Raw genomic sequence first — 144,179 nt, forward strand, 5'->3', positions numbered from 1 at the left:
CATCTGCACAGTGCAAAGGGATTATGATCTTGAAGCAGAAGAATTGGAGCCTGCGTTCTCAGTGAGACAACTACCACATGTGGAGAATTGGGAAGCTGTAGGGGAGACAATCACAAGTCTCCTTCAAGGCCGGTTTCTTCATCTACTGTTTATTGAGACTTTGGAAACACTTTCACAGTCAAAAAGCATAAAGGCTGCTGGCTAGATCCAAGGGAGAGAAATTTGGCTGCTTTGCGCCTCCCGTTAGTGCCTGTGAGGGGCAGTAACGGGGCGCTGAGGGATCACCGACCAGGCGCGGCGAATTCCCTGGTGGTTTTGCACTGGCGCTATCACTTGCTGCCTCGGTCTCCAGCGCCCCATAGATCGTGACATCGTCAAGTACCCAGCGCCCCATTCCGAACTGCAACAAGTTAAAGATATAACAGGTTTCAAGCAAGTACAGAGGCAGGGAATGTGGGGAGGGGAGGAAAGAGCAAAAGGGAAGGTCTGTGATAGGGTGGCAGGCAGGAGAGATTAAATGACAGTGGGGAAAATGTTGGAATCAATTATTAAAGATGTAATAGCAGCGCATTTGGAAAGCGGTGACAGGATCGGTCCAAGTCAGCATGGATTTATGAAAGGGATGAAACTAGTAGAGTGGATAAGGGAGAACCAGTGGATGTGGTGTATTTGGACTTTCAGAAGGCTTTTGACAAGGTCCCACACAAGAGATTAGTGTGCAAAATTAAGGCACATAGTATTGGGGGTAATGTATTGAGAACTGGTTGGCAGACAGGAAGCAAAGAGTGGGAATAAACGGGTCCTTTTCAGAATGGCAGGCAATGACTAGTGGGGTACCACAGGGTTCAGTGCTGGGACCCCAGCTATTTACAATATACATTAACGATTTAGATGATGGAATTGAATGTAATATCTCCAAGTTTGCAGGTGACACTAAGCTGGGTGGCAGTGCGAGCTGCGAGGAGGATGCTAGGAGGCTGCAGGGGGACTTGGACAGGTTAGGTGAATGGGCAAATGCATGGCAGATGCAGTATAATGTGGATAAGTGTAAGGTTATCCACTTTGGTTGCAAAAACAGGAAGGCAGATTATTATCTGAATGGTGACAGATTAGTAAAAGGGGAGATACAACGAGACCTGGGTGTCATGGTACATCAGTCATTGAAGGTAGGCATGCAGGTACAGCAGGCAGTAAAGAAGGCAAATGGCATGCTAGCCTTCATAGCGAGGGGATTTGAGTATAGAAGTCGGGAGGTCTTACTGCAGTTGTACAGGGCCTTGGTGAGACCACACCTTGAGTATTGTGTTCAGTTTTGGTCTCCTAATCTGAGGAAGGACATTCTTGCTATAGAAGGAGTGCAGCGAAGGTTCACCAGACTGATTCCTGGGATGGCAGGACTGACATATGAAGAAAGACTGGATTGACTAGGCTTATATTCACTGGAATTTAGAAGAATGAGAGGGGATCTCATCGAAACATATAAAATTCTAACGGGATTGGACAGGTTACATGCAGGAAGAATGTTCCCGATGTTGGGGAAGTCCAGAACCAGGGGTCACAGTCTAAGGATAAGGGGTAAGCCATTTAGGACCGAGATGAGGAGAAACTTCTTCACTCAGAGAATTGTGAAGCTGTGGAATTCTCTACCACAGAAAGTTGTTGAGGCCAGTTTGGTAGATTATATTCAAAAGGGAGTTAGGTGTGGCCCTTACGGCTAAAGGGATCAAGGGGTATGGAGAGAAAGCAGGAAGGGGTACTGAGGTGAATGATCAGCCATGATCATGTTGAATGGTGGTGCAGGCTCAAAGGGCCGAATGGCCTACTCCTGCATCTACTTTCTATGTTTCTATGTTTCTAAAAGGGATGAAGGTGCAAGGTGAAAGGAGATAGCAATGGGACAACTAAAGAAGCAAAAGATGGGTGTAGAGGGGGTGCAAATGAGAATAGCAGAATCATTACCAATAACTGCTATAAAAAACATGGGAGCAGTGGTTATGATCTGAAATTGTTGAACTCAATGTTGAGTCCAGAAGGCTGAAAAATGTCTAATCGAAAGATGAGATGCTGTTCCTTGAGCTTCCGTTGAGCGCAATTGGAACAGTGTAGGAGGCCGATGACAGAGAGTACAAAGTTGGAGTGCGGCGGAGGATTAAAATGGCATGCGACCGGAAGCTCGGGTCACGTTTGCGGACTGAATGTAGATGTTCCGCAAAGCGGTCACCAACCAGCATTTGAGCTCCCCAATATAGAGGAAACCACATCGTGAGCAGCGAATACAGTATACTAAATTGAAAGAAGTACAAGTAAATTGCTGTTTCAACTGAAAGGGGTGTTTGGGGCCGTGGGCAGTGGGAAGGGAGGAGGTAAAAGGGCAGGTGTTGCATCTCCTGCGCTTCCATGGGAAGGTGCTGTGGGATGGGGACGGGGTGTTGAGGGTGACTGAAGAATGGACCAGGGTGTAACGGTGGGAATGGTCTCTTCAGAATGCTGAAAGGGGAGGGGAGGAGAAGATGTGTTTGCAGGTTAGGTGAGTGGGCAAATGCATGGCAGATGCAGTATAATGTGGATAAATGTGAGGTTATCCATTTTGGGGGCAAAAACACGAAGGCAGAATATTATCTGAATGGTGGCAGATTAGGAAAAGGGGAGGTGCAACGAGACCTGGGTGTCATGGTTCATCAGTTGCTGAAAGTAGGCATGCAGGTACAGCAGGCGGTAAAGAAGGCAAATGGTATGTTGGCCTTCATAGCTAGGGGATTTGAATATAGGAGCAGAGAGGTCTTACTGCAGTTGTACAGGGCCTTAGTGAGGCCTCACCTGGAATATTGTGTTTAGTTTTGGTCTCCTAAGCTGAGGAAGGACGTTCTTGCTATTGAAGGAGTGCAGCGCAGGTTCACCAGACTGATTCCAGGGATGGCTGGGCTGTCATATGAGGAGAGACTGGATCAACTGGGCCTTTATTCACTGGAGTTTAGAAGGATGAGAGGGGAGCTCATAGAAACGTACAAGATCCTGACGGGACTGGGCAGGTTAGATGCAGGAAAAATGTTCCCGATGTTGGGAAAGTCCAGAGCCAGGCGACATAGTCTTAGGATAAGGGGTAGGTCATTTAGGACCGAGATGAGGAGAAACTTCTTCACTCAGAGAGTTGTTAACCTGTGGAATTCCCCTCAGTATTCTACTCCCTCAGTATTGCACTACACTCCCTCAGTATTGCACTCCCTCAGTATTGTACTCCCTCAGTATTGTACTCCCTCGGCACTGCACTCCCTCAGTACTGCACTCCCTCAGTATTGCACCCCCTCAGTATTGTACTCCCTCGGTATTGCACCCCCTCGGTATTGCACTCCCTCGGTATTGCACTCCCTCAGTATTGTACTCCCTCAGTATTGTACTCCCTCAGTATTGTACTCCCTCAGTATTGCACCCCCCAGTATTGTACTCCTTCAGTATTGCACCCCCTTGGTATTGCACCCCCTCGGTATTGCACCCCCTCGGTATTGCACTCCCTCAGTATTGCACCTCCTCAGTACTGTACTCCCTCAGTATTGTACTCCCTTGGCACTGCACCCCCTCAGTATTGTACTCCCTCAGTACTGCACTCCCTCAGTAATGCACTCCCTCAGTACTGCACTGGAGGCTGCCAGCTTCTCCTTGACGTCTGGTTGTGCCAGTCTCATGGCCCATGGCATAACTTCCCCCGCGCGGCATTAAGGGGTCACCACGCATGGCGATGATATAATCAACCGTTGTGTGGCTGCCCCGGGGCGGTAATCGCATGGCACAGGGCTGCCATGACAGCGCCTCTGCAAATTCCCGGGCAATTTCCTGGGAAGTGGTAGCCCGCTCCCCCCCCTCCCCCCCAGGTGGAAAGTATCCCCCGGAGGTGCCCCCCCCCGCCCCCAGGAGGTGCTAACGGGGCTATAAAAAGGGGCAATTTCACCTCCATAGAGTCTTTCAGCGCATCTAATTGATTCTTGAACAAACCGAGGGTTCTCGCCTTTATTAACTTACTTTTTTTGTTACATTCGTTCATGGAATTTGGGCGTTGCTGACAAGGCCAGCATTTATTGCCCGTCCCTAATTGCCCTTGAGAAGATGATGGTGAGCCGTCTTCTTGAACCGCTGCAGTCCGTGCGGTGAAGGTACTCCCACAGTGCTGTTAGGGAGGCAGTTCCAGGATTTTGACTCAGTGACGATTAAGGAACGGTTGATATATTTCCAAGTCAGGATGGTGTGTAACTTGGAGGGGAATGTGGAGGTGATGGTGTTCCCATGCGCCTGCTGCCCTTGTCCTTCTAAGTGGTAGAGGTTGCGGATTTGAGAGGTGCTGCCGAAGAAGCCTTGTAGATGGTACACACTGTCGCTACGGTACACCGGTGGTGGAGGGAGTGAATGTTTAAGGTGGTGGATGGGGTGCCAATCAAGTGGGCTGCTTTGTCTTGGATGGTGTCGAGCTTAGTGTATTGTTGGAGTTGTACTCATCCAGGAAAGTGGAGAGTATTCCATCACACTCCTGACTTGTGCCTTGTAGATGGTGGAAAGACTTTGGGGAGTCAGGAGGTGAGACACTTGCTGCAGAATACCCAGCTTCTGACCTGCTCTTGTTGCCACAGTATTTATATGGCTGATCAATAAGTTTCTGGTCAATCGTGACCCCCAGGATGTTAATGGTGGGGGATTATGCAATGGTAATGCCATTGAATGGTGGTTAGACTCTCATTTGTTGGAGGTAGTCATTGCCTGGTACATGTGTGGCGCGAATATTACTGTCACTTATCAGCCCAAGCCTGAATGTCGTCCAGGTCTTGCTGCATGCGGGCATGGACTGCTTCATTATCTGAGGAGTTGCGAATGGCACTGAACACTGTGCAATCATCAGCGAATATCCCCACTTCTGACCTTATGATGGATGGAAGGTCACTGATGAAGCAGCTGAAGATAGTTGAACCTAGGACACGGCCCTGAGGAACTGCTGCAGCGATGTCCTTGGGCTGTGATGATTGACGATATTCTTCCTGACATCTGCCCTAAATTCTCCATTCATTTTTTTTAACTGAAGTCCCAATTTAAAAAAAATATTCCCTCACAGGATGTTGGCGTTACTGGCAAGGGCAGTATTTATTTCCCATCCCGTTGTCCTTGAGAAGGTGTTGGGTGGTCTTTTTGAACTGCTGCAGTCCGGGTGGTGAAGGAACTCCCACAGTGCTGTTAGGGAGGGAGTTCCAGGATTTTGACCCAGCGACGATGAAGGAACAGCGATATATGTCCAAGTTGGGCTTATGCACTACTTGGAAATGAAGATCTACTATTCTGACATACCTTGAAGTAGTGCACCACCTTAGCTTATCGATATCTTTTATATCTTCTGTACATTTTCCCTCTCAATCACTTCCTTTCTAGGCACAAGTGCTCCAGTTTCTTCAGTCTTTCCTTGTTGCTCAATCTTTTGACACTGGAGAGTTCAGCCTCATGGCTCTTTCCTTCACTGCCTCTATGACCCAAACTGAACAGAGTACTCAAGGTGTGGTGTAATGAGATGGGCCGTACATCATGGACCAAATCTTCTTGGAAAAATAATGACATATGAACAATTTCTCCAGAACTTGACGGTCATTTTACCCACTCCGCCTTTTGCTGCACAAAACCAGCATCTCGCTCTTAGCCTCCCTGTTATTTTTCAGAAGTTGTTAGATTTGCCGATTAATTTCCCATTAAACCTGCCACAGGAAGTTAAAGCTGGTAATTAAGAGTTTAAGTATCATTTTAACATTATGATCATTGTTAGTGCAAGGTCAATCAATCTCTCCGGTCCAGAAAGGAAACAAATTAAATTGAGGAGCCTTATTCCTTTAGGTGGTAAATTGTTCTTAGACATTTTAAAATGTCAAATTTTAATTCTTTAAAATGTTTTTTCTTACTTTTCCTTTCTGTCTCTTTTTTCTCTCTTTCTTAATCCAATCTTTCTATACCAGATTTGACTCTAATTCACACTTCTTCTCTATCGTTCCTCTGTTTCTTTCTCAATCCTTAACTTTTATTGGTTAAGGAGTTAGACTGTTGTTCCCACCGTTCACAAAGGTACCAAATGCCCCACTGCCCTCACCGAGCCATTATCCGGTCACACCTCCAGCAAGTTATAAGAACATAAGAAATAGTAGCAGGAGTAGGCCCTGCGGCCACTCGAGTAAATTTTGCACCAGGACATGGTTTGCGTCTGCAGCCACAAAATTCATCAGCTGGGTCCTGAGTGCTGAGCGCTAAGAGAGGCGTTCCACACCTCTCTCAGGGTGCTAGGCCGGCTGAGCAACTGAAAATCCCAAGCTAACGAGCCGGCTTTGGAGCGCCCTAAGAGAGACTTCCCTGGAAAAAAATAAATCGGCAAAAAAAATACCACAAACATTTCCAATATCTTGCCCACCCCACATAAACATAAATTGCAAAAACAAAAGAAAAAAAAAACCAGCCACGCTTACCTCAGGCAGTCATTGCTTCCCTCACCGCTGCCGGAACAGCTCGGACCGCCCGCTTTTCCTGGCGGCCCCACTAGGGGCGTTATAGGTCCCACTCCAAACAAATTTCACAATGGTGTCGCAATCAGGGGCGAAGCTCCTGGGGAGTAATGCTCAGCGCCTCCGCAAAACCCGCACCACATGTCCCGGCGGGGTGCTGGAAGCTGGCCGCTGAGGTGGTAAACATTTCCACAGCCATTACCTTCCCTCCGCAGCGCGAACAGAGGTGGCATCAGGATGAAAATCCAGTCCCAGGTGTGGTCTCACCAAGGCCCTGTACATTTGTAGCATTTGTTGGAGAACTCTCATACTCCAACACCCTTGCAATAAAGGACAACATGCCATTTGCCCTCCTTATTGCTTGCTGAACCTTCATGCTAGCTTTCTGTGTTTCTTGCACAAGGACACCCAGATCTCTCTGAACACCAACATTTAAAAGTTTCTCACCATTTAAAATATATTCTGTTTTTCTATTCTTCCTACCAAAGTAAATAACTTCACATTTCCCTACATTATACACAAGTCACTGGAGATATATCACCAACGATGTCTCCGCAAGATCCTGCAAATCCCCTGGGAGGACAGACGACCAACATCAGTGTCCTCGTCCAGGCTAACAGCCCCAGCATTGAAGCACTGACCACACTCGATCAGCTTTGCTGGGCAGGCCACATAGTTCTCATGCCAGACACAAGACTCCCTAAGCAAATGCTCTATGCAAAGTTCCTTCACGGCAAGCAAGCCAAAGGTGGGCAGCAGAAACGTTACAAGGGCAGCCTCAATGCCTCCCTGATAAAGTGCGACATCACCACTGACCTGGGAGTCCCTGGCCGAAGACTGCCCTAGGTGGAGAAAGTGCCTCTGGGAGGGCATTGAGTTCTTCGAATCTCAACGCCGAGAGCGTGAAGAGGTCAGGCGCAGGCAGTGGAAGGAGCATGCGGCAAATCAGTCCCACTGCCCCCCTCTCCCGACGCATATCTGTCCCACCTGTGACAGGGTCTGTGGCTCTTGTATTGGACTGTTCAGCCACCAAAGAACTCACTTCAGGAGTGGAAACAAATCTTCCTCGATTTCAAGCGACTGCCTATGATGATGATAATGATGACTCCATCGGCCCCTTACGACCCACTCACTTCGTCTATCTGCATCCCTTTGCAGACGCTTTGTGTTCTCCTCATAGCTTACTATCCCACCTAACTTTGTATCGTAAGTAAACTTGGATACATTACACTCGGTCCCTTCATCTAGGTCATTAATATAGATTGTGAATAGCTGAGACCCCAGCATCGATCCTTGCGGCACCCCACCAGTTACAGCCTGCCATCCCATTTATTCCTATCTCGCAAAGAATTTTTGAGCTGAAGGGTGGAGGAAAAAATCTAACTAGCAGCACACAGTGGGGTGACCCAGTCCAGCAAGATTTGGCACGCTATCTTCTGACATATATGGAACTGACCTATCAAAATAACTGTAATGACTCAAGAATCTGGTTACTGTAAAGTCACTCAGATGCAACCTGATCCATCTTTATTCCAGCCCAAGAGTGCCAGCGTGACAAAGACACACAGCTAATATACAGGTGACCAAGCACACATGCTACATGTGTACAGCCCAATGACCTCCGACCGCGGCGCCCTCTGGTGTTTGGTGACCCCCAAGCAGTAATACATAACAACATCCCCCTTTTAAAATCTTAACAACAGTCTTTTTACAAATTAAGACGATCTGGGGCTTTCCTCTCACGAGTTGATCGTCTCAGTTCAACTTTGGCTCTCGGCGAGCGTTCTGAGTCCATTGAGACTGAGGGCTGAGTAGCCGATCTGATGGGAGTGGTCATGATCAAATCAGGGACTGAAGGTTCAGAGTCAGTAATGTCTGATGAGTGAACAATGGTTGGTTGGTCACTGACTGCATCTTCCTCACTCGGTTCCAGTTCATCCGTGTGCCTCAGTTTAACCTGGTCAAGGTGTTTCCTGCATGTTTGCCCATTCTTGAGCATGACAATAAACACTCTGTTATCCTCCTTGGCTGTAACAGTGCCGGCGATCCACTTTGGACCTTGACCATAGTTCAGTACATAAACTGGATCGTTGACGGAGATATCACGTGACACGGCAACACGATCATGACTTTGACGTCTGTTTTCAACACGATCATTCAAATCAGGATGAACAAGAGAAAGCCTGGCCTTGAGATTTCTCTTCATCAGTAGTTCAGCAGGAGGAACCCCTGTAAGCATATGAGGTCTTGACCTGTAACTGAGCAATATACATGACAACTGTCTCTGCACTAAGCTCTGAGTTACACATTTCACACATTGCTTGATTGTTTGAACGGCACACTCTGCTTGACCATTAGAAGCAGGTTTGAATGGAGCTGATCTCACATGTCTGATGCCATTGAGTTTCATGAACTCCTGGAACTCAAGACTTGTGAAGCAAGATCCGTTGTCGCAACAATGTCAGGCAAACCATGAGTAGCAAACATGATATGAAGGCTCTCAATGGTAGCTGTAGACATGTTGGATGACGTAATAACACACTCTATCCGCTTAGAATATGCATCTACTGTGAGAAAAAACATCTTTCCTAAGAACGGGCCCGCAAAATCAATGTGGATCCTCACCATGGTTTGGATGGCCACGACCTAAGACTCAGCGGAGATTCTGCTGGTACTTTACTTAGCTACATGCAAGTATTGCACTGATGCACGCATGATTCCAGATCAGAGTCAATTCCAGGCCACCATACATGAGACCTAACAATGGGCTTCATCATGGCAATACCAGGATTAGTGCTATGAAGTTCACATACAAATTTTTCTCTACCTTTCTTAGGCATGATTACATGATTACCCCACAGTAAACAGTCTGACTGAATGGACAGCTCATCCTTGCAACAGTTGTAAGGTTTGGTCTCCTCACGCATCTCTATAGGTATGGCAGACCAATCACCACTGAGTACACACCGTTTCACAACTGATAAAATAGGGTCATGGCTGGTTCAGATCCTAACTTGTTGAGCAGTGACAGGGGTTCCTTCACTCTCAAAAGCATCCATTACTAACAGTAAATCTGCAGGTTGAGGCATCTCCATCTCAGTTATGGGTAAGGGCAGACGACTCAGTGCATCGGCATAATTCTCAGTTCCTGGTCTATGACGGATGACATAATCATAGATAGATAATATCAGCGCCCACCTTTGAATACGGGACAATGCATTGGTATTAATACCTTTGTTTTCCGCAAACAATGAAATGAGTGGCTTGTGATCCGTTTCTAGTTCAAAACAAAGACCAAACAGGTACTGGTGCATTTTTTGACCCCATACACACAGGCCAAAGCTTCTTTCTCTACCATACTGTAAGCTCTTTCCGCTTTAGACAGACTTCTTGAAGCATATGCAACAGGATGTAGCTTGCTCGATTCATTTGCTTGTTGGTGTACGCAGCCAACCCCATATGATGAAGCATCACAGGCCAATCAAGACACTTACGTGGATCATAATGAACAAGCAACTTGTTCGAATATAGCAGATTCTTGGCTTTCTCAAAGGCTCTATCTTGAGACGCACCCCAGACCCAGTTATCGCCTTTTCTTAGTAACACATACAGTGGCTCTAGTAAAGTGCTCAATCTGGGTAAGAAATTAGCAAAGTGGTTGAGTAGCCCAAGGAACGAACACAGCTCTGTCAGATTCTGAGGCCTGGATGCATTTTTGATGGCCTCGGTTTTCGAATCAGTGGGCCTGATGCCATCAGCAGCAATCTTCCTCCCGAGGTACTCGATTACAGGTGCCATGAATACACACTTCGAGCGTTTCAGCCTGAGTCCCACTTTGTCCAGACACTGTCGGACTTCTTCAAGATTGTTCAGATGTTCAGCAGTGTCGCGACCTGTGACCAGAATGTCATCTTGAAACACAACAGTTCTAGGAACGGACTTCAATAAACTCTCCATATTCCTCTGAAATATGGCTGCAGCTGAACGAATCCCAAAAGGACACCTGTTGTAGACGAACAGTCCTTTATGGATGTTGATGCAGGTGAGTTTCTTCGAAGTGTTGACAAGCTCCTGGGTCATATAGGCCGACGTCAGATCCAGTTCCATGAATGACTTTCCACCAGCCAGCATGGCGAACAGGTCATTATCCCTCGGTAACAGATAACTGTTTCGAAAATCAGTTAATCGTAATCTTGTAGTATCCACAAATCCTGACAGTGCCATCACTCTTCAAAACAATGGGACTGGCCCACTTGTTAAACTCGACCCTTCACGCTGGAGTCTGTCAAGTTCAATTTCAACCTTCTCCCTCATCATGTATGGAACAGACTGAGCTTTGTGATAGACAGGCCTTGCATTGAAGTCCAGGTGAATCTACACCTTGGCTCCCGTAAAATTAACAATGCCCGGTTCAAACAAAGAAGGAAACTTTTTCAATACTTGAGTACACAAAGTATCATCCACCGAGGACAACCTCTTGACATCATTCCAGTTCAGCTTGATTTTCTTGAGCCAAATCCTGCTGAACAGCATTGGACCATTACATGAGACGATCCTTAATGGTAGCTCATGAACCACATCATATGACACCTCGATTGCCGAGAACAGGTATGAGTTTCTTAGTGTAAGTTCGCAACCTGGCATTGACTGGACTCAGCTTCGGTTTCGCAGCCTTAGTGTCCCACAGCTTGTCGAATGTCCTTTGGCTCATTATCGACTGGCTCACACCCGTGTCCAGCTCCATTGATACAGGCACGCCATTCAGCTTCACATTAACGACTATCGGCTGGCTCGTGCTCAGGAACGAATACAGTCCATTCATTTCCTCCTCGGGTTTCGTATCCGGGCCATCACTAAACTGGTCCTCATCAACCACGTGGTGAGCCACATCATGTTTGCTCCGTTGTGGACACATCCTGTGACGATGTCCCACTTTTGAACATCCATTGCATGAGTATTGTCTAAACCAGCACTGATGAGGCCAATGATTGTCCCGAAAATGCCAAAAGGGTGAAATCTGGATCGAACCAGTTGGTGGGCTCTGAGCAGCGGCAGGTTTCGTGTAAGCAGCTCTGCCCAAAGACAACACCATCTTGTTTACAGTACTTGCCGTAGAACTCCAACTCGTTAATGATATCAGCCTCAAATTATCATCCATCGTCATGCACGTCTGGGCTGTTGCGATGGCCTTTTTCAAATCCAGCGTCTCTGCAGCCAACAGCTTCCTGAGGATCGCATCATGGCTGATGCCTATCACAAAGACATCAGGCAGCATGTCTTCCAGCATGTTCCCGAACTTACACAGCTCAGCAAGACATCGCAGGTCGGCGACAAATCCCGACACATCCTGGCCCTCAGTATGAACATGCATGTAGAAACGGTAGCGTGATATGATGATCCCCTCTTTTGGTTTCAGATGGTTACCCACCAACGTACACAATTCCTCGTAACCTTTCTCCGCCGGACAGACAGACGAGAGAAGATTGTTCATGAGGTTGTAAATTTTCGGACTACAAACGGTGAGGAGAATTCATCATCATAGGCAGTCCCTCGGAATTGAGGAAGACTTGCTTTCACTCCAAATGTGAGTTCTTTGATGGCTGAACAGTCTGATATGAGAGCCACAGACCCTATTACAGGTGGGACAGACATTCGTCGAGGGAAGGGGTCGGTGGGGCTGGTTTGCCGCGCGCACCTTCCGCTGCCTGCGTTTGGCCTCTTCATGCTCTTTACGTCGAGACTCGAAGAGCTCGACGCCCTCCCGGATGTACTTTCTCCACCTCGGACGGTCTTGGGCCAGGTCTCCCAGGTGTCAGTGGTGATGTTGCAGCTCTGAGGCTTTGAGGGTGTCCTTATAACGTTTCCGCTGCCCTGCTTTGGCTCATTTACCATGAAGGAGCTCCACATAAAGCATTTGCCTAGGGAGTCTCGTATCTGACATGCGAACTATGTGGCCTGCCCAGCGAATCTGATAGAGTGTGGTCAGTGCTTCAATACTGGGGATGATAGCCTGATCGAGGACACTGATGTTGGTGCGCCTATCCTCCCAGGTGATCTTGCGGAGACATCATTGGTGATATATCTCCAGCGACTTGCGGTGCCTTCTATACATCGTCCATGCCTCGGATCCATACAGGAGGGCGGGTATTACTACAACCCTGTAGACCATGAGGTTGGTGGTAGATTTGAGGGCCTGGTCTTCAAACACTCTTTTCCTCAGGCTGCACTGGTGCACTGGAGGCGATGTTGAATCTCCGCATCAATGTTTGCCTTTGTTGATAAGAGGCTCCTGAGATATGGGAAATGGTCCATGTTGTCCAGGGATCTTGATGATTGGAGGGCAGTGCTGTGTGGCGGTGACAGGCTGGTGGAGGACCTTTGTCTTACAGATGTTAAGCGTAAAGCCCATGCTTTCCTATGCCTCAGTGAATACATTGACTATATGCTGGAAATGATCTTTGCAGCGCGAAAGTTGCAGGAAAAATGCAGGGAACAGCGCCAGCCGTTATACACGGCCTTTTTCGATCTTACAAAGGCCTTTGACACTGTCAACCGTGAGGGTCTATGGAGCATCCTCCTCTGTTTCAGATGCCCCCAAAAGTTTGTCAACATCCTTCGCCTCCTTCGCCTGCAGGCCGTGATCCTTACCAATGGATCTATTACAGACCCAATCCACGTCCGGACCGGGATCATACAGGGCTGCTTTATCACTCCAATCTTCTTCTCAATCTTCCTCGCCACCATGCTCCACCTCACAATCAACAAGCTCCCCGCTGGAGTGGAACTAAACTACAGAACCAGTGGGAAGCTGTTTAACGTACGCCGCCTCCAGGCCAGGTCCAAGATCACCCCAACCTCTGTCATTGAGCTGCAGTATGTGGACGACGCCTGCGTCTGCGCAAATTCAGAGGCTGAGGAGAACTGCCCTGCGCTTAACTGCGAAGGCCTGTGCCTTCATGCCGTTGGCCACAAAACATAGAAACATAGAAAATAGGTGCAGGAGTAGGCCATTCGGCCTTTCGAGCCTGCACCGCCATTCAATAAGATCATGGCTGATCATTCCTTCAGTACCCCTTTCCTGCTTTCTCTCCATACCCCTTGATCCCCTTAACCGTAAGGGCCATATCTATCTTCCTCTTGAATATATCCAGTGAACTGACATCAACAACTCTCTGCGGCAGGGAATTCCACAGGTTAACAACTCTCTGAGTGAAGAAGTTTCTCCTCATCTCAGTCCTAAATGGCCTACCCCTTAGCCTAAGGCAATGTCCCCTGGTTCTGGACTTCCCCAACATTGGGAACATTCTTCCCGCATCTATCCTGTCCAGTCCCGTCAGAATCTTATATGTTTCTATGATATCCCCTCTCATCCTTCTAAACTCCAGTGAATAAAGGCCCAATTGATCCAGTCTCTCCTCATATGACAGCCCAGCCATCCCTGGAATCAGTCTGGTGAACCTTCGCTGCACTCCCTCAATAGCAAGAACGTCCTTTCTCAGGCTAGGAGACCAAAACTAAACACAATATTCCAGGTGAGGCCTCACTAAGGCCCTGTACAACTGCATTAAGACCTCCCTGCTTCTATATTCAAATCCCCTAGATATGAAGGCCAACATCCTATTTGCCTTCTTCACCGCCTGCTGTACCTGCGTGCCCACTTTCAGCGACTGATGAACCATGACACCCAGGTCTCGTTGCACCTTCCCTTTTCCTAGTCTGCCGCCATTCAGATAATATTCTACCTTCGTGTTTTTGCCCCCAAAATGGATAACCTCACATTTATCCACATTATACTGCATCTGCCATGTATTTGCCCACTCACCTAATCTGTCCAAGTCACCCTGCAGCCTCTTTGCGTCCTCCTCACAGCTCACACTGCCACCCAGTTTAGTGTCATCCACAAACTTGGAGATATTACACTCAATTCCTTCATCCAAATCGTTAATGTATATTGTAAAGAGCTGGGGTCCCAGCACTGAGCCCTGCGGCACTCCACTAGTCACTGCCTGCCATTCTGAAAAGGACCCGTTTATCCCGACTCTCTGCTTCCTGTCTGCCAACCAGTTCCCTATCCACATCAGTATATTACCCCCAATATCATGTGCTTTGATTTTGCACACCAATCTCTTGTGCGGGACCTTGTCAAAAGCCTTTTGAAAGTCCAAATACACCACATCCACTGGTTCACACTTGTCCACTCTGCTAGTTACATCCTCAAAAAATTCCAGAAGATTTGTCAAGCATGATTTCCCTTTCATAAATCCATGCTGACTTGGTCCGATCCTGTCACTGCTTTCCAAATGCGTTGCTATTCTGTCCTTAATGATTGATTCCAACATTTTCCCCACTACTGATCCAGGGGGTTGACAAAATCCGCTCAATCCTCGCCCTCCACGAATCTCTCCAGGATTCTAACAGTGCCCATTGTACACGCGAAGGTTCTTAATTTACCTCGTCGCCAATTGTAATGACTCAAGAGTCTGGTTACTGTGAACTCACTCAGGTGCAAACTGATCCATCTTTATTCCAGCCCAAGAGTGCCAGCGTGACAAAGATACACAGCTTATATACAGGTGACCAAGCACACATGCCACATGCGTACAGCCTGCCGACCTCCGACTGTGGCGCCCTCTGGTGTCTGGTGACCCCCAAGCATTAATACATAACAATAACTAGTCGTTCTCTTCGCTTTGAGGTGACCTCAAACTGAAGTAGCACTGCTTTTCACATGCTGATGCAATGCAAGAATCAAGTCATGTTGATGCTGGAACTATAATAAAACTGACCCAGCAAATTCACTTTAGATGTCGATATTTTCCTGTTTATTAGGAAGTGGTTTATTCAACAATTCTTACCATTAAGTCCTAAATTCCCTACACGTTTGCTGATTCACAGCATATTCACAGAAGGAATTGCCTCAGGGAATGTTGATAGAAGTGGTTGGCTTTAATCCTCCAATATTATTTTTCAGCCAATTTTCCACAAAAGCCGTTTCCTGAGATTTTGCACATACCATCCCCCTCACCCCCCTCAACCCCCCCCACCCCCTCCCCCTCCTCCCCTCCCTTTCCCCCTCCTCGCCTCAACTCTCCACCCCTCACCCCCCCACACCCTCCCCCTCCCACCTCCTCCCTCCCCCTCCCTCACCACCACTCTCCCCACCACCCCTTCCCCTTCCACCCCCTCCTCCCTCCCCTCCACCCCCTCCTCCCCTCCCATCTCTCCCCTCCCCTCCCCTCCTCCCCTCCCCTCCACCCTCCCCCTCCTCCCATCCCTCCCTCCCCTCCCCTCCCCTCTCCCTCCCCCTCCCCTCCCCCTAACCCTCCCCTCCTCTGTCCCACCCTCCTTCCCCCCTCCTCTCTGCCTGAGCTCATCTGCTGCTGAAACCCTCATCCATACTTTTGTCACCTTCTGACTTGATTATTCCAATGCTCTCCTGGCCAACTCCCCATCCACCACTCTCCATAAACTTAAGCTCAAGCAAATCTCTGCTGCCTGTATCCTAACTCACACCAAGTCTTGTTCACCCTTCACCCTTGTGTTCGCTGATCGACATTGGCTCCCGGACCACCAATGCCTGAAATTTAAAATGTTCATGCTGGTGTTCAAATTCCACCATGATTTCAAACCCTCCCGAGCACCATAACCTCCCACAGGCATATAACCCTCTGAAAAACTCTGCATTCTTCCATTTCTGACATCTTAAGCATACCCCTCCCTTCACCCCTCCCCACCCCAAGTGGCAGTGCCTTTAGCCGTCTAGACACTATGTTCTAGATTTACTTCTCTAAACCACTCCACTTTAAAACCTACCACTTTGACAAAGCTTTTAGTCACCCCTCCTCCTCTTTGGCTCAGTGTCAATGTCTATCTAATTATACTTCAGTGAAGTGCTTTAGGATGTTTTCCTACTTTAAAGGCGCTATATAAATGCAAGATGCTATAGTTGTTGGAAGGGTGTGGCACCCTGGCCCACTATAACATGCTTCCCATCAGACAATAAAATGCCATGATTTGCAAAGGCCAACGGGCTCTACTGTCTTGGCTGGAGAATATGAGGGGAATCTAAAATAAAGGAGAAAATAACTACTAAATTAAGAAAGTAAGCAAGAACGAGCACTTACTTAGCACCTTTCATGGTCTTGGGACATCCCAAAGCACTTTACAGCCAATTAAGTACTTTTTAAAAGTGCAGCCACTTGGAGGAAATGTGGCAACCAATTTGCACACAGCAAGCTCCCACAAGCAGCAGTTTACCAATGACGAGATATTCTGTTTAAATAATTTTGGTTGAGGGATACATATTATCCAGGACACCAGGGCTATCGGCTTTGCTCTTCTTTGAAATAGTACTGTGGGATCTTTTGCATTCACCTGCGAGGGAAGACAGAATCTTGGTGTAGTGTTTCATCCAAAAGACTGCGGGCCCAAAATTCACCCCCGTCGGAAATGGGGCGCACCTACCATCTTTGCTGCAAGCATTGCAGCGGCCCATCCTGCAAAATTCAGCTCTTTGTCTTTTTTTTCCGAGCAGGGCGGAAGTCAGTCATAGTGGGGGCGGAAGTGGGGTTGGAGCAGAGTGGCCGTCACTCGCGGGACAGACAGGGGCGGGACAGAGTCTCCGCCGCTGTCAGTCATCAGCGCTTGCTGATGACACCATCGCGTCTCTACCCTTCAGTTAAACGGGAGAGCCGCTGCAAGCTCTGCGTTTATTTTAGTTAGGTCCAGTGGGACACCAGGGAGGGTTTCGGCCAGGCCAGTGGCCTAGCAGTCGGCCGACAATAAAAAATACAATGGTGTGGCCGGCACCGCCACGTCCCCTTTAAGGGCGGCCATGCCGCTGACCAACAAGGAGTGCACCGACAGAAAAAGCTGTCGGGGGCACCGAACGGCAGCCGGAAGACTTTTACAGCTGAATTTGGCTTCCGGGGCAGGACATGACTGGGGATGACGCACGTAGGAGGCTTCGGCAGCAGCAGGGCAGAAGTGAGGGGGCCGGGGCAGATCTCCACACCACAGCAAAAAGCCCCGAAGTGAATTTAGTGAGTGTCGGCCGGTCTGCCGCAAGACGGCGGCCATTTGTCACTGCCCTGTGGTCGCCGCTTTCGGGCAGCCAGAGATCTTATCCGGAGACTGAATTTTGGCCCCTGCAGGTCTCCCTCAGTACTGCGCTGGAGTGTCAGCCTGGGTTTTTGTACAGGAAACTAATAGACTGATTGCTTGATACATGTGCAGGCAGTTGAATGAAAGCTAGCTTAACCATCTGAAAACTGGCTAAAATTCCTCCCTCAACTAACACCATAAATACCACATTCACCGGTCATTAATCTAATTTCTCTTTACAGCTGCCACATTTGCCTACCTAACCACCCTCAATGCACACTTCAAAGTAATTCATTGTATGTGAGGCACTCTGGCATGCTTGGAAGAGGTGTGATAAGTGCCAATCAATGCACGTCACCCTTTTCATTTGTTAAAAGGAGACTTAAATGCAATAATTATATATCCCTGTTGATGGACAATCTGTTCCCTGCACAAATGGGGCGAAGGGGACTTCAGGGGAGCTTTGGATGTTCCTTATGTCGACGTGGGAGGTCGGTTTCCTGAAACGCTCCTCTATTTTAGTTGAAGGAAGGTTTGCTGATGAGGAATGGGTCTGATTAGTGGGTAGCGGCGTTAAACTAACAGAGTCCTAAATATCGCTCAGTTGGAGTAGAGCGATTTGGGGGGAGAAAATCTAACAAGCCTGGCTGCAAATTGCTTTTTGGGGTATTTGTAGTTGGAGAAAATTGGGAACTCGACATCTAAAGAAGTGTTAATAAAAAAGACCTTTGTGGGGAGAGGGTCGGACTAGTGCTGGGTCCAGTGTTCCCACTAGTCCTGTTTGAGGTTGCTTTACTAGCTGGCCATGTGTCCAGACAGGCCAGTTTCCATACTTGAAAGGCTCATTTCTTTACTGTGGTGATTTTCTTGGGCTGGATATTTCTGTTGTAAGTACAGTTCAACATCTGAGGGGAAGGGCTTTTTTTTAAACTTTGGTTTACAATCTCATTCATTTGGCAGTTCAGGAATTCTGACACGTGTTCCTTGTGCCAACCCTTTCCAATTTGGACAAAAAATGTACATCGCGGGTCATCACTGATGTTCATTTCTTGCAGATTTAGTGATGTCTAAGTTAATTGAAGAGTTTATGAGGAAGGTTGATGAATGTTTATTGATAACAAAGCAGATAACTGGTACTTCTGAAGGAGGTTGAAGGGCATGTCAGTTTGTCACATAACACTGTGTGGATACTTACCTTGTTAAATGGGTCCTATAACGTTATACCCAGTGTGACATCGATAGGTGCAATGTCATCAGATTACTGTGACCACTTACCATTATTTTAATATCTAATAGATCAATGTCAGTTGTACAGGGCCTTGGTGAGGCCACACCTGGAGTATTGTGTACAGTTTTGGTCTCCTAACTTGAGGAAGGACATTCTTGCTATTGAGGGAGTGCAGCAAAGGTTCACCAGACTGATTCCCGAGTTGGCGGTGCAGGCTCGAAGGGCCGAATGGCCTACTCCTGCACCTATTTTCTATTTTCTATGGTAGGACTGACATATCAAGAAAGACTGGATCAACTGGGCTTGTATTCACTGGAGTTCAGAAGAATGAGAGGGGATCTCATAGAAACGTTTAAAATTCTGACGGGTTTAGACAGGTTTGATGCAGGATGTTCCCAATGTTGGGCAAGTCCAGAACCAGGGGTCACAGTCTAAGGATAAGGGGTAAGCCATTTAGGACCGAGATGAGGAGAAACTTCTTCACCCAGAGAGTGGTGAACCTATGGAATTCTCTACACAGAAAGTTGTTGAGGCCAATTCACTAAATATATTCAAAAAGGAGTTAGATGTAGTCCTTACTACTAGGGGGATCAAGGGGTATGGCGAGAAAGCAAGAATGGGGTACTGAAGTTGCATGTTCAGCCATGAACTCATTGAATGGTGGTGCAGGCTCGAAGGGCCGAATGGCCTACTCCTGCACCTATTTTCTATGTTTATATGTTTCTATCTATGACAGCTATGGCTCAGTTGGTAGCACAGTCACTTCAGGGTCAGAAGGTTGTGAGTTCAAGTCCCATGCTAAACACTTGACGCAAAAATCTAGGCGGGCGCTCCAGTGCAGTACTCAGGGAATGCTGTGCTGACAGAGGGGCCATCTTTAGGATCAGGCCCTGTCTGCCCTCTCAGGTGGACGTAAAAGATTCCGTGGCATTATTTCGAAGAAGAGTAGGGGAGTTATCACTGGTGTCCTGGGCCAATATTTATCCCTCAATCAAATCACTAAAACCCATTATCTGGTCATTATCTGTTTCTGGGAGCTTGTTCTGTACAAATTGACTGCCACGTTTCCTACATTACAACAGTGACTACACTTCAAAAAGTTCTTAATTGGCTATAAAGCGCTTTGGGACGTCCTGAGGTTGCGAAAGGAGCTATATAAATGCAAGTCTTTCATTTTTCTTTTTATTGAACAAAGGCCTAAATGTTTAAGAGATATGTTATAAATTTGATGGGCTGCTGTGGATATTTAACCCCTTGAGTTCAATAGCAGGATATTTTTTACATACATTGCACCAAGGTAGCACAGTCAAACATGCTGAAACATGACAGTATACCTGCTCAAAGCTGTCACTAGGCCGAAGGAGAACGCTCCTTAAACAAGATCTGTGCTTCTGCTAATCAAAAGTTAACACTTTGCATTTCAGTTGATTAGAACGTGGAATTCTTTGTTACAATCTGTTGTTGAAACATAGTCCATAAGCACTTTTATAAAAGGGCAATAAATAGTACCTTGAAAAAGTTGAATATTAGGGAGCTGTCAGGAGAATAGGTGACTATGTGGAGCAAAACAGTGTAGACTTGATCGGCTGGATTTTCGTTTTCTGTGCTATAAACTTTTACGATTCTATGATGATCCTCATAATTATTTGTGTCTAAAAAGTAATGGAAGATAGATTGTCCCGTGAATAGGAAACATGGGTAGACGTAAACGGGGCGAAATTCATCCGGGGCAGCAGTGCAAAGCGGGCGATAGTGAAACCACAGCTCATTTTACATTCAGTTCCATTTTCTTTTCCATTGAAGCCGAGTTTCACCCCCATCGTTTCGAGAGCTGTAGCCTGACTCCTCATCTCCTTCACCAGCTCAGAATCCATTTCACCAATTCTGATGCAGCATATTTTCCTGTGATTCTTGAAAATGTTATTTGAATCTACTGGTGAGTCACCAGTGGTATCTAAAGCCTTGCCACTGGACCAAGACTTGGCTCTGTCAAGTCCGTGTGGTGGCTGGTGTGCAACGGCCACCACACATTAAAAAAATTTCACGCACAGGCATCTTCCATCCTTCAGGATGTAGTTTGGGTCCTTCATTGAAACACCTATGAACTCATCTTTTTTTTGGCGTGGAAGCAAGTCATCCTCGTTTCGAGGGACTCCCTATGACTGACTGACTGACTAGAAGCTACAGTGTTTAATTATTAAGAAGTTAAAACATTTGCTGAAAACATTTGTGCTTGTGCTTGAAGTGAGGCAAATATTATTTAGGCCACTTATTAATTACACCCAAGTATCAACTAATTAGTATCAGATGATTGTTCTCTTTCAAATACTAAAATTTGTTATTACCAACTTTCACAGTGAAACGGGGAAGATTAGACAGTCACTACGTACTATGTGGAGCAAAACAGTGTAGACTTGATAGGCTAGGTCAGGTGTAATATGGTAACAACGAGAGATTTATATAATTGTCCTGCACACACATACACATATATACACATATATACACACACACACACACACACACACACACACACACACATATACACACACGTACACACACACACACACATTGCCAGTTCACAACCCCACCCTTAGTATAGCAATGGTACAGCAATTGTAGTGGATCAGCTTCACGTGGGATCAGCTAAACCAGGGATCAAACATTATTGGTCTGTTTGGCTTGGTACTAAGAGGAAGGAAAGAACTGGCAATGATTTCCTACCTTCACATCCTTGGGTGATTCCAAAATGCTTCATAGCCAGTAATCACTACTTTTGCAGTGTAATCACTGTTGTTTTGTAGGTAAATGCGGCAACATTTTTCAGCATGGCACATTCTGCACATTCTGCAACATTTCTAATGGAAAAACCACATGCCATCATTATGCTATTGATCAACAAAGTGACTCACCCAAGATCCTTTCTGAAACAATTTTCAGCAATCATTTCTTTTCAGTAACTGAAATTTCTAAGGTCCAAAATGAAGCAAATAAAAGGTAAAAGTTACATATTTCACAATGACATGATTGCATTTACCAACTGAATTACCTTTTGCGGTTTTTAATGACTTCCATAAGATTTTTACTTCAAGGCTTCAGTGTGTCTGAACTTCAACTGAATATTTTTACCTCAGAACAGCACAAGAGCACTTGGAACTGCATCTGTAGATCTCAGAATGTGCACTTTGCAGAATTTCCCAGCATGCAATAGGTGCATCAGCCTGAGGTGATGCTGAGGTGTGTCCAGTCATATTCGGAGCACTGGAGAATTTCAGCGCTTTTTCCAAAAGATTTTGAAACAAACTGGTGCTTGAAGTCTCAAAGCTTTATTTCAGGCAAATCTGACATTTATATTTTTTAGCATCTTTGTTAATAAACTACTGACAGACAACATCTGTGGTTAGAGCAGTAGTGGTTGCTTTGCTGACTGTTAGAAAAGAAATCAAACAGATACTTTATCAAAAATGCATTTCTTTTTTCAATTGAAATGATGAAAAGGATCTCAGCTTGTTTACCCAAGTGATTTCAACCAAGCTGAAATATTGGATTCCTCCTGATGTGCTGCTGTACATATCAACATAAGAACATAAGAAATAGGAGCAAGTAAGCCATTTGGCCCCTCGAGCCTGCTCCGTCATTCATTAAGATCATGGCTGATCTAATCTTGGCCTCAACTCCACTTTCCTGCCCACTCCCCATAACCAATCAATCAGGGCAAACCTCTCCCTTTTTAACTTCCGTTGAAAACTCAGTGAAAATTTAACTTCTGAACTATTTTCGGGGCTTAAGATATATGAAAACCAGGAATCATTGAGTGTTTTATAAGATCATTTTTGTTTGCTTGTGAAATTTTATGGTTATTAAAGAGTACATAACTTATCAAACTCATTCGTAGCATACAAAATGCTTTGTCATCATCATCATCATCATAGACAGTCCCTCGGAATCGAGGAAGACTTGCTTCCACTCTAAAAATGAGTCCTTAGGTGGCTGAACAGTCCAATACGAGAACCACAGTCCCTGTCACAGGTGGGATAGATAGTCGTTGAGGGAAAGAGTGGGTGGGGAGTCTGGTTTGCCGCACGCTCTTTCCGCTGCCTGCACTTGATTTCTGCATGCTCTCGGCGATGAGATTCGAGGTGCTCAGGCCCTCCCGGATGCACTTCCTCCACTTAGGGCGGTCTTTGGCCAGGGACTCCCAGGTATCGGTGGGGATGTTGCACTTTATCAGGGAGGCTTTGAGGCAGGAGTGCTTGGGTAGGAACTGGCTGACTTTGGAGAAAGAGGTATCTATGGACAAACAAGAGATGGTGAATGGACCAGACGAGGAGGCTGACAGGTGGGAATGCAACGCAAGGTTACACCTGATAGTTTGAAATGGCCCAAGGGCAGTTTAGATGTCATTCTCTGCCCCCTTTCCCCAAAAGACTGCTAGACCCTAACAGTCTCATTATTATCAAATACCAGGATCTCCCTCCCGATGCTGCCAAGCTCTGGACCTCCAGTACTCCCAAACGTCTCCTAAGTCTCACCAGACCCCAGGTCCTAGCACATCCAAGATGTCAGGACCTCCTCTCAGTGCTCACACACCCCTAGGCATCCTTGCCTGTGGGCCTTGAGCCCAGTACCTCCTCCATTGCCCCCAGACTCTGAAATTTCCTTCCCCAAAGCTCTCATCCCAGGAACCCTATCCCATTGATCCCAGCTCCTCGGACTTGCTCTCGTGTTCCCAGAGACTCCTTTCCACAGCATCTCTGGAACCATGATACCCCCCCACTCCACCCCTCATCTACCCCCCCGCCACCCCCTGCCCACCTCCCCAGGGCTTTTCAGACTTTGGGACCACTCTTTGTTGTACCCTGAGACCTCAATCCCATTACTGGCAGAACCTATGACCCTCTCCCTGGTGCTCCCAGATCCCAGAACAATCGCCAATAATAAATCAACACCCCTATGACTGTGGTAGATATCTGTTGTTATAAAGCCTCTGACACACCATGAGCCATGCCACAGAGGATTTGTTGTTAAAAATAAATAGATTGTACCTATATGTAAATATGTCCGTCCCTTGCATAAAATTCCTGCTGAGAGCTAGAAGTAACGTTTAGGATTTAAAATTTGAAATCTCAATGTGAGTCTGCAGCGAAGCAGAGAATAGGGCCACACAATTACAGGGTAAAGACAGACGCTTGAGTAAAGCCCTGCAGGGGAAGTACAAGCCTGTCAATGCAGAGCTGAAAGTATGTTTCTATAATCTGTAATTTCACACATTGGTCTCCGTGCAGGAATAATTGTCGACAAGATTACCAGGACTGTTATATAGGGTGTTTTTATTCCTATTAGGGTAGATACCGAGGAACTATTTCCTCTGGCGGATTAATCCAGAACAAGGGAGAAAACATTTAAAATTAGAGCTCGGTCATTTAGGACTGAGATCAGGAAGTTGATTTTCACAGATGTAGCATCTGTTCCCCCCCCCCCCAGCAAATAGTAAAAATTCAATATAAAAATTCAGAATTGCATCACAGCTTGCAAAAAGAGCTGGGCAGAAAAGGATGAACTTTTACATTGCACCCAAACCATCCGACATCATGCGAGACATTCACACCTTCAATGGTTCCCAGTCGGGAATGATACAGGAACATTCACATATTCTTTTACCTGAAGGGGTTACATTGTTTCTGGACTGTGGCTCCAGAAAGGCTGGTATCAGGTTAGGCCTAGACAATGGACTGGACCCAGAGCCATTTGCTATGAATGCTACTAGAAAACCAACCATTGTCACCTTGGGAAGGTAACCAGGAACAATGACTCGAGATGAGGAACAATTAGTCATCAAGAGTTCACATTTGATGCGGCCATCATATTCATTTGATACGGCTATCATGTTAAATCGGTTCCAAGATTGCAAGTTGGTTTTTGGTATGAAGAAGGCCTATTTTTCGAAGGCAGCAGAGCACAGCAGTCATCATCATCATAGGTGGTCCCTCGAACAAGGATGACTTGCTTCCACATGAGTTCACAGATACCGATGTTCCAGTCCTGAACTCCAATTGAGGGGGCGGAAGATGCCTGTGTGTGGATTTATTTTAACGTGTGGTGACCATTGCACATCAGCCACCACACGGGCTTGACAGAGCTAGGTCTTGGTCCAGTGGAAAGGGTTAACCAGGATGACTGGGGACTTGCTCTGCTACACAGACCTAGTGTGCACACATATCGCAGTGTGGGTTGGCCCGTGCTTCCCCTGGCCCTCGGCACTTCTGGGCCCCGTACCTTCATTCGCCGCACCTCCGCCACGATCTCTCGCTGTTCCTCCGCCACGATCTCTCGCCGTTCCTCCGCCACGATCTCTCGCCGCACCTCCGCCACGATCCCTCACCGCTCCTCCACCACAAAAACACTCGCCGAACCTCTGTCACAATCGCCCACCAAATCTCAGCCACGATTCCTCATCACTCCTCTACTCCAATCACTCATTGCAAGTCCGTTACGATCTTCCCGCTCCTCTGTGTTTTACCAGGGCCCTGCCGATGCTCCTGCCCACGCAGTACAGAAACAGAAGCCAGCCAGTCTTCGGGACACAAGCTGCAATCAAGGAAAGGGTCGACAGTCAACCTCAGAAGACAGCCGAGGAATTGGTGATTGTATGTTTCAGCCAAATCTCTAAGGGGTTTTGTCCGTGTGTTGTTGGTTTTAATAAACTAATAGTTTTGGGTTGGACCTAAACCTTTGTGTCGTGTATATTTTGTTCCTGTAAATCCCAGAATCAAAGAACTGTAGTAAGGACAAGGAAAGCAAAAACCTTACACAAAGGGTAGTGGAAATTTGGAACTCTCCTCCCTAAAAGGCTGTGGATTCTGGGTCAGTGGAAATTGTTTAGACTGAGAACGATAGATTTTTTTTAGGTAAGGTTATTGAAAGCTATGGAGCAAAGGTGGGCAAATTATGTTGAGTTACACATCAACCATGATCTAATTGAATGGCGGAACAGGCTTGATGGGGCTTAATGGCCTACTCCTGTTCCTATCTTCCTGTGTTCTTCCAATGTTCCTTCTGCTCTGTTCCAATCTGGGGAAATGATTTATACTAAACATGAAAATCTACTAAAGTGCCCTACATTTAGATAACACATGACATTTTGGAGGTCGTTTTCTGAGCTGGAGTTTAGTGTGCCCCGAACATAAACTCAGAAAATAAGAGCCACCCTGAATGTGGTGCAAAGTGTTCCTCTGCACGTTGAGCCGTGCGAGTCATCCTTATTCTTTCAGTATTTGTTTGTTACCTGACTGTACATCATGTTCTAACATCTATCTTTGCTCCTATAGTTACAGGGCTATTTAAAGCCTTGATTAAGTGGAATGTGTCATGATAAATTTTTGCATTGGCTCATTTTGTACAGTTTTCCTTTTTCTTTCTGTGCAGTCAATGTCTATATTTAGTATTCAGTGAGTGCATTGTGTATATTTAGAAGAGTATAGTTCTGATGCTGTATTCAAGGGTCTCTTTAAGCGGTTGCATGGTTAATTTTTGTGAAGAGCACTCATGTTATTTTTATCATGTCACTTTTTCCATGAATGGATTGTAGAAAGAACATGCATTTATAGAGAGCCTTATCATGTCCTCCTGCAGTGGTGTTCTCACACAGGTCGGGGCGGCCCACGATGTTCCAAGGCCCGGTGCTCCAGCTCTATTTATAGCCCCGACCTGCGGTGGTGTTCTCGCACAGGTCGGGGCGGCCCATGATATTCCAGGGCCCGGTGCTCCAGCTCTATTTATAGCTCCGACCTGTGGTGGTGTTCTCACACAGGTCGGGGCGGCCCACAATATTATAAATAGAGCTGGAGAATGCCACGGCGGCTTCCAATGCGAGCCAAGTGCTTCGAGGTGGGCGACTGGGTGACGTCATCAGGAGCCAGGTTGCCGTTTGGAGCGTGGGCAGCGGCATTGGCGGGGCCCTGGTAAAGCAGAGGAGCATGGAAGGTCGTGGCGGACGAGTGATCGGGGCGGAGGAGCGATGAGGGATCGTGGCTGAAATTTGGTGGGTGATCGTGACAGGTTCGGCGAATGTTTGGTGCGGAGGTGCAGCAAGAGATCGTGGCGGAGGTGCGGCGAATGAGGGCACGGGGCCCAGAAGAGCCGAGGGCCCAGGGACAGCACGGGCCAGCCCACACTGCGATATGTGTGTGCACTAGGTCCGTGCAGCAGAGCAGGTCTCCAGTCGTCCTGGTTCAACCCTTGCCACTGGATAAAGGCTTAGCTCTGTCGAGCCCATGTGGTGGCTGATGTGCAACGGTCACCACACGTTAAAAAAATGTACACGCACAGGCATCTTCCACCCCCTCAATTGGAGTTCAGGACTGGAACATTGAGTCTTTCATTGAAACATCTGTGAACTCTTGTGGAAGCAAGGCACCCTCGTTCGAGGGACCGCCTATGATATCATGTCCTCATGATGTCCCAATGAATCAATGTTTTAGGGAATCAAACACAACAGCCAATTTTTGCACACAGCAAGATCCCACAAACAACAAATGAGACGCATGGCCAGTTAATCTGGTTTTGGCGGTGTTGGTTGAGAGAGAAATGTTGGCCAAGTTGCGAGAAGAACTCCTTGCTCTTCTTCGTATAGTGCCAATTTATGTCCACCTGAACGTATGGAGCATTGTTTTAACTGAAAGATGGCATCTCTGACAGTGCAGCACTCGCTCAGCAGTGTATTGAAATGCCGGCCTCGGTTAGATGCTCACATTCTTGAGGGAGATTTGAACCCATAACCCTTTGAGCTAAAGGCAAGTGTGTTACCAACTATGCCAAGCTGAGACATGGTGATGATGAGAGTTCCAGCTTGGGTAACAAGATACAGATACTGTTAGTCATCACTCATGCTTTGTACAACTAGACTAAAACATTCGGCCATTCAGCCCATTGTGCATGTGCCGGCTCTTTGAGAGAGCTGACAATTAGTCCCACTCCCCTAAGGCCGAAATTCCTCGGCTCTTGCAACGCACATATTCAGTTCAACTGTTAATGACGCAGTAACAGGTCGGGGAGGAAAATCTGCAGGGGGCAGGCATGGGATTGGAGCCCACCCCACACCCCAGCAATGCCTCAGGGCCTCTTTGGTAAGGGGCAACAAAGAAATAAGTTCAACCAACATTCTTCGGAGATCCAATTACGCAATACAACGGCTTCTTCCACCGACAGGCCATCCTAGAAAGTCCCGTGTATCCTGGCCCTAGCCTAATCTGCGACCCTTCTGGCTCATTTACACCAAACATCAATGGGACCGTACCACGAGAGGGCAACGGCTGTTCAGCGGCATTATGTTCACAAGATTGTTGTTTAAAACTCACTATAAAGTGTCAATAAAACAGGCGCACAGAATTCAATATAGCAGGTCACAAACACTTGTGTTAGTTTTAGATAAACCCCAATAAAAGCACGTGGATTTAAAGTGTGCGCATTAGCCTACATTTGCTGAGCACACGCCAGTGGGGCCATACCTCACTCACCCGTGAAGCACAGCATAAAACCTCGGGCAGCCTGCCCGCAAGTATCTGATGTGGGGCGGCAGACCTGTGCAGCAGCGTGTACGCAGAAAATTTACCCCATTCGGGGTCATCTCTCAAGGCTGGCACCAGAGCCTGCCTAGACAGGAGCATTGGACGCATTAACATGACAGATCTGATTCCCCAATTTGAACTTGCATCCAGCAAGGTTCCCTGCTCGTAGTGGAGCCTCACGAAATTACCCTTGTTGCCCCTGAGCTTCAGAGGATCGGCAGAAATGGCCAAAGTTATGGTGGAAGAAGGGAAGAATGCCTGTTGAGATTTCAGAGCCATGGAGTTTAATTGTACTGAAAAGGGCAGTGTATTAATTAGAAATCTGATGATCATTATGGAAAGAAATTACATTTCTAGAAGCAGCTTCAACACTTAGGGGGAGAAGTTCGGTCACTTCTCAGTAGGGGTGGTAAATTTTGCGCCGGCAAATGGTTTGCACCTGCCGCAGCAAAATTCATCAGCTGGGCCTGGAGTTTATAGCGGGGCGCTAAGGGAGGCGCTAGGCCGGCTGAGCAAGGGAAAATCCTGAGCTAAACAGCCGGCCTCGGAGCGTCATAACAGAAGCCTGGAAGGGAAAAAAAACCCTGGAAAAATAAACACCAAAAACATTCCCAATACATAGCTCACGCCACCACAACATAACTCGCTAAAAAAACAATCGCACTTACCTGAGGTCGGCATTACTTACCTCACTGCGGCCATGACAGCTCAGAATGTCTGCTTTCACAGGCATTCCCACCAGGGGGCACTACAGAGCACTACGGGTCGAGCAGCGGCCAAAAATCGAGTCGATGTCACAACCAGGGGAGTTGCACACCGGCTCGCCTCTCCTGGGCGGTACTGCTCCGTGCCCCCGTCGATACCGGCACCCAATGTCCCGGCGGGGCGCTGGAAACTAGCCGCCCGGGCGCAAGTGCTTTCCGCTGCCATTGCCTCCGTTCCGGGCGCTAAGAGGGGCGACAAAATACCGAAAATCCAGCTCTTAGTGCCCACATTAACTCCCAAGTTTGCTGAAGTGATTTAACAGTACGTTCACGTAGTAGATGCCAGTCTGAGACCGGTAGCTATAGAATCAGTTCTAGCCTTATTTATACAACCTGGTTCCAAATCGAATTCTGACGGCGAGGAGAGCGCTCAGGACATGCATGAGCAGAGTTCTTTAAACTTTAATGTAGGGGGCAATTTTAACCTAACCCGCCTGTCGGGCCATTGACGAGATCGGATGTAATGCTAGTTTTATAACCCGCCCCATTTTACTCTCCACTGAAGTTAATAGAGAATGATATTGGGCGAGGTGTAGAACTAGCATTCTACCTGATCCTGAGGGTTTCCCGCCCAGCGAGTTAGCTTAAAATTAATGTCTTAAGAATGCGTTTAGCTTCTGAAAACATTAAGGGGGAGACTTTCACCTTCATTTTCAGCTATTTTGTCGGCGGTACAGCTGTTTTTGTGAGAGAAACCGCCCGGTGAAAGTTTCCCCCTAATGGAACTGCCCAAATCTCAAAATGCTCGCTGGGAGCAAACCACCGACGTGCACCGCCGAGAAAATCGCCAGGGCGCAAGTTTGGCCTCAACGGAAGCCCGTCCAGGTCGCCGAAGGAACCACCCTGTGAAAGTTGCTTAAACAGGGCGGTAAGTGAGTACTCTGCAAAGAAAGGTAAGTTAAAGGTGTTAAGTCTTGAATAAAGAGTCAAACTAGATACTGCAAGCTCAAAGTAAGTGTGAGCGTAGTCCTTTATTACAGATCTCAGAGTGCCTCTCCAGCCTGTGAGGCCTCCTTATATACAGGTGCTCCCAAGGGATAGTGGGCTCCCTTGTGACTCCAGGGGATAAGCCCTCTGGTGGTTAGACATGGTAATTACAGGTTTTCATACATAACAACATTCCCCCACCCAAAGTCAATCGTGTAACTATTTATAATGTGAGTCAATTTGGGGCCTTCTTTTCCCTGGTTGATCGTCTCAGTACAAATGCTGGTGTTGGTGAGTTGCTGGTTGGGCTTTCGCTGGGCTGCTGCGCAGCTGGCCTTGCTGGGCTACTGGGGGTGGTGAGTCCTGCTGGGCTGCTGCGGGTGATGGGTTCTGCTTCGTGGTCAACCGCTGGGTCGGTTGCCACTTGTGTGTGTGTTGGAGGGTCGAAAAAGGTAGAGTCTATTGTGGGTTGTTCTGGGTAGTCCGCAAATCTGAGTTTGGTTTAATCCAAGTGTTTACTGCAGGTGAGTCCATTTGCGAGTTTGACCACAAACACCCTACTCCCCTCTTTGGCCAAAACAGTGCTAGCAATCCACTTGGGACCTTATCCATAGTTCAACACAAATACTGGATCATTTACTTCAATTTCGCCTGACACATTTGCGCGATCATGATATGTATTCTGTTGAAGCTGCCTGCTCTCTACCTGTTCGTGTAGATCAGGGTGGACGAACAAGAGCCTTGTCTTAAGTGCCCTTTTCATGAGCAGTTCAGCGGTAGAGACCCCGGTGAGCGAATGGGGTCTTGTGCGGTAACTAAGCAGGACTCGGGATAAGCAAGTCTACAGTGAGCCTTCGGTTACCCTTTTCAAGCTCTGCTTGATTGTTTGAACTGCTCGTTCTGCCTGACCGTTGGACGGTGGCTTAAACGGGGCAGACGTGACATGTTTGACCCCATTGCGGGTCATGAATTCCTTGAATTCGGCACTGGTAAAGCATGGCCCGTTGTAACTTACAAGGACATCAGGCAGGCCGTGCGTGGCAAACATAGCCCATAGGCTTTCAATGGTGGCAGCAGAGGTGCTTGCCGACATTATCACGCATTCAATCCACTTGGAGTATGCATCTACAACCACTAAAAACATTTTTCCCAAGAATGGGCCTGCTTAGTCGGCATGAATCCTAGACCATGGTTTGGAGGGCCAAGACCATAAACTTAGTGGCGTCTCCCTGGGTGCATTGCTTAACTGGGAACATGTATTACATTTATGTACACAGGACTCTAAGTCTGCATCGATACCGGGCCACCACACGTGGGATCTGGCTATCGCTTTCATCATTACAATATCTGGGTGGGTACTGTGGAGATCACTAATGAAAGTGTCCCTGCCCTTTCTTAGCACAACTACCCGATTAGCCCAGAGGAGGCAGTCTGCCTGTACAGACATTTAATCTTTGCGTCGCTGGTATGGCTTTATTTCTTCCTGCATCTCTAACGGGACACTAGACCAACTCCCGTGGAGCACAGTTTTTTAATAAGGACAGTAAGGGGTCCTGGCTCATCCAGGTTCTAATCTGTCAGGCGGTAACAGGTGATTGCTCACTCTTGAATGCTTCCATTACCATAACTAAATCTGCAGGTGGTGCCATCTCTACCCCAGTGGTGGCCAATGGTAGCGTACTGAGAGCATCAGCAGAGTTTTCTTTGTCTGGCCTGTGATGGATGGCGTAGTTATATGCGGACAACGTGAGCGCCCATCTCTGGATGCGGGCCGATGCATTTGTATTTATCCTCTTATTTTCAGAAAAGTGGGACATGAGCGGCTTATGATCGGTTTCCAATTCAAATTTGAGCACGAACAGGTATTGATGCATTTTCTTTACTCCGTAAACACATGCTAACGCTTCTTTTTCGATCATACTGTAGGCCCTCTCGGCCTTAGACAGACTTCTGGATGCATAAGCAACTGGTTGCAATTTCCCAAATTCATTAGCTTGTTGCAATATACATCTGACACCGTATGACGACGCATCACATGTTAGTACCAAACGTTTACATGGATCATACAACACAACATAAGGACATAAGAACATAAGAATTAGGAATAGGAGTAGGCCATCTAGCCCCTCGAGCCTGCTCCACCATTCAACAAGATCATGGCTGATCTGGCCGTGCACTCAGCTCCACTTACCCACCCGCTCCCCGTAACCCTTAATTCCCTTATTGGTTAAAAATCTATCTAGCTGTGATTTGAATACATTCAATGAGCTAGCCTCAACTGCCTCCTTGGGCAGAGAATTCCACAGATTCACAACCCTCTGGGAAAAGAAATTCCTTCTCAACTCGGTTTTAAATTGGCTCCCCCGTATTTTGAGGCTGTGCCCCTTAGTTCTAGTTTCCCCGACCAGTGGAAACAATCTCTCTGCCTCTATCTTGTCTATCCCTTTCATTATTTTAAATGTTTCTATAAGATCACCCCTCATCCTTCTGAACTCCAACGAGTAAAGACCCAGTCTACTCAATCTATCATCATAAGGTAACCCCCTCATCTTCGGAAGCAATTTGTTTGAACATAACAGCTTCCTAGCTTTCTCAAAGGCATTTTCTTGGCTTTTACCCCATACCCATTCATCTCCTTTACGCAGTAAAGTGTACAGGGGTTCTAACAATGTGCTAAGACCCGGTAAGAAGTTACCAAAATAGTTCAGGAGTCCTAGAACCGACCGCAGCTCTGTCACGTTCTGTGGTCTCGGTGCGTTTTTGATTGCCTCCGTCTTCGAATCGGTGAGTCTGATGCCGTCCGCTGCGATTCTTCTCCCCAGGAACTCCACTTCAGGCGCCAGGAAAATGCACTTCGAGCATTTTAGCCTGAGCCCCACACGATTAAGCCGACTAAAAACCTCCTCCAGGTTCTGCAGCTGCTCGACGGTGTCCCAACCTGTAACCAAGATGTCGTCCTGGAGGACCACAGTGCGCAGGACCAACTTCAGCAAGCTTTCCATGTTCCTCTGGAATATCGCCACGGCCGATCGAATCCCAAACAGGCATCTGTTGTAAATGAAAAGATCTTTGTGCGTGTTGATGCTTGTGAGGCTTTTCAAAGATTCCTCCAGCTCCTGCGTCATGTAGGCCGAGGTCAAGTCCAGCTTCGTGAATAATTTCCCTCCCGCCAGCGTCGCAAATAGATCGTCTGCCTTTGGTAGTGGGTATTGATCCTGCAGTGGGAAACGATTGATAGTTACTATGTGATCACCACAGATTCTGACGGTGCCGTGTCCCTTGAGGACTGGAACAATCGGACTGACCCACTCATTGAATTCGATCGGCGAAATGATGCTCTCTCGTTGCAGCCTGTCCAGCTCAATCTCCACCCTCTCATCATGTAAGGTACCACTCTCGCCTTGTGATGGATGGGTCGCGCGCCCGGAATCAAATGGATCTGCACTTTTGCTCCTTGGAACTTCCCGATGCCTGGCTCGAACAGCGAGGCGAACTTGCTTAGGACCTGGGCACATGAGTTGTCGTCGACGGACGAAAGCGCTCGGACGTCGTCGCAGTTCCAGTGTATCTTTCCCAGCCAGCTCCTGCCGAACAGCATGCGTCCATCACCCGGTACCACCCAGAGTGGTAAATCGTGCATCACTTCTCGTAGGAGACCTTTACGGTAGCACTGCCAATTATGGGAATCAGTTCCTTTGTGTATGTTCTAAGTTTAGTACGAATGGGAGTCAGGACTGGCCTTGAAGCCTTGTTGCACCACAACTTATCGAAAGTCTTTTTACTCATTATGGACTGGCTTGTGCCCGTGTCCACCTCCATGGACACCGGAAGTCCATTTAATTCAACCTTCAGCATTATCGGGGGACATTTTGTGGTAAATGTGTGCACCCCATATACCTCTGCCTCGTTGGTCTGAGAATCTGGTTCATCATGATCCACCGTGGATCTGTCCTCCTCTGCAACATGGTGGTTTGCAAGATTAGCAGGGTTTGCAGCTCGCCTGCACATACATTGGAGGTGTCCCATTATTCCACAGCCCTTGCAAACATACCACCCCTGCAGCGCCATCAAGGTGTTAATTGCCTTGTATTCACCACCTTTGATGGAGGACTCTGAGTCATCTGCGGACATGCAGCTACAGGCGTGTAAGTGCTGCCATATACATTTCGATTCGAAAACAACGTTACTTTGTTCATAGTATTTGCAGCAGCACTAGTGTGCTGGGAAATTTGTTTGATATTGTCACTGGTGGAGATCAACGCCTGGGCTATCGCTTTGGCTTTACTCAAGGTTGGGGTCTCTACAGTCAAAAGTTTGCGAAGTATTACTTCATGGCCAGTGCTAAGTACAGAGAAGTCCCTGAGCATATGCTCCAAGTGTCCTTCAAATTTGCAATGTCCTGCAAGACGCTTTAGCTCGTCAACGTAGCTCGTCATTTCCTCTTGTACGTGTAGAACCGATACCTCGCCATCAGAACGCTTTCCTTCGGGTTTAGATGCTCCCGAACCAGTGTGCACAACACATCATATGACTTGTCTGTGGGTTTTGCTGGAGCGAGCAGGTTTTTCATGAGACCAAGCGTTGGTGCCCCGCAAATGGTGAGGAGGATCGCCCTTCGTTTGGCAACGTTCCCTTCTCCTTCCAGCTCGTTGCCCATGAAGTATTGGTCAAGTCGCTCCACGAAGGTTTCCCAATCATCTCCCGCTGAAAATTTCTCCAGGATGCCCACAGTTCTCTGCATTGTTGCGTTGGGGTTCATCATCTCTACCTCGTCGCCAGTTGTTAAGTCTTGAATAAAGAGTGAAACTAGATACTGCAAGCTCAAAGTAAATGTGACCGTAGTCCTTTATTACAGATCTCAGAGTGCCTCTCCAGCCTGTGAGGCCTCCTTATATACAGGTGCTCCCAAGTGATTATGGGATCCCTTGGGACTCCAGGGGATAAGCCCTCTGGTGGTTAGACATGGTAATTACAGGTTTACATACATAACAAAAGGTTCTTTTTTTTAAAATTGTAAAATGGCGATTAACTCTAAAAATATCTTGGGAAAGTTTTTTAACTTTTAATTTATTTTTTTAGTGACATTTTTTTTAAAGTTTTCCCCCCTCCCTAAGCCTCGGAGTAAATTTTAAAAAAAATGTAAGAACAGCTCGTTTCACTTAGTTTCGCCTTTAACCACCGAGAAACCGCCGAGAATATTGGTGCAAGATCCATTTTCTCGCCGGGCGATTATTTTTACCTTAAATATGGAAATTCTCGCCAGCGTTCGTTGCAAAATATTAACGTTTTTTCTGGGCGGCAATCGAGCGTTGAGGGGCTTTAGGGAACATCTAGCCCTTAGAATCATTCTGTGTACATTTATAAAGTGCCCAGGAGGTCCAATTGAGCGCGGATCACTTTTTACACCAGGTTTGACACTGCACCGGAGTGAGAGTGCTGACCCAGAGGACTTCACATCTCTCCCCTCACGTGGTGGGAACCTAACTCCAAGATCCCCCATCACATATGTTGCTGCACCTTTAGGCGATGAGGAGGCTGTGACCTCGGCACTGGCAGTACAAGCTCTCCCATCTTTCTATACTCTAATGGCCTTCACACAGCAACACCCAGATGTAATGCCTATTAATGTACAAAAACGTCAATTAATATCCGCATATTATAGTGTAGTATATATGCTGGGAGAGACAATACCATGAATAAAGAGAAAAAAAAATATATATAGAAGAGATTTTTTTCTGTTTGCACTAAATTGGCTAATGAGCAACTCACTTATGACACTGAAGGATTCTCCGCTTGCTGCCAGTTTTGTTTTCGCCCCGGAGGGGCGGCAATGGCAGCGGTGAGCTCTTCCAGACGGGCGGCCAGTATCCAGCGCCCCGCCGGGGTTTTCGGGGCCGGTCACGGCGGGGTGCGGAGCATTACCGCCCGGAAGAAGCGAGCCGGTGTGCAACGCCCCTGGTTGCGGCACCGGCTCAATGTTTGGCTCCAACCTGATCTCTAGCACCCCATAGAGCGCCCCGCTGGGTCCGTCTATGAAAGCGGACGGTCTGACCTGTAGCGGCCCCAGTGAGATAAGTAATGTCCACCGCGGGTAAGTGTGATTGTTTCTTTGCAATTTATGTTGTGGTGGCGTGAGTCACTTATTGGGAGTGTGTTTGGGCCATTACCACCCCGAAATGAGCAAAGCCGAAAGTCCAGTCTTGGGGCCAGAGGTCCGCAGGCTGCACTCTAGGAAGATTCTGCAAGACCATGCCCACCAGTGCCCCTAGTACTGACCCTGCCTAGAGTATGCAGGGTCGGTGGCTGTGCACCTGGTTTGGAGACCACCCTCAATGGATGCCCACAGCACTAGTGGTGCATCGCGCGTGACCACCCCATGTTTCCAGGAACTCAGGTGCCCTCCCTGAAAATCCTTTCGTCTACCTCCTTCGCTCCCCTAACCAAGAATGCTGATACAAACATTGTTTTTTTTAAAATCCTCTCACCTTCGGGGCGGGGGGGGGGGGGGTCCAGGTTGCTTCGTCAGCTTTGACCCCTAGCCTTCCCTCGCTAGGTGGGCCCTCTGGAGGCAGGTATGCCTAATCTGACTGTGCGTACCAGCCTCCAGATATAGGCCAGGTCCCATACAGGTGCAGCTGTAGGTAGATATTGTCCCCTCTGCATTACTGGCCTCATGAGGGATGAGTGGAGGTTCCATCCCTTACAGGGCATGTGGAAAATCCAATCTCAACTCGATACCGTCGTATCCAGATCCCAGCTTATTTCCGAGCTGTTCCTTGAGACTCCCGTCAGAATGACTGGAGTGATTCAGCCCCCTAATTTCCATGTAGGTCCTTTTTTTGTGAATATGTTTTTTTTTTTGGCTGCTTATCAGATGTTGACGTTTAATAATAAAACAAAACTGTTCTTGTCACAATAATTTTGCTGCTACCGTCAGGCCTATTGCAAGCTAAAAAAAAGTAATGAACTAACCAGTATACAATGCCTTTTGCTCTGCTAACTCATCATATCATAAGCGGTCCCTCGAACGAGGCTGACTTGCTTCCACATGAGTTCACAGATATTTCAATGAAGGACCTGATGTTCCAGTGCTGAACTCCAATTGAGGGGGTGGAAGATGTCTGTGCGTGGATTTTTTTAACATGTGGTGACCGTTGCACATCAGCCACCACACGGGCTTGACAGAGCTAGGCCTTTATCCAGTGGCAAGGGTTAACCAGGATGACTGGAGACCTGCTCTGCTGCACGGACCTTGTGTGCACACATATCGCCGTGTGGGCTGGCCCGTGCTGCCCCTGGGCCCTCGGCTCTTCTGGACCCCACACCTTCATTTGCCGTACCTCCGCCACGATCTCTCGCCATTCCTCCGGCACAACCATTAGCCGCACCTCCGCCACGATCTCTCGCCACTCCTCCGGCACAAACATTCGCCGCACCTCATATTCCTCTTATACTGACCTATTGTTCACCCGCCAATCTGCTACCTATCTGTTAGCCGCTGAAAGGCCTGGACAAGGCCTGTTTTAATTTTACTTCCTCCTCTCACAATGCAGTGAAAAGTAGCCAGTCAGTTGACATTAAAAATTGTGTAAATTCTGGACATTTCCACGTGCAAAGGAGTTCAAAGGTTATAAAGCATTGTATTCTGAGGCACAGGGAATATGATGAATTATTTCATTACTAAACTGTTTCCATCTCAGTTTTCTGACTACTGTAGTGTATTCAAATTAGGCTGTTTAATGTTTTTCACTGCTCAAATAAAGCCATATACTGGCAGAATTCAAGATGGTGCAACATTTTAATCATGATATAAGTAGTTTGTTTTCTGCTGTCTCAATGCAGTGGTGAAAGCTGAAGTTTTAAACAAATCTTTAAGATCTCTGGAAATGATCAGTTATTTGGCAGTCATCGCTAATGGGTGTCAGAGGTCACTAAAGATATTTTTGCTGGCGAGTTTAAGGCTAGTCTCCAGTGGACGTAATTCCACAACACAGATTTCTCACATTGGCTATTAATCTATAGCTCCACTATTAACTGTGCATGGGAATAAATAGCCTCTGAAGCAAACCTTTTACAAGTGTACTCATAATCTGTAGCATTATTAAACTTAACAAGTAAAACAATGTTGCTTTTCACATTGACAGCAGAGAAAATAGTCGAATTTGACAACATCAATGTAAATAATTCTTCCCAATCTTTTGGCTAATATCTCCAATTTCGATATCACATCTTCCTGTTTATTGAAGATAATAATACTTGCAATTGCTCCATTTCTCTAATTTCTCAGAGGGGAATATGAGATATATATTTCTGGCTGATACGACGCTTGATATTGACAATACAAGGGCCCGATTTCAAATTCAAACACTGTTCTAAAGATAGCTTCTCTCCGACTCAGCTGCTATTACTTGGATGACTGAGGATCAATAAATTAGGATGTGAACTGTGTTTTCTGAACCGTGCAGACCAATTCCAATTGTTTGCCTCTGTGTAGATACAATGCCCATTTGAGGTGAAAATGCAGTTTAATGGTGTTGAAACTGCCTCAATGGTTTCTGTCTGTCACTGAAGATTGTTCATCACTGTCGATGGATCTGATGTGTACTTTATCATTCTGATTATTTACCTGGCACAAGTGATGATGTATTTCGATTGATGTCAATGGTCAAGCTTGATAGGAAACTATCTTTGGGCACTGTATCTACATGTTTGAAATGTTGTATGCTGACTTGTTGAAATAGAGAAGGCGATAACATTTAGGCAGAATTAGGACCGCTTTGCAATTCCAGTATAATGAATGAAAAGAAAGACTTGCATTTATGTAGCACCTTTCACAACCTCAGGTCGTCCCAAAGTGCTTTACAGCCAATGAAACACATTAGGATTTAGGAAACGACGGCAGCCAATCTGCTCACAGCAAGGTCCCACAAACAGCAATGAGACAATGACCTTATAATCTGTTTTAGTAATGCTGGTTGAGGGATAAATATTGGCCTGTCTAATATGACAGCAAATGGTAAACCTTCCACTCTGTGCTCCCAGATATACAGAGCGGGTCGATCAGAATCCCGCCAATGGTGTGAACCTGGAGAACTGGCACCGTGGAATGTCATGCTCCATGATTGATTTTGGACCTTTTGTGACTGGTTTCATCAATTTGAACATGAATAAGTGACCTTGAAATTGTTTCTAAGCAGAAGAAATGGTTCAACCTCTATAAACCTTGCCAGTGTGTGTAATTTACTGCCATCGCCAGTAATCTCACATCACTCAGCAGATGGCAAGTGCCTCGCTCTTGCTGGTTGTAGTAGATTTGTGCAATCCCCATTAATTTCTGACTGCTAAAGGTACAATGCCGTGTGTTGTAATTTGCAACACCACTGTGATCACCACTGGTTAAATGTCTAACATCCAGACTTTGAGCTATTGCGTTCTATTTTTCTCCGGATCTAGCTTTAAACTAACATAAATATTTTAAACAGCTTTGCCTTCTTAAGTTGCAATTGAGCCTGATTGAAATGACCAGTCGGCCAGTAACACCCACGAAAATTAAAAGCCATTGCTGTGTTGACGTCAACAACGGCGCTGTGTGTGAGTACAGTCCTCCAAAATAGAACACACAGACCACAAGGGACAAGGGAGGAAGAGATACTATTACAGTTGTGGTACATGATGAACTGATTCATTTTCAACCTGAGTGACTGCAAGTATGAGCTATTGGAAGAAGCTTTATAAAACTCGATCGTGCAAATGTAGCATTACAATCACAGCTCGTGCTATGTAAGCCATACTTATTATCTGGTAACAGGAATTAATGGGGGAGTCTTTCCCTCCCCAGCCCGCCCAAGAATTGGATGAGATAGTGCCAGAAAAGGGGTTGAAAAAATTGGGCAGTAGGCCGACTGCTGCCTCATTGTCCAGATCTCAATTTCCCTTCCCCCCCAAACCCTGCCTGAGTTCTACCGTTGGATGCTTCTTTCCCAACCCAGCACCAGCCAATTCTGGTGCAGGGACTGAGCCAAAACGGAGCTCCAAGCACCAAGAACATTTGGGAACCCTCTACAAACCTGAACAGCGCAACCCCCCCGCCCCCACACCGATCCAACAAAACACAAACATGAAGTAAAATTTGTGAAAAAACAGTCCCGTAGAATGTTTAGAAACATAGAAACATAGAAAATAGGTGCAGGAGCAGGCCATTCAGCCCTTCTAGCCTGCACCGCCATTCAATGAGTTCATGGCTGAACATGAAACTTCAGTACCCCCTTCCTGCTTTCACGCCATACCCCTTGATCCCCCGAGTAGTAAGGACTTCATCTAACTCCGTTTTGAATATATTTAGTGAATTGGCCTCAACTACTTTCTGTGGTAGAGAATTCCACAGGTTCACCACTCTCTAGGTGAAGAAGTTTCTCCTCATCTCGGTCCTAAATGGCTTACCCATTATCCTTAGACTGTGACCCCTGGTTCTGGACTTCCCCAACATTGGGAACATTCTTCCTGCATCCAACCTGTCCAAACCCGTCAGAATTTTAAACGTTTCTATGAGGTCCCCTCTCACTCTTCTGAACTCCAGTGAATACAAGCCCAGTTGATCCAGTCTTTCTTGATAGGTCAGTCCCACCATCCCGGGAATCAGTCTGGTGAATCTTCGCTGCACTCCCTCAATAGCAAGAATGTCCTTCCTTACACAGTACAATAATAATAGGGCAAATCATACCACACTTAAATGAAACCATTGTATGCTGTTTATCTGCGTAATTGTGAATTCTACCTGCGGCTCTATATTTAGCTGGGATCCCTGGGCATGGGCTCATAGGCCCAGTGCATTAATCCTCCCCTGCAGGAAGGGGAAGGATGGAGCCCCCGTTCCCAGCCCATGTCCCTCCCCATTTCCTCCTATTCCGCCACTCCCTGAGATCACCAGTTGAAGCCTGGATATAAGTCTGGGCACACTTTACCGCTGGGCAGGCCACATTTTACGTATGCCAGACACGAGACTCCCAAAGCAAGCGCTCTACTCGGAACTCCCCTCATGGCAAACGAGTCAAAGGTAGGAAGAGGAAATGTTACAAGGACACCCTCAAAGCCTCCTTGATAAAGTGCAACATCCCCACTGACACCTGGGAGTCCCTGGCCAAAGACCACACTAAGTGGAGGAAATGCATCCAGGAGGGCACTGAGCACCTCGAGTCTCATCGCCGAGAGCATGCAGAAATCAAGCGCAGGCAGCGGAAAGAGCATGCAGCAAAGCAGTACCACCCTCCCTTTCCCTCAATGACTATCCGTTCCACCTGTGACAGGGACTGTGGTTCTTGTATTGGACTGTTCAGTCACCTAAGGACTAATTTTTAGAGTGGAAGCAAGTCTTCCTTGATTCCGAGGGACTGCCTATGATAATAAGTCTTTGGGGTAGTGACGGGAAAACCTCCCAATTTCCCTGATGGAGGGAGAAGGCCCAGTAGGGCCTCTCCTCTCCCATTCCAGCCCTCAGCACATATCTGCTGATGACTTTGGTCTGATTCGAGGCCTACAGTGGGAGAGTCGTCGAAGTTTCGACGGCACTGGAGCTGCAGATGGATTCACTCTGGAGTATGCGCAATGCTGAGGATGTCATGGATAGCACTTTCAGTGAGTTGGTCACACCGCAGGTAAAGGTTACAAAGGCAGATAGAGGATGGGTGACCACCAGGCAGAACAGGAGTAGGAAGGCAATGCAGGAGTACCCTGCGGTCATCTCCCTCCAAAACAGATATACCGCTTTGGATATTGTTGGGGGAGATGGCTCACCAGTGGAAGGCAGCAGCAGCCAAGTTCTGCTGCACAGGAGGGCAGGAAAAAGAGTGGGAGAACTATAGTGGTGGGGGATTCTATTGTAAGGAGGATAGATAGGCGTTTCTGCAGTTGCAACCGAGACTCCAGGATGGTATGTTGCCTCCCTGGTGCAAGGGTCAAGGATGTCTCAGAGCGGTTGCAGGGCATTCTGGAGTGGGAGGGTGAACAGCCAGTTGTTGTGGTGCATATAGGTACCAACGATATAGGTAAAAAGCGGGATGAGGTCCTACAAGCTGAATTTAGAGAGCTAGGAGTTAAATTAAAAAATAGGTCCTCAAAGGTAGTAATCTCAGGATTGCTACCAGTGTCATGTGCTAGTCAGAGTAGGGATTGCAGGAAAGCTAAGATGAATACGTGGCTTGAGGAGTGGTGCAGAAGGGAGGGATTCAAATTCCTGGGGCATTGGAACCGGTTCTGGGGGAGGTGGGACCAGTACAAACCGGACGGTCTCCACCTGAGCAGGACCAGAACCAATGTCTGAGGGGGAGTGCTTGCTAGTGCTGTTGGGGAGGGGTTAAACTAATATGGCAGGGGGATGGGAACCTATGCAGGGGGACAGAGGGAAATAAAATGGGGGCAGAAGCAAAAGATAGAAAGGAGAATAGTAAAATTGGAGGCAGAGAAACCCAAGGCAAAAATCAAAAAGGACCACATTACAGCAAAATTCTAAAGGGATGAAGAATGCTAAAAAGACAAGCCTGAAGGCTTTGTGCCTCAATGCGAAGAGTATTCGTAATAAGGTGGATGAATTAACTGCGCAGGCAGCTATTAACGATTATGATATAATTGGGATTACGGAGACATGGCTCCAGGGTGACCAAGGCTGGGAAATCAAGGGGGATTCCAGGGGTATTCAACATTCAGGAAGGATAGACAGAAAGGAAAAGGAGGTGGGGTAGCGTTGCTGGTTAAAGAGGAAATTAATGCAATAGTAAGAAAGGACATTAGCTTGGATGATGTGGAATCTGTATGGGTAGAGCTGCAGAATACCAAAGGACAGAAAACGCTAGTGGGAGTTGTGTACAGACCACCAAACAGTGGTAGTGAGGTTGGGGATGGCATCAAACAGGAAATTAGGGATGCGTGCAATAAAGGTACAGGAGTTATCATGGGTGACTTTAATCTACATATAGATTGGGCAAACCAAGCTTGTATCAATGAGATGGAGGAGGATTTCCTGGAGTGTATTAGGGATGGCTTTCTAGACCAATATGTCGAGGAACCAACTAGAGAGCTGGCCATCCTAGACTGGGTGTTGTGTAATGCGAGAGGACTAATTAGCAATCTTGTTGTGCGAGGCCCCCTGGGGAAGAGTGACCATAATATGGTAGAATTCTTTATTAAGATGGAGAGTGACATAGTTAATTCAGAGACGAGGGTCCTGAACTTAAGGAAAGATAACTTCGATGGTATGAGACGTGAATTGATTAGGATAGACTGGAAATTGATACTTAAAGGGTTGACAGTGGTAGGCAATGGCAGACATTTATAGATGACATGGATGAACTTCAACAATTGTACATCCCTATCTGGAGTAAAAATAAAATGGGGAAGGTAGCTCAACCGTGGCGAACAAGGGAAAATAAGGATAGTGTTAAATCCAAGGAAGAGGCATATAAATTGGTGAGAAAAAGCAGCAAACCTGAGAACTGGGAGAAATTTAGAATTCAGCACAGGAGGACAAAGGGTTTAATTAGGAGGGGGAAAATAGAGTATGAGAGGAAGCTTGCAGGGAACATAAAAACTGACTGCAAAGGCTTCTATAGATATGTGAAGAGAAACAGATTAGTGAAGACCAACGTAGATCCTTTGCAGTCAGAACCAGGTGAATTTATAATGGGGAACAAAGAAATGGCAGACCAATTAAACAAATACTTTGGATCTGTCTTCACTAAGGAAGACACAAATAACCTTCCGGAAATAATATGGGTTCGAGCATCTAGCGAAAAGGAGGATCTGAAGGAAATCCTTATTAGTCAGGAAATGGTGTTCGGGAAATTGATGGGATTGAAGGCCGATAAATCCCCAGGGCCTGATAGGCTGCATCCCAGAGTACTTAAGGAAGTGGCCCTAGAAATAGTGGATGCATTGGTGATCATTTTCCAACATTGTATTGACTCAGGATCAGTTCCTATGGACTGGAGGGTAGCTAATGTAACACCACTTTTTAAAAAAGGAGGGAGAGAGAAAACAGGGAGTTATAGACCGGTTAGCCTGACATTGGTGGTGGGGAAAATGTTGGAATCAATTATTAAAGATGAAATAGCAGCGCATTTGGAAAGCAGTGACAGGATCGGTTCTAGTCAGCATGGATTTATGAAAGGGAAATCATGCTTGACAAATCTCCTGGAATTTTTTGAGAATGTAACTAGTAGAGTGGACAAGGGCGAACCAGTAGATGTGGCTTTTGACAAGGTCCCACACAAGAGATTGGTGTGCAAAATTAAAGCACATGGTATTGGGGGTAATGTACTGATGTGGATAGAGAACTGGTTGGCAGACAGGAAGCAGAGAGTCGGAATAAACGGGTCCTTTTCAGAATGGTAGGCAGTGACCAGTGGGGTGCTGCAGGGTTCAGTGCTGGGACCCCAGCTCTTTACAATATACATCAATGATTTAGATGAAGGAATTGAATGTAATATCTCCAAGTTTGCAGATGACACTAAGCTGGGTGGTGGTGTGAGCTGTGAAGAGGATGCTAAGAGGCTGCAGGGTGACTTGGACAGGTTAGGTAAGTGGGCAAATGCATGGTTATCCACTTTGGTGGCAAAAACAGGAAGACAGAATATTATCTGAATGGTGACAGATTAGGAAAAAGGGAGGTGCAACGAGACCTGGGTGTCATGGTACATCAGTCATTGAAGTTAGGCATGCAGGTACAGCATGTGGTGAAGAAGGCAAATGGCATGTTGGCCTTCATAGCTAGAGGATTTGAGTATAGGAGCAGGGAGGTCTTACTGCAGTTGTACAGAGCCTTGGTAAGGCCACACCTGGAATATTGTGTTTAGTTTTGGTCTCCTAATCTGAGGTAAGACGTTCTTGCTATTGAGGGAGTACAGCAAAGGTTCACCTGACTGATTCCCGGGATGGCAGGACTGACATATGAGGAGAGACTGGATCAACTGGGCTTGTATCCACTGGAGTTTAGAAGAATGAGAGGGGATCTCATAGAAACTTATAAAGTTCTGACGGGATTGGACAGGTTAGAGGCAGGAAGAATGTTCCCGTTGCTGGGGAGTTCCAGAACCAGGGGTCACAGTCTAAGAATAAGAGGTAAGTCATTTAGGACCGAGGTGAGGAGAAACCTCTTCACTCAGAGAGTGGTTAACCTGTGGAATTCTCTGCCGCAGAAAGTTATTGAGGCCAGTTTGTTCGATATATTCAAAAGGGAGTTAGATATACCCCTTACGGCCATGGAGAGAAAGCAGGAAAGGGTACTGAGGGAATGATCAGCCATGATCTTATTGAATGGCGGTGCAGGCTCGAAGGGCTGAATGGCCTACTCCTGCACCTAATTTCTATGTTTCTATGTTTCCATGTTTCTATGTTTTACGAACATACAAACAATGACGGACAGGAACATCCCCTCTGATCCATGCAGCCCGTCCCACACCGCTGCGATGCCTTGTGCATGACAATACTCCCCACCCCACCCAGAACCGTGTGATCTCCTGGGAGTGGTGGAAAACCAAATAATAACCCAAGCCATGGGCTATTCTGCCCCTTTAGGGTGGCTCTCCATCACTTCAGTTGTTGCGGTAGTGAAATTTCACAGATGGGTCACAAGTGAGCTGTTTCTTGCTGGTGGGAATCCGGCTGGGAACCCGCCTTGAATGACTAACAACACCGCCCCCCCCCCCCCCACCTCGCTGCAGGAAACTCAGTGGTGGTCACGGTGTGGTCAGGGTGGTGGACGTAAGTCCCACTTTGCCCCCATCGGGATTTTAAGAGAGAAATGCAGCCCGACAGGGCTAGTGTACATATATATTTAATTAGGCTTTGGACTTCCGGCAAAGTTGGCTAAGTAAATCCACTTCTCGAACATGGTACTGAGGTTTGCAGACCAGGTTCTGTTTTATCAGGCACCAATCTGTACTGACAACTGGGAAACCACTAGTGTCTGGTGCAATAAATATAAGATAGACACAAATAAATCCAATAGGGAATTCAGGAGAAACCTCTTTATCCAAAAGAGTGGTAAGAATGTGGAACTCGCCACCACAAGGAGTAGTTGAGGCGAATAGTGAAGATGCTTTTAAGGAAAAACTAGTTAAGCACATGAGGAGAAAGAAGTAGAAGGTTATGCTAATAGAGTTAGATGAAGAGGAGTGGGAGGAGGCTTGTGTGGAGCATAAACACCAGCATAGACCAGTTAGGCTGAATGGCCTGTTTCTGTGCCGTAACTTCTCAGTAATTGGCCTCATTTTGCCTTAGCTAGGGAGGAAGCAAAATTAAATTTGCTTTGTTCAGTGACCCCTGATGGGAGGTGTGGACAAGGAGTGGTGAAGGATTCTTCCTATACTTGGACAGCTTGTTGCCCCTCAGACCTGGGTTTCCCATCTGCTCTGGCCAGCCCATGATCTTCTGTGGAAAATTGTATGCTGGCAGCTGCAGTCAGAGCAATCCCCACCCTCAATGTTCAGGCTCACAACTGAAGGGAGGCCACTTGGCTGAAGTGCCCAAGGGTAGCCGGCAGCCATGGACCACACCCCAGTGTGGGTCAGTTAAGACATGAAGGGAGAAAACTACATGGGCGTTGAGGAATTCTCTTAGTTGAATGAAGAAACAGGTTCCATTGTTTAAAGTGTGTCAGTACTTGATCTGAAAGAATGGGCAACACATCAAAAAATATAAAATATACTATAGAGGATCATAGATATTTGGCAATGATTGTAAGATAACAATCTCATCAAGGAGTTGAGATGAAAACATAAACTACACAAATGCAATTCGAATGGTTTATGACAATCATCTGAGCCTGAATTTATGTTTCTGCCTTTATAACATATTATTATATGGTCAATTGCTGCATCGCTTACAGTAAGTCAGATGATAAACTGTTTTATAATGACAGGTGCAAAATACCATGTAATGAACAACATATTGGCCCTGAAATTCCGGTAACACCATTCCCACAGGCAAACAACCTAAAAAAAGCAAAAAGATACGTACTTACCTGCTGCTGCTGCGACTGTCCAAACTTCCGAGCCTGAGGGGTCCAGAGGTGACTGCGTGTGCAGCTCGTGCACGTGGGGATGTGCGCAGGCTGGGGTCTAGTGACAGCAGCCAATCAGGTACAGTATAGTTTCTCATTCATAGCAACAGGAGTTCTGTAAGTATGGAACTCCTATTGCTTTGAATGAGAACCGCACCCCCCCCCCCCACCAAACACTTAAAAAACAATAAAAAATAGAAAATAAAGTACACAATTAACGTGCATTTAAAGTAGAGTTGTTATAAAAAAATATAGTTTTCCGACTTAAAAAAAAATTTCATTAACACTTAAAATAAACTTACCGTAGTGGGAGGGTTTTTAAACATAAAAAGTGCTTTTATAACTTTTTTTTAAATTTGAATGTGTATTTTTAACCACTTGCGCCTGTAAAAGTAGGCTATACACCTGCTTTTTCAGGCGCAGGATTTTGAAGGACATTTGCTGGGCAAGATATTCGTAAATATCGGAAATCTTACCTTGCAAGTGTCCTTGCTCCCGAGATGCAGCCATCTGTCAAGACCAAAAACTTGACAGATCGGAAATGTCGGTTTCCAGCGCATGCGCATTGCATGCTGGAAACTGGCTTTTCCGATGCCTTTCCGGGTCCATAGGAACTTCTTACGGACCCGGGACATTGGAATTTCAGGGCCAATATTTTGCTCAAAGTTGCGGTCTGGTTTAACCTGACCTCTTACTTTAACCGCAATAACCTACATTTACTTACCACCTTTAGCATAGAAGAATAGCCAAGGGTGTTTCACAGAGGTGCAGTCAATAAAAATGGAGAGGAGTGACCAAAAGCTTGGTCAAAGAGGTGGGCTTTAAGGAAGGCCTTAAAGGAATAGAGGGAGGTGAAGAGGTGGGAAGGTTCAGGGAGGGAATATCAGAGCATGAGGGCCAGATGGCATAAGGAATGGCTGTCAATGGTGGGGCAAAGGGAGGGAGGTTGTAATGCGGGAGGCTGGAGGCGGTAACAGATAGGGAAGGGCATGAAGGTCTAGACAGGATATCGTGAGGTGAAGTTGGAGGTGAATTTTCTGTTGATGAGGAAATTTTGGTGAGATTGGCAGGTGCTAGGTTAGAAGGAACCAGCATGAAATGACTACCTTTCTTTCTCCTCTGTTATACTTTCGATGCTTTGAAGTGTGATGGATTCTGAACTTTATTCATTATATATATATTATGTAGAATGAAAGAGAGAGAGAGAGATTGATTGAGATTCATAGGGTCATTTTATTGGCATACTATTTTATTTTTTAAAGATGGCACGGCCTATCATGGTGGACAATGGGGGCCAATTCACTCCATGTCACTGATGATGTCCACATTGAAGGTTGAGCAAATATGATGTGGGAAATCTGGAACTCATTCCCCCAAAAGGCTGTCGATGCTGGGGGACGATTGGAGCTTTCAAGACTGAGATGGACAGATTTTGTTAGGTAAGGGTGTATCAAGAGATGTGGAACAAAGGAAGGAAGATAGAGTTGAGATGCAGATCAGCCATGATCTAGTTGAATGGTGGAGCAGGCACAAGGGGCTGAATAACATACTCTAGCTCCTAATATTCCTGTGAAATAGGTCAGAAAACAACAGTTAGTTTTTGAATTATATTTCTATTTATCCTTAGCCGTCAGTTCCCTCAAATGAAGAGATATGGGCCCCAAAATTCCTTGGGCTGGAGAGGGCATGTCACATTTATAGCTGGAGCAGGAGGAAGGGGTTGTGGTTTACTCAGTGGAAATGGGATCGCCTAAAATCATGAAGCCCTAAACTCCCAAGCTGCAGCTCTGACAACAAATTGCAGCAACACCAAAACAAAGATAAAATTACAACTGGAGAAAAGTTTGAATAACTTTAGACCTTTGCAGTTCACCTTTAAGAAACTACTTCCGAACGTACCATCGGGTCCTTGCAGAATCATCTGCTGAGTACAGGTGTACATCACGTGGATGGAGTCTGTAATGTATGCATCTGTGAGTATGCTCACAGGTTTGTAGGGCTGTTACATTGTGACTGGCTCAGCCAGTCACATAATGTTTACAAGACTCAATAAAACTCCAGTCAGTTGGGTCTAGGTCATCCACGATGAGGTCTGCAGTTGTGAGCCTAGTGGATGAACTGGTAATGTGTAGTATGATTGCCAAACCTTTGTTAATAAACCAACTAGTTCTTAATAGCAATGTGTTGCTAGGAATTCTGAAGCAAAAACATTACAGCGTCTATGGCAGAATGAACAGGATTTAAGATGGGGGGGGGGTGATGTCATCCTTTTCTAAAACTCCTCATTTGCACGGAGGCACACAGACGAACATTTTAATCCGGCCACCATCGAAAACTTAATGGAGAACAACATGTGCAGATCCAGGGTCCACCCAAAATTCCGGCCCCCGGCCAAACTGTCCGCCCTCCCCTGTTGGGATTTCTTAGTTACACTATAACTTAATTTTTATTTTAGAACAAACATCCTAAGGCTAATAATTCTTAAATTCCAATGTGTGCTGGAGCAGAATCCTTGGCCACCCAAAGAGAAGGCTGCTTACCATAGGTGACAGAGCCTTCAGCCTGGGCCCGATCCTTCATAATAAATGCTCCCTCCATTCCCATCCAACCCATTGCATTTATTATCTATTTTATTTTTAAAATTCTGTCTTTGTTAGGGCCACACTTCTCTACCTCCTGGTCACCACTGACTCTCAACCAAGCCAGCCTGCTGTGGCTTCCAGTGTCTTGGGCTGCTGCTGGTCAATCTACAAATGCATAAAATGTTCAATTCCACACCATTTATAAAAAAAGAAAGACTTGGATTTATATAGCGCCTTTCACGACCACCGGACGTCTCAAAGTGCTTTAAAGCCAATGAAGTACTTTTGGAGTGTAGTCACTGTTGTAATGCAGGAAACACAGCAGTCAATTTGCGCACAGCAAGCTCCCACAAACAGTAACGTGATAATGACCAGATAATCTGGGTTTTTTTGTTATGTTGATTGAGGGATAAATATTGGTCAGGACACTGGGGATAGTTCCCCTGCTCTTCTTCAAAATAATGCCATGGGATCTTATACGTCCACCTGGGAGAGCAGACGAGACCTCGGTTTAACATCTCATCCAAAAGACAGCATCTCCGACAGTGCAGCACTCCCTCAGCACTGCACTGGAGTGTCAGCCTAGATTTTTGCACTCAAGTCTCTGGAGTGGGACTTGAACCCACAACCTTCTGACTACAGGTGAGAGTGCTACCCACTGAGCCACAGCTGACACTCTCCTGCTGCATTCTCCTTCATTTGCTCCCTCCCTTCATCTACACAGAGCTGCAAAATTACTCATTGACTTTTTCAAATAAAATTTTTGTCAATCATCTCTTTGTTCCCGTACTCCGCACCCCACGCCTTTTCACATCACAACCACCCGCCCAATGTTTCAATAGTGCCTAAACCAACTTCCCTACTTCACTTCTCCATTCCACTCCCCCATTCGCATCCAACCCATGCCCTGTACAAATATTGAATTAAGAAGCATAATCCCTGCCCTGCACACTCTCAGCTAATCAATAGCAAAATGGTGTTTTGAAGATGACCAGCAGTTCTCGGTCAGCATGGAAGACCTGCACTATGACGGTTCAGGGTTGATATGCTCCATACTGTTCCTCTGGTTTAATAACAGAGTTATGTTTACTGCTAACTTAAAAAAAATAGTTGCCACTCACAAGAGGAATATACAAATATCATTGGGAAGAATGTTAAAAATGCTGCTAAGTCAGTCTTTCGTTTTCAAATATCAAGTATTGTTTACTTATGTAATTGTTCACTTGAAAGAATAAGAAACATGAGAAAAGAAGAAACAGCAAACCTCAAAGCTTATCCACCATCTGCAAGGCTCAAGTCAGCAGTGTGATGGAATACTCACCACTCGCATGGCGGCCACAACAACACTCAAGAATCTCAACACCATCCAGGACAGAGCAGTTTACTGGAGTCATGCCCCTGTCACCAGCTCAATAGCCACCTTCTCCATCACCGGTGTACGGTGGCTGCTCAGATACAGCAGAGGTGCAGCAAATGATCGCAGTGGAGGTGTGGCAACAGATCGTGGTGGAGGTGCGGCGAATGGCCGGGGCAGAGGGGCGGAGAGAGGTCGGGGCTCACGAGTGATGTGATCGGGGCCCAGGAGAGGCGAGAGTTCGGGGCCCAGAAGAGGCGTGGGCTCAGGGGCAGCACGGGCCAGCCCACACGGTGATATGTGTGCGCGCTAGGTCAGTGCAGCAGAACTGGTCTCCAGTCATCTTGGTTAATCCTTGCCACTGGACCAAGACCTAGCTCTGTCAAGTCCGCGTGGTGGCTGATGTGCAACAGCCACCACACGTTAAAAAAATCCACACACAGGCATCTTCCACCCTTCAAGATGTAGTTCGCAACCTGGAATATCAGATCCTCATCGAAACACCTGTGAATTCATCCCTTTTCGGTGTGGAAACAAGTCATCCTCGATACGAGGGACTGCCTTAGAAGAAGACGGTGGCTGTAGTCCAATCTACTGAACTCACCAAGCTACTTGGATAGCACCTCCCTCCTCTGTAACCTCTACTGCCGAGAAGAATAAGAGCAGCAATGCCATGGGAACACCGTCTCCTCCCCGTCACACACCAGCCTCACTTGGACATACCATTGTTGTTCCTTCAGTGTTGCTGGCCAATATCCTCGAATTTCCTAGGAGGGAGAGAGAAAACGGGTAATTATAGACGGGTTAGTTAGCCTGACATCAGTAGTGGGGAAAATGTTGGAATCAATCATTAAGGGTGAAATAGCAACGCATTTGGAAAGCAGTGACAGGATCGGACCAAGTCAGCATGGATTTATGAAAGGGAAATCATGCTTGATGAATCTTCTGGAATTTTTGGAGGATGTAACTAGCAGAGTGGACAAGGGAGAACCAGTGGATGTGGTGTATTTGGACTTTCAAAAGGCTTTTGATAAGGTCCCACACAAGAGATTGGTGTGCATGGTATTGGGGTTAATGTACTGACGTGGATAGAGAACTGGGTTGGCAGACAGGAAGCAGAGAGTCGGGATAAACGGGTCCTTTTCAGAATGGCAGGCAGTGACTAGTGGAGTGCCTCAGGGCTCAGTGCTGGGACCCCAGCTCTTTACAATATACATTAACGATTTCAATGAATGAATTGAGTGCGATATCTCCAAGTTTGCGGATGACACTAAACTGGGTGGTAGTGTGAGCTGTGAGGAGGACACTAAGAGGCTGCAGGGTGACTTGGATAGGTTAGGTGAGTGGGCAAATGGATGGCAGATGCAGTATAATGTGGATAAATGTGAGGTTATCCATTTTGGGGGCAAAAACACGAAGGCAGAATATTATCCGAATGGCAGCAGATTAGGAAAAGGGAAGGTGCAATGAGACCTGGGTGTCATGGCTCATCAGTTACTGAAAGTGGGCATGCAGGTACAGCAGGCGGTAAAGAAGGTAAATGGTATATTAGCCTTCATAGCTAGGGGATTTGAGTATAGGAGCAGGGAGGTCTTACTGCAGTTGTACAGGGCCTTAGTGAGGCCTCACCTGGAATATTGTGTTCAGTTTTGGTCTCCTAATCTGAGGAAGGACGTTCTTGCCATTGAGGGAGTGCAGCGAAGGTTCACCAGACTGATTCCAGGGATGGCCGGGCTGTCATATGAGGAGAGACTGGATCAACTGGGCCTTTATTCACTGGAGTTTAGAAAGATGAGTGGGGATCTCATAGAAACGTATAAGTTTCTGACGGGACTGGACAGGTTAGATGCGGGAAGAATGTTCCCGATGTTGGGGAAGTCCAGAACCAGGGGACATAGCCTTAGGATAAGGGGTAGGCCATTTAGGACTGAGATGAGGAGAAACTTCTTCACTCAGAGAGTTGTTAACCGGTGGAATTCCCTGCCGCAGAGAGTTGTTGATGCCAGTTCATTGGATATATTCAAGAAGGAGTTAGATATGGCCCTTGCGGCTAAAGGGATCAAGGGGTATGCAGAAAAAGCAGGAAAGGGATACTGAAGGAATGATCAGCCATGATCTTATTGAATGGCGGTGCAGGCTCGAAGGACTGAATGGCCTACTCCTGCACCTATTTTCTATGTTTCTATGTGGCAACACCATCACCACTCGTACTATATTGGGTCAAGGAGAAGGGAAACCATCACCACTATGACTACATTGGTTCGAGGAGAAGGGAAAGCAACTTCTCCAGGGCAATATACAGCCACATCACGAGAACACGATAAAAAGAGGAAACAAAGAGCAGGCAAATCAGGAAAAAAAAATAGTACACACTAACTGAGTAGCAGATGATTGCTTGGTAACTTTAATAATGTCTGGGGTTTTTGCATTACGGGATATTTTGGTGCCCCTTTACCCTATACTCTCAGTCACAGAAAATTTGTTTTACATTTTTTTCGAGTCTTTTCTTCTCATTTCTCAGTCCATTCCCATCCAACCCAGTGCATTTATAAATATTTTTACATGCATTTTTGACATTCTCTCTGCTTAACCATCCATCCTGCTGCATATATAAATATTCAATTAATACTTTTATTTACATTTTTTAAATTCCTTTCCCTGTTCCCATCCATGCTGCTGTGTTCTCCTACCATCCACTCTGCTTAGTTTCTCTTGCCCCAACTTTCTCCTCCATTTCATGTCAATATTCTGAATATACCAGCAACAAATACATATATGTGTAGCGGTGTATATCTACTGTATAATGTATTAAAAATTATTCTTTATTGCAAAAAATTTCCCTAATTCTCACACTACATTCCTCTAACACTTTGCCAGTCACAGCTTCCCCAGACACACTCATCTGATCCCCCATGAGCAATGCCATGGGACATCTACTAGCACTTACACATGTTTGAAATACAGTCAACAAAGTGATGATTAGATGTAATGAGAATTTGCTCCTCTCAGGTGTAATTACCACTGAGGTAGTAAGTCCATTACAGCACCGTGGCACTCTTTTCAGCACTATAACTGAACACAGTATTCATATATTCCCCTTCCATTATTCCAGTAATCTGTGTTGGAATGATGCACCTGTGCTATCCACTGTCCTTTGGTACAATATGTTTTTAATAACCATTTCTGGGAAAGTTCAAGGACTGCTCTTTCTTCGAGCAGCTGCAGCTGTGTTACATGACATCAGTTTAACCTGCATTAAATCCTCACTGGATTCCCCTGGGTCTCTTTGACCAGGCTGCTGATTGAGTGATTGTTATGTATAACCCCCATAATAGCCAGTAGAATTGTGTGATTGCAACATTTCGGTTCTGACAGACTGGCTTGACTTGAAATTAATATGTACATTTATCAATGGCAAAGAGAGTTTTCCTTGTGGAAAGTGTTTGAACATTGATGCAAGAGAAGGTGGGCAGGCTCTCAGACCCTCTTTTGTGCTCACCACAAACATTCCACCGATTCATTGTCACGAGTGGACAATCGAGTGCAGAAGTGTGGAAAATCCTTGCTGTTCACATCCACAGTAACACATTACAAGCTCCGCAACTTTTGTAGTCTTTGTCTAATCCTGGTTTGCATCTTGTACTAACTGAAAGGCAGCCGTTTCGCTGATTGACTCTAAATTTTCACATGACCTACTGCTGATTGTCCCCTTGGAGGAGAATCCACACCCTGAAGTTCCTCTGGAATCTGTAACTGGATCTGCCCAGCCCAAGTTCTGACTGACTTTCCAAGTTGTAATTTGATCCATTTTGACTTCAGAAGCCACAGAGGATTGATCTTCCCAAAAACCACCAAGCTCCAACCGAAGTCCCTCACCCCAGCGCAAGTGCCGCACTCCCACCCCACCCCCATCCCGCCACCCGACATAGAGGAGGCATTGTGTGCGGATTGTTAACAGGTTTATTGGGTATGAAATATAGGAACATAGAAAATAGGTGCAGGAGTAGGCCATTCGGCCCTTTGAGCCTGCACCATTCAATATGATCATGGCTGATCATGCAACTTCAGTACCCCATTCCTGCTTTCTCTCCATAATCCTTGGTCCCTTTAGCCGTATGGGTCACATCTAACTCCCTTTTGAATATACCTAACGCACTGGCCTCAACAACGTTCTGTGGTAGAGAATTCCCCATGCTCACAACTCTCTGAGTGAAAAAGTTTCTCCTCATCTCAGTCCTAAATAGCTTATCCCTTATCCTTAGACTGTGACCCCTGGTTTTGGACTTCCCCAACATCGGGAACATTCTTCCTGCTTCTAACCTGTCCAATCCCATCAGAATTTTATATGTTTCTATGAGATCACCTCTCATTCTTCTAAATTCTAGTGAATATAAGCCTAGTCGATCCAGTCTTTCTTCATATGTCAGTCCTGCCATCCCGGGAATCAGTCTGGTGAACCTTCGCTGCACTCCCTCAATAGCAAGAATGTCCTTCCTCAGATTAGGAGACCAAAACTGTACACAATATTCCAGGTCTGGCCTCACCAAGGCCCTGTACAACTGCAGTAAGACCTCCCTGCTCCTATACTCAAATCCTCTCACTATGAAGGTCAGCATGCCATTTGCCTTCTTCACTGCCGGCTGTACCTGCAGGCCAACTTTCAATGACTGATGTACCATGACACCCAGGTCTGGTTCCAGAGAATAGTGACAGTGTACTATCTTCTGGATTTCATCCACTCCAACGAAGTCCCTTGTAACACACGCTCCGGGTTTGGAAGAACGTGATCCATCTTCCTTAAGTTCCCTCTCTCCCCTCCGATCCTCCCCTCCCCTCATATTCTTGCTATCTACCCCCCAGACTCTCTCTCTTTCCCCCACTTCCCCCTCCAGGCTCTCTCTCTCCACCCCCCAGGCTCTCTCTCTCTCTCTTTCTCTCTCTCTCTCCCTGAGGCTCTCTCCCCCTCCACCCCCACCCCAGGCTCTCTCTCTCCACCCCCCCCCCCAAGCTCTCTCTCTCTCCCCCTCCCCAGGCTCTCGCTCTCTCTCTCCCCCCCTCCCCCTCCCCCCAGGCTCTCTCTCTCTCTCTCTCTCTCTCTCTCCCAGGCTCTCTCCCACCCCACCCCCACCCCAGGCTCTCTCTCTCTCTCCCCCCCCCCCACCCCCCCAGGCTCTCTCTCTCCCCCCCACCTCCCGTCCCCCAGGCTCTCTCTCTCTCTCTCTCCCCCACTCACCCCGCCAGGCTCTCTCTCTTGCAAAGTGTTAAAATGGCAACTGCAATTGACTTGTGCTTTTGACCTTAGCTGAGTATAAACTAAGCTTTTACTACTGATAGTGTATCCCAGACAGGGGAATAAATCTATAGGATCCTTACTGCAGAGTGACTGGTGCCCATGTGACTGCTCTGTGTTTCATTCAGTCACTTTAGTCTTATAATTCCAGTTGCTATTTCTAAAGTACTACAACGCTGAATGAAGTTAGAATGCATGTTGGCAGAAAGCATTTCACCTGTTCTGGGCCAAAGAACACAGGCAATTACTGTACTGACATCTAGAGATAATAAAAAGAACATGGTCCTCAAAGGTCATAGTACGCACAAATCATTTATGTATTTAGCAATGTTTTTAATACCTGAGTTCAACAGAAGTTATTCTTTATAGTATTTGTTTTGCACATTTATGCAACAGATAAGGAAAGTCTTGCTTCACTGTAATTTGAGAAACTTTAAATGTGAACTAAGCTTAAAGAAATCACAGTGATCAACTATAAGTGCGCATCATTTTAAAGCAATAAGCACACTACACAGGCAATTAATTAATCTGCTTCTATTCTCTCAAAAGAGTTTGGACACTTTTAGAACTGGTCCATAATGATTGCAACCATAGTCCTGGGATAGAAACATAGAAACATAGAAAATAGGAGCAGTAGTAGGCCAATCGGCCCTTCAATTCTTCACCGCCATTCAATGTGATCATGGCTGATCCTCTATCTCAACACAATATTCCCGCTTTTTCCCCATACCCCTTAATGCCTTTTGTTTCTAGAAATCTATCTTCCTCTTAAATATATTCAGTGACTTGGCCTCCATAGCCTTCTGTGGTAGAGAATTCCACAGGTTCACCACCCTCTGAGTGAAAACATTTCTCCTCATCTCGGTCCTAAATTTCCTACCCTGTATCCTGAGACTGTCAGCCCTTGTTTTAGACTTCCTAGCCAGGGGAAACATCCTCCCTGCATCCAGTCTATCCAACCCAGTCAGGATTTTATACATTTCAATGAGATCCCCTCTCATTCTTCTAAACTCTAGTGAATACAGGCCTAGTCGACCCAATTTCTCCTCATATGACAGTCCTGCCTTCCTAGGAATCAGTCTGGTGAACCTTCGCTGCACTCCCTCTATGGCAAGTATATCCTTTCTTAGGTAAGGAGACCAAAACTGCACACAATACTCCAGATGCGGTCCCACCAAGGCCCTGTATAACTGTAGTAAGACATCCTTGCTCCTGTACTCAAATCCTCTTGTAATGAAGGCCAACATACCATTTGCCTTCCTAACTGCTTGCTGCACCTGCATGTTTGCTTTCAATGACTGGTGTACAAGGACACCCAGGTCCCTCTGTACATCGACACTTCCCATGCCATCACCATTTAAATAATATTTGACAACAGTCTTTCTGGCCACTTTGATTGCCAGATGGGACAAATGGATGATGTCCCCTTTCTCCATGATGAACCTTTTTAAAGATGAAAAGCATCTCATCAGATTGCACAAATCTCTAAACACGTCTCTGAGCTTACTGTGTCAGCCATGGTTCAGTGGGTAGCACAATCGCCTCTGAGTTAGAAAGTTGTGGGTTCAAATCCCACTCCAGGAATTTGAGCACATTAAAAAAAAATCCTGGCTGAACACTCCAGTGCAGTGCTGAGGGAGTGCTGCTCTGTCACAGGTGCTGTCTTTCGAAGAGATGTTAAACTGAGGCCCTGTCGGCCCTCTCAGGTGGATGTAAAAGATCCCAAGATCCTATTTTGAAGAAGAGCAGGGGAGCTATCCTCGGTGTCTTAGCAAATATTTATCCCTCAATCAACATAACAAACAACAGAATATCTGGTCATTATCACATTGCTGTTTGTGGGAGCTTGCTATGCATAAATTGGCTTCTGCGTTTCCCACATTACAACAGTGACTACACTCCAAAAGTACTTCATTGGCTGTAAAGCACTTTGAGGCATCCGGTGGTTGTGAAAGGCGCTATATAAATGCAAGTCTTTCTTTCTTTAGATGCCAACTGCTGCTCAGGAACCAGAAACATATTTGCTCTTTATGGGCTGAAGCCAATGGTCTAGGACTTTGGCTAGAGTTACAAGTGACTCTAATTCTAAACTATGTGTACATTTGCACAAGTGAGATTTTTGAGACAGTGTTACATGCCATGTGAAGCCAATGTTATGATAATAATAATGTAATTTCATTCATAGTTATGTGTAAATGGTTATCAATAGGATGTGTAAAGCGTGTCATATTTGGGTTGTTGAGGCAATAACTGGACAGGGATGTTCCTGCTGCCTGATACTTTAATCCATATGTATTGAAGTAAGGACCTCAGGTACATCAAGGGTTTGTCTGCATGGAAGGTTCAGCTACATGTAGTCATATATATATGAATATCAATAAGATACTACATATGGGCTGTATGACCCTGAGCAGGACCTGAGAACTTGTAGTATTAAAGCTACGCACAGCCTGGGAGATCTATGAATGGATAGCAGCAGATCATTTGGCCTGTGTTGTAAACTAAGTGATCTGCATTCCTTGTGTTCTAAATAAAATGCTTTTGCTTTACTTCTGTCTTACGCTAAACATCCGTAAGATAAAGGTCCTCCACCAGCCTATCCTCACCACACAGCACTGTCCCCAGTCATCGAGATCTATGGCGCGGCCCTGGACACTGTGGACTACTTCCCATATCTCAGGAGCCTCCTATCAACAAGAGCAGGCATCGACGACGAGCTCCAACACCGCCTCCAGTGCACCAGTGCAGCCTTCGGCCGCCTGAAGAAAAGAATGTTTGAAGACCGAGCCCTCAAGACTGCCAACAAGCTCATGGTCTACAGGGCTGTAGTAATACCCACCCTCTTGTATGGCTCAGAGACATGGACCATGTACAGCAGACACCTCAAGTCGCTGGAGAAATATCACCAACGATATCTCTGCAAGATCCTACAAATCCCCTGGGAAGACAGGCGAAGCAACATCAGCGTCCTCGTCCAGGCCAACATCCCCAGCACTGACCACACTCGATCAGCTCCGCTGGGCAGGACACATAGTTCACATGTCGGACACAAGACTCCCAAAGCAAGTGCTCCGAGTTCCTTTACGGCAAACGAGCCAAAGGTGGGCAGTGGAAACGTTGCAAGGACACCCTCAAAGCCTCCCTAATGAAGTGCAACATCCCCACTGACACCTGGGAATCCCTGACCCAAGACCGCCCTAAGTGGAGGAAGTGCATCCGGGAGGGCGCTGAGCACCTTGAGTCTGAACGCCAAGAGCAAGCAGAAATCAAGTGCAGGCAACAGAAAGAGCATGCGGCAAACCAGTCCCACCCACCTGTTCCCTCAACAACTATCTGTCCCACCTGTGACAGAGTCTGTGACTCTCATATTGGATTGTTCAGCCACCAAAGAACTCACTTCAGGAGTGGAAGCAAATCTTCCTTGATTCCGAGGGACAGCCTATGATGATGATGATGATGGTGATAATGCACGCCATCAAAATTACACAAGAGAAGAAAGTTGTAAACCAAGCATGCCATGGAAGGCTATTGTCAACAGTAAAGAGAACTCCCCTATATATTCAGAATAGTCAAAAACTAATATGATATGGAAATACTAGATACCTGCGAATAATAACAAGGCAAAGGATAAACAAGTCACAAACAGTGAGAGCAAACCTTGAGTCATTTATAGAGATCATCTTCTTTATCCCAAGGTGTGATTATCTGTAAACCTTGGGGTGGAAATTCAATACCGCCCTGTTTGTGACTTGTTTATCCTTTGCCTTGTTATTATTTGCAGGTATCTAGTATTTCCATATCATATTCGCTTTTGACTATTTGAATATATAGGGGAGTTCTCTTTACTGTTGACAATAGCCTTCCATGACATGCTTGGTTTACAACCTTCTTCCCTTGTGTAATTTTGATGGCGTGCATCATCATCATCATCATCATCATCATCATAGGCTAATGGTGGCGGAGCGGTAAATTTTGCGCCGGGAAATGGTTTGCGTCGGCAACCACAAAATTCATCAGCTGGACCTTGAGTGTGGAGCGGAGCGCTAAGGGAGGCATTCCACACCTCTCTTCGGGCGCTAGGCTGGCTGAGCAACTGAAAATCCTGAAGAAAAAAAATCAGGGAAAAAAATCAACAAAAAAAATTTGCGTATGCGCAGAAAGTCCGTTTTTTTTTTCAATCGCAAATTTTGGCTCCGGTGCACAAATTCACTTGTGCACGGCCAGATTTACCGCTACCATTATCGCTGGTCACCGTTTGGCGAATTTTGCGACATCCAGCGATAGCGGTACACCGGTGGTAAAGAAATAAATTACACCGCGATTATCGCCCAAAAACGAGCGAAATCGCTAAAACCCGAATTTTTAGCCCGAGGCCTCTTTATTTTATCCCAATTTGAAATGATGATCCTTCTGTACCTCTCCTTCGGGACTTGTATGTTGAAAATTGTCGTTTTGTAACATTTGAGAACTGGTAGGCTGTGGATCTCTGGAAGGACAGTGCAAGATCTGAGGGAGATTAAAAAAACATGGTTTTAAACTAGTGAGCTAGTCCATTAATATTTTAAAACAGCAGTTTAACTTTATTACTAGTTTACTCCAAAGATGTAGACATTGCCTAAAATGTGACTTTTGATTGAGTGTTATAGAAGGTTAGAAATTCTATTGTAGTTAGAAATTCTGGCGGATCTGCACTGGAGCCTATATAAGCCCTTGAAGAAATTATAAATGCCATTTCATAGAAACATAGAAACATAGAAAATAGGTGCAGGAGCAGGCCATTCGGCCCTTCGAGCCTGCATCGCCATTCAATATGATCATGGCTGATTTCAATAGCCTCCTGTACCAAGATGAATAACGTCACATACAGGTCAGGCTGATACTAGGTCACACAAACTTGACCACAACAACCCAGCAGCTATAAGAAACATAAATCAGCTTTGAACATTACATTTACAGGATACAATAATTCAATGTCTGTAACCAGCCCTGTTTTGCCCTTTTTATCACAGTACCAACAGGCTCAGTGGCTGATCAGAAAGACATGTAACAAAGGAGGCACGAGTTATAAAGGTGATTTCAATTACATTTATTGTATTCTTTGCAGTACTACACTTAAAAGGTATGCTTTGTGCTTTCTGTAACTAAATGAAGAGTTTTTGTCTAGTTGTGGCTTGGTGGCTGTTCCTTTAAATCTATTTATAGTATAGAAATAACTTAAAAACCAACTGCAATTCAGATTCTTGTGCCAAGCTTATCTCAATAAAATGTTTGAGAATAATAAAGGCTTGGGAGAAAAACAAAGCAGCGTTATTGATTCAGTTGATACATGTCTGACTGTCCCTGGTTAGATTTGCGTGGTCAGATATTCAAAAGGCAGGAGGTAACTTTTCTGGGCTATAAAAGGAACTGTTTGAACATCTCTGAGATGAGGAATGACTCTTTATGGTATCAATATTCATTGTGGGCAGCTTGTTGCCATTTTTCTTTATGCTTCCGTAGGAATAATAATGTTATTCCCCTCATAGCATTGGCCACCCTGAAAAATACAGCATAAAAATGATCAAACGTGAAAGAAAATCTTCTTAGAGGGGACAGGGGATATAGAGTGTCCTTCGTGGATGTTGTGTGACACCCAGCTAAATCTTATTTTCTATGACCTGAAGCTTGGCTGCATCCTCTTGCAGGCGTGCTGCAGTGCTAAGGGGTGGTGCTGTAGAGTGACACAGAGTGAAGCCCTCCAGGGAAACATCGAAGTCACCACCTGGACTTCAGCAAACAGCAAAGAAGAGGCCTAGTGTTGCATTGCCCCATCACTTGTCTGCAGACTCATTTCTGCACCGATAGGTCCTTTCCCCTTCAAGCTGGTTCACCACTTCTTAATCCCAAGCCTTGGCAAAGCTTGATGGTTGAGATGCCTTTAAAGGCTCTCCAGAAGCTTGCTAATTTTCTGTGTGTCAGAGTGAGGTGCGGATGCGACTAGGAAGGCCCAAGCACCTTTACAGGCAGCCCGAAATGCCTGGCATCCTTCTGATGGCCTCTATTTCCTCTGAGCACATCAGTTCAAAGGATTCTTGGTGGAAAACCCTCCAGTGCCCATCAACAAAGCTCAGGAAAAAATAAATTAGGAACTGCACTTGGCCAAAAGGTTCACAAGAGCCTCAGTGCCAGCTGGAAACAAAAATAACAATTGCAAGAAAGGCCTCTGAAGAGCCTAATGCACTTACTTTGAATGCGCGTGACCTTTGACATGCCCTCTCAGCTATAGGTTCACCCGAGGCCTTCTACCCTGTCAGGTTTCACTGGCAAGCTGGAGACTCAGTGCCCAAATGCCCGTGGCACCTCAAATGCATGAGTCCTCCTCTACCTCCTTCTAACTATGTTAAAAATCAGCCCCGCGTTATGAGCTGCTCTCTTTTGTTATCACCCCATGCGCCACGTACTATACCCAGGTTGGTGGCTAGGCTTCCACTTGAGCCACTCTTGAGTTAGCTGCTTGAGGTGACTCTGTGTTTCATTTTTCCGTGACTTGCAGCAAAGTTCATCATTTCTGCCTGCCACCTTCCCTTGACAGCTTAACCAACATTAAATATTCATTACACAGGGTTGAATCTGCAACCTGTCACTCTTTGAGCTCAAGCACAGTCTACCACTGCGCCTCCCAGTCCAATTGATTTGCTCAGCAATAGATAGTGATTACCATCTTCCCTCACACTGAAATAAAGCTGGCACTGGACTGCAGTCAGGAAGTGGATCGATAGAAGACTAGGCTAAAAACAATTGTGAAATAAATTGAAAATGATGCGGCGTCAATGTTTTTATATGTATTTTTACTTTGATTTTCTCAGATTTATTCTGTTTCAAAGTCTGTATCCTGCGCTATAACTTTAAATGGAGCCAGTATTTAAGTCACTGTACCATAAACATAATCTCTGGATCTTAATTAGCCATAGATGTTCAAATTGTTATCAGGATTTATTGTGTGCTCAAACCATATAAATTAACCAGCAAAACTGAACAGGCACAGAGTTAGAAGAACAACTTACAAGACATGAATTTGTTCACAAAAGTTTTCTAATGACAGGATCAATCATAATTGATGTCTTCATAATTTGGACAGCTCACTCCGCGCAACAACTGATCCAGCAAGCAGTCAGTTAGCCCTTTGTACTCTGGCATAGTGTGGAAAAAAACAAATCAATGTGTAACTCTGACATCTCGTTTGAAAGGCACCAGCGTATTGTTGTAGTTTTGTACGTACTTCCATTGTAAAATAACCCGAGGGAAAGAACAGGAGACTCCAAGTATAGGAAATTTACAATTGAATCATTAAAAAGAAATGTTGCTTTTAAAACAACTGAAGCCTCATTGGAAGGGCATTACTGACTAATAAGTCTGAGTAATGTCCTCCCAAAGTGGTAAATGTCTCCAAGCCACTCCTTGCTAAATGGCATATGACCTAACAGGGCTGCAGTTGCACTTCTGCTTATGATTAGCAAGTATTATTATTTGGCCGCACCTATCCATGAATCCGCAGAATTAAATTTCTGCTTGTAAACATCAGAGAACAAAAAACTATCTATTATGTAATTCTTTTGCTATGATTAAGAACCGATTTAAGACCAGATTTTTTTCAAACTAGCATGTTGTTGCGCAAGTGGATAACTGATGACGTGTTCAAATAGCCCAGTTAACGCCCTCTGGTCCATATGTCAATTGAATGTAACCTTTCAATGTATTTCACATGCTCCACCTTTTCCTGGCCCCTGTAGCAGCAAATGGCATTAGACTCATTTAAATGGAACCGCAGGCTGTGGGTGCAATTCGGGTGTCCTGATATCTGCTGCTGTGGTATCATCGAATCATCGAATCATAGAAATTTACAACATGGAAGGAGACCATTTCGGCCCATCATGTCCCGCCGGCCGACCAGGAGCTACCCAGCCTAATCCCACTTTCCAACTCTTGGTCCGTAGCCCTGTATGTTACAGCACTTCAAGTGCACATCCAAGTACTTTTAAAATGCGGTGAGGGTTTCTGCCACTACCACCCTTTCAGGCAGTGAGTTCCAGAGCCCCCACCACTCTCTGGGTGAAGAAATTTCCCCTCAAATGTCCTCTAAACCTTCTACTAATTACTTTAAGAACATAAGAACATAAGAAATAGGAGCAGGAGTAGGCCTACTGGTTGTTGACCCCTCTACTAAGGGAAATATTCACTCTATCTAGACCCCTCATAATTTTATACACCTCAATAAGGTTTCCGCTCAGCCTCCTCTGTTCCAAAATAAACAAAGCCAGCCTAGCCAATCTTTCTTCATAGCTAAAATTCTCCAGTCCAGGCAATATCCTCGTAAACCTCCTCTCTACTCTCTCCGGTGCAATCACATCTTTCCTGTAATGTGGTGACCAGAACTGCACGCAATACTCTAGCTGTGGCCTAACTAGTGTTTCATACAGTTCAAGCATAACCTCCCTATGCCGTATGCCTTTTTAACCACCTTATCTACCTGGCCTGCTACGTTCAGGGATCTGTGAACATGCATCTGTTTAAAAAAGGAGGCAGCCAGAAAGCAGGAAACTATAGACCAGTTAGCCTAACATCTGTCAGGAAAATGCTGGAGTCCATTATTAAAGAAGCAGTAGCAGGACATTTGGAAAAGCATAATTCAATCAAGCAGAATCAGCATGGTTTTAGGAAAGATAAATCATGTTTGACAAATTTGCTGCAGTTCTTCGAGGATGTAACGAGTAGGATGGATAAGGGGGAACCAGTGAATGTGGTGTATTTGGATTCCCAGAAGGCATTCGATAAGGTGCCACATAAAAGGTTACTGCATAAGATAAAAGTTCACAGGGTTGGGGGTAAACATTATCATGGATAGAGGATTAGCTAACTAACAGAAAACAGAGAGTCAGGATAAATGGTTCATTCTCGGGTTGGCAAACAGTAACTAGTGGGGTGCCGCAGGGATCAGTGCTGGGATCCCAACTATTTACAATCTATATTAATGACTTAGATGAAGGGACCAAGTGTAATGTAGCCAAGTTTGCTGATGACACAAAGCTGGGTGGGAAAACAAGTTGTGAGGAGGATACAAAAAATCTGCAATGGGTTATAGACAGGCTAAGTGAGTGGGCAAACATTTGGCAGATCGAGTATAATGTAGGAAAATGTGAGGTTATCCACTTTGCCAGAAAAAGTAGTAAAACAGATTATAATTTAAATGGAGAAAAATTGCAAAGTGCTGCAGTGCAGAGGGACCTAGGGGTCCTTGTGCATGAAACACACAATGTTAGTATGCAGGTACAGCACGTAATCAGGAAGGCAAATGGAATGTTGGCCTTTATTGCAAGGGAGATAGAGTATAAAAGCAGAGAAGTCCTCTACAACTGTACAGGGTATTGGTGAGGCCACACCTAGAGTACTGCATGCAGTTTTGGTCTCGGTATTTAAGAAAGGATATACTTGCATTAGAGGCGGTTCAGAGAAGGTTCACTGGTTGATTCCAGAGATAAGTGGGTTGACTTATGAAGATAGGTTGAGTGGGTTGGGTATATACTTATTATGTTATGTCTTGAATAGAGTCAGACTAGATACTGCAAGCTCAAAGTAAGGTGTGATCGTAGTCCTTTATTACAGATCTCAGAGTGCCTCTCCAACCTATGAGGCCTCCTTATATACAGGTGCTCCCAAGGGATTGTGGGATCTCTTGGGACTCCAGGGGATAAGCCCTCTGGTGGTTAGACATGGTATTTACAGGTTTACATACATAGCACATTGGAGTTCAGAAGAATGAGAAACATATAGGATAATGAGAGGGCTGGACAAGATGGATGCAGACAGTATATTTCCACTTATGGGGGAAACTAAAACTAGGGGGCATAGTGTCAGAATAAGGGGCCGCCCATTTAAAACTGAGATGAGGAGGAATTTCTTCTCTTAGAGGGTTGTAAATCTGTGGAATTCACTGCCCCAGAGAGCTGTGGAGGCTGGGTCTTTGAATATATTTAAGGCGTAGACATAATTTTGAGCAATAAGGGAGTGGGGTTATGGGGATTAGGTAGGGAAGTAGAGCTGAGTCCATGATCAAATCAGCCATGATCTTATTAAATGGCGGAGCAGGCTCGAGAGGCCAAATGGCCTACTCCTGCTCCTATTTCTGATGTTCTTGTGTTCACCTCAAGGTCCCTTTGTTCCTCTACACTTCTTAGTCTACCATTTAATGTGTATTCCCTTGCCTCATTTGTCTTTCTCAAATGCATTAACTCACACTTCTCCAATTGAATTCCATTTGCCACTGTTCTGCCCACCTGACCAGTTCATTGATATCTTCCTGCAGTCTACAGCTTTCTTCATTATCAACCGCACAGCCGATTTTAGTATCATCTGCAAACTTCTTAATCATACTCTCTACATTCAAGTCTAAATCATTGATAAACCACAAAAGGGAAGGGACCTAGTACTGAGCCCTGCGGAACACCGCTGGAAACAGCCTTCCTGTCACAAAATGAATATGCCTGGCGGTGGGGGGCGGGGTGGGGAAGGGGTGCTGCGGGAAGAGGGAGGCATTGTCATGATCGCAGTGGGGGAGGGAGCATTTCTGCTCCTCCGATCTCCACAAAAATAATTTAAATCTTACTATTGCAAGGCCTCTTTGGCTCTATCACCAAGAGTGTATCTAATATCCATTGAGGTGAATTAGATAAAGAAGTTGGCCAAGAATTTGCAGTTAGGGCGCAAATTGCGCTCAAAATAACACAGTTTTGAAAAGTGTAATTTTTTCCCCAGGTTTCTGCTCATTTGCATATCACCAAACAAAATCTTTCATGAACCAGTGCAATCAGGTGGCATTTAAGAACTTAATTTTTTTTTAAATTTGATTTAAAAATGATTCCTTGATATAACTAAGAGTAGCAACTTAGTGCAGCTTTATTAATACAGCTGAAAATGGGTTTATCACAAATAATAAGCATTTTTAATCAGAATGTCTCGTCCATCACCTGTCAGTAAACTGACTTTAAATCACTGAAAAGGACTCTAAAAACTATACAAAACCATTTACTAGTTTCATTGGTGTACAGTAGTCAGTTCTTAGTAAATTAAAAAAAAAATATTGCAACGCTTATAAATCATGCCTATTCGTGTCCTTGCGCCTAAAAATCCCCTTCATTTTTAGAGCCTCCTTAAAGATGTAATAGCGGAAACTTGCCATGGTGATTAATTCGATCCAAGGGGGGGCAGTTTTGTGGCTTCCAGCATGATGCTTTTTAAACTAATGCAGAGACTTGATTTGAGCTGGAAGTATCCAGCACTTGAAATTCCGCAATGTTTTGCAACGGTTTGAACGATTTCGGGTGAACTGCGTCGAAAAGATAAGGCTACAGAGTGGAATCTCCTGCCTGTTCAAATTTTTCAGGACACTAACAATGCTTTAAGATAAAAGGGTGTGTTCTGATCCTGAACCGGCATCAGAAACCCTCGAAAGTAATGTCCTTAATAGAATTATACAGAAATTGGTTGGGAACGATTTTTATTTTTAAAAGTAGCTTGTGACCATCAGTAGACGAGGTTTCAAGCTGAGCAACTTGCTTCATTGTGGGGAAGTTGCAATACCCAACTCTGGAAATATATTGAGCTGGATTCAGGACTGGCTGGCAGGATGCAGGCAAAGTGCAGTTATAGATAGATTTGGATCTGTTTACAGACTGGTCATCAGTGGTATTCTTCAAGGATCAGTGTTGGGACCATTGCTTTTTACGATTTTTATTAATGATCTGGATTCAGGAGTTGGCGGCACAATTTGCAAATTTGCAGATGATACCAAGATCTGTGCAAGTGTTAGAACTGTAGAAGAGGCTTGTCTGATTCAGGAAGATCGCAATATGTTGGGAAACTGGGCTCAAGACTGGAAAATGATGTATGACTTAGATAAGTGCAGTGTTATGCATGTGGGCAGGGCAAATGCTCAACATTCATACACCTTCCAGGGAAAGTTCAAACTGTCACAGGATGGGAGAGTGGAGAGCACCAGTTCCAACTGTCACAGGACAGAGATTGGAGAGCACCAGTTCCAACTGTCACAGGACGGGAGAGTGGAGAGCACCAGTTCCAACTGTCACAGGACAGGAGAGTGGAGAGCACCAGCTCCAACTGTCACAGGACGGGAGAGTGGAGAGCACCAGTCCCAACTGTCACAGGAGAGAGAGTGGAGAGCACCAGTTCCAACTGTCACAGGACGGGAGAGTGGAGAGCACCAGTCCCAACTGTCACAGGAGAGAGAGTGTAGAGCACCAGTTCAAACTGTCACAGGACGGGAGAGTGGAGAGCACCAGTTTAGACTGTCACAGGAGAGTGAGTGGAGAGCACCAGTTCAGACTGTCACAGGAGAGTGAGTGGAGAGCACCAGTTCAAACTGTCACAGGAGAGTGAGTGGAGAGCACCAGTTCAAACTGTCACAGGACGGGAGAGTGGAGAGCACCAATTCAAACTGTCACAGGAGCATCCAGTCGTGCCCCGGTAACTGCCCCCAAAGGAAGTGGAGTGTGGGAAATTGCACTCCGCTTCCACATTGAGGGGTGGTAAGGCCAATTCAGCGGTGGGAGCAGGACTTCCACGCTGGGGGCTAAAATTCCCTGCCCCAGAAGGTTACCGCCCCCAAGATGGGAGCTTGTGTGGGGAGGCAGATGGAAGATGAGGGGAGACGGGGGCGGGGGATGGAGGGGAAAGTGGTGGAGATGGGGGGTGGAGAAACCCAGGGCGGGGGACAGGAGGGGCCACATTGCAGCGAAGGTCTGGGGGGGGGGCGAAGTGTGTTGGAGGGGCGGGCCTGGGGGCTCTGTGCCTCAGTGCGGGGAGTGTTCAGAGTGGGATGGACGGGTTGACTGCGCAGATGGCAGTTGGTGGATGTGGTGTGGTTGCGTCGCGGGGGCGTGGCTCCGGGGTAGCCGGGACTGGGGGCTCGACATCCAGGAGTGTTCGACATTTGGGAAGGATTCTGATGGGACGGGGCGGGTTGGGTACGGGGGGAGTGTTCCCAGTGTTGGGTGGGTCCGGAGCCGGGGGGGGAGGCATGCTCTTGGGATGGGGGGTGGGCTGTTTGGGGCTGAGATTGGGAGAGACTTCTTCACTCGGGGAGTTGTTGGCCTGTGGGGTTCCCTGCCACGGAGAGTTGTTGATGCCAGTTAATTGGATGTGTTCGGGAGGGAGTTGGATGTGGTCCTTGCAGCTGGGGGGTCGTGGGGGTGTGGAGGGGGCGTGGGGGGGAGGTACTGGGGTGGGTGATCAGCCATGCTCTTGTTAAATGGTGGTGCAGGCTCGAAGGGTCGAATGGCCTATTCTTGCACCTATTTTCTATGTTTCTATGTTTCTATGAAAGGAATTAAAGATGGTGGAGATAGACAGAGATTTGGGCATTCTAGTGCATACATCCTTAAAGGTACATGAGCAATGCCGTGCAGCAATAGCTAGAGCAAATAGGGTGTTGGGGTGTATCCATAGGACAATTGAGTATAAGATGAGGCATACTGTTTTGTCCTTGTACAGGTCCTTAGTCAGGCCGCACTTGGAATACTCTGTCCAGTTTTGGTCTTATCACATGGTGGGTAATATTGAGGCTCTGGAAAGGGTGCTGAAGAGGGCCACTAGACTAATTCCAAGTCTAAAGCAACTTATTTATCACAATAGGCTAAAAGAGTTGGGACACTATACCTTAGAGCAGCATAGACTATGGGAGGATATGATTGAGCATTCTAAGATAATGAAGGGAATAGACAGTGTCCCAGCTGACAGTTTATTTCAATTAAATAGGTTAGGCAGGACCAGGGGGCACACGTTTAAGTTGTAAATGGCTAGATCTGGGTTAGATGTCAGGAGGTGGTTCTTTTCACAGAGAACAGTAGACCCCTGGAACAAGCTGCCCTCTCATGTGGTGGATGCAGACTCACTGAATTCCTTCAAGCAAAAGCTGTATTTGTTTCTGGCTGCGGCAGAGATAACCTCTTACAGAAGGTAGGTACAGCAGGGAATTTAATGGCCAGAGTGATCTCCTGGATTCGTTTCGATTGCCTAGATGAGTCGGAGAGGAATTTCCCAGATTTTTTTCCCCCCCCAAATTGGCCTCGGTTTTTCATCTGTTTTTTTCCCTCTCCCATGGTTTCGGGTAGGGTGGAGTGTATATGTTGTGATACACAAGGTATTGCAATTATATGATTTGTATAGGCTATATGGGTGGTCATTTTAACTTAATGTGATGGTGTAGGGCATATCTGATTACACATCTCGCCCAGTTTCAATTTCCGTTGACACCAGCTGAGGCGTATAACGGGCGACCAATCCAATATCGTCCATTTTACCCCATCGCTGAAAGTTAAAATGAACCCCCATGTGCCTGTTAACATCCATCAAATACTCTGGCCTAGAAATTTGATTCCTTGTGTGGGTTGGTGTCAAATTTTGAATCATTACACTCCTGTGAAGCGCCTCGGGGCATTTTACTACGCTATATAAATACAAGTTGTTGTTGTTGGGTTACGTTGCCCTGTAGTCATCCAGGGCACCTGCCTAAAACAGCCGTTAGGCCCGTTGCCTAGGCGAATTGAGGGGGCCTAACACCTCTTTCAGGCCCTTTGCCAAATTGGATCACAACTGACTGTGGCAAGCATCATGCATGCTGCGGTTAGTTTTCTCGCTCGCCAACAAAAAGGTAGCTACACAATTTTATACTCACCTGAATGTGGAGCCAGGAAGAGCATTCGGAGTGCTCCAATTGTAGACCAATTTCCCATGGTCCTGTCACCGGCCTCTTTAGGCGCTCCCCGCTCCCACACGGTGCCCGAATTTTGAGCAGATCAAACCCTAGGCCCCTGAGTTCAGAACTTGAGGAACACACATGGATATCTGTAAACATGTGAAAAAGGAGCAGGAAAAGACGATCTATTTCATCCAGACACGATGCAGCCCACATCACCAGCCCACACCCCCTCACCGCCCAGTCACGCAACCTCCTGGGACAGGCAAAAAAAGACAGAGGGAAAAAAAAACAAGGCCATTTTAAGGAAAACCACTCTGGGGAAATTCCAACTCTCGAAGGGAATCAAGCAAGTTCCTGGAGACTGCAGTAACATTCAGCTTCCTTTTACAGAACTCTAATGAACCCCATATTTTGGTCATCTATTCTAGAGGTCAATGATTCTCTGTGAAAGGAAAGACTTGCACCTGAACTTTCTAATGTGACATCTCCAAATACAATAGTACAATTTCCATCATTTCATTGCGCTGTTATCTTAATTACTTGTCAGAGGTCTTGCAACCATAACAAATCCAAAGAGGGCACAGTTTATTGCGAAATCTTCAGCTAAACAACCTGTTCCCGCTGGAGGGTATTTTCTCACCTGTTAGCTAGAAGAACAGGTGAGTGAGCGATAGACTTGCTGAGAGGCAAATTGCACCCATTCAAGCTACATACCAATGAGCTATGCACGCTGCAGGAGCTCATCTTGGCTGCAAGTGGCTTATCTGCTTCCTGATACTGGAATCAGTGGTAAGTGGGTCAAACGATGCTTATGTGATACTTTTCAGAATCATTTAATTCAATACTTTGTCCTCTCAGATTTATATCAGTCTGAAAGCCCCAAAGAGGAAGAAACCTATAACCTTATCAGTAAAGAGTGAACCTGACAACACACAGTCAACTCATTTATGTCACTAAAACAGTTGCTTTCTTCTTCCTTGTTGCCTGTAGCTGGGAATCTTGAAGATATTCCAGAGGTCACAGTGAATAAATCTTTGGCAAAATAATAGTGTCTCATTATATGCAGCCTGCTCGCTGCTGACTCCAGATAAAAGCTAGAATCTAAATAACAAAACACTCCTTCATTAATCCCAATTCAAATTGAAGATGACATGACCTCTGCACTAAATGTCACTTCCCCTGTGTGAAACAACTGACTTCACTTCATCAGCAGGGTAAACATATCTGATAGGTTTCCAAAGTGAGTACAAACTAGATCCAAACCACTTTCCTTCGTATTGCCCCTCATTTCTATTCTTATTGTTTCCTTTGTCTCTCTCCGTGGAACCACCTTGGATGCTCCACTATTGTAGAGTCTCTTTCAATTAAAAAGACTGGAGGATCTGGGTGCAATGTTGCATGAAATGTGACTATTTCACCTGGAACAGATTTCAGAACAATTCATATTGGATGATGCTAATAAATTAACCTCAGCTCTCAAGAGGTTAAATTCGCAACACACAATTTCTGGGAATGTAGATTAGAATACAGAGGAAACATTAGAATAGGACAGTGCTTCTCACATATCACAGCATCTTGAGACAGTGGAGTTATGTTAAGTACAACCCAATAAACATTCATACCCGATATGTTGGAATGGCTTCATCTGCGTGAGCTCAGTGGAGGTTAGGTACCAGGAACCTTCTCCGAGGGGTGAGGTAAAAAGTTTAATTGTTAGCTCAACTGGCTAATCCGCTGACATGCAGAACTGGGGAGGGGCAGAGACCAAGCTTTTGGTTTCCTGTCCAGCTAAGAAAGCTAAGAGACAGTCTGCAGAAATCTGGGAAGGAATTCAGACACAGAGGCTGAGATTTTACTAACCTCAGCGGGTTCGGTGCGGCTGGAGTCGGTGGTGGGTCCCGAACCCGCTGCTGGCTCCATCCCACTCTGTGAAATGAATTTCTTTTGATGGGGCTTGTTAAGCCCGCCCAGCACGCAATTAGAGGAAGTGGGTGTGGTGACGTCATTTGATGACGTGTCATCAGCCGGTTTCCTTAAAAGGACCATGTCCAAATTGATTTTGAAATTTGTGCTGTCAGTGATCTACAGCATTGAGGTGCTGTAAACACTGACAATAATTGCACAGGGGTGCATGGCTACACCCAGAATCTCTCATGACTCAATCCATATGCTTATCATACCAACGAACAACACACAAGGGTAGACACTTAGGTGTTTTATGCAATGTTCATGTAAAGTTTCTATTAATGTGGTGTCAAACATTGAAACCTTTATTTTCAATACTTTGCGTTCTTGGAGAGATTTGTGTGCACCTTTTTGAAGTGGCTTAGTGAGTTGCAGTAAATGGTTAGACATAATGGTACCTCCTGCAATGGTGATGAGTGTGACAGGAATGGCTTGGGCATTGCAGGCATGCTTTATGGTCTTGAGGTGGGGTGGTGCCAACCTGGCACATCATGTAGATTCTGAAAGCAGACATGGAATTTTCCACATGGGAAAAATAATCATCCATTCCTGAAGTATAACAACTGCTACCTGGGGCCGGAATGCTTTAGAGTTCTTCTTCTGTCACTTCCCAGAGGCAAGTGCTGACAAAGTACCATGGTGATTACGAACTAACCCCCTCCACTGCTCTGCTTCTATAAGCATGCTGCTGGAGAACTCCTAGTGGTGACTGATAGAGTGCCAAGGCTGATGCACAGCTGCAAGTTCGCTGAATGCCTCCATGCTGGGGTCTCCCATGTGTTCCTAGTTGTATTGCTAGATTAAATTAAAATCTACCTTTTATTGCATCTTGGACATGGAGCTCAGTGCCTCAACAGACAGCTCGCTGTCTGCCTCACCATTGGCGTGAAGTTGCTGTATTTGTACGGTAGATACTAAACTAAACTCGCCACAGAAAATTGTCTTGTTCATTTCAGTCTAACTACCCTTTTTCATAGAATCGTAGAATCATAGGATGGTTACAGTGCGGAAGAAGACCATTCAGCCTATCATGAGGGGTCTGGACAGAATAGATCGAGGGAAACTGTTCCCTTTGGCGGACGGGTCGAGAACCAGAGGACACAGATTTAAGGTGATTGGCAAAAGAACCAAAGGCGACACAAGAAAAACCTTTTTTATGCAGTGAGCGGTTAGGATCTGGAATGCATTGCCTGAAGGGTGGTGGAAGCAGACTCAATCACTGAAGGAAAAACATGGGAGGGCTACGGGCAAAGGGTGGGGGAGTGGGACTAGCTGAAGTGCTCTTGCAGAGAGAAGGCATGGGCTCAGAGGGCCAAAATGCCTCCTTCTGTACTGTAACCATTCTACGATTCTAAGATTCTAGTGAACTTTTGTTGCATTCCCTCTGGGCAAGTATATCCTTCCTTAGGTACGGAGACCAAAACTGTGCACAGTACTCCAGGTGTGGTCTCACCAAGGCCCTACATAATTGTAGTAAGAATTCTTTACACTTATACTCTAATCCCTCTGTAATAAAGGATAACATATCATTTACTTTCCTAATTGCTTGATGTACCTGCATCTTAACTTCCTGTGATTCGTGTACAACGACATCCAGGTCCCTCTAAATGCTAACATTTCTCAGTCTCTCACCATTTAATCTGATTTTCTATTTTTCCTACCACAGTGGATAACTTCATACTTCCCAACATTCTCTTCCATTTGCCATGTTCTTGCCCACAAACTTAGCCTGTCTATATCCCTTTCCAGCCTCTTTGCATCCTCCTTACAACTTACATTCCTACCTAACTTTGCATCATCAGCAAACCTGGATACATTGCCCTCAGTCCCCTCATCTAATCATTAAGCTAGATTGTAAATAGCTGAGGCCTCAGCACTGATCCTTGCAGTACCCTTCTAGTTACAATCTGCCAACCTGAAAATGACCTGTTTATTCCTACTCTCTGTTTTCTGTCCATTAACCAATACTCAATCCATGCTAGTATATTACCCCAAATCCCATGAGCCCTAATGTTGTGTAATAACCTCTTGTATGGCACCTTATTGAATGCTTTTTGAAAATCTAAATATATCACATCCACTGGTTCTCCTTTATCTACCCTGCCAGTTACAATCTTAAAAAACTTTAACAGATTTTTCAAACACGATTCCTCTTTCATAAGTCCATGTTGACTCTGCCCAATCATATTATGATTTTCTAAGTGCCTTGTTACCACGTCCCTAATAATAGATTCTAACATTTTCCCTACTACTGATGTCAGGCTAAATGGTCTGTAGTTCCCGGTTTCTCTCTCCCTCCTTTCTTGAATAGCGGGGTTACGTTTGCTACCTTCCAATCTGCAGGGACCATTCTAGAATCTAGGTAATTCTGGAAGATCAAAACCAATGCATCCACTATCTCTGCAGCCACCTCTTTTAAAACCCAAGGATGTAGGCCATCAGGTCCAGGGGATTTGTTGACTTTTAGTCCCAGTACCTTTTCTTTACTAATACGAATTTCATTAAAGTTCCTCATTCTTGCTAGACCCTTGGTGCCCCATTATTTCCAGAACATAATTTGTGTCTCCTACCGTGAATGTTTCTGCCATTTCCTTATTCCTCATTATAATTTAAACTGTATACCGTCTCAAGTGGATGTAAAAATCCCATCAAAGCAGAACATGCAGTTCTCCTGGTGTCTTGTCCAACAGTTAACCCTCAACTAACACCTAAAACAGACAATCTGGTCATTTATTTCATTGCTGTTCGTGGAATCTTGCTGTATGCAAATTGGCTGCCGCCCTTCCACAGTGATTGCACTTTAAAAGTTCTTCATTGACTGTAAAAACTATTCTTTCTTTTGCCACCTGGAAACCTGAAAATCTTATTTATATTTATTCTTGGGATGTGACCACACTGGCAAGGCTTGCATTCATTACCCATCCATAGTTACAACTGAACGGCTTACTAGGTCACTTCAGTGGGCAGTTAAGAATCAACCACATTGGTGTGAGACTAGAGTCACATATAGGTCAGACCAGCAGGCTTCCTTCCCTAAAAGACATTATTGTAAACACAGCGTCAGTTTCTACATGTACGCTGATGACACCCAGCTCTATCTCACTACCACTCCTCTCCACCCCTCCACAATTTCTAAATTGCCAGACTGTTTGTTCGATGAGCAGAAATTTTCTCCAATTGAATATTGTGAAGACTGAAGCCACTGTTTTCAGTCCCTGCCACAATTGCTGTTCCCTAGCCACTGACTCCATCCATCTCCCCAACTTCTATTTGAGGCTGAACCAGACTGTTCACAACCTTGGTGTCATATTTGATCCTGAAATGAGCTTTTGACCGCATATCCGCAGCATAACTAACACAGCCTATTTCCACCTCCATAACATCGCTTGTCTCTGCCCTTGCCCCAGCTCATCCGTTGCTGAAGCCCTCATCCATGCCTTTGTTATCTCTAGACTTGACTATTCCAACGCACTCCTGGCTGGCCTCCCACATTCTACCCTACGTAAATTAGAGGTGATCCAAAACTCGGCTGCCCGTGTCTTAACTCGCACCAAGTGCCATTCACCCATCACCCCTGTGCTTGCTGATCTACATTGGCTTCTGGTTAAGCAATGCCTCAATTTCAAAATTATCATTCTTATTTTTAAATCCCTCCATGGCCTTGCCCCTCCCAATCTCTGTAATCACCTTCGGCCCCACAACTCCTCCCCCCCCTCCGCCCCCCCGCCCCACCATGAGATGGCTGTGCTCCTCTAATTCTGCCCTCTTGAGTCTCCCTGATTATAATCGCTCGACCATTGATGGCTGTGCCTTCTGTTGCCTGGGCCCCAAGCTCTGGAACTTCCTGCCTAAACCTCTCCGCCTCTCTACCTCGCTTTCCTCCTTTAAGACGCTCCTTAAAACCTACCTCTTTGACCAAGCTTTTGGTCACCTACGTTAATTTCTACTGATGTGGCTCGGTGTCAAAATTATTTATCTCACAATACTCTTGTGAAGTGCTTTGGGATGTTTTCCTGCATTAAAGGCGCTATATAAATACAAGTTGTTGTTGGATTTTGTAAGGGGTTCTCGGGGAGTGTTGTTGTGCCTTGGGTGTCTGTCTCTGGGCTTCTGCCCTCACAACTTATGCCTGGCCTGTAAGGTACCCTGAGTGCTGCAAGAGCACCCCTGGAGAGACTGTGTCCACAGTTTATGAAGGGGGTTTTGAGACTCGTGCGTCCCCACAGCTTATGCCTAGCCTGTGAGGCACCTGTGAGTGTCAAACACTCCTAACCCCTTCTTCTCTAGCCTGTGACACACAGTTGAGCGTTTTCGAGGCGCTCCTAGCTTCCCTTACACTGTTCTGACATAAGACTCACGATCAGCAGATGTAATACAATAGAACTGAGACAAGGTGATTCCAAGAGGAACTTAGGCTTCCAATTTATTTGACAAGGTGTATCTCAACAAACAGCAATACACCAAAAAAACAATCCCCCTAAATCCCACTAAACGGACACAACGAAAATCTTTACACAAGTTTAGCAGTACAATGCCCAACCTCCCACCTTTCCTGGCCGAACTGAGTTGGGAGTTCCGGGGATCAGAGGTTACACTCACTACTGTGCCTTCTGCAGTCTGGTGGTTTGTTTCTTCTATGTTCGGTGTCTTCGGACACTGGTTTCCCTTCAGTGTCGAGAGGCTTGCTGGTTGTTGGATCATGAGAGCAGGGAACCACACACAATGCGTCAGAAACCCCTTTTTATAGCCAGATTATCCAGTCCGCCTCTCCTGCTGAAATCGATCCTTCCCATTGGTGGGCTTTGTGATTTTGAAAAATGCAGCAGTTTTAGATTATTGTGGGTTTTTTCCACTGATGTTAACCTACTCAAGGTTTGAGTAGGGGTTGATTGCGTTGGCCTCCTGTAGCCATTGTGTAGACCCTTGGGTTGTTTTGGGTTCCCTAGTTTTCTGAAGGTCTGCATAATTTCCCTCCAATTCAGTCTTCTCTAACCTACTCAAGGTTTGAGAAGGGTTTGATTGGGTTGGCCTCCTGTAGCCATTGTGTAGGCCCTTGGTTTGTTTTGGGTTCCCTAGTTTTCTGAAGATCTGCATAATTTCCTTCCATAGTGTAAACATGGCGAAGACAATAGCCCGATAATGGCGATGAGTCAGTCCCACAGTTTTCGAGCAAGTGCTCTCCCATTGGCTTGAAAGCCCCATGCTTCGGGCTGACTCTGTCCCACCATTGGCCCTCCGGTGTCCTCCCCTGTCCAATCACTGCTCTGCCAAGGTCAAACCGTCTCGCTTTCAATTCACAGCACAGACCGATCCCACAGCCCTTTTCCTTCTGGGTAAAATGAGGGGGTTTTCGTCCTCCCCTGCAGTTTTCACAGCAATCCAACTGCTTCTTGGTCACTTTTCCAGAATTTTTAAACTGCATTCAAATTCTCAAACTGCTAGATGGGATTTGAACTCGCAGTTTTTTGGAATACGAGCCAGTAACATAACCCCAACACCACCGTCTCTTGTTTGAATATACAGAAGAAATCTCTGTGCATCTGGCCAAGGGTTAAAAAAATGCAGGGCTCAACATTGGAATGCTGAAGTATAAACATTGGCAAATTCCAACACTGCACTTTCATCTCTTTTTAGTGCAGAGAAAATTCACTATTTATTTACTTTAAATATGACATCAAATGTAATCTGGAACAGTCTCTGCTGCTGTGGCAACATGTGAAATAACACTTTGGATTTTCACACGTATTAAATAACAGTCCCTTAGATACTAAAACTACCATTTTAGGCTCATAGGAGAAATTGACACTCGCAGAGTGTTGACTTCTGTTAGAAATTATAGTATCCATATCAATAGATCAAGATTCTCTTTACTCTAATAGTACCTCCTGTTCTAGTGGGTGATAAATATACTTGTTCTTCCAGGTTGAGATCATTTGAGTAAAGTTGTTCAGAACAAAGAATAAAAGTAGAGACATGGGGGGGGGGGGGGGGGAGACATTTGCATCGTTTGCGCCTCCTGTTTACGACCCCGAAATTCTGCAGGAGTTAGCAGAGGCGCTAACCGGTAGTGCCCCACTCCTGCCGGTAGCCGGCGATGACAACGTCATCAGTGTGCACAGCGACACGTTTTTGCCCCCGGGCGAAAATTCAGTAGCGCCCCGTGAGGTCGCCATGGGCGATGCCTGCACCAACCTCGCGGGTCGTGAACCGGGCTTCAGTCTGCTCGCGGGGCGAAAATTAAAGGGGAGGTGCAGCGCCCACGTACCGGTCGCGGCCTTGCCCTCCTAAAATCGCGGGGTCCATGCCGCGATAATACAGCCCGGCAATCCGTTTGTGGGTGGGCTGCTGCCACGACATCCCGCTTCCCGGTGGTAAAGTGGGGGCCCATTTTCCCCAATGCAGAGTTGGCAGCGTGCCTTCCCCTTTAACGGAAGGGGAGGGCCCCGTGCTCCTGCCAGCACTATCCGACTCTCCCCGTAGCGCTGGGAAATTCCCGCGGTTAGCGCCCCCGTCCCGCCTCCGAGAGTAAGTGGAGTGCGCGTCATTGCGCTCCACCTCCTCTCGGGGGCATTAACCCTAATTTAGCTGCCGGGGCGGGACTTCTGGGCGCAGTGCAGGAAGTCCACTTTGCAGCGTGTACGCAGCACCGAATTTCGGCCCAATGGGATTTTTAAAGGTTTTTGCAACAATTAGCGATTTTAGCAAATAAACAGGTCTTTAAACTTATCAGCTCGGCCTTTCTGCTTATGTCCATCCAGGTTTGTGATGCCAATTGGTTGGGTAATTCCTCAAATAGTGAGCTCCCAACCAGGGGATGTGTTCTTAATGACGAGAGATAAGCACAAATACTAAAATCAGGTTGATCTCAGAGACTACAGTCGGGTCAACCCACTTCCTGTCAGGTGGGTGAAATTTTGTTCTGCAATACATTTCACCTGAGCAAAGAAATCTAAGCCAGCAGAGAAACATGCTATTCACCACTTTTAATCGGCACTAAAGCAATTTTATCTTTTGAGCCAGCTATGAGCAAAGAAATCTAAGCCAGCAGAGAAACATGCTATTCACCACTTTTAATCGGCACTAAAGCAATTTTATCTTTTGAGCCAGCTAGTCCCATTCCTGCTTGTTCCTCATACCCTTTAATATTTGTCTTTTACAAGCAAAAATCACTTCAAAAAATTTATTTCTTTCTTAGTAAAATAACGATTGTGGGTATGTAAAACATTAAAGTTCATTATTAGCTGATAATTAAATTGACCCAAATTTCACGTCTGCAAAACCAGAGAAAACATATAAAAGTGATTTTTCAGAGGGAGCGGGGATTCATTAGGCAGGCGATACTTCATAGAATCATAGAACCATAGAATGGATACAGCACAGAAGGAGGCCATTCAGCCTGTCGAGCCCATGCCAGTTCTCTGCAAGAGCACTTTAGTTATTCCCACTCTCCCGCCCTTTCCCCGTAGCCCTGCAAATTTTTTTCTTTCAGGTACTTATCCAATTCCCTTTTGAAAGCCACAATTGAATCTGCCTCCACCACCCTTTCAGGCAGTGCTTTCCAGATCCTAACCACTCGCTGCATAAAAAAGTTTTTCCTCATGTCGCCTTTGGTTCTTCTGCCAATCACCTTAAATCTGTGTCCTCTGGCTCTCGACCTTTCCGCCAATGGGAACAGTTTCTCTCTATCTGCTCTGTCTAGACCTCTCATTATTTTGAACACCGTTATCAAATCTCCTCTCAACCTTCTCTGCTCTAAGGGGAACAACCACAGCTTCTAAAATGCTTTGCCCAGAACTGGACACAATATTCCAGTTGAGTTCGAGCCAGTGTTTTATACAGGTTCATCATAACTTCCTTTCTTTTGTACTCTATGCCTCCATTTATGAAGCCCAGGATCCCGTATGCTTTTGTAACTGCTTTCTCAACCTGCCCTGCCACCTTCAACGATTTGTGTACATATACCCCCAGGTCTCTCTGTTCCAGCACCCCCTTTAGAATTGTATCCTTTAGTTTATATTGCCTGTCCTTGTTCTTCCTACCAAAATGTATCACTTCGCACTTTTCTGCGTTAAATTTAATCTGCCACGTATCAGCCTATTTCACCAGCCTATCTATGTCTTCTTGAAGTCTACCACTATCCTCCTTATTGTTCTCTATATTTCCAAGTTTTGTGTCTTCTGCAAATTTTGAAATTGTGCCTTGCACACCCACGTCTAAGTCATTAATATATATCAAGAAAAGCCGTGGACCTAGTAGCGACCCATCGGGAACACCACTGTGTACCTTCCTCCAGTCCGAAAAACAACCGTTCACCGTTATTCTCTGTTTCCTGTTACTTAGCCAATTTTGTATCCATGCTGCCACTGTCCTTTTAATCCATGGGTTTCACCTTTGCTGGTAAGCCTATTATGGTACTTTATCAAACGTCTTTTGGAATTCCATGTACACCACATCAACCACATTGCCCTCATCAACCCTCTTTCTTATATAAGAACAAAAGAACATAAGAAATAGGAGCAGGAGTAGGCCATTTGGCACCTTGAGCTGATCATGGACTCAGCTCCACTTCCCTGCCCGCTCCCCATAACCCCTTATTCCCTTATTGCTCAAAAATCTGTCCACCTCCGCCTTAAATATATTCAATGACCCAGCCTCCACAGCTCACTGGGGCAGAGAATTCCACAAATTTACAACCCTCTGAGAGAAAAAAATTCCTCCTCATCTCAGTTTTAAATGGGCGGCCCCTTAGTCTGAGATGATGTCCCCTAGTTTTAGTTTCCCCTCTGAGTGGAAATATCCTCTCTGCATCCACCTTGTCAAGCCCCCTCATTGTCTTATATGTTTTGATCAGATCACCTCTCATTCTTCTGAACTCCAATGAGTATAGGCCAAACCTATTCAACCTATCTTCATAAGTCAACCCACTCATCTCTGAATCAACCTAGTGAACCTTTTCTGAACTGCCTCCAATGCAAGTATATCTTTCCTTAAATACGACCAAAATTGTATGCAGTACTCTAGAGTGGCCTCACCGATACCCTGTACAGTTGTAGCAGGACTTCTCTGCTTTTATACTCTAGCCCTCTTGCAATAAAGACCAACATTCCATTTGCCTTCCTGATTACTTGCTGTACCTGCATACTAACTTTATGTGTTTCATGCACAAGGACCCCCAAGTCCCTCTGTACTACAGCACTTTGCAATTTTTCTCCATTTAAATTATAATTTGCTTTTCTATTTTTTCTGCCAAAGTGGGTAATCTCACATTTTCCCACATTATACTCCATCTGCCAAATGTTTGCCCATTCACTTAGCCTGTCTATATCTCTTTGCAGATTTTTTGTGTCCTCCTCACAATTTGCTTTCCCACCCATCTTTGTATCATCAGCAAACTTGGCTACATTACACTCTGTCCCTTCATCCAAGTCATTAATATAGATTGTAAATAGTTGAGGCCCCAGCACTGATCACTGCAGCACTCCACTAGTTACTGTTTGCCAACCGGAAAATGACCCATTTATCCCAACTCTCTGTTTTCTGTTAGTTAGCCAATCCTCTATCCATGCTAATATATTACCCCCAACTCTGTGAACTTTTATCTTGTGCAGTAACCTTTTATGTGGCACCTTATCGAATGCCTTCTGGAATACACCACATCCATTGGTTCCCCCTTATCCACCCGGCTCGTTACATCCTCAAAGAACTCCAGCAAATTTGTCAAACATGATTTCCCTTTCATAAAACCATGCTGACTCTGCTTGATTGAATTATGCTTTTCCAAATGTTCTGCTACTGCACCTTAATAATGGACTCCAGCATTTTCCCAATGACAGATATTAGGCAAACTGGTTGATAGTTTCCTGCTTTTTGTCTGCCTCCTTTTTTTACCTCATCAAAAAACTCAATCAAGTTAGTTAAACACGATTTATTTCAACAAATCTGTGCTGGCTTTCCTTAATTAATCCATACCTGTCCATTAATTTTGTCCCTGATTATCGTTTCTAAAAGCTTCCCCACTACTGAAGTTAAACTGACTAACCTGTAGTTGCTGGGTTTATCCTTACACCTTTTTTGCACAAGGGTGTAACATTTGCAATTCTCCAGTCCTCTGGCAGCAGCCCCATATCCAAGCAGGATTGGAAGATTATGGCCAGTACCTCTGTGATTTCCACCTTTACTTCCCTCAGCATCCTAAGATGTATCCCATCTGGTCCTGGTGACTTATCTACTTTAAATACAGCCAGCTTTTCTAGTACCTCCTCCTTATCAATTGTTATCCCCTCCAATATCTTAACTACCTCCTCTTTCACTATGACTTTGGCAGCATCTTCTTCCTTGATAAAGACATATGCAAAGTACTCATTTAGTACCTCAGCCATGCCCTCTGTCTTCATGTATAGGTCTCCATTTTGATCTCTAATCGGCCCCACCCCTCTCTTACTACCTGTTTACTATTTATATGCCTATAGAAGACTTTTGGATTCCCTTTTATGTTAGCTACCAATCTATTCTCATTTTCTTTGCCCCTCTTATTTCCTTTTTCACTTCCCCTCTGAAATTTTTATATTCGGCCTGGTTCATTCTCAACCTGACATCTGTCATACCCGCTCATTTTCTGCTTCATCTTACTCTCTATCTCTTTCATCATCCAGAGAGCTCTGGCTTTAGTTGCCCTACCTTTCCCTCTCTTGGGAATGTACCTCAACTGTACCCGAACCATCTCCTCTTTAAAGGCAGCCCATTGTTCAATTACAGTTTTGCCTGCCAATCTTTGGACTCAGTTTTTCCCAACCCCTTTTTTCGGCGCACTTACCTTAAATGCACCGACTTTGCCCGCTGGAAACGCGCCGAAAAATAGTCGCCCCATCCTGGCCGCTTTGCCAAGTCTCCGGTGTCCCAGCGTGGCGTACATTGTGTAGTGGGGGGGGGGGGGCGGAGCAGCAGGCCAGTGCAGAAACCAGTGCCGGCAGCATATGCACAGTGATGTCGGTCCGATGTGCGTGCATGTGCAGTAGCGCCAAAACTTGGCATTCGGCCATTTTTAAAGTTCATCGCAGTTGCTTTTGATTTCGTGCCAGAAGGAGAGCTCTGAACCAAATGAACTGCTGAATACAAGCAGCAGTGTCCTGCCTATGCTGTTTCCTGAAATTAACTGTTGCATGCCTGGAAAAGTGTTTGGGATCATTGCAAAGGTGCTGTTAAGTGTCTCAGAGGACTGTGTGTTTTGAAAAATCAGAGTTTGACTAAGTGCAGTGAAAAAGTGTCTCAGAGCATTGCAAAAGTGCTGTTAGTGTCTCAGAGCAGTTGCAGCAATAATGCAGCAACGTCCACCAAGAACAAAGAATTTCTTGCATGATGAAGTCGAGTCATTAGTTACTGTCATTGAGACCAGATGGCAGCACCTGGATACCAGCAAAGGTCACATAAAAGTGCCTGCCAAAGAGATGAAGAAACGCTGGAACCAAGCTGCGGAAGAATTCTGCGGATTGGTAAACACCAAGAGATCTGGAAGGCAGTGTAAAAAGAAGTGGCAGGACCTTGGTCAAGTAGTTAGTGTAAGTAATATTTCCATTTATTCAATGTAATTTCAATTGTAAATGTGACCAGTTGTATATGTCCCACCTAGCAGAAAGACAACCTCTCTAAAAAGTTGCATTTTAATCTTTGCAGAAGAAACTGTTCCACAACAAAAGGGAAACAACTCGAATAGGAGGAGGACCGGCAAATCTGCACCCACTGACACCCTTGGAAGAGAGGGTCCTGCCTGGAGAAAAACCATCAGTACCGCACAAGCTGGGCCCGCGCGTGAAGGAGTGGGTAAGTTATGAAAATTCATCGTGGCCCTTCAAATCAACCTGCTGCCTGGCCTGTTATGTGTGTGCCTATTCATGCCACCCATCCAGCCCCCTCCTCTGCTGCTGACCATTTGACTGTTCTGTTATATGTTGCAGAACTTGAGGACAATCCTCCTGATGATCCAAATCAAGATTCAGACGTGGACGAGCCTGAAGAGGAGATCAACCCTCCAGAAGAACATGAGCGTGAGGGGCATTTTGAGTGGATGCGGGAGGGGTTCGATGACAGGAGTGTTCTACTGAATCTTGAGGAGGTCAACATATCTCACTTGCCAGGCTCTTCCATGATTAGTGGTTCGACATTCTGTGGTTTCCCACCGTCCAATGTTGCAGGTCCCAGTGGTGGTGGTGGTGGTGGTATTGTGCCACAGCATTGCACACCTGTGGCCCCACCATCTGAGGTTACAGATCCCAGCAGTGATGGTGGTGGTGGTGGTGCTGGTGCAAATCAGCGGGGAACACCCAGGGTCCCAACGTCCCAGCTGTGTCTCCCAGTGGGATGTCGTGAGCCAGATCCAGGGGAAGGGGAAGGAGACGTGGACTTCGTTCTCCTGAGATGCAGCATGCAACAGATGTGGTTCAGATCATGGCATTGGGTGGAGAGAGTGTTGAGCTTACCCGATCACTCCTGGACACCATAACTGGGGTGAGTGAGGAGGTAGCAGGACCGTCGGGAGAAGTAAGAGTAATGGCACGGGAAATGGGAACCATGTCCGCTAACATCAGTGAGGGAATGGTGGCCATGAGGGATGGAATGTCAGAGGCAGTGGAAAGGACGACAGTTGCAATGACCAAGGCCATGAGGGAGGGAATGTTTCAGACCGCTGAGACACTGTCAGGGTGCATGAGGGAGGGCATGTCTGAGTTAGCTGCTGCAATAAGGGAACACGCCCAAACACCGCGCCCATTGACAGAATCAACTTTCACTCCCACTCCAATCCCCGCACCAAGCTCTGAACAGGCCAAGGCCAAGCCCTCCAACTTGTCGCCTGGGCCCTCCAACTTGCCATGTGACGTTGATGCCCCCCACCCTCAAGAGGTGCCCAGTGGCCGAGATGTTAGAAAGAAGAATCTTGGTGTGTAACCCAAAAATACTGCTCCACCGCCTGTGTGCAGGGGTGGTGGAGACCCCAAGACCAAACGCAGCGGGCAGCCTTAGACTAAGGGGGATGAGAGATGGGTGCAGCCTTTCTTTGCTGCTGTTGTTTTTGTTTTTGTTGTTTATGTCACTTCACTCACTGTTCTAACTGTTCTCACATTGGGTGTTTTTTGTAAGTTATGTAACTTTACACGTTTATAAGTGAACTTAAAGTTTAAGTGATCTTAGAGTGTAACTGTTCTCACATATGATTTTTTTGCAAGTTATGTAACTTTACGCGTTTATAAGTGAACTTAAAGTTTAAGTGATCTTACAGTATAAATGTTCTCACATAGGATTTTTCTTGTAAGTTATGAACTTTACAAGTTTATAACTGATCTTAACGTTTAAGTGATCTTAAAGAGTAAAGTTTGATACACGAATATTTTTATTACACTAAAGTTAAATACATTGTAAAGTTTTGAATAAAATATATTTTACATTAAAACTGAATCATGTTCCATTAACACAACACAAGATTAGGAACAGCTCCAAAAAATAAACATGTCCATGCGGAATAGTTGTCGCTGAGCCCTCAGTCATCTGCAAAGCATTCACGGATGAGTTGCTGGCACAAGGCTTGAGCAATCATTAAGGGGGCACGATGGCCTGCCCTCCTCCGACGTCCTACTCCGGCCTCAGGCACTTGCATGGTTTTCTCATCCTCATCATCATCCTCCTGCTCGTCATTTGCATCTTCCACATCATCATCATCATGAGCCACTCTCACTTCAGGTGGGTCTTCTTCCACTACCAGCTGCTGCTGCCTCATGATGGCTAAGTTATGCAGCATGCAGCACACAACAGTGAACTGACCGACAATCTCAGGGGAGTATTGCAAGTAGCCTCCGGAATATCCAGGCATCGGAAACGTTGTTTCAACATGCCAATGGTCCTCTCTATGATGCTGCGCGTCACAATGTGCGACATGTGTGGACGGTCAGCTTCCGTCCGGGTTACGGGTAGGGGCGTCATGAGCCAGATGGTGAGGCCGTACCCTTTGTCTCCCAGTAGCCAGTTCTTCCCTTCTGGCTGCTGCTCAAACATTTCATATATAAAGCTGTCGCGTAGGATGAACGCATCATGGTGCTGCCAGGGTATCTTGCATCGACTGACATAATGCGCTGCTTGTCGACACACACGAGCTGCACATTAATGGAGTGGAATCCTTTTCTATTCCTGTACATCTCGGCATCCTCCAAAGGTGCTCGCAAGGCGATGTGGGTACAATCAATGCAGCCCTGTACCTTTGGGAAGGCAGCGATCCTTGAGAACCCCACAGCCCACTCATACATTGCTTGGCCGGTCATTGGAAACTTGATGAAGTCATTCCTCCGTGCATACAGTGTAGCCGTGACCTGGTGAATAGAGACATCTATTGCATGTTGAGCGATGGCACACACATCTCCAGTTGTAGATTGAAATGATCCGGAGGCATAGAAGGAAAGTGCAGCTGTAACCTTCACTTCAACTGACAAAGTAGTCCACCTGCTGCTTCTCGGCTGTAGGTCTGGACTCAGCAAGTCACAGATCTCACGGATAACTTCTGTGCGGGAACGCAGTTTTCTGACACACTCTGCATCACTCAGGTGCAGGTAAGAATGCCTCATTCGAAATTCCCAAGCTGGGTAAACTCTCCTGTCCAGCAGCCCGCGGGCTCTGATGTGATGAGCTCTGATCAATTGTCTCCTATGTCGCACAATGATGCAGAACGCTTGCAAAAGGTATGGAATTGTGAATATTGCCCCCATACTTAAAGTTAAACTTTCAAAGAAGGTCAAAGCAGGCAGCACAGCACAGGTTTATAGTTCTCTCTTTCTCTCTCTCTCTCTCCAGATGGACCACACCCAAAGGTCCTTTGTCCTCTCCTGTTCCTCTCCCCCCCCACCCTTGAGTCTTGTGACCTCCCTCTCCCCTCACTCCCCCGCCCCCGAATCTTGTGACCTGCCTCCCTCCTCTCCCCAACCACACCCCACCCCCCCTTGATATAGAGGGCAGCATCTCTCTCCCCTCCCCACTGCCCCCGCCCCCCCACCGATGCCGCATTCAGTTGCTGTGCTTCGCGGCCTCCCCCAACCCCCGGTGATAGAGGCCAGCATCTCGCTACCCCCCCCCACCGATGCCGCGTTCCATCGCTCTGCTTCCGCAGCCCACCCCCCCATTCATTTGCAGCCACCCCTAGCCCTGGACTCCCGGTGTGCGTCTTGCCTACCCTATCCTAGGCCGAATGGCCTCACGCACAGGCCGGCCCACTGCCTTCCCGAGACGACTTTAAAGATGAAGGTAGGATTTACTTGCTTTCTATTAGCATGTTACTTGTTTGTGCTTTTCCTAACAATGTTTGGTACTTGGTTGTTTAGTTTGAGGTCCTCTCCGGTTCCTTCCCTCCCCTATCCCTGCCCTAATGTCCGCCGATGTACTAATGTGCGCTGCTTTCTTCACTGCCCGCAAGGTTTTTCAGAACTGGCCACATACGCTGGCCAAAGTGGCATGAATGGCCAAAACTGGCGTAAGTGTCTGGGAACGCCCCCTTTTGAAAAAAAAACTGAACTAAAAAAAAATCGTATCTAATTGACTTACTCTGGAGCAAATTTTGGGGGGGACAATGGCATTTTTTAACTTATGCCAGAAAAAACAACTTACTCCAAAAAAATTGATGCAAGTCATGGTCAAAATTGGGCCCATAGATTCCAATTTACCCGGGCCAGATCCATTATCAACCCACCGAAATTGTCTTTCCTCCAATTGAGTATTTTTACATTAGATTGCTCCCTGTCTTTTTTCAAAGCTAGTCTAAACCTTATGAAAATATGATCAATGTTCCCCATCTAACACTTGTTCCACTTGACCAACCTCATTCCCCAGAACCAGATCCAGCAATGTCTCTTTCCTCATCGGGCTGGAAACATACTGATCAAGAACGTTCTCCTGAACACACCAGAAATTCTTCCCCCTCTCTGCCTTTTACACTATTACTATCCCAGTCTATATTAGGATAATTGAAGTCCCGCATTATTATCTTGCGCCTCTCTGTAATTTCCCTGTAAATTTGCTCCTCTATTTCCTTCCCATAAGTTGGTGGCCTATAGAATACACCTAATAGTATAATGGCATCTTTATTGTTTCTCAACTCTAACCAAATAGATTCTGTCCTTGACCCCTCCAGGACATCCTCTCCCTCCAGCACTGTAATATTCTCCTTAACCAATACTGCCAACCCACCTCCTTTCTTTCCTTCCCTACCTTTCTTGAACACCTGTATCCAGGAATATTTAGTACCCAATCCTGTCCTTTTTTGAGTCAGATCTCTGTTATCGCCACAACATCATATTCCCAAGTGGCTATTTGTGCCTGCAGCTCACCAACCTTATTTACCACACTTCATGCATTCACACACACGCACTGTAAACCTATCTTCCCTCTTAGTCTGACCCCACCTAATATCGTACTATTTCTTACTCTAGTACCATCTGTCTCTCCCAATCCCTTGTGCACCTTGTTATTCCTTTCTAAAGCTACATCGCGGTGCCCATCTCCCTGACAAATTAGGTAACCCCTCCCCAACAGCATTAGCAAACCTCCCCCCAAGGATACTGGTCCCGACTCTGTTGAGGTGCAACCCGTCCGGCCTGTTCAGGTCCCACCTCCCCCAGAAGCAGTCCCAATGCCTCAGGAACCTAAAGCCCTCCCTCCTACACCATCTCTCCAGCCACGCATTCAGCTGCCTTATCCTCCTATTTCTATACTCATTAACTCGTGGAACCGGGAGTAATCTGGAGATTACTACCTTTGAGATCCTGCTTTTTAATCTCTTTCCTTGCTCCCCAATATTTGCCTGCAGGACCTCATACCTCTTTCTACCTATGTTGTTGATACCAATATGGACCATGACCTCTAGCTGTTCATCCTCCCCCCTCAGAATCTTCTGCAGGCGCTCAGTGACATCCTTGACCCTGGCACCAGGGAGGCAACATACCATCCTGGAATCACGTCTGTGGCCGCAGAAACACCTGTCTGTTCCCCTAACTATCGAATCTCCTATCACTATGCATTTCCCGATCTTCGCCCTCCCCTCCCCCCTGTACAGCTGAGCCACCCATGGAATCATGGACTTGGCTCACTGTACTCCCCAGAGGAACCATCGCCCTCACCAGTACTCAGTACTGAAAACTGGTTGGAGAGCGAGATGTGTTGTGTACGCATAAATAACTGACAAATTGAACCAGGAGAAAAGTAACTTAACTTAACTGTGCTTTTATAAAACCCAAAATGGTGTCCACAAACCGGCATGAACCAGAATGAAAACTGCAACTGTGAATAGCTCTCTCAGGGTCTTAATGCCCGTCCAGTGAAATGTAACAAATAAAAAGTATGAACACAACATATTCTCCACTTTTTAAAACCACAGTCTATGTACAGACAAAGTCCTTGAGATAGCCAGGTCTTGTTCTGATATGCTGAGACCGGCGTGGAGCTTGCAGTGTTTGCTCTAGGTTTTGGTTGGGAAACAGGATGGTGCCTCTGTTCCATCCTGCTGGTCTCTTGGTGCTAGGTTTAGCTGGGAGTTGAGAATGTCCAGTAGCCAGCAAAGATTCCGCCCAATCATGAGCTCAGCGGGTGTCTTCCCCGTTAGAGAGCGCTTTCTTGAACGGTATGTGCGGAGAATGGTTTGAACCGCTTCGTCGAATGTTTGGCCTGCTGTGATGTTGGCTTTCAAACCCTCTTTGATGATGCGGTTAAATCGCTCAACACCTCCGTTGCTTTGAGGATTGTACCGAGCAGTAAGGCGATGCTCGATAGCATGACGAGTGAGGAAATCCGCGAACTGGTCGGATACAAACTGTGGTCCACTGTCAGTGATTATGATCTCTGGGAGGCCGCACTTCGTGAACATACGCTGCAGAATAGTGACGATCGTTGATGATATCAATGAACTTGTTGCAGCGATTTCTGACCATTTGGAATGCAGGTCATGTACTACAACAAGGAAACGCTGGTGTTGTGGAGCTGCTTCAACTGGACTGAAGATATCCAACTGAAGTTGTTGCCATGGTCTTTGTGGCCATGGAATGGGCTTCATTGGCGCTGGTCGGATGTTTGTGGTCTTTTCACTCAGACTGCATGCTTCGCAGCGTGAGACAAACTCCTTGATGCGAGTGTCAATCCCAGGCCACCAAACCGAGCCTCGACATTTCTGCTTCATGCGGACAATTTCAGGGTGTCCATCGTGTGCCAATGAGAGAATGCACTGTTGAAGCGATGTGGGAATTATTGCTCTATCACTACAAGCTAGGCAGCTATCGTTCCAAACGGAAAATTCATTGCGAAGTCTGTGGAAGGTTTTCAGCTCATCCAGAATTTGCTTAGGCCACTCAGTCTGGAGGAAGTGGCACATGTGCTGGAGCATAGCATCACGCTGTGATTTGGTTTTGAGTTCGTCGCAGGAGATAAGGTTTCTGATGGATTGAGTGATGATAGACGTGACATATGTGTCGTCATCTGTGAACAAGTCAGCACCAGAGTCAGAAGCAGGTGTTGAGCGGCTGAGCATGTCAGCTACGTGGTTGCGACTGCCAGCAATGTATTGTACATCAAAGTTATACTGATGAAGGCGATCTGACCATCGGCTGATTTGTAGTGGCCTGCGCCTAGATCCAGTTGTAGCGAGTAGTGTAGTTAGCGCTTGGTGATCTGTATGGAGGGTAAATTTCCTGCCATAGAGGTAGATGTGCCAGTGTTCATATGCGTAGATGCAAGCGAGTGCTTTGCATTCCCCTGTAGAGTATTTACGTTCTGCAGACAAGAGCGTACGAGAGGCAAAGGGTACTGGGTGTTCCAGGCCATCAATCCAGTGCGAGAGCACAGCACCCATGGCGGTGCCTGATGCGTCCGTGGTGACATACGTAGTGGCATTCGGATCAAAGTGCGCGAGGATATGAGGGGATGTGATTTTCTCCTTAAGTGTGGTGAATGCCTGAGCCTGGGAATCTGTCCATTCCCAAGGGACGTCCTTGCGCAGCAACTTGTGAAGTGGTTCGGCAATGTGCCCGTAGTGCAGGCCGAACTTCAGAGAGAAGTTGCAAGTGCTGAGGAACGATGAAAGCTCTTTGACGTTGGTAGGCTCCTGCATTCGCTGGATCGCGTCACTTTTGTCAAGTGTCGGCTTGACACCTTGTGCTGTGACTCTGTAACCCAGAAAGTTTATTTCTCCAGCAGCGAATGTACACTTATCGGCATTAAGTCTAATTTTATTATGTGTAACAAGTCTAGCCATAACTGCGTGAAGTCGCTGATCATGTTCTTCCATTGTCCGTCCATGGATGATGTTATGTATGTAAACTTTACTAAGGTGTAAGACTTGCCACCAAGGACGCACCTGTAGGAGACCCAAGGGTCACCTGCAAACCCCAGGCAAGCAGGTATAAAAAGCAATCTACCATGCTGCTTCCTCACTCTGGAGTCACATTAAAGAGACCAAGTTCACAACAGTTTGAGCTTACAGTATGCAGTCTTGTGGAGTTATTCTGAACATAACAATTGGCGACAAGTAACAGGTCACAAACTTTCATGCGGTTATGGCTGCCGTTAGTATACTTGAGAGATTTGTTGAGGGTGATGATTGGGAAGCCTTCATTGAGCGCTTTGACCAGTACTTCGTGGACAACGAGCTGGATAAGGACAGTAACGCGATCAAGCACAGGCGATTATCCTCACCGTTTGTGGGTCCATGATATATGGCTTCCTCAAAAACCAACGTACAAGACATATGCAGAGTTGTGCACGCTGGTTCTGGAACACCTCAAGCTGAAGGAGAGCATCTTAATGGCCAAGTATCGCTTTTATATGCACCATCGCTCCGAGAGCCAGGACATGGCGACCGGGTGGAAATGGCGCAATCAGCAAACTTGCTTCTTGTAATGGATGCTTTTGAGAGCGAGGGGTCACCCATCACGGCTCGCCAGATCAGGACCTGGACTAGCCAGGACCCTGTGTTGTCACTACTAAAACGCTGTGTCCTTAATGGGAGCTGTTCGGCTGTTCCCGGGGAAATGCAAGACAAAATTAAGCCGTTTTACCGATGCAAGGATGAAATGTCCATCCATTCGGATTGTCTCCTATGGGGGAATCATGTGGTTTTGCCAAAAAAAGGCAGGGAAACGTTTATACGTGACCTGCATAATACCCACCCAGGCATGATGAAGGCTATCGCCAGGTTGCACGTTTGGTGGCCCGGCATTGACTCGGTATTAGAGTCATGCGTACACCAATATAACACTTGCTCACAGTTGAACAATGCACCAAAGGGAGGCCCCACTGAGTCTGTGGTCATGGCCCTCCAAACCGTGGTCCAGGGTCCACGTAGATTTCGCTTTCTAGAAAAGATGGTCCTTGTAGCAGTGGACGCTTACTCTAAATGGATTGAATGTATAATAATGTCATCATGTATGTCCACTGCCACCATTGAAAGCCTCCGGGCCATGTTCGCCACCCATGGTTTGCCCGATGTCCTTGTAAGTGACAATGGACCGGGTTTCACCAGCTCAGAATTCAACAAATTCATGACCCGCAATGGCATCAAGCATGTCAGGTCTGCCTCGTTTAAACCCGCATCCAATGGTCAAGCGGAATGGGCAGTCCAAACTATCAAGCAGAGCTTGAAACGCGTGATGAACGGTTCCCTGCAGACCAGTTACCTCGGGTTCTGCTCAGCTACCGGACGTGACCCCACTCGCTTACTGGTGTTCCCCCTGCAGAATTTTTAATGAAGAGAGCACTCAAAACCAGGCTCTCCTTAGTCCACCCGGATCTCAATCATCATGTAGAAACCCGGCATCACCGACATAACGTGTACCACGATCGCGCGGCTGTATCACGTGACATTGAGGTTAATGACCCTGTGTTTGTTCTTAATTATGGTCATGGTCCCAAATGGGTTGCTGGCACTGTTTTAGCCAAGGAGAGGAATAGAGTGTTTGTTGTTAAACTTCTGAATGGACATATGTGCAGAAAGCATTTGGATCAGACCAAACTGCGAGTCACTGACAACCAAGAACAGTTTGAAGAGGACATTACCATCATTGATCCACCCTCACACACCCAACCAGCAACCGACCTCACTGTCAACCACGAGGATGAACCCACCATGTCCGACAGTCCGATCAGACCAGCCGCGCTGCAGTGCAGCAATGATCCAACCAACTCACCCATGCCAGTACTTCAACTCAGGCGATCAACCCGGGAACGTAGAGCCCCGGATCGCCTCAACTTATAAATAACTTGTATCTAAGACTTTGGGGGGAATGATGTTATGTATGTAAACTTTACTAAGGTGTAAGACTTGCCACCAGGGGGCGCACCTGTTGGAGACCCAAGGGTCACCTGCACACCCCGGGCAAGCAGGTATAAAAGGCAGTCTACCATGCTGCTTCCTTACTCTGAAGTCACATTAAAGAGCCCAAGGTCACAACAGTTTGAGCTTACAATATGGAGTCTTGTGGAGTTATTCTGAACGTAACAGATGACGGTATCATCAAGCAGATTGAGGGCTCCCTCTATGCATGCTCGCATAGTAGTGACAATCTTCTGAAATGCACGGTGCAGAAGATAGTCCGTAGGGCATGCATCAATACTGGAACAGACCATCATGCATCGTGAATGCCGTGAGTGGTTTGCTGTCCTCCGCTAGGAGTATTTGAAGATAACTGGCGCGTGTCAAGTTTCGTAAAAACTATTGAGTTGTGGAATTCTGAAGACAGTTTGTCGATGGAATGAAGAGGGTACTTGTCAGGGTTGATGGCCTTGTTGACCTCTTTCAGGTTGCTGCATAGACGGATCTCCCCAATTTTACGCCAAGCAATGACTAAGTTCGAGATCCAGGGTGAGGAGTCGATGCTCTCAATGATTCCCTGAGATTTGAATCGCGTTAATTCTGCGGATACCTGGCCGAGAACCGCCAATGGGAGATGGCAAAGTCACTGCGTAACCGGTTTGACAGAAGGGTCAACGCAGGGACGATGGCAGAGTTTTGTTGACACTCCAAACGCTGTGAAGATTGAGGGATACTGCTTGTCAAAGTCCACCGTGTACAAGCTGTGCCGGTTGGGTTGTAAACTTTGAACCCAAGCTTATCAAAAAGGTCAACACCCATGAGGCTTCATCCCTTCGCGGCATGAAAGGAAAAGTTCTCCAATGTTATGTCCTTGTAGTATATCGGGACTGATATGATCCCAAGTACCTCAATTTTGGAGTCGGAGTACGCATGTAGAGTGGACTTTGCGGGCTACAGTTGACAGTGCCTGAAGTGGCTTTTGTGACAGACATTAGCAAAATGGTTCATTTTACCACATGCAGAGCATTTCTTTCCATGTGCAGGGCAGTTAGGACTCTTTGCTGAGTGTGATTTGTCCCCACAGTTAAAGCAGTGGAAGTTAAGCCCGCGATCCATAGTGGGTGGCTTATTACCAGCCCTGGGTCTCTGCTGTGATTTCCGCTTTGGGCAAACGCCTTGCACATGGGCTGTAGCTGCAGTCTGCTGCACAGGGAGAGCAGGGGATCTAATCACTTTTGAATCAGAAAGCGCTGATTTGATTTGGATGTCCAAATTAGTTGCTTTGTCTAATGTCAATTTATCATCTTCCATTAGCAAGCGTTCCCGAATGCGGGGGATCATTGTTTTCTCAATAATTTGATCCCTGATCATTTCCTCTGTGAGTGCTCCAAAGTTACACATAGCGGCCAGTTCAGTTAATGAAATGATATACTGTTTGATTGGTTCACCGTTCCCTTGCCCCTTTGATGGAATTTGTATCTCTCCATCATGATACTTTTCTTTGGCCCAAAATGGTTCTCTAGGCCGCTTACCGTTTTGTCATAGGACTCTGTGTCTTCGATTTGGCCAAAGATGTGTTGGCCTTTGGTGCTGAGGCAGTGGATAAGTATTCCACGACAGCGAGCTGGTGTTATGTTGTTGCCGTTTAACTCACTCACCATGATGTATGGAGAAAAGCTTTTTATCCATCTCAGCCACGGAATTGGAGGGTCCCCGGGTATGGAGAGGAAAGGTGGAGGGTTAGGAAGGTTAATTTGAGTCATCCTTGTCGCCAAATTATGTTGTGTACATAAATAACTGACAAACTGAGCCAGGAGAAAAGTAACTTAACTGAACTGTGCTTTTATACAACCCAAAATGGAGTCTCAAACCGGCATGAACCAGAATGAATACAACTATGAATAGGTCCTGCAGGGTCCTAATGCCCATCCGGTGAGCTGTAACAAATAAATAAAGTATGAACACAACAAGATGCGCTTCTGTTTAGGTTGTAGGAGATGTCAGTGCGCATACATCACAAGTGAACTTGGTTTGGTTCTTTAAAGAAATTAATGACCTGACATAAAACTGGGACATTTGGTTAATGGTGCAGCAATTTTCCTGTAGACATGTTATATAGTTGTGTTCAATGTTATAGTGTGGTACAATGGTGTCAGTGTATACTGCTGTATTTAGTAAAAGCAGGTTTGGATCCATGGGAACTTTATTTGAATTAGCACAAAGTACTATGCATGAACCTTGAGTTCTACAGGGTGGAGAATAGAACAATTTCCTTTTCAGGCACCCGGTGTTTACATTGCTGTACAATGTGCTTCAGCCTCAACTTCAGAAGAGCATCTCTGAATGCACTAGGGTGACAAGCTTCCTCTACCCACACCGGTCATCCTGTGGCCTTTCTGAGCGAGATTGCTGCACCAGGGATAGGCTTATGTCATGGGCCCATGCCCAATAGGGAATGGATCGAGATTTCAGAAACACATTTCAATCAGGACTGGCCAGCTAGCAGCAGCAGACAGAAAAGACATTCTCCCTTTCTCCCCAGCAGCCAGGGTTGGAGTTAAACCCAGGTCCCGGTGGTGAAAGGCCAGTGCCTAATACATTACACCAGCCAGTCTCCTGCTAAATTTATTTCAGCTTTTTTTCAGCTCTTTGACAAGAAATTTTGGGAGAGAAATTCGGGAGCGTTTAGAGCGCTAACTTTTAAAAGCTGGAAAAGTTAGTGCATGCCGCTAATGATTCTCAACATTGTGTAAATTCGGTGTTAACGCTCCAGGAAGGAAGTGGAGGGATAAACCACGTGCTGCACTTCCTTCCCGCAACGCTAAAGGACACAGGCGGGGTGGTAGTGGTGCCGCACTGCACAATGCGCCATGTAGCGCTGCCGTGTTCCGAGGCTCCATTCCTCCCTTAAAGGGAAGGGTCATCGCTATAGGCTCGGCATTGGGGCCAGTGAGCTGGTCCCTGACAGCAGCCATGATCCAACCCGATTAGCCCCGATGCGCTGCAGCAGAATGCTGGGCTGATCGATCACGGCCCAAGACAAATGGAAAAAATTGAAAAGAAGCATTTTAACAATTGTCCGACTTACCTCGGCAACATCCCCTTTAACCAGCGGCGTGAAGTGCCTGACCTCCTGAACAGCACTTCCTGCAGCTGTCGGTGTTATTGCCCGGCGATGCTGCAGGGGGCGGAACCGAAGTTCGGGTCTGGGATGATGACGTCATGATCTCCAGTGCAGGAAATCAAGGCGCAATGTGTTACCACAGCCACAAACCTCGCGCCCAATTTAGCGGGAGTCATTCATCTCACCGCGCCTGGTTGGTAAGTGCCCCATTATTGCGCCCCGGAGGCGATAACTGGAGGCATTAAGAAGGCCAATTTCTAGGCCTTTGTTTGAAGAGAAATTGTTTGCTTAACTTTGCACTGTTTTAAATGTGGTATTTCTCCAGCGATTTGAGGTGTCTACTGTATATGGTCCATGTCTCTGAGCCATGCAGGAGGGCGGGTATCACTACAGTCCTGTCGACCATGAGCTTGGTGCCAGATTTGAGGGCCTGATCTATGAACACTCTTTTCCTCAGGTGGCTGAAGGCTGTGCTGGTGCACTGGAGGCAGTGTTGAACCTCGTCGTCGATGTCTGCCTTTGCTGATAATAGGCTCCCGAGCTATGGAAAGTGGTCCACGTTGTCCAGGGCCGCACCGTGGATCTTGATAACTGGGGGGGCATTGCTGTGAGGCGGGGTCAGGTTGGTGGCGAACCTTTGTCTTACGGATGTTAATGTAAGGCCCCTGCTTTTGTACGCCTGGGAATCCCTGGCCAAAGACCGCCTTAAGGCAGCGAAAGGAGTGTGCGGCAAACCACTCCCACCCACCTTTTCCTTCAACGACTGTCTGCCCCACCTGTGACAGAGACTGTAATTCCCGTATTGGACTGTTCAGTCACCTATGAACTCACTTTGAGTGGAATCAAGTCTTCCTTGATTTCGAGCGACTGCCTATGATGATGGTTTTAAATGTACAGATTTATTTTCTTTCTCTTTTCATGAAAGTATTGTCATGTATGTAGACCATGTATACTAACTGTCTAGTCACATAAGGTGTGCCATCAGAGGGCACTGCGGTGGGAGACCTGAGGGTCACCTGCATAGGTGTGCAGGGCCCAGTACAAAAGGCTGCCCACCATGCTTGTGCCTCACTCTGGAGTTGCAATAAATGGGACTAAGGTCACAACAGCTCAAGTACAATACTAGACCTCGTGGAGTCATTCATAAGAGTATTAAAGACATAACAACTGCTGATGTGATTACGAACTTTCACGCCAAAATGACTAACGTTGGCGCATTAGAAAAGTTGTCAGAGGGTGAAGATCGGGAAGCCTTTACGGAGTGGTTTGACCAATATTTCGTAGCAAATGACCTGGTAGGTGATGAGCCGGCCACGCTGGCAGATAAACGCAGAGCTATCCTGTTGACCAGCTGTGGGCCCGCAGTCTATGGCCTCGTCAGCGACTTGCTTGCACCAAAGAAAACAATGACGAAGTCACACCAAGAGCTGAAAGTGCTAATTTGGGACCAATTCAAACCGAAGGAGAACATCCTCATGGCCAGATATCAATTTTATTCACACCGCCGCCCCGAGGGCCAGGAAATTGCGAAGTACGCTGCCGACCTCAGGAGGCTGGCAGGACCGTGTGAATTCGGCGCATCCCTCGCCAATGCATTGCGGGATGTCTTCGTAATTGGCATCGGTCATGAGGCCCTTCTTCAAAGGCTACTGTCTGCCGAAACCACCATCACCCTGCAGAAGGCCATCAGCATCAGCCAGGCGTTCATGACCTCAAGCTGCAGCTCCAAGCAGATGATGACTCACTCTCAGGACTCAAACCCGGCAAGTACTGTAAATAGAATGGTGCCTTTCACAGGCAAAACTGTTGAATGTGAATCTGCCCAGGGCAGAGCGTACAGGCCCCCAAGTCCTTTAACTCAGAGTCCACCGAGGGATGCAAACGTAAATCGAGTAGCACCATGCTGGCGTTGCGGAGGTAATCACAGGGCTCATCAGTGTCGGTTCAGAGACTATGTGTGCAAAGGCTGCAGCACAAAGGGCCACCTCCAGTGAAAAGAGCTGTGACTCACCACGTGGAAGAGGAGTCAGCAGATGGCTGTGAATCCAGCGTGTATTATGAGGAGATGGCTAGAGAGGCAGCTCAGTCCCAGGACGAAGTGTATGGAGTGTATACCTGCACCACAGGTTGTCGTCCAGTGATAATGGGAGTCAAGATAAATGGCGTTCCAGTCTTCATGGAAGTGGACACGGGGGCGAGTCAGTCAATAATGAGACAGGAAGCCTTTGAGAGGCTATGGAACAATCAAGCTGAACAACCCAAGCTGGTCCCGGTTCAGGCAAAGCTGTGCACCTACATCAAGGAACTGATATCAGTTGTTGGTAGTGCAGATGTAAGTGTATCCCATGATGGCGCGGTGCACAATTTACCATTGTGGATTGTTTCAGGTGATGGACCAATGCTACTTGGAAGAAGATGAATGGGGAACATTCATTGGAACTGGGAAAACTTCATCCCTCCAGCGATCGACGTCCCCCTTGCTCAGAGGCAGAGCAAGCCCCCACCTTCGGTTAGACCAGGCACCAGAGAGCAGATCCGCGCAGCCCCCGAGGCACAGACCGCTCATCATGACTGCGTGGTGATGATCCGGCCGAGACGACCCGAACGCACCTTCCCGGTTTCAGTGGCAGGATTCCTGGGGAGGAAGATTGGATCCGAGGGCGCCTTCCCAGCTTCAGTGGCAGAATCCCTGGGAAAGACGATCGCGGCAGTCGACATCATGGACAGGGAAAAGATGGCATTAAAACCACGAGGTGCAGTGCTAAGGGAGCAATGACACGTGGCTCCATGCAAGGAAGACGATTGGGGTAAAAGTAGTAATGCCATTTTAAAGGAGGCCAGCAATCCACCATTTTTGAATGAACTGTTTGAAATTGGTAACAAATGTAAAAATTCAACTGTAACGAGCAAAATGTTGTTGAGCGACGTTGCATACAAATTGCAATCAGCCAATGTAGCTGGCGAACACCTAATAGTTGTATACAGGTCCAGCGGGCTACCCAATGCTGTAGCTTGCATCCCCTGTAATATGTCCTTACTATACAGTATAAATGCACACGAGGCCCATACTTGAGAGAAGGTCACTGTAAAGTCCTTACTCTACAATATGAAACCACACGAGGCACATTCTGGGGACAAGGTCACTCTGTGACCTTAACTCTTTATTTACAGGACTCCAAAAATGATGACCCTGCGTGGAACCTTCCTTTTTATACCTGTGTGATCAGGTAAGGAGTGTCTCCCACAAGTTCACCTCTTGTGGTCAAGGTGTGCATCTATACAGTAATATAGTGGTGCTACATTGTGGTTACATACATGACATCGCCTCCCCCCCGCCAAAAGTCTTATTGGGATCATAGGTTTAGTCCTGCAGGTGGTCTATGCTCCCTCGTGGAGCGCCGCAGTTGGGGCTCTGGTTGTTGGACACTGACGTGAGTGTCTGTCACCTGTGGTGATTCCGGCCTGTCCGGGCTGACCGCAGGGACTGTGCATTCTTCTGATTGCTCTTGTTGCTCGTTCACTGGCGGTGTTGTGAGCTCCAGCTCATGGTCTTCTTCAGGTTCCTCCGTGTCAATGCTGAACCTTTTTTTTACTTGGTCCAGATGCTTACGGCATATCTGACTATTGTTGAGTTTTACCATGATGACCCTATTCCCCTCTTTGTCAATTACAATGCCCTCAAGCCATTTAGGCCCCATGACGTGATTGAGGACGAATACAAGATCATTTATTTCTATACACCTCCCCCTCGAATTACGGTCATGGTACTCGTTTTGTGACTTGCGCTTGCCCTCAACTATGTCGGTCAGGACTGGGTGAATGAGGGACAACTGAGTTTTGAGTGTCCGTTTCATTAGTAGCTCTGCGGGCGAGACCCCCGTGAGCGAGTGCAGTTGGGATCTATAGGCCAGCAGGAGACGCGATAGGCGGCATTGTAGGGAGGTTCCTTGAATCTTGAACATACCTTGCTTAATGATTTGGACCGCACGTTCCACCTGTCCATAGGAGGCCGGCTTGAATGGCGCAGTCCTGACGTGGTTGATGCCTTTGCCCGACATAAACTCTCGGAATTCGTGGCTTGTGAAACATGGGCCATTATCACTAATGGGTGCCATGGGTTGCAAAGATCGCATGTAGGCTTTCCACGATTGTAGATGATGTGCATGAATTCAGAATGATGCACTCAATCCATTTCGAGTACGCATCTACCACAATAAGGAACATCTTTCCCTTGATCGGGCCCGCGTAGTCAACATGAATGCATGACCATGGCCTGGTGGGCCAGGGCCACGGGCTGAGCGGGGCCTCTCTGGGGGCATTACCCAGCTGGGCACATGTTGTGCACCTGCGAACACAGTGTTCCAGGTCTGAATCAATTCCAGGCCACCAAACGTGTGACCGGGCAATGGCCTTCATCAGCACAATGCCTGAGTGCTCGCTGTGGAGTTTCCTGATGAATGCCCCCTGCCCTTCTGGGGCATGACTACCCAGCTGCCCCATAGTAGGCAGTCGGCTTGGATGGAGAGCTCATCCATCCGTCTGTGGAACGGTCTGACCTCCTCAGGGCATGCTCCGTGTGCGGGCGCCCAATCCCCAGTCAGGACACATTTCTTAATCAGGGATAGGAGGGGATCTCTGTTTGTCCAGATTTTGATCTGGCGGGCTGTGATGGGGGAGCCTGCGCTGTCAAAGGGATCGACAGCTATGACCATCTCAGCGCTTTGCTCTGCTGCCTCCTCAGTGGTGGCCAGTGGAAGCCTGCTGAGCGCATCAGTGCAATTTTCAGTGCCAGGCCGGTGCCGGATGAAGTAGTCAAAAGCAGCCAGCGTGAGAGCCTATCGCTATATGTGGGCAAATGCGTTGGCATTGATAGCCTTGCTGTCTGACAACAGGGATGTTAATGGCTTGTGGTCCGTCTCTAATTCAAACTTCCTACCGAGAGGTACTGATGCCTTGTTTTTACACCATAGACACATGCAAGCGCTTCCTTCTCGACCATCCCATATCCCCGTTCTGCTTGAGAGAGCGACCTGGAGGCATAAGCCACAGGTTGTAGCTGACCCTCAGCATTACCCTGCTGCAGCACGCACCCAACCCCATAGGACGATGCATCACATGTCAGAACCAATTTTTTTCAGGGGTCGTACAGGGTCAACAACTTGTTTGAACAAAGTAGGTTTCGCGCCCGATCAAAAGCCCGTTCCTGACAGTGCCCCCAAAACCAATTGCAACCCTTATGCAGCAGCACGTGTAGCGGCTCCAACAACGTGCTCAAGTTCGGCAGAAAGTTCCCAAAATAGTTCAACAGTCCCAGGAATGATCACAACTCCGATGTGTTGCAGGGCCTGGATGCTCGTCGAATCGCCTCCATTTTGGATTCGGTGGGCCGAATCCCATCTGCAGCAACCCTCCTGCCCAGAAACTCAACATCAGGAGCTAAGAACACACATTTAGACTTCTTGAGTCGCAGGCCTACCCGGTCCAGTCGGCGTAGCACCTCCTCCTGTGGAGGTGTTCCTCGGTGTCTCGACCCGTGATGAGGATGTCGTCCTGGAATACGATCATTCCAGGAATGGATTTAAGCAGGCTTTCCATTTTTCTTTGAAAAATCGCGGCCGCTGATCAAATGCCAAACGGGCACCAGTTATAAACGAACAGTCCCTTGTGCGTGGTGATGGTGGTCAGTAGTTTAGATTCGTCGACCTGTTCCTGGGTCATATAGGCTGAAGTGAGGTCCAACTTGGTGAACAGTTTGCCGCCTGCCAGCGTGGCAAAGAGGTCCTCCGCTCTCGGGAGCGGGTATTGATCTTGTAGGGACATCTGATTGATGGTGGCCTTGTAGTCGTCACAGATCCTGACAGAGCCATCCGCTTTTAGGACGGGAACGATGGGGCTCGCCCAGTCGCTGAATTCAACAGGCGTTTTATGCTCTGCAAGGTATTAGTTTCCAGTGATTTGTGAACACATTTTGGGCGAAGTGCAACAACCGTTGGAGATTAGCTGCACCCTGCTTTCCACTGCCGCCGAAGATTTAAAACTCAGTGAGCTGGGCTACCCTTTAACCCTCAAATTTAATCCACATGTAAATAACAGGGAACTGAAGCAGTCTCGGATTCTGTGTGCAGGGCGATTGTGCATGCATTTCATTTCAGTAACATTCACACACTGACTATCTCAGGCAGTGGCCCATTTAACTCAACGAGCCTTTCTGGATACATTTCCTCATTTAATAACCTTGAACTCTCATGATAGAGGCGGAGAGGTTGTTTCCACTGGTGGGGGAGACTAGAACTAGGGGGCACAGCCTCAAAATACAGGGGAGCCAATTTAAAACCAAGTTGAGAAGAAATTTCTTCTCCCAGAGGGTTGTGAATCTGTGGAATTCTCTGCCCAAGGAAGCAGTTGAGGCTAGCTCATTGAATGTATTCAAATCACAGATAGATAGATTTTTAACCAATAAGGGAATTAAGGGTTACGGGGAGCGGGCGGGTAAGTGGAGCTGAGTCCACGGCCAGATCAGCCATGATCTTGTTGAATGGCGGAGCAGGCTCGAGGGGCTAGATGGCCTACTCCTGTTCCTATTTCTTATGTTCTTATGTTCTTATGCCCTCTCTCAACTTGGTCCAATTCGCTCTCAATCTTTTCCCGCATCACATACGGCACCGATCTGGCTTTGTGGTGCACTGGCCTGGCGTCCGGGGTGATGTGTATCACTACTTTGGTGCCTTTGAAAGTCCCGACGCCAGGTTGGAATAGTGAATCGAATTGTTGTAGGACTTGTGAGCATGAACTTCGCTTCACAGATGACATTGGATGAACATCTCCCCATTTCCAGTTCATCTTGGCTAACCAGCTCCTCCCCAACAGTGCGGGACCATTGCCCGGGACAATCCAGAGCGGCAGCCGATTCACTAACCCATTATGTGTGCACAGCCAACATTGCACTGCCCAGCACCGGAACGTTTTCTTTAGTGTAAGTCCGTAATTGTGTCTCAATACATGCTAATTTAGGTCTACTGGCTTTAAGTGGCCATAGCTTCTCAAATTGCTGAACACCCTAATCCTAACCCATGAGTGACTGGCTGGCCCCAGTGTCCAGCTCCATGCGTACTGGGATATAGTTTAATAAAACCCTTATCATCATTGGTGGCATTTTGGTGTATGAACTGTGAATATTTGCCACATGGACCCGCTGAACCTCAGCATCCATCGATTTGCCCCAAAAGTCATCCTGCCTCAAAGAACCCTTTTTTGGTCCATCCGCCTCATATATTAGTCTAGTTGCAGTCATGCTGCACATTTGAGCTTGATGGCCACTGAGATTGCATTCCTGCAGACAAACTGTTGGAATCTGCAAGATCTGGCTGAGTGTTTTCCCCCACACCTCCAGCATGAGTTAAAGTTTCCATTGTTGGGAACAAAGGGACTATGGCCAGGCATTCCGTGCTGACTGTCCCTTTGACTGCTCTTAAGTACCCTATTAGTGGGTGTCAATAGCCCCATCCCAGGCCGCATTGTCCACTGTGATGGCGTGAATGTCTGTTCAGCCTGCCATTGTCTCTGTTGAAGTCCTACTCTGGGGTCTATTGCTGCCTGGGGAGTGTCAGACTGCCCCTGCTTGCCTGCGGGGCTCTGAGTCGCATTGATGATATTGATTCCCTGATCCATCGCCGCGTTAGAGGCAGAGTTGCACGCGTATATTATTTTCGTCTCTTCCTTCCCCGCCATGAAAGTTTGAGTTATCAACGCTGCCGCTTCCAAGGTCAAATCCTTGTTCTCAATTAATTTGCGGAAAATTTCCGCATGACTGACGCCCTTGATAAAGAAATCCCTTAGCATCTCCCCGCTGCAGGCGTCTGTGAACTTACAGAGGCTGGCCAAACGCCGGAGGTCTGCTACGAAGTCCGGTATGCTCTGTCCTTCACGACGTTGGTGGGTGTAGAATCTGTATCGGGCCATATGTATGCTACTCGCCGGTTTGAGGTGCTCCCTGATCAATTTGCTAAGTTCTTCAAAGGTTTTGTCCGCCGGCTTTTCGGCTGCTAGTAAGTCCTTCATGAGCGCGTAAGTGTTTGGTCTACAGCTGGTCAAAAGATGAGCCTTCGCTTGTCGGCCGCTGCATCCCCCAGCCATTCTTTCGTAACGAAGCTTTGCTGAAGCCTCTCAACAAAATCGTCCCAGTCTTCCCCAATACAGTACCATTCCTCTGTGCTACCGGTGGCCATTCTCGTGGGTCCTGAATTCCCATTTCTCGTCGCCATTGTAAAGTCCTTACTCTACAGTGTGAAACCACATGAGGCACATTCTGGGGACAAGGTCACTCTGTGACCTTAACTCTTTATTTACAGGACTCCAAAGACGATGGCCCTGCATGGGACCTCCCTTTTTATACCTATGTGAGCAGGTAAGGAGTGTCTCCCACAAGTTCACCCCTTGTGGTCAAGGTGTGCATCTATACAGTAACACAGTGGTGCTACATTGTGGTTACATACATGACAGTCACTCTGTGACCAGCAATCTTTATTTGCCAGCACTGAAGTGATGAAGGTTGGTGGAGCTTCCCCTTTTATACCTGAAAGTCCAGGTTAGGAGTGTCTCCCACAAGTTCACCACCTAATGGTCAGTATTCTCACGGTGTACAACTTAGGTCAGTTTATACATGGATTACAATGACAGTTGAATACATGACATCACCTCACCCCCCCCCCAAAGTTTTATTGGGATCACAGGTTAAGTCTCTCTGGTGGTTTACGCTCCCTTGTAGAGCGCCTGAGTTGGGGCTCCGGTTGTTGGGCGCTGGCCTGAGTTTCTGCTGTTTGCGGTGCCTCAGGCCTGTCCGGACTGCCCACAGTGACTGGGCTTTCCTCCACTTGGTTCCGGTGTTCGGTCACCTGTGGTGGAGTGATTGCTACATCGTGTTCTTCCTCTGCTTCTTCTATGGGGTTGCTGAACCTCCTTTTTGTTTGATCCACGTGTTTGCGGCAGATTTGTCCATTGGTAAGTTTAACTACCAGAATCCTAGTCCCCTCTTTTGCAATCACAGTGCCTGCAAGCCATTTGGGTCCTGCAGCGTAGTTGAGGACAAAGACAGGGTCATTGACATCAATACATCGCGCTCTCGCATTCCCGTCATGGTAGTCACATTGTGATCGGCGCCTGCTCTCAACAATTTCTTTCATGGTGGGGTGTATAAAGGATAACCTGGTTTTGAGCGTCCTTTTCATTAGCAGCTCTGCGGGTGGAACCCCTGTGAGTGAGTGTGGTCAGGATCTATTGGCCAACAGGAGGCATGATAAGTGGCTTTGTAGGGAACCCCCTTGGATTCTGAGCATCCCCTGTTTGATTATCTGCACTGCTCGTTCTGCCTTGCTGCTTGAGGCCGGCTTGAACAGAGTCGTTCTGACATGGTTGATACCATTTCCTGCCACGAAGTCCTGGAATTCAATGCTTGTGGAGCACGGGCCATTGTCGCTGACCAAGACGTCCAGTAGACCATGGGCGGCGAACATTGCCCGTAGACTTTCTACCGTGGCAGAGGATGTGCTTGAATTGAGATGTCACACTCGATCCATTTGGATTAGGCGTCTACTACAACCAAAAACATTTTTCCCATGAAAGGACCTGCGTAGTCTACATGGATGTGTAACCATGGCTTGGTGGGCCAGGACCAGGGGCTAAGGGGGGCTTCCCTGGGTGCATTGCCCAGCTGGGCACACGTGTTGCACCTGCGAACACAAAGTTCCATGTCTGCATCTATCCCTGGCCACCAAACGTGTGACCTGGCAATTGCCTTCATCATGATAATGCCCGGGTGCTCATTGTGGAGTTCTCGGATGAATGCCTCTCTGCCCATCTGGGGCATGACTACTCGGTTTCCCCATGCTAGGCAATCGGCCTGAATCGAGAGTTCATCCTTGCGCCTGTGAAATGGATTAAATTCCTCAGGGCATGCCCTGTACGTGGTTGCCCAGACCCCATTCAGGACACATTTCTTGACTAAAGACAGTAGCGGGTCTCTATTTGTCCAGACTTTGACGGATGAGCCTTCACTTTCGAAAGCTTCAACAACCATGACCATCTCAGCAGCATGCTCGGTTGCCCCCTCGGTGGTGGCTAGTGGGAGCCTGCTGAGTGCATCGGCGCAGTTTTCAGTGCCCGGTCTGTGCCGAATTGTATAGTCATAGGCGGCTAACGTGAGTGCCCACCTCTGTATGCGGGCCGACGCATTTGCATTTATGGCCTTGTTGTCAGCCAAAAGGGACGTTAGGGGTTTGTGATCTGTCTGCAGCTCAAATTTCCTGTCAAACAGGTACTGGTGCATTTTTTTAACTGCATGTACACATGCAAGCGCTTCCTTTTCTACCATCCCGTAGCCCCTTTCTGCCTGGGACAGACTTCTGGAGGCATAAGCTACCGGCTGTAACTGACACTTGGCATTCACATGCTGCAACACACGCCCGACCCCATAGGACGACGCATCACACGTTAACACAAGTTTCTTACATGGGTCATATAGCGTTAACAGATTGTTGGAGCATACTAAATATCATGCTCTGTCAAAAGCCCTTTCCTGGCTGTAGCGGCTCTAACAGCGTGCCCAATTTGGGAAGAAAGTTATCAAAATAGTTCAGGAGCCCCAGGAACGAACGCAGCGCTGTCGTGTTATGGGATCTAGGTGCTCTCTGGATCATTTCCGTTTTGGATGCAGTTGGTCTGATCCCGTCTGCGGCTACCCTCATCCCCAGGAATTCTACCTCTGGAGCTAGGAAGACGCACTTCGCCTTTTTCAGTCGCAGACCTACCCGGTCCAGTCTGCGTCGCACCTCCTCCAGGTTGTGGAGGTGTTCTTCAGTATCGCAACCCGTGATGAGGATGCTGTCTTGAAAAAACACCGTCCTTGGAATCGACTTGAGGAGACTTTCCATATTTCGTTGAAAGATTGCGGCGGCCGACCGAATCCCGAACGGACATCTGTTGTATTCAAACAACCCCTTGTGTGTCGTGATGGTGGTCAGCTTCTTCGACTCACTCGCCAGCTCCTGGGTCATGTAAGCTGAGGTCAGGTAAAATTTTGAAAAAAGTTTGCCACCGGATAGCGTCGCAAAGAGGTCCTCCGCTCTCGGTAGCGGGTACTGGTCTTGGAGTGACACCCGATTGATGGTGGCATTGTAATCACCACATATCCTGTCCGACCCATCCGCCTTGAGCACCGGCACAATCGGGCTCGCCCAATCACTGAATTCGACTGGCGAGATGATGCCTTCCTTCAGCAGGCGGTCCAATTCGCCTTGTATCTTTTCCCGCATCACGTACGGCACCGCTCTGGCTTTGTGGTGTACTGGCCTGGTGTCCGGGTTTATGTGAATCACTACCTTGCTCCCCATGAAAGTACCAATGCCAGGCTGAAATAGTGAGTCAAATATGTCCAGGACCTGTGAGCATGATATTCGCTCCACAGAAGAAATTGCATTGACCTTGCCCCATTTCCAGTTCATGACAGCAAGCCAACTCCTCCCCAGCAGTGCGGGACCGTCCCCCAGGACAATCCAGAGTGGCAACCTGTTCTCCGAATCTTTGTGGGTCATGACTACCATGGCGCTGCATAGCACCGGAATGATCTCCTTTGTATATGTCCATAGCTGTGTGTCAATCGGCAATAATTTTGGCCTCCTGGCCTTGGACGCCCACAACTTTTTGAACTGTTTGATTCTTTTCAGGGACTGGCTGGTCCCTGTGTCTAGCTTCATTAATACAGGGATGCCATTGAGGAGCACTTTCATCATTATTGGTGGTGTCCTGGTGTATGAACTGTATATGTGCTCCACATGAACTCGCTGAGCTTCAGCTTCCAACGATTTCCCCCAGTGTTCATTTGGCCTCGTAGGGCTTACATCGGGTCCATCCTCCTCGTACATCAACCTGGCTGCAGGCTTCCTGCACATATGCGCCAAGTGACCGCTGACGTTGCAATTTCTGCAGGTATATTGCTGATACCTGCAAGCTCTGGCTGTGTGTTTGCCTCCACACCTCCAACATGAGCCGTTGTTGGAAACAAAAGGTCCATTACCAGTCGATCGTCTCTGAATGTCTCCATAACTGTCCTTAAACGCACCATTGACAGGTGTTGATGGCCCCATTACTGGCCGCATTGTTCCTTGCGATGGCATGAATTGCCGTTCAGCTAGTCATTGTCTCTGTTGAATTCCTCCTTTGGGTTCGACTACATGCTCGGGCATGTCCGATTGCCCCTGTCTGCTTGGAGAACTGTGTGTCGTGTTAACAATGTTGACTCCCTGTCCATTTGCTGCATTTAAACCAAGATTTTTGTCAAACATCATTCTGGTTTCTTCCTCCCCTGAGATAAATGTCTGGGCCATCAAAGCCGCCATTTCCAGGGTCAAGTCTTTGGTCTCAATCAGTTTCCTGAAAACCCCAGCGTGCCCGATACCCTCAATAAAAAAGTCTCTCAGCATCTCCGCTCTGCATGCATCTGGGAACTTACATAGGCTCGTCAGTCGCCGGTGTAGTGGGTTTTTGCTCTGCCCAATTACAGGGGTCTTTGGTGGCTGTTGGTGTATTGGACCTCTCTGTCTCTTCTAGGGGACGGTCCAGCAGCTTATGGCTCGCTGACCACTAAACTGCCGGTTTCGAAGCACCCTAGCACCCCTATCTGGTTCTAACCTCAGAATTTTGGTGGATTATGAGCTTCCACAAGGGAAAACAAAACACTCAGAGACAAGTGGTCCTTGGAACAAAATAAATGGGTCAGTCCAATTTATTAACCACGGTAAGTTTCCAACAAGGTCAAACTTCATCAAAACACATATCTGACACACACTTATAAACTATGAAAATCTATGGGAAGCAACAGACACAACTAAAACCTTACACAATTTTATCTTTACAAGATATTTCCAACACCACCCCCACCCACTTTTTACCTGACTAGCCGAGGCTGACAGTTGGGAAAAGAAACCCCAGGATAATACTTACGATCCCTTTTGACAGTTATTTTTTTAGCCTTAGGATGGTTGGTTTACGGGGTAGCTGGAGTGAATGTTGCCTCTCCCAGTTACTTCGGTCTCCGGTTCTTCAGCTGGTTGGCCTCGGAGCGTTGTTCGGTGTGCGGCTCGGCTTCTTGAGACGATGTTGGGTCTCTCGGTAGTTGGGTTGTATATTCTGCACTCAAGTCGAGTCCAGGGCCCGTTCGATGGTAGGTTTCCCAGCCGGTAACAGTCCGTCTCCGTTCTCTCTTGGTTTCTGTCTGTCTGTGACTGCTGCTGCTCCTCGACTCCTTCTCCTACTGCTCCAGCTGCTTCTCTCCCTTGGTGGTTCCGTAGGTCCTATATTTGTATCCAATTTAGTTCTGGCCTTTTCGCTCCCAAACTCAGTTGGTGGTCCATTGTGTAAGTTCGGCGGGGAGATAGCTTTGAATATTTAATCAAAAGATGTCAGGTACAGGTAGGTGTGAGGACAGGGGTATTGTTTCAGTGCACATTGGTGCCTCAAAGTCTACTGGTCCATTGTAACAGTCCTGGGAGTTAATCGGTTTGGGCTTCCCCTTTGATGGGCCATCACCGCAGTGATCTCAGGACTATTGTCCACTGTCCATATTAATTAGGTAGATGATGGTCCACATTCATAATTTGATTAGGGGTGAGTCATATTTTCGAACTGGGCCGGGTAGTCCCCATTGGTTGAGGATTTCCCCGCTTCAGGCCCGACTCGACCCCTGATTGGCCTGCCAGAATGTACTTTTGCCCCATTGGCCAGTGCCTCTGTCTCGCTTGTGAGCCAGACTCCACAATGTCTGTATCCGCCCACATGTTTCCCAGCCTGCCTGGTCTGAGGATTTTTCTTGGCCAAAAATGTTCATTTAAAATGTATAGGATGATCCCATCTTGGTTTTCTTGTCCTTAGGGTGTTCCAATAAAATGCGGCCGTGGATTTTTGAACCTTACACCGAGGTCTGCCACAAAGTCTGGAATGCTTTGCCCTTCTCACTGTCGGTGCGTGTAAAACCGGTGTCTCACCATGTGCATGCTGCTCACCGGTTTAAAGTGTTCCCTGATCAACTTACTGAGCTATTCAAAAGTCTTGTCCAGCGGCTTCTCTGGCGCTAGAAGGTCCTTCATCAGGGAGTACATCCTGGATCCACAAACCACCAGGAGATGAGCCCTGCGTTTGTCGGCCGAATCCTGTCCCAACCATTCCTTGGTGACGAAACTTTGCTGAATAAAATCGTCCCAATCATCACCGACATAGTACCTCTCGTCTATGCTGCTAGTGGCCATGCTCGTGTGGTTTAAATCCCAGTTTCTCGTCGCCAATAATATGTCCTTACTATACTGTATAAATGCACATGAGGCCCATACTTGAGAGAAGGTCACTCTGTGACCAGTAACCTTTATTCGCCAGCACTGAAGTGGAGAAGATGGGTGGAGCTTCCCCTTTTATACCTGAAAGTCCAGGTTAGGAGTGTCTCCCACAAGTTCACCACCTAGTGGTCAGTGTTCTCATGGTGTACAACTTAGGTCAGTTTATACATGGATTACAATGACAGTAGAATACATGACATCCGGGACCAGAACGATGTATCATAAAGTGTCCCCACAGCTGACAGAAGTAGACAAGCCGCAGAGTAAACGATCCCCGAAGAGCAGAGGCACCGGTAGCGATACCCTGCCTCAGATCGGTTTAACATTGCAGGTACCCGATGGCATGAACCGCCACAGGCCAGAAACAGTAAATTGCGCCTATGCTCGCAGTCGGCTATGATCGCTCACCACCCGGGTGGAAAAGGCACAGCCCACAAACCCACTCGCCACTACGGCGATGCCCAAGAGCAAAGGGTCACCTGCAATGGCTCCTCCGGACGTGACATAGACCAGCCAGGATCCCAAATTAGAAAGTGCTCACAACGGTGCCCTCAAGGAAAGTGAATCAGCAGTTCCCTGCGAACTGCTAGACAAGACGAGGCAGCCCCACCATCGCTTAGACGAAATGTTCACTCGCTCAGACCGCTTCCCAGGGAGCAGCAGCGACACTGTGCAAACGAAAAGGACAGGGAGGTCACAGACACATCAGCTGCCTTTGGGCCTGCCCAACACTCGGAATAACGGCAAGAGCCCTGAGCTCCGGCAACTCGAGCAAAATGAGCTCACCTCGCCCACAGACCCACAAGCATGGGGCGCTGCACCGCCACCAGACGACCCGGATCTCATCCGGCCGTGCTGGAACTAGACTGTCCTTGTGTACCTGTTCTGATATACTTGTACTGATCATGTAAATGTACCACACAAAAAGAAACGCAACTGTAATCCACCCAACAAATGTACCAAGATGTAAATGTAAAACCCATGTGATGAACTTGAATGTAACTTGCATGTAATGGGCCATTAGAATGATCTCTGTGTGGAGGCGGGGTGGGAGAATGGAGTAGTCATGGACTCACAATCAGAAACCACTGGGACCTCCACTGACAACAAATCTCACTATCAACCCACCCAAGCTAGAAGCGACCCTCCAATGGTCAACCAGGAAGAGCAAAGTCCAGGTCACCGTGAATGTACGAGTCAATTTACATTAAAGACTTGAGGGGAAGTGGTGTCATGTATGTAGACCATTTATCCTAACTGTATGGTCACATAAGGTGTGCCACCAGAGGGCACTGCGGTGGGAGACCTGAGGGTCACCTGCATAGGTGTGCAGGGCCCAGTATAAAAGGCTGCCCACCATGCTTGTGCCTCACTCTGGAGTTACAATAAATGGGACTAAGGTCACAACAGCTCAAGTACAATACTAGACCTCGTGGAGTCATTCATAAGAGTATTAAAGACATAACAAAGTATTGTCTTATATTGGGATATAATCTCACTGTATCCGCTGTCCTCCAGTACCTTGCTCAAATGGTTGCAATGATTTCTTTATTTTTCAATAAAGTAAAGGTTTTGGCAGGTCCATTACAAAGTTACTTATTCAAATATTTCTTTAAGCTCCCTCACCAAGAAATAGATGGAAAATAATCTCTACTCATTTTGTCAGAATGGTGTTGGTCATAGTCAGATATATTCCTACAACCCCCTTTATTCCTCCCATTGACTGATGACTTGAGCCCACTTAATGATTTGCCTCTTTTGAAAATGCTCATACTCTCTGTAACTATCCCTTTTTTCGATTTCCAGCTACCTGACTAAACTGCCCCATCTAAAGCATTGCTCTATTCGAAAAATATCAAAGATAATCAGCTGCTCCTGTGAAATGATAATCAAAGAGAACATTTTTATAGATCTTAGCTGTTATATGTCAGAGGCGTTCCTGTTCTCCTCCTCCCAAACTCAAGTCATGCACTACCTGAATAAATATCACAACAGAAGAAAATAATTTAGAGGGCCTTACTGCACTTTCTACTCACTGCGTGATGGGCAGTTATAAAGCAGGGGAGTTTTGCACAGATAAAAGGGTGTTGCACAATCAAGCTGTTTTTGGAACTGTTCATACGAGAGCCTTTAAGAGCTGCTCTCTAGTTCCTAAAACACAATATTGCACAAGACTGTATTAATCTGCCATTAGCCAGGCATCCATCATTATTAAAAGTAAACAGACTTTGAAAGTTCTCCCAGTCTAGATAAATAGACCTACAATCTGAGTAAAGAAAAACATGATGGTCTAAGGTTATAGCATAATGTGCTCTATGGAATATAGCTGTCCTTCGCCTGTAGAGTCTAGTTAGACTATTGGTCTTTTCTGAGCTCTTCTAAGCTGATACACATTCAGACACTAGCCATTAATTTCTATTTGTTGAATAGTTGTTCTCACTTATTTCCAGTCCTCTGCAATTAGCCCAATAAAAAGGAATAGGAACAGGAAGTGGAATGTAAATATGACATGTTTCCTATGTCTGCTAAATTCTTTGGGCAAGAAATTCGCTACCTTTGCAGCTCCCATTGCTGCCTCCAGTGGACGATAATGGGGAGCTTCTGGCTTTGCGACTGGATGCGGTGAGAGTAACGACGCTCGCTAAATTCCCCTGGAGGTTTGCGGCGGCGGTAACCCCAAGCGCCACGATCTTCTGTGCCGGAGATCATGATGTCATCGTGCTGAGCATTACCCTGGTAAGCACCCCAGACTCGAACTTCTGTTCCGCCCCTGCGTCAACAGTGGTGGCTGCAGGAGGGGTTGTTAGGGAGACCGGCCGCTTGGGGTGTGGTATTTAAAGGTAAGGCCACTTGTGTGTATAAAAATGTATTTTTACCCCTTAGGTTGTGTTTTCAACATCTTGATGTGTCGCGATTGATGAGCCCTGCACTCTGTTAGAGTGCTTGGGGCTGATCGTCGTGGATCGTGCCTGCCGTCAGCGATGAGGGACATCGACTTCATGCAGAGCCTGCAGCAAAGGCCCTTCTATTTAAGGGGGGAAAGGAGCCTCCGTTCCAGGCAGCGCTGCCCTCGGCATTGTGCACGCTGCAACGCTACCACCCCTCTTGCAGGCTTTAGTGCTCCAAAGGAAGTGGTAGCGTTTGATTTAGCACTCGACTTCCTTCCTGGAGCGTGAAACTGGAAATTCACGTTGGTGTCCCTCGCATAGTCCCGGCAATACTTTTGTGCTCCTGCAAAAGTTATCGGCCCAAACGAGGCGCTACGCAGTTTCTCCCCCTTAGTAATTTCAGCTCAGCTTGTGTTCGGTACTTTTGAAAGTTTCTCAAGAAGCGCAAGTATTGCAAAATATCTTTTTCTGTAGAAAAGTAGAGAGCGTTTTTAATCAGCATGTTTGTTTTAAAATGAATATTAACGTTAATTTTATTTCCAATGAGGTTTGTCAGCAAGATATTACCGTAAAGCACAACAATAATGTTGCAGTGAGAATTTTGCGATGCCTGATCTTTTGGTGCTCACAGCAAATTCACGTCGGCACTATTTGAACGGGATGAGCCAGAAATAATGCTGGCAGGAATTTGGTTCCAGCGTCTTAATGGCAGACATCAGCTAAATTCCTCTTCTATATTCAGTTTGATTTTATCAACAGCTTAAAAAAAATGTTCTTGGGATGTGGATGACACTGGCAAGCCCGTGCTTATTGCCCATCCCGAGTTGTCCTGAGGGCATTAAGGGCTAGAAATTCGGTAGAAATTGGGCCGTTAAATTTTGAAAAGTTGTAAAAGTAGTGCCAGGCATTAATCATTCTCTTGTCCAGCGATGTTCAGTTTTAGCGCTCCAACAGGGAAGTGGAGTGCTAAATCAATCGCTAACCACCTCTTAGGGCGCTAAAGTCCGAGAGTGGGGCAGTAATGGCAGAGCGCTAAACAATTTTGAGCGCATTGGTAACGGCATGAGAGGCTGCTTCCCTCGCTAGTTGTTGTCAGTTGTGTTTTGCCAGGTATCCTGCATGACTGCCATTACAGCCCCACTCTCACGCAGGGGAGCACTTGGACATCCTGCCCCAGTGAAACATGAAAACTTTGCGCAGGCACCAGATTGGAGCAAGTAATAAAAGTTGCGCTAGCTGAAAACAAGTCTCTTTAATTACTGCTCCTCAAGTTCCACCGAGTTCACAACGCCTCCTCCTGCTGTCGTTGTCGGTGCGAGGCAATACACTTTATGACATCACAATCTGCGAGGCGCTAGAGGTCCAGGCTGTGATGACTCAAGAGTCTGGTAAACTCACACAGGTGCATCCTGATCCATCTTTATTCCAGCCCAAGAGTGTCAGCTTGACAAAGACACAGGTGACCAAGCACACATGCCACATGTGTTCAGCCCGATGACCTCCGACCGCGGCGCCCTCTGGTGTCTGGTGACCCCCAAGCATTAATACATAACAACATCCTCCTTTTAAAATCTTAACAACAGTCTTTTTACAAATTAAGACGGTCTGGGGCTTTTCTCTCATGAGTTGATCGTCTCAGTTCAACTTTGGCTCTCGGCGAGCGTTCTGAGTGCGTTGAGACTGAGGGCTGAGTAGCCGATCTGATGGGAGTGCTCATGACCACATCAGAGACTGAAGGTTCAGAGTCAGTAATGTCAGCAGAGTCCTCTGATGAGTGAACAATGGTTGGTTGGTCACTGAAGGGCATCTTCCTCACTCGGTTCCAGTTCATCCGCGTGCCGCAATTTAACCTGGTCAAGGTGTTTCCTGCATGTTTGCCCATTCTTGAGCATGACAATAAACATTCTGTTACCCTCCTTGGCTGTAACAGTGCCGGCGATCCACTTTGGACCTTGCCCATAGTTCAGTACATAAATCGGATTGTTAACCGAGATGTCACATGGCACGGCAACACGATCAAGACACCATTGCTGACTTTGACGTCTGTTTTCAACATGATCATTCAAATCAGGATGAACAAGAGAAAGCCTGGTCTTGAGATTTCTCTTCAATAGTAGTTCAGCAGGAGGAACTCCAGTAAGCGTGTGAGGTCTTGACCTGTAACTGAGCAATATACATGACAACCGTCTCTGCAGTGAACCCTGAGTTACACGTTTCATACATTGCTTGATCTTTTGAACAGCATGCTTTGCTTGACCATTAGAAGCAGGCTTGAATGGAGCTGAACTCACATGTCTGATGTCATTGAGTTTAATGAACTCCTGGAACTTAAGACTTGTGAAGCAAGATCCATTGTCACTCACAACAATGTCAGACAAACCATGAGTAGCAAACATGATACGAAGGCTCTCAGTGGTAGCTGTAGACATGCTGGATGACATAATAACACAATCTATTCACTTAGAATATGCATCCACTACAACAAAAAACATCTTTCCTAAGAACAGGCCTGCAAAATCAATGTGGATCCTCGACCATGGTTTGGATGGCCACGACCAAAGACTCAGCGGAGATTCCGCTGGTACTTTACTTAGCTGCATGCAAGTATTGCACTGATGCATGTATGATTCCAGATCAGAGTGAATTCCAGGCCACCATACATGAGACCTAGCAATGGACTTCATCATGACAATACCAGGATGAGTGCTATGAAGTTCACATACAAATTTTTCTCAACCTTTCTTCGGCTTGATTACATGATTACCCCACAGTAAACAGTCTGACTGAATGCACAGCTCATCCTTGCGATGGTTGTAAGGTTTAGTCTCCTCACGTATGTCCATAGGTATGGCAGCCCAATCACCACTGAGTACACACCGTTTCACAACCGATAAAATAGGATCATGGTTGGTCCAGATCTTAACTTGTTGAGCAGTGACAGGGGTTCCTTCACTCTCAAAAGCATCCATTACTTACAGTAGATCTGCAGGTTGAGGCGTCTCCATCTCAGTTGTGGGTAACGGCAGACAACTCAGTGCATCGGCATAATTCTCAGTACCAGGTCTATGACGGATGATGTAATCATAGGCAGACAATGTCAGCGCCCACCTTTGAATACGTGACGATGCATTGGTATTAATACCTTTATTTTCTGCAAATAATGAAATGAGTGGCTTGTGATCCGTTTGTAATTCAAAACGAAGACTAAACAGGTACGGGTGCATTTTTTTTACCCCATACACACAGGCCAAAGCTTCTTTCTCTACCATACTTTAAGCTCTTTCCACTTTAGACAGACTTCTTGAAGTATACGCAACAGGTTGTAGCTTGCCCGATTCATTTGCTTGTTGGTGTACGCGGCCAATCCCATATGATGAAGCATCACAGGCCAATACAAGACGCTTACACGGATCATAATGAACAAGCAACTTGTTTGAACATAGCAGATTCTTGGCTTTCTCAAAGGCTCTATCTTGAGACGCACCCCAGACCTGGTTGTCGCCTTTTCTTAGTAACACATGGAGTGGCTCTAGTAAAGTGCTCAATCTGGGTAAGAAATTACCAAAGTGGTTGAGTAGCCCAAGGAACGAACGCAGCTCCATCACATTTTGAGGCCTGGGTGCATTTTTGATGGCCTCGGTTTTCGAATCAGTGGGCCTGATGTTATCAACAGCAATCTTCCTCCCGAGGAATTCTACTTCAGGTGCCATGAATACACACTTCGAGCATTTCAGCCTGAGTCCCACTTTGTCCAGACGCTGTAGGACTTCTTCAAGATTGTTCAGATGTTCAGCAGTGTCACGACCTGTGACCAGAATGTCATCTTGAAACATGACAGTTCTACGAACAGACTTCAGTAAACTCTCTATATTCCTCTGAAATATGGCTGCAGCCGACAGAATCCCAAAAGGACACCTGTTGTAGACGAACAGTCCTTTATGGGTGTTGATGCAGGTCAGTTTCTTTGAAGTCTTGACAAGCTCCTGTGTCATATAGGCTGACATCAGATCCAGTTTCGTGAACGACTTTTCACCAGCTAGCATTGCGAACAGGTCATCATCTCTTGGTAACGGATACTGATCCTGTTTCGAAAATTGGTTAATCGTAACCTTGTAGTCTCCACAAATCCTGACAGTACCATCAATCTTCAACACAGGAACAATGGGACTAGCCCACTTGTTAAATTCGACCGGTGATATGATCCCTTCACACTGGAGTCTTTCAAGCTCAATTTCAACCTTTTCCCTCACCATGTACGGAACAGACTGAGCTTTGTGATAGACAGGCCTTGCTTTGGAGTCCAGGTGAATCTGCACCTTGGCTCCCATAAAATTGCCAATGCCAGGTTCAAACAAAGAAGGAAACTTTTTCAATACTTGAGCACATGAAGTGTCATCCACCGAGGACAACATCTTGACATCATTCCACTTCAGCTTGATTTTCTCGAGCCAATTCCTGCCGAACAGCATTAGACCATTACCTGGGATGATCCATAATGGTAGCTCGTGAATCACACCGTCATATGACACCTTGATTGCTGCACTGTCGAGCACCGGTATGCGTTCCTTAGTGTAAGTACGCAACCTGGCATTGACTGGACTCAGCTTCAGTTTCGCAGCCTTAGTGTCCCACAGCTTGTCGAATGTCCTTTGGCTCATTATCGACTGGCTCACACCCGTGTCCAGCTCCATTGATACAGGCACGCCATTCAGTTCATATTAACGGCTATCGGCTGGCTCTTTCTCAGGAACGAATACAGTCCATTCACGTCCTCCTCGGGTTGCGTATCTGGGCTATCACTGAACTGGTCCTCAAAAACCACGTGGTGAGCCGCACCAAGCTTGATCCGTTGTGGACACATCCTGTGAAGATGCCCACTTTCGAACATCCATTGCATGAGTATTGTCTAAACCAACACTGATGAGGCCGATGATTGTCCCCACAATGCCAACAGGTGAAATCTGGATCGAACCAGTTGGTGGGCTCTGAGTAGCGGCAGGTTTCGTGTAAGAAGCTCTGCCCGAAGACGACGCTATCTTGTTTACAGTACTTGCAGTGGAACTCCGACTCGTCGATGATGTCTGCCTCAAATTATCATCCGTCATCTTGCATGCCTGGGCAGTCGCGATGGTCTTTTTCAAATCCAGCGTCTCTGCAGCCAACAGCTTCCTGAGGATCGCATCATGGCTGATGCCTATCACAAAGGCATCACGCAGCATGTCTTCCAACATGTTTCCGAATTTACACGGCTCAGCAAGACGTCGCAGGTCGGCGACAAATCCCAACACATCCTGGCCCTCAGCATGAACATGTGTGTAGAAACAGTAGCGTGATATGATGATCCCCTCTTTTGGCTTCAGATGGTTACCCACTAACATACACAATTCCTTGTAACCTTTTCCACCGGACATACAGGTGAAACAAGATTCTTTATGAGACCATAAATTTTCAGACCACAAACGGTGAGGAGAACTGCCCTGCGCTTAACTGCGTAGGCCTCTGCCTCCATGCCGTTGGCCACAAAATACTGATCCCGGTGGTTGACAAAATTCACCCAATCCTCGCCCTCCATGAATCACTCCAGGTTTCCAACACTGTCCATTGTGTATGCGAAGGTTTTTAAATTAGCTTGTCGCCAATTGTAATGACTCAAGAGTATGGTTACTGTAAACCCACTCAGGTGCAACCTGATCCATCTTTATTCCAGCCCAAGAGTGTCAGCTTGACAAAGACACATATCTTATATACAAGTGACCAAGCACACATGCCACATGCATACAGCCCGATGACCTCCGACCACACCGCCCTCTGGTGACTAGTGACTCCCAAGCATTAATACATAACACAGGCGCTACAAGAAAACGACAGCACTAAACCAGCACTGAAGTACGTGGGAATCGCTGCATTTGCTGCACCCGGTCATTAATCCTTTAGCGCCCCCCAAGCGCTAACAGGAAGAGCTAACCTACTGTATTTCCAGCCCTAAGAGTCAACAATAAAGTGTGACATTGGAGTCCCACGGAGACTTGGTAATGGCAACAGCCTGTCTTCCTGAAGGACATTAGTGAACTAGTTGGGTTTTTATGACAATCTGGTCAATTTCACAGATTCCTAGATTTATTGGTTTCAATTTCAACCCTTGCCATGATGGGATTTGAGTGCATGACCTCTAGCTTGATAGCAAGGAGTTGGTGATTCAATTAGATCATGGCCTCTGTTCCATATCCCTCGACACCCTTACCTCACAAAAATCTATCGATCTCAGTCCTGAATATTCCAATTATACCCCAGCATCTACAGCTTATTGTGGAAGATAATTCCAGATTTCTACGAACCTTTATGTGAAAAAGTGCTTTCTGATTTTCCTCCTAAATGGCTTAGCTCTAATTTTAGGATGATGTCCCCTCATTCTTTTCCCATCAGAGGAAATAGTTTCCCTGCATCTGCCCTATCGAATCATTTTAACATTTTAAACACTTCGATCTAATCGCCCCTCAATCTTCTACGCTCAAGACAATACAAGCCAAGTTTATGCAACCTGTCCACATAATTTAAACCTCAAAGCCCAGGTATCATTCTGAATGATAAATCTTGGTGGAAAAGACATAAGAACATAAGAATTAGGAACAGGAGTAGGCCATCTAGCCCCTCGAGCCTGCTCGCCATTCAATAAGATCATGGCTGATCTGGTCGTGGACTCAGCTCCACTTACCCGCCCTCTCCCCGTAACCCTTAATTCCCGTATTGCTTGAAAATCTATCTATCTTTGACTTGAAAACATTCAATGAGCCAGCCTCAACTGCTTCTTTGGGCAGAGAATTCCACAGATTCACAACCCTCTGGGAGAAGAAATTATTTCTCAACTCGGTTTTAAATTGGCTCCTCCGTATTTTGAGGCTGTGCCCCCTAGTTCTAGTCTCCCCCACCAATGGAAACAACCTCTCTGCCTCTATCTTGTCTATCCCTTTCATGATTTTAAATGTTTCTATAAGATCACCCTTCATCCTTCTGAACTCCAAGGAGTAAAGACCCAGTCTACTCAATCTATCATCAAAAGGTAACCCCCTCATTTCTCGAATCAGCCTAGTGAATCGTCTCTGTACCCCTTCCAAAGCTAGTATATCCTTCCTTAAGTAAGGTGACCAAAACTGCACGCAGTACTCCAGGTGCGGCCTTACCAATACCTTATACAGTTGCAGCAACACCTCCCTGCTTTTGTACTCCATCCCTTTCGCAATGAAGGCCAACATTCCATTCGCCTTCCTGATTACCTGCTGCACCTGCAAACTAACCTTTTTGGATTCATGCACAAGGACCCCCAGGTCCCTCTGCACCACAGCATGTTGTAATTTCTCCCCATTCAAATAATATTCCCTTTTACTGTTTTTTTTCCCAAGATGGATGACCTCACACTTTCCGACATTGTATTCCATCTGCCAAACCTTAGCCCATTCGCTTAACCTATCCAAATCTCCTTGCAGCCTCTCTGAGTCCTCTACACAACCCGCTTTCCCACTAATCTTAGTGTCATCTGCAAATTTTGTTGCACTACACTCTGTCCCCTCTTCTAGGTCATCTATGTATATTGTAAACAGTTGTGGTCCCAGTACTGATCCCTGTGACACACCACTAACCACTGATTTCCAACCGGAAAAGGACCCATTTATCCCGACTCTCTGCTTTCTGTTCGCCAGCCAATTCTCTATCCATGCTAATACATTTCCTCTGACTCCGCGTACCTTTATCTTCTGCAGTAACCTTTTGTGTGGCACCTTATCGAATGCCTTTTGGAAATCTAAATACACCACATCCATCGGTACACCTCTATCCACCATGCTCGTTATATCGTCAAAGAATTCCAGTAAGTTAGTTAAACATAATTTCCCTTTCATGAATCCATGCTGCGTCTGCTTGATTGCACTATTCCTATCCAGATGTCCCGCTATTTCTTCCTTAATGATAGTTTCAAGCATTTTCCCCACTACAGATGTTAAACTAACTGGCCTATAGTTACCTGCCTTTTGACTGCCCCCTTTTTTAAACAGAGGCGTTACATTAGCTGCTCTCCAATCTGCTGGTACCTCCCCAGAATCCAGAGAATTTTGGTAGATTATAACAAATGCATCTGCTATAACTTCCGCCATCTCTTTTAATACCCTGGGATGCATTTCATCAGGACCAGGGGACTTGTCTACCTTCAGTCCCATTAGTCTGTCCAGCACTACCTCCCTAGTGATAGTGATCATCTCAAGGTCCTCCCTTCCCACATTCCTATGACCAGCAATTTTTGGCATGGTTTTTGTGTCTTCCACTGTGAAGACGGAAGCAAAATAATTGTTTAAGGTCTCAGCCATTTCCACATTTCCATTATTAAATCCCTCTTTTCATCTTCTAAGGGACCAACATTTACTTTAGTCACTCTATTCTGTTTTATATATCTGTAAAAGCTTTTACTATCTGTTTTTATGTTTTGCGCAAGTTTACCTTCGTAATCTATCTTCCCTTTCTTTATTGCTTTTTTAGTTATTCTTTGCTGTTGCTTAAAATTTTCCCAATCCTCTAGTTTCCCATTAACCTTGGCCACCTTATACGCATTGGTCTTTGATTTGATACTTTACTTTATTTCCTTGGTTATCCACGGCTGGTTATCTCTTCTCTTGCCGCCCTTATTTTTCACTGGAATATATTTTTGTTGCGCAATATGAAAGAGCTCCTTAAAAGTCCTCCACTGTTCCTCAATTGTGCCACCGTTTAGTCCTTGTTTCCAGTCTACTTTAGCCAACTCTGCCCTCATCCCACTGTAGTCCCCTTTGTTTAAGCATAGTACGCTCGTTTCTGACACAACTTCCTCATCCTCAATCTGTATTACAATTTCAACCATATTGTGATCACTCATTCCGAGAGGATCTTTTACGAGGAGATCGTTTATTTTTCCTGTCTTGTTACACAGGACCAGATCCAAAATGGCTTGCTCCCTTGTAGGCTCTGTTACATACTGTTCTAAGAAACAATCCCGCATGCATTCTATGAATTCCTCCTCTAGGCTACCCCCTGTGATTTAATTTGACCAATCGATATGTTGGTTAAAATCCCCCATATTACTGCCGTTCCTTTTTCACATGCCTTGATTATTCCCTTGATTATTGTCTGCCCCACCGTGAAGTTATTATTTGGGGGCCTATAAACTACGCCGACCAGTGACTTTTTCCCCTTACTATCTCTAATCTCCACCCACAATGATTCAACATTTTGTTCATTGGAGCCAATATCATCCCTCACAACTGCCCTGATATCATCCTTTATTAACAGAGCTACCCCACCTCCTTTCCCTTCTTGCCTGTCTTTCTGAATCATCAGGTACCCCTGTATGTTTAATTCCCAGTCTTGGCCACCTTGCAACCATGTTTCTGTAATGGCCACCAAATCTACCCATTTGTAATGATTTGTGCCGACAACTCATTTACTTTATTTCTAATGCTGCGTGCATTTAGGTAGAGTGTTTTCATCCTAGTTTTTAAACCATGATTTTTAGTTTTTACCCTTCCTGCATCCCTTTTATATTCAGTGGTCCTTTTTGTTTCTTGCCTTTGGTTTCTCTGCACTCCACTTTTACTCATCTCTTTTCTGTCTTTTGTTTTTGTCTCCTTTTTGTTTCCCTCTGTCTCCCTGTATTGGTTCCCATCCCCCGGCCATATTAGTTTAACTCCTCACCAACAGCACTAGCAAACACTCCCCCTAGGACATTGGTTCCGTTCCTGCCCAAGTGCAGACCATCCGGTTTGTACTGGTCCCACCTCCCCCAGAACCTGTTCCAATGCCCCACGAATTTGAATCCCTCCCTGCTGCACCACTGCTCAAGCCACGTATTCATCTGTGCTATCCTGCGATTCCTACTCTGACTAGCACGTGGCACTGGTAGCAATCCCGAGATTACTACTTTTGAGGTCCTACTTTTTAATTTAACTCCTAGCTCCTTAAATTCGTCTCGTAGGACCTTATCCCTTTTTTTACCTATGTCGTTGGTACCAATGTGCACCACGACAACTGGCTGTTCTCCCTCCCTTTTCAGAATGTCCTCGGAGACATCCTTGACCCTTGCACCAGGGAGGCAACATACCATCCTGGAATCTCGATTGCGGCCGCATAGAAGCCTATCTATTCCCCTTATGATTGAATCCCCTATCACTATCGCTCTCCCACTCTTTTTTATGTCCTCCTGTACAACAGAGCCAGCCACGGTGCCATGAACTTGGCTGCTGTTGCTCTCTCCTAATGAGTCATCTCCCTCAACAGCACTCAAAACAGTGTATCTGTTTTGCAGTGGGATGACCAGATGGGATCCCTGCACTACCTTCTTTGTACTACTCTTCCTGCTGGTCTTCCATTCCCTAGCTGGCTGTGGATCCTTCTCATGCGGTAAGACCAACTCACTACACGTGCCACTTATGTCATTCTCAGCATCGTGGATGCTCCAGAGTGAATCCACCCTCAGCTCCAATTCCGCAACGCGGTCCATCAGGAGATGGAGGCGGATACACTTCTTACACACGTAGTCATCAGGGACACCGGAAGCGTCCCTGAGTTCCCACATGGCACAGGAGGAGCATATCACGTGACCGAGCTCTCCTGCCATGCCTTAACCCCTAGATACCCTTAAATTGGTAATAACAATGTTACAGTTTACTTACTGATATAAAAATAAAAAGAAAAGCTACTCACCAATCACCAGCCAATCACTTACCCCATTGGCTGTGACGTCACCTTTTGATTCTTTTCTACTTCTTTTTTGCTTTCTCTCCTGCTGTAGCTGCACCGGTACGCCTTTTATAGGCCGCTCCGACGCTGCTCCCACCTCTTGCCAACTGCCGCTGACTTTCGAGCTCCTGCTGGGCCTTTTATAGGCCGCTCTGACGCTGCTCCCACCTCTCGCCAACTGCCGCTGACTCTCGAGCTCCCGCTGGGCCTTTTATAGGCCGCTCCGAAGCTGCTCCCACCTCTCGCCAACTGCCGCTGACTCTCGAGCTCCCGCTGGGCCTTTTATAGGCCGCTCCGACGCTGCTCCCACCTCTCACCAACTGCCGCTGACTCTCGAGCTCCCGCTGGGCCTTTCATAGGCCGCTCCGACGCTGCTCCCACCTCTCGCCAACCCCAAAGACCTGGGGCAAATCCGCTGCTGCAACACTAAAATTGAAAGTCCATTTTCATATAGGCTGCAAAATAAACTGCTGCCCCTTTAAATGGAGACAGCCTGAGCCCAAAAGGTGACTGCTCCTGATCGGCCATTGTATACGGATAATCTGAGTCTCTGGTGCATTCCCTGTCAGAACATCAGGGCATTGGGCCAGGATAATTCCAATGCAATGTGCATTGCTTTTCCTATTAAAAGGAGGCTCCTGGTTGTTTTGGGTGGGAGTGCTGCAGACCAGCTGAAGATGAGGCAAGGTGTGAAGCTGTAACCTTCATGCAATTTGTGAAGCTGGGAGGTGAAACTCCTTTGTTGTTGTAATGTATGCACCTGTGAGTATGCTCACAGATTGGTAGAGCTGTTGAATTGGGAGTGACTTAGCCAGTCACGTGATGGTCACAAGACTCAATAAAACCCCAGCCAGTTGGGTTCAGGGGATCCACAATGGGGCAGGTGATTGTGACCCTGGTGGATGAACTGGTAAGGTGTAGTGTGATTGTTAAACCTTTGTTAATAAACCAACTAGTTCTTAATAGCAATGTGTTGCTATGAATTCTTAAGCAAAGAACCGATGAAGCAAATACATTACAACTGTTCAAGATTAGCTCTGTGTATAACCTATCTTAAAGCAGGGAGCAGTAGGAGGGGGAGGGGGGTGAACCCCATGGTTGAATGGCCAACATTTGAATGCTCAGCTTCAGATACGCTACAAAGATGGCACCCGCCCCCCACACCCCCACACCCCCACACCCCCACACCCCCACACCCCCACACCCCCGCTTTTAGCCCCAATCCACTTTCCAGTGCTAATATCCTCAACTTGAAGTGTACAAAAGCGAGGAAGAAAAATCTACAACATCCAGCATTGATCTCGATTTCTCTCATAAATAAACGTACGTTTTCAGCAACTCCACAAATGATTGGTGTTCAAGGTTCTTTAAACTATGGCCAGTTTTAACACACTTTGACATTTTGGATGTGATATCCTGTTGCTTAGTTTCTATGTCACTGCTGTGCATGTTTTTTCTTGAAATACCAGCAGGAGATTTTACTCTTGATTAGCATGTTCATCCAACGTTATTTGCAGTTCAACTGCATTTCCTTTGCCTGTGAACCGCTTTGGGCTGTATTTTAAAATAGCGAAGATCTTTCATGGGAGGGCTATGTCATTTCTGAAAGATGGATCTTTCATTTGTCTTACGCTTTGTGCACTTTTCAGAGCTTGTTTGACGGCTTCTCTGCATTGCACTGTTGATGTTTTCTCATCTATAGCTTGTCAAGAGGGCATTTGTGGCTTGATTTAAGAGTTCCCTTGGAGTATGTTAGTGTGAGATTCAAATCTTGAGTTTAAGCAAAGAGCAGGTTTGCTATTACAGTATATCTCTTACATGCTGAAGCCACTTTACAGAACTAATGTCTGTGGACATACGTAAGAGGCGCAAACAAGGCTACTTAGCAGACGGAATCATTTTTTATCTCTGATTTTTGATGATTCATCTCCATTTCTGTTGGACTCTTGCTGCCTTTAGCTGCAGTTTTCTTGTATTGATCAATGTCGATACAAGGTTTGCTCAAAGACCGATTTTACTCATGTTAATCTGAAAGATAGATATTTGTTTCAGGTTCAGATAATGTGCTGCAGTTGGTGTTTTTTTCAATATCTGAACTACTTTTTCTCCTGAAGAAAATACTTAAAGAAGATGTTAGGTTTTCCAGAATTACCCAGAAAATGTTGCACTAATTGCACATACTGAAACCTACTGAACATTCTTTATGACTGAGGGGGATTGCGACGGGAAATATCCGAGGGGATTACGATGGGAAAATGAGTGAGGGGTGACCTGTTGAGGTTTGATAGGGTAAACATAGAGAAAATGTTTACACTTGCGGGTGAGACCAGAACAAGGGGCCATAAATATAAGACAGTCTCTAATAAATCCAATAGGGAATTCAGGAGTGTTGTATATGCAATAACTGTTAGACTGAGTACTGTTTAACTCCAAGAGGTATGACGTTAGCTCTGCTTTATTAAGGCCCAAAGTTACTCATATACAAAATGGCTGGCCTTGTATACTTGGCCTCCAACAATGACGACATCTAATGGCTAGTGATCCCAAAAGTACGTACATGACAATAGCCCCCCTCTGAGATATTAACACAGTCTTTTACAAATTGAGACGGTCCGGTGTTTTACGTTCCCGGGTTGACCGTCTCAGTTCAACTCCAGCCTTGGGTGAGTGTTCAGAGTCTGTTGTGACTGCTGGTTGGGTGGCTGACCTGGTGGGAGTGGCAGTGGCCATGTCAGGGATTGAAAGTCCATTTTCATTGAACATGTCAGTGATTGAAAGTCCCGATTCACAGATTACCACTGAGTCCTCTGATGACTGGGGGTAGGTTGGTTGGTTGTCGATTGTCTCTTCCTCCACTGTTCCAGTTCGTCTATGTGCCGCAGCTTTGTCTGATCCATATGTTTCCTGCATGCTTGCCCATTTCTTAGCTTGACAATAAATACTCTGTTGCTCTCCTTGGCCATGACAGTACCAGCGATCCACTTGGGACCCTGACCATAATTCAGAACATATACAGGATCATTTACAGAAATATCGCATGACACAGCTGCACGATCGTGATACCCTTGCTGACTTTGTCTTCTATGTTCAACATGATTATTCAAGTCAGGGTGTACAAGAGATAGCTTGGTCTTAGGACCTCGCTTCATTATTAGTTCAGCAGGCGAGATCTTGGTAAGCGTGTGTGGTCTTGTCCTGTAACTAAGCAGTATGCATGACAGGCGGGTCTGCAGTGATCCTTGGGTTACTCGCTTCATACCCTGCTTTATGATTTGGACAGCACGTTCTGCTTGCCAATTGGATTCAGGTTTGAACGGTGCTGACCTTACATGTTTGATACCATTGAGTTTCATGAACTCTTGAAACTCCTGACTGGTGAAGCACGATCCGTTGTCGCTAACAACGATGTCAGGTAGACCATGTGTCGTGAACATGACACTGAGATTCTCAATGGTAGCTGTGGATGTGCTGGATGACATGATTATACACTCTATCCACTTTGAATATGCATCCACCACAACTAAAAACATCTTTCCCAGGAAGGGACCTGCAAAGTCGATGTAGATCCTGGACCATGGTTTGGATGGCCACGACCACAGACTCAGCGACGATTCCGCTGGTGCTTTGCTGAGTTGCATGCACGTGTTGCACTGATGCACACATGATTCCAGCTCAGAGTAAATTCCTGGCCACCATATGTGAGACCTGGCGATGGCTTTCATCATTACAATGCCAGGATGTGTGCTATGTGGCTCACATACAAATTTCTCTCTCGCTTTCTTGGGCATAACAACATGATTGCCCCACAGTATACAATCCGACTGAATAGCTAGTTCGTCTTTGCGACTAATGTAAGGTTTGGTCTCCTCATACATTTGCTTGGGTATGGCAGACCAATCACCTTTGAGGATGCAACTCTTCACCACCGATAAAATCGGATCTTGGCTGGTCCAGGTCTTAACTTGTTGAGCCGTGACAGGGGTTTCTTCACTCTTAAAAGCATCCATAACTAACAATAGGTCCACCTCCGGTGTGGGCAACAGCAGACAGCTCAAAGCATCGGCACAATTCTCGGTGCCAGGTCTATGGCAAATGACATAATCATAAGTGGATAATGTCAGCGGCCACCTCTGGATGCGTGATGAATCATTGGTATTGATACCTTTATTTTCAGAGAACAGTGAAATGAGCGCTTATGATCTTTCTCCAGTTCAAACTGAAGACCAAACAGGTACTGAGGCATCTTTTTAATCCCATACACACAGGCTAGTGATTCTTTCTCTACCATGCTATAGGCTCTTTCCACTTTAGACAAACTTTTTGAAGCATACGCGACTGGTTGAAGTTTACCCGACTCATTGGCTTGTTGGAGTACGCAATCAATTCCATATGACGAAGCATCACAGGCCAATATTAAATGTTTACATGGGTCATAATGTACCAGCAGCTTGTTAGAGCAAAGCAGATTAGTGGCTTTCTCAAAAGCTCTGTCTTGAGATGCACCCCACACCCACTTGTCACCTTTTCTTAGCAGCAGTGAAGTGGTTCTAATAAGGTGCTCAATTTAGGTAGGAAGTTACCGAAGTAGTTGAGTAGACCCAGGAATGAACGCAGCTCCGTCACATTCTGCAGTTTGATTGCATTCTTGATGGCCTTGGTTTTCGTATCCGTCGGCCAGATGCTGTCAGCATCAATTTTCCTTCCCAGGAATTCGAACCTCTGGTGCCACGAAGATGCACTTCGAGTGTTTCAGTCTGAGTCTCACTTTGTCCAGACAATGTAGAACCTTTTCCAGGTTGTTCAGATGTTCCTCGGAATCACGACCTGTGATCAGGATGTCATCTTGGGAAGCAACAGTTCTGGGATCGGAGTTCATGAGACATTTACAGATATACAAAATGGAAAAGAGTGACTAAAGTAAATGTTGGTCCCTTAGAAGATGAGAAGGGGAATTTAATAATGGGAAACGTGGAAATGGCTGAGACCTTAACCAATTATTTTGCTTCGGTCTTCACTGTGGAAGACACAAAAACCATGCCAGAAATGTGGGAAGGTAGAACCTTGAGACAATCACTATCACTAGGGGGGTAGTGCTGGACAGGCTAATGGGACTCAAGGTAGACAAGTCCCCTGGTCCTGATGAAATGCATTCCAGGGTATTAAAAGAGATGGCGGAAGTTGTAGCAGATGCATTCGTTATAATCTACCAAAATTCTCTGGACTCTGGGGAGGTACCAGCGGATTGGAAAGCAGCTAATGTAATGCCTCTGTTTAAAAAAGGGGGCAGACAAAGGGCAGGTAACTATAGGCCGGCTAGTTTAACATCTGTAGTGGGGAAAATGCTTGAAATCAAGAAATAGCGGGACATCTAGATAGGAATAGTGCAATCAGGCAGACGCAGCATGGATTCATAAAGGGGAAATCATGTTTAACTAATTTACTAGAATTCTTTGAGGATATAACGAGCATGGTGGATAGAGGTGTACCAATGGATGTGGTGTATTTAGATTTCCAAAAGGCATTCGATAAGGTGCCACACAAAAGGTTACTGCAGAAGATAGAAGTATGCGGAGTCAGAGGAAAAGTATTAGCATGGATAGAGAATTGGCTGGCGAACAGAAAGCAGAGAGTCAGGATAAATGGGTCCTTTTCGGGTTGGAAATCGGTGGTTAATGGTGTGCCACAAGGATCGGTGCTGGGACCACAACTGTTTACAATATACATAGATGACCTGGAAGAGGGGACAGAGTGTAGTGTAACAAAATTTGCAGATGACACAAAGATTAGTGGGAAACCGGGTTGTGTAGAAGACACAGAGAGGCAACAAAGAGATTTAGATAGGTTAAGCGAATGGGCAAGGTTGGCAGATGGAATACAATGTCGGAAAGTGTGAGGTCATCCACCTTGGGGAAAAAAACAGTAAAAGGGAATATTATTTGAATGGGGAGAAATTACAACATGCTGAGGTGCAGAGGGACCTGGGAGTCCTTGTGCATGAATCCCAAAAAGTTAGTTTGCAGGTGCAGCAGGTAATCAGGAAGGCGAATGGAATGTGGGCCTTCATTGCTAGAGGGATGGAGTACAAAAGCAGGGAGGTCCTGCTGCAACTGTATAGGGTATTGGTAAGGCCACACCTGGAGTACTGCGTGCAGTTTTGGTCACCTTACTTAAGGAAGGATATACTAGCCTTGGAGGGGGTACAGAGACGATTCACTAGGCTGATTCCGGAGATGAGGGGGTTACCTTATGATGATAGATTGAGTAGACTGGGTCTTTACTCATTGGAGTTCAGAAGGATGAGGGGTGATCTTATAGAAACATTTAAAATTATGAAAGGGATAGACAAGATAGAGGCAGAGAGGTTGTTTCTACTGGTAGGGGAGACTAGAACTAGGGGGCACAGCCTGAAAATACGGGGGAGCCAATTTAAAACCGAGTTGAGAAGGAATTTCTTCTCCCAGAGGGTTGTGAATCTGTGGAATTCTCTGCCCAAGGAAGCAGTTGAGGCTAGCCCATTGAATGTATGCAAGTCACAGATAGATAGATTTTTAACCAATAAGGGAATTATGGGTTACGGGGAGCGGGCGGGTAAGTGGAGCTGAGTCCACGGCCAGATCAGCCATGATCTTATTGAATGGCGGAGCAGGCTCGAGGGGCTAGATGGCCTACTCCTGTTCCTAATTCTTATGTTTTATGTTCTTATGACTCTCCATGTTCCTCTGAAATATTGCTGCAGCCGAGCGAATTCCAAAAGGGCACCTGTATGCGTCCTTTTTGCGTGTTAATGCACATAAGTTTCTTCGACGTCTCGACCAGCTCCTGTGTCATGTAGGCCGACGTCAAGTCCAGCTTTGTGAACGACTTCCCCCCGGCTAGCGTTGCAAACAAGTCATCAGCCTTCGGTAACGGGCACCGATCCTGTTTCAAAACCCTGTTGATCGTAGCCTTGTAGTCTCCACAGATTCTGACTGTGCCATCACTTTTCAGCACAGGAACAATGGGTCTGGCCCATTCATTAAATTCAACCAGTGATATGATCCCTTCACACTGGAGTCTGTCCAGTTCGATTTCGACCTTCTCCCTCATCATATATGGAACTGTCCGAGCTTTATGATGGACGGGTCTTCCATCCGAGGCGACGTGGATCTGCACCTTGGCTCCCGTGAAGTTGCCGATGCCTGGTTCGAACAGCGAGGGGAACTTGCTCAGTACTTGGACACATGTATCTTTCTCCGACGACAATGCCTTGATGTTGTTCCAATCACATCTGATTTTTTGAAGCCAGTTCCTGCCGAACAGCATTGAGTCATTGCCTGGGACAATCCATAACAGTAACTCATGAATCGCACCGTCATACAACACTTTAATTGTGGCACTGCCAATCACCGTTATGAGTTCTTTGGTGTACGTGCGCAACTTGACAGGACTCAGCCTGGGCCTCACAGCCTTAGTATCCCACAGCTTGTCGAATACCCTCTGGCTCATTATCGATTGACTCGCCCCCGTGTCCAGTTCCATCGATACCGGCACCCCATTAAATTTCACGTTGATCATTATCGGTTTGCTCTTAGTTAGGAATGAGTACAGTCCATACACTTCCTCCTCTGGTATCTCGGATTGCGTATCCGGATCTGCGCTAGTCTGACCATCATCCTCCATGTGGTGTGTCGCAGCTCGCTCGCTCATCTGTGGACACTTGCTGGTGCCAATGATTTCCCCCACAAAGCCAACACGGAGAAATCGGATGCATTCCTGCTGGCAGACTTTGGGCAGCCACAGGTTTCTCGTATGCAGTTGGGTAGGCCCTGCTATGTGTCGCTCTGCCGAATGCCGAATCAATCATATTTACAGTACTTGCTGAGTTTCGATTTTTCACTGATATCTGCTTCTGACTTCTATCCATCGTCATGCATGACTGAGTGATCGTGATGGCCCTGTTCAAGTCCAACGTCTCCACCGCCAGTAGTTTACGCAGGATCACCTCGTGGTTGATGCCGATTACAAAGAAGTCCCGCAGCATGTCTGCCAACACAGCCCCGAACTTACACGGTCCTGTTAGACTTCTCAGGTCGGCAACAAATTCCGCCACATTCTGGCCCTCTGAGCGAACGTGCGTGTAAAATCTGTATCTCGAGATGATGATGCCTTCGTCTGGCTTCAGGTGGCCCTGTACCAGTGTACACAATTCTTCATACGTCTTCTCTGTTGGACTCACAGGCAGGAGTAGATTCTTTATCAGTCCATAAATTTTTGGACCGCAAACCGTGAGGAACATCGCCCGGCACTGATCTGCATCGCCGACCTCCTCCATTTTCTTGGCCACGAAGAACTGGCTCAAACTGCTCACAACGTCTGCCCAATCTTCTCCTTCCACAAATCATTCCAACAATCCAATTGTGCTCATTTTTGCATGCAAAGGTTCTTGTTGCCTCGTCGCCAAATGTTGTCCATGCAATAACTGTTAGACTGAGTACTGTTTAACTCCAAGAGGTATGACCTTGGCTCTGCTTTATTAAGGCCCAAAGTGCCTAATATACAAAATGGCTGGCCTTTTATACTTGGGCTGCACACACATGCAATGGCCTCCAACAGTGACGCCATCTAATGGCTAGTGATCCCAAAAGTACATTCATGACAAGGAGAAACTTCTTTACCCAGAGTGGTTAGAATGTGGAACTTGCTATCACAAGAAGTAGTCGAGGCAGATAGCATAGATGCATTCAAAGGGAAGCTAGATAAGCACATGAGCAAGAAAGGAATAGAAGGATATGCTGATAGGGTTGGATGAGGAGGGGTGGGAGGAGGCTCGTGTGGAGCATAAACACATGGACCTGTTTCTGTGCTGTAAATACCTTGAAATATTCAGAACCAAAAGATACAAAGTACCTTATAATACTTTGTATCTTTTGGTTCTAAATATTTAGCAAGCCAGTGTCACCTGTGACATCCTGTGGGGTGACGATATAGCTTAAAAAAAAGCCCTCCAGGATCAGCTGGCTGAAGTTGCAGGTTTCCAGTTTCATACTATGTTGATAGTCACCGTGTTTGAAACGAATTGCTTTAGACAGTCAAGGAGGGTGCTGGGGTTCAAGCGCTTGAATGCTGTCGGATGACCCCAGCTGTAAAGTCCCTGGGCTATATCTTGACTTTGTGCAAGGGTGTAGAATGGGTGAAAGAGTGTCCGACGGCCCATTTTACATCTCCCCTGATTTTTATTCCCACTGAGGTCAAAGCATCTTTTAAACGTGGTTCAGCTGAAAGGTAAAGAAGGTGATCTGTTTAACCATTTTTATACCTCGAGCAACATTGGCTTTGATTTTAACTGGCAAAAACCAGGCGGGGTACGGGCAGTTAAAATAGAGCAGGGGTTCTTAAGCGCTCCCATCCTGATCTGATCACCTCTTAACTTGCAGGTGGCGAGGATACCTGCCCCAAATCGGTGGTGTCCTCTCCAAATGTGCAAATGGTGTCTGGTGACATCATCGGGGCCCGAACTGCGATTTTAACCTGAGGCCTGAGTGTTGTTTTGCCACCAGGCCAAAGCTGCTGGGAACAGAAACTGGGGCCAGAAGAGTAAGGCAAGTGATATATTTTTTAGTTTCCTTGTGGTCTCAAATAAGGAAACCTTGGGCCTCCCCTGCTCTGTGATTCTCACCTCCCACAGCCGCCTTTCACAACCACCGGACACCTCAAAGTGCTTTCCAGTCAGTGATATACTTTTTGGAGTGTAGTCACTCTTGTAATGCTGGGAATAATTCCCTCTGGTCCCAACAGATGTCTCAAGCCGACTTTAACGACCAGGCAGTTGGGTTACCCGCCGATTTTCCGAGAATTTTTGGTCAGGATGTTGGCAAGCAGCATGCGAAGGAGCAGCAGCCACTAAAATCAGCCAAGCCTGTCTGCTGCCTCCAGTCTTACTGCGATCCTGCCCGGGAGTAAAGATCGAAGCTATTGTATCTGGATGCGTCAATGCTTGTGGTTGAAGACACGGCCAATAACGCTGCCCTATTGGACAGGAATTATGGCCTCTGCTGGCAATGAGGAGGCTTAGTAGAAGGTAGTTGGGTTGGGGGGGGGGGCCACTGTGGGAAGCACAGGACCAGGGCGGAGTGTTGAAGCTCTATCGCTGACTCATGCAAGGTGTCGTGCCGGCATTGCAGCCTCACAACTTCTAGCCCCTAATGCTGTTCATTTCAAGTCCCTGGCATCAATGGAAAAGAAAATGGGGCACAGCGTAAAACGGGCTGATGAGCTGCCCTGTTTGCATTGTCGCTGAGGGAGGCCCAAGAGGCACAGAAAGTTACAGCAAAGTGAACATTTGAAGGTCTTCAGAACGAGCGTGTGTCGTCTATCTATAAATTGTACAACTTGTGCCAACTGTGGGGCTGTGGAGCTTTATAATCTAAAGTGCTGGCATGGAGTAGCCATTGAAATAGCACAGCAACCAGAGCCATGGGATGCCTGGGAGCGGGGCCAGAGCTGGGGGCGGAGAAGGGAGAGGGACAACTGGTAATAGTTTAATCAACCAGTTGAAAGTGATTCAGAATTGCTTCAACAAACAGGACTGCAAAGACAAACTCAATTGTATTAACGCATCGCTATATCCTAGTGGCAAGGAAGCCGAGAGGTTTTTTTCTGCCCAATCAACTGTCCTGAGGTAGAGAAAGGATAAAGCAGCATGCTCAGATTCAAATCGTGCTTGCTGGTGCGTAACGACCAGATTTGGAAAGAACTGAATTCAGCCAATGAAAACGAGAAGGAAATGAGTCCACAAGCAATGTTGTTCTATTTTGGTGACAGTGTCAGCCGTGGCTCAGTGGGCAGCACCCTCGCCTCTGAGTCACTCCAGAGACTTGAGCACATAGTCCAGGCTGACATTCCAATGCAGTACAGCGGGAGAGCTGCACTGTCGGAGGTGCCGAGGCCCCATCTGTCCCCTGTAAAATATCGCAGGGCACTATTTTGAAGACAAGCGAGGGCGTTCTCCCTGGTGTCCTGGCCAATACTTATCCCTCAAGCCACATTACTAAACCAAATGATCTAGTCATTATCTCATTGCTGTTTGTGGGACCTTGCTGTGCGCAAATTGGCTGCCATGTTTCCTACATTACAACAGTGACTAGTGGAAGGGGTGATAACCAGAACGTGAGGAAAAAACATTTTTACACACTGGGGGGTTTTAAAATGTTGGGATCGAGCAACCTGACCTCATTCCCGTTCGTTTAGATTAAAAAATCCAAATCAGGCCATTGATGAGTTTTCCGCAACAGGTGGGTAGGGGCCTAATTAACTCAGAAGTCGCGATGCTGCTGATGTGCATGTGGGGGGGAAGCTCACACTGTGGGATTCCCAGCAGCAAATCCAAGGCGACTGCTTTAGGTAAGCACAATATCTGTTCCTTTTAACATTCCTTGTGGGCCAGGAGGTGCCTGAGTGCTTTTTCCAGGCCTCACCAGGAGGTCTTCGTCTCCCCCGGTCCTGATTATGGCTCCCATCGTTCAGTCTTCGCCTCCCTCCGTCCCCAAATGATGGCCCAGAGCTCGTGACCTTCGCCCCCACAGCAATTCTAAACAAGAGGGCGTGAGAGTATCACAGAGCCATCACTTTGCTCGATGTCTGTCTGGATCACTAGGTCAGATCCAATGAGGGGCACAGACACTGAATAGGAGCCGGATTCTTCCTGTGTTGCTCCAACTCTTTGGGTTCCCTTGTACAAAGACCAGCCCCGTTCGTTCACTGCTTGATGACATGATGCCAGCGGTGAAGCCCCCTTTCCACCATGGGGGTCCCTTGTGGATACAGTGTCACTTTAGTAACCATGGTGACACCTGTGGCCATGATCAACAGGGTGCTGCAAATTGCTCGTCACACCTGGCCAAGCAGTTGAGGAGTTGGTGAGGAGTTTACTTTCATTCTGTTTTACATTTAAAGACACGCAAGTATTACTGGTGTCCTCTGGGTAGCAAAGTGAGGCGATCAGCCCATGAAACATCCAAATCAGCAGAAAGACACCCCTTCTGAGCCCATGGAATATTCCAGGAACTTTCTTGCTCTGGTCTTGCCCAGTTGCTACAGTTCGGAGGTGACTGTATTTCGATTGATAACTTTAATTCCATGCAGAATATGTTTCACCTGGCTCACCTTGGTAATCCCCAGATCCTTAAAAATATAATATTAATATTTGTTTCATGTGACAAATGATTACCACTGGCATCTCCTTATCATTAAATCACCTGATAGAGGCTAATAATCAGTCACGATCTCCAAGAAAATTCTATTCCCAGCTGATGTTTCTGTCAAGACACCCCTTCCCTCTCTCTTTGGTTATTTATAGCATTTTAGGGGATGTTAAATTGACTGACACATATTTCTCCCTTCCTCCTGTCCTGCACATTGGCTCCGTGTAAGGATATACTCCAATTCACTCCATGCCCTTTCTTCATGTGTGAAGTTAAACAGCCAGCGCTGGCAGGCTATACAATCGTGAAAGGGCATCACAGACAATCCACATGTCACCCAATGTTCACACATTTTAATCATTTGTTCCGGGATTTGGCTGTCACTGGTGAGGCAGCACTTATTGGCCATCCCCAGTTACCCTGAGAGGATTAACGGACAAACACCGGATGGGTTTTGAGTCGCATTTGCCCAGACTAGGCAGGGGTGGCAGGTTCCCTTTTCTGCAGCACACTAGTGAATCAGTTGGGTTTTTAAGACAATCCAGCTGTTTATATGGTCCAAAAGACAAAAGCAAAATACTGCGGATGCTGGAATCTAAACTAAAAGCAGAAAATGCTGAAAATCTCAGCAGATCAGGCAGCATCTGTGGAGAGAGAAACAGAGTTAATGTTCCTGGTCGATGACCCTTCGCCAGAACTGTTTATATGGTCATTTGTATTGATATTAACCCACAAATTATGAGATTTATTGAACTCAGTTTTCCAACTTGTTCGTGGTGGGATGTTGAACTTACTACTGTTTTCCTAACACAGATGAGGCTGCACACAGGGAGGTTAAAGTAACAGTGACCTCAGTCTTTATTCAGACACTCCAGAGTGAGGAACAGGCCTTAGCGGCCGGCTTATATAAAGTGCTCCCAAGGGATGCTGGGATCCCTTGGGACTTCAGGGGATGCGCTCCCTGGTGGCAGAACATGGAAGTGCATGCTTTACAGATACACAACATCACTCCCACCCAAAGTCAAAGTGAAAACTATTTACAAGGTAAGGCGGTCGGAAGCCTTTCTTTCCCTGGTGGACCGCCTCGGTACAAATGCCTGTTCTGGTGTGTTGGCTGTGCCCTCGCTGGGCTGGCGTGTTGTTGGCCCTGCAGGGCTGCTGGGTGAACCTGGCTTTGCTGGGCTTTGCTGGGCTGTTGGGCGTGATGGGTTCGATTTCCTGGTCCGGGGTGGTGTCGTTGATCCTTTGGGTGTGTGTTGTGGGCTCGAAAAAGGTGGTGTCTGCTGTGGGTTGTTCAGGGCAGTCTGTGAACCGCAGCCTCGTTTGGTCCAGGTGCTTTCTGCAAATTTGTCCATTGTCTAGTTTGACTACAAACACCCTACCCCCTTCTTTAGCTATCACCGTGCCTGCGATCCACTTGGGACCATGTCCATAGTTTAGCGCATACACAGGGTCATTCAGATCAATTTCCCGTGACACAGTGGCGCGACCATCGTTTACATTTTGTTGCTGCCGCCTGCTCTCTACCTGATCATGCAGGTTGGGGTGAACCAGCGAGAGTCTGGTTTTAAGTGTCCTTTTCATGAGTAGCTCAGCCGGGGGCACCCCTGTGAGCGAGTGGGATCTCGTGCGGTAGCTGAGCAGTACTCGGGACAGGCGGGTTTGGAGTGAGCCTTCTGTGACTTGTTTGAGGCTCTGTTTGATTGTTTGTACTGCCCGCTCTGCCTGCCCATTGGAGGCTGGTTTAAACGGGGCCGAGGTGACATGTTTGATCCCATTGTGGGTCATTAATTCTTTAAATTCGGCACTGGTGAAACATGGCCCGTTGTCACTGACCAGTATGTCAGGCAGGCCGTGGGTGGCAAACATGGCCCTCAGGCTTTCAATGGTGGCGGTGGCGGTGCTGCCCAACATTATTTCACATTCAATCCATTTTGATAAAAAGCATCCACCACCACCAGGAACATTTTACCAAGAAACGGGCCCGCATTGTCGACATGGATCCTCGACCATGGTCTGGAGGGCCAGGACCACAAACTTAGTGGTGCCTCTCTGGGCGCGTTGCTCAACTGAGCACACACGCTGCACTGTCGTACACAAGACTCTAAGTCAGAGTCGATACCGGGCCACCACACGTGGGATCTGGCTATCGCTTTCATCATTACTATACCCGAATGTGTGCTGAGGAGATCCGAGATGAACGTCTCCCTACCCTTTTTGGGTAGCACTACGCGGTTGCCCCACAACAGGCAGTCTGCCTGAATGGACAGCTCGTCCTTTCGCCGCTGGAACGGCTTGATTAGCTTTTGCATTTCAGCGGGGATGCTGGCCCAGCTCCCATGCAGTACTCAGTTTTTTACTAGGGTCAGCAGAGGATCTTGGCTGGTCCAAGTCCTAATCTGGTGGGCCGTGACAGGTGATTTATCATTTTCAAACGCTACCATGACCATCAACAAGTCTGCGGGCTGCGCCACCATCAACAAGTTTGTAGGCTGCGCCATTTCCACCCTTGTGGTGGGCAATGGTAGCCGACTGAGAGCACCGACACAGTTCTCGGTGCCTGGCCTGTGGCGGATGGTATAGTTATATGCTGATAGCGCGAGTGCCCACCTTTGTATGCGGGCTGAGGCATTAGTATTTATCCCCTTGTTTTCAACGAACAGGGATATGAGGGGCTTGTAATCGGTTTCCAGCTCAAATTTGAGGTCAAACAGGTACTGATGCATTTTCTTTACCCCGGACACGCACGCTAATGCCTCTTTCTCAATCATGCTGTAGGCCCTCTCAGCCTTAGGCAAGCTCATGGAGGCATCGGCGATGGGTTGCAACTTCCCAGCAACGTTAGCTTGTTGTAATACACACCCGACTCCGTACGACGACGCATCACATTCGAGCACAAGTCTTTTACACGGGTTACACAATACAAGCAGCTTGTTGGAGCATAAAATGTTTCTGGCTTTCTCAAAAGCAATTACTTGTTTTTTTTCCCATACCCAGTTCTCACCTTTATGCAGTAACACATGTAGGGGCTCTAAGAGGGTGCTTAACCCTGGCAGGAAGTTACCAAAATAGTTGAGGAGTCCCGGGAACGACCGCAGCTCCGTGATGTTCTGTGGCCTGGGCGCGTTCCTGATAGCCTCTGTTTTGGTGTCTGTGGGCCGAGTGCCGTCCGCCGCGATCTTTTTCCCCAAAAACTCCACTTCTGTTGCCATGAAGATGCATTTCAACCTTTTCAGCCACAGCCCTACGCGATCCAGTCGCTGGAGGACCTCCTCCAGGTTTTGTAGATGCTCGACAGCGTCCCGACATGTGACCAATATGTCTTCCTAAAAGACCACCGAGCGTGGTACTGACTTGACTAGGCTCTCCATGATTCTCTTGAAGATCGCTGCAGCCGACCGAATTCCAAATGGGCATCTGTTGTAGATCAACAGTCCCTTGTGTGTGTTGATGCAGGTGAGTCCTCCAGCTCCTGTGTCATGTAGGCCGAAGTCAGGTCGAGCTTGGTGAACGTCTTGCCTCCTGCCAGCGTCGCAAATAGATCGTCTGCCTTCGGTAGCGGGTATTGGTCCTGTAGCGAGAAATGATTAAAAGTTACTTTATAATCGCCGCAATTCCTGACCGTGCCATCACTTTTGAGTACTGGAACAATCGGGCTGGCCCACTCACTGAATTCCACTGGGGAGATGATGCCCTCGTGTTGCAGCCTGTCCAGCTCGATTTCCACTCTCTCCCTCATCATGTGAAGTACTGCTCGCACCTTGTAGTGAATGGGTCATGCCTCTGGGACCAAGTGGATCCGCACCTTCACCCCGGAAAAGTTTCCAATGCCTGGCTCAAAAAGGGAAGGAAATTTGTTAAGAACCTGGGTGCATGAGGCCTCATCGACATGTGATAGCGCTTGGATGTCATCCCAGTTCCAGCGAATTTTGCCCAGCCAGCTCCTTCCAAGCAGTGTGGGGCCATCGCCCGGGACAATCCAGAGTGGCAGTTCGTGCACCATGCCCTCGTAGGTGACCTTGACCATGGCGCTGCCCAGGACAGTGATAAGCTCTTTGGTGTACATTCTCAGTTTCATGTGGATGGGGCTCAGGGCTGGTCTGAGTGCCTTGTTGTACCACAGTCTCTCAAACATCTTTTTACTCATGATGGATTGGCTAGCGCCAGTGCCCAGTTCCATGGCTACGGGTAATTCATTCAATTTTACGTTTAGCATTATAGTTGGACATTTTGTCAAAAATGTGTGCACCCCGTGTACTTCTCTCTGAGGCTCAAAATTGCTTTGATCCACCATGGACCGATCTTCCTCTGCCACGTGGTGGTTAGCAGGTTTTGCAGAGCTTGCAGGTCGCCTGCAAGCTCGTTGGAGGTGCCCCATAGCTCTTGCAAACATACCCAGCATGAATAGGCTGAATGGAAGCCTCCACAATGCCAACAAGGTGTGAATTGCCTTGCATTCATCCTTTGTTGCGGACTCTGAGTCATCTGGGTCACCTGAGGCCTGCTGGCAGTTGCAGACTCGTGGTTTCTGCCCTGTACATTTCTGTTCGCAAACACATTTCCAGTTAATTTATGAACATTGCTTGCACTTGTGTGCTGAGAGATTTGTTTGGTGTTATCACTGGTGGACATAAACGCCTGTGCTATCACAATGGCCTTACTGAGGGACGGTGTCTCCTTACAATCAAAAGTTTTCGTAGGATGGTCCCGTGGCCAATGCCCAGTACAAAAAAGTCTCTGAGCATTTGCTCCAGGTAGCCATCAAACTCACATTGTCCTGCAAGTCGCCTTAGCTTGGCAACATAGCTCGCCACTTCCTGACCTTCAGATCACTGGCACGTGTAGAACCGATACCTCGCCATCAGCACGCTCTCCCTCGGGTTAAGATGCTCCTGAACCAGTGTACACAGTTCCTCATATGACTTATCTGTGGGTTTCACCAGAGCCAGAAGATTCTTCATGAGGCTGTAGGTCGGTGCCCCGCAGACTGTGAGGAGGACCGCTCTCCTTTTTGCAGCGCTTCCTTCTCCGTCCAGCTCATTGGCTACAAAGTACTGGTCTAGCCGTTCGACATAGGCTTCCCAGTCCTCACCCTCCGAGAACTTCTCCAGGATGCCCACAGTTTGCTTCATCTTTGTGTTGGATTCATATACTCATCTCCAGGTATTGTGTTCCTAACACAGATGAGACTGCAACAGGGAGGTTAAAGTAACAGTGACCTCAGTCTTTATTAAGACAATCCAGAGTGAAGAACAGACCTTAGGGGCCGGCTTATATACAGTGCTCCCAAGGGATGCTGGGATCCCTTGGCACCTCAGGGGATGCGCTCCCTGGTGGCGGAACATGGGAGTGCATGCTTTACAGATACACAATACTTACAACCTTGGGGTTTGTAGTCCAATACAATAACCATACTCTACCATACTCTACAACACAGATATACCTTTCAGTAGGGTGTTACTGGTTAGTGACCAGGAGCAGAAACCTCAGCTGATTTTCCTCTTCATAATTCAGGAGCACTGCAGAATGTTTTAGTGCCCTACCGCCGTCCCAGTTGAGTACACTAATTCAGCAGAGACTGACGCTCCTGGGAGTTTCCTGTGTTGTATGGTTAAATTACTTCTGACTTTAACAAGCTCAGTTATTAACACATTATAGGCATCATCCTTTGTTAACCAATAACACAGTGGAGATTTAATGTCATAACTAAAAATGTACAAAGAAATAAAACAATGTTATCTCTGCCACTTCTTGTTTTTTATAAGTGTCATAAAGTCACTTCAAAGCTAATGTTATCCCTGGGAATTTATAGGCTAGTTAGAGTAAAAAGCCATTCCCATAAACCCTTGGTGGACATAGAGAAAAAAAAATCAAAGTTGTTGGTGAATCTTGCCCCTTTTTAAGTTTTCAGATGACTTTTTATGATATTGAATCATTATAACAATTCATTTGACTGCAGACAGACTGTTGAGCTGCGAGCATCGATCTATTCGATGAGTGGTCACTTTACTTCCCTTTGGACGGTTCAAATGTGACTTTTGAGACCAGGCCATTTATTTTGTCTCTCAGATTGAAGCTTGCTGTTAGCAACCAAGACATGTGCCTCACTAAAGTATCAGAAAATCCTCAAAAAAAACATTTTAATTGTGAGCGTCTCCTGTCCTTTGTTACTGACAATCCCACCACTGGTCCCAGCCTGGTCCATAAATGCAGATCTTTTTCAGGAAATCTGAGAGCACCTCATGTAGCCACCTTGGGCTTCTAATTGAGTTCATCGTTCAGTCCTCAAAATGCCTTTTCTGAAAGACTTTTGAAATTTTAGATCCAAAATGTATTGCCAGGAGTTATGTATTTGCAGTTAGCAACTGAAAAAGAAGTGCTATACTCTCCGGGAAGTGATTTGTCTAATTATATAAAATTATTCACGATTTCACCACAGGAATCCC

This window comes from Pristiophorus japonicus, chromosome 13 (genome assembly GCF_044704955.1).
Source record: "Pristiophorus japonicus isolate sPriJap1 chromosome 13, sPriJap1.hap1, whole genome shotgun sequence".
Taxonomy (NCBI): domain Eukaryota; kingdom Metazoa; phylum Chordata; class Chondrichthyes; family Pristiophoridae; genus Pristiophorus; species Pristiophorus japonicus.